At 31.1% G+C, this 144,179-nt stretch overlaps 9 protein-coding genes and 1 long non-coding RNA gene across 15 annotated transcripts in view; 5 read left to right on the forward strand and 5 right to left on the reverse strand.

Annotated features, from left to right (window-relative positions):
* Positions 1-6,005: 6,005 nt before the first annotated feature.
* On the reverse strand, positions 6,006-10,190 carry LOC114371989 (signal peptide peptidase-like 1). Of its 2 annotated transcripts, none has more exons than XM_028329346.1 (4): positions 10,064-10,190; positions 8,619-9,544; positions 7,715-7,915; positions 6,006-6,297 (listed from the first exon to the last, which is right to left on the reverse strand). In XM_028329346.1, the coding sequence occupies exons 2-4, from the start codon at positions 9,417-9,419 to the stop codon at positions 6,181-6,183; spliced, it is 1,119 nt and encodes a 372-aa protein (XP_028185147.1). In that variant the 5' UTR covers positions 9,420-9,544; positions 10,064-10,190; the 3' UTR covers positions 6,006-6,180. The 2 variants fall into 2 exon arrangements, with proteins under 2 accessions (XP_028185147.1, XP_028185148.1); XM_028329347.1 differs by having other exon boundaries at positions 6,019-6,297; positions 9,984-10,080.
* Positions 10,191-21,188: 10,998 nt separating this feature from the next.
* On the forward strand, positions 21,189-30,026 carry LOC114370323 (pectin acetylesterase 9-like). 2 transcript variants are annotated; one of them, XM_028327633.1, is made up of 13 exons: positions 21,189-21,912; positions 22,011-22,093; positions 23,752-23,881; positions 26,526-26,605; positions 27,190-27,276; positions 27,409-27,533; positions 27,644-27,704; positions 28,455-28,511; positions 28,598-28,675; positions 28,753-28,861; positions 29,047-29,195; positions 29,565-29,675; positions 29,756-30,026. In XM_028327633.1, the coding sequence occupies exons 1-12, from the start codon at positions 21,783-21,785 to the stop codon at positions 29,667-29,669; spliced, it is 1,194 nt and encodes a 397-aa protein (XP_028183434.1). In that variant the 5' UTR covers positions 21,189-21,782; the 3' UTR covers positions 29,670-29,675; positions 29,756-30,026. The 2 variants fall into 2 exon arrangements, with proteins under 2 accessions (XP_028183434.1, XP_028183435.1); XM_028327634.1 differs by having other exon boundaries at positions 21,192-21,912; positions 28,756-28,861.
* Positions 30,027-31,972: 1,946 nt separating this feature from the next.
* LOC114371157 (tripeptidyl-peptidase 2-like) lies at positions 31,973-52,060 on the forward strand. The gene is made up of 34 exons (XM_028328593.1): positions 31,973-32,752; positions 33,473-33,551; positions 33,642-33,715; positions 34,443-34,552; positions 34,654-34,734; positions 35,364-35,450; positions 36,213-36,355; positions 37,590-37,740; positions 37,819-37,941; positions 38,113-38,196; positions 38,287-38,474; positions 38,592-38,766; positions 38,860-38,981; positions 39,078-39,157; positions 39,830-39,888; positions 40,722-40,876; positions 41,139-41,317; positions 41,578-41,690; positions 41,766-41,936; positions 43,283-43,411; positions 43,527-43,627; positions 43,709-43,826; positions 44,994-45,073; positions 45,752-45,824; positions 46,817-46,902; positions 46,990-47,041; positions 47,131-47,265; positions 47,439-47,510; positions 48,264-48,356; positions 48,625-48,720; positions 49,417-49,515; positions 49,880-49,972; positions 50,931-51,146; positions 51,461-52,060. Exons 1-34 carry the CDS (start codon positions 32,410-32,412, stop codon positions 51,617-51,619), a joined length of 4,119 nt encoding a protein of 1,372 aa, XP_028184394.1. The 5' UTR covers positions 31,973-32,409; the 3' UTR covers positions 51,620-52,060.
* Positions 52,061-57,853: 5,793 nt separating this feature from the next.
* On the reverse strand, positions 57,854-61,450 carry LOC114369461 (cytokinin hydroxylase-like). Its single transcript, XM_028326692.1, has 4 exons — positions 61,168-61,450; positions 60,661-60,890; positions 59,556-60,176; positions 57,854-58,508 (listed from the first exon to the last, which is right to left on the reverse strand). The coding sequence occupies exons 1-4, from the start codon at positions 61,448-61,450 to the stop codon at positions 58,083-58,085; spliced, it is 1,560 nt and encodes a 519-aa protein (XP_028182493.1). The 3' UTR covers positions 57,854-58,082.
* Positions 61,451-75,786: 14,336 nt separating this feature from the next.
* Positions 75,787-78,070, reverse strand: LOC114370769 (cytokinin hydroxylase-like). The gene is made up of 4 exons (XM_028328160.1): positions 77,732-78,070; positions 77,401-77,630; positions 76,669-77,283; positions 75,787-76,379 (listed from the first exon to the last, which is right to left on the reverse strand). Exons 1-4 carry the CDS (start codon positions 78,015-78,017, stop codon positions 75,954-75,956), a joined length of 1,557 nt encoding a protein of 518 aa, XP_028183961.1. The 5' UTR covers positions 78,018-78,070; the 3' UTR covers positions 75,787-75,953.
* A 9,890-nt stretch (positions 78,071-87,960) lies between these two features.
* Positions 87,961-96,410, reverse strand: LOC114369251 (DNA-directed RNA polymerase III subunit RPC3-like). The gene is made up of 14 exons (XM_028326440.1): positions 96,230-96,410; positions 95,986-96,139; positions 95,629-95,747; positions 95,462-95,543; positions 94,737-94,885; positions 93,932-94,088; positions 93,760-93,824; positions 92,826-92,937; positions 91,990-92,130; positions 91,845-91,882; positions 91,621-91,713; positions 89,408-89,491; positions 89,161-89,313; positions 87,961-88,300 (listed from the first exon to the last, which is right to left on the reverse strand). The coding sequence occupies exons 1-14, from the start codon at positions 96,296-96,298 to the stop codon at positions 88,160-88,162; spliced, it is 1,557 nt and encodes a 518-aa protein (XP_028182241.1). The 5' UTR covers positions 96,299-96,410; the 3' UTR covers positions 87,961-88,159.
* Positions 96,411-101,468: 5,058 nt separating this feature from the next.
* Positions 101,469-104,346, forward strand: LOC114371049. Its single transcript, XR_003657996.1, has 3 exons — positions 101,469-101,992; positions 103,759-104,022; positions 104,116-104,346. It is a non-coding gene; the product is annotated as an uncharacterized LOC114371049 (long non-coding RNA).
* An 8,275-nt stretch (positions 104,347-112,621) lies between these two features.
* Positions 112,622-114,048, forward strand: LOC114370545. Its single transcript, XM_028327927.1, has 3 exons — positions 112,622-112,786; positions 112,979-113,305; positions 113,637-114,048. Exons 1-3 carry the CDS (start codon positions 112,711-112,713, stop codon positions 113,816-113,818), a joined length of 585 nt encoding a protein of 194 aa, XP_028183728.1. The 5' UTR covers positions 112,622-112,710; the 3' UTR covers positions 113,819-114,048.
* A 10,598-nt stretch (positions 114,049-124,646) lies between these two features.
* Positions 124,647-127,045, reverse strand: LOC114370525 (tubulin beta-1 chain). The gene is made up of 3 exons (XM_028327902.1): positions 126,544-127,045; positions 125,729-125,998; positions 124,647-125,622 (listed from the first exon to the last, which is right to left on the reverse strand). Exons 1-3 carry the CDS (start codon positions 126,935-126,937, stop codon positions 124,940-124,942), a joined length of 1,347 nt encoding a protein of 448 aa, XP_028183703.1. The 5' UTR covers positions 126,938-127,045; the 3' UTR covers positions 124,647-124,939.
* A 12,934-nt stretch (positions 127,046-139,979) lies between these two features.
* Positions 139,980-144,179, forward strand: part of LOC114370650 (proteoglycan 4-like) — a 4,929-nt gene continuing 729 nt past the window's right edge. For 3 of the 4 annotated variants that reach the window (XM_028328041.1, XM_028328042.1, XM_028328043.1), the window contains exons 1-5: positions 139,981-142,314; positions 142,472-142,573; positions 142,739-142,877; positions 143,372-143,463; positions 143,619-143,649. In XM_028328041.1, the coding sequence (XP_028183842.1) occupies positions 140,077-142,314; positions 142,472-142,573; positions 142,739-142,877; positions 143,372-143,463; positions 143,619-143,649 (2,602 nt within the window). In that variant the 5' untranslated portion in view covers positions 139,981-140,076. Of the gene's footprint in view, positions 142,315-142,471; positions 142,574-142,738; positions 142,878-143,371; positions 143,464-143,618; positions 143,650-144,179 lie in introns of those variants that run through there. The other variant, XR_003657893.1, reaches the window with a different exon arrangement.

Genomic DNA, 144,179 nt, shown 5'->3' on the forward strand with positions numbered 1-144,179 from the left:
AATGAGAATTACGTATATAAGCTATTAAGTTATATTTGAATGATTAAGATTAAAAAATAATACACAACTTTTTTTAAGTGGTCCTATGATTACTAATAATTTTTTATTTTAATTATCTATATATGATTATATGACTCGTTTGCTTCTCATTTTCGTAAAAAACTCACTATACGTACACACACAGCTCTACTAGTAAATTACACGTACCCACATTTATTCCTATCGCAAATTTTGTGAGTAATTCCTCATATCCCAAATAAATATATTATTCTTTATGAGTAAATTTTTTGAATACTTACTAAATGCATTACCCATTGGTACTATTCTAAATGCATCAGCAATATCTTGAGATTATAAATATAATGTAGAAAATAGATAATTTTTTAGATAAATAACACCCCACTTTTCCCCAACATTTTACCTTCTATCGTTATTCGTTACTATCATTTTCTTTTAATTTTCTGTCTTTTAAAGTCGTTTCTCTGCCATTCTATACATTTTTTTATAAAACAATTTTTCTAGATTTAATATGTCTTGTTCCACTCTCTAATTTGTTGTGTAATCAAAGTTGTATTCGTATTGTTAAAAAAAAAAAGTATACACAATGGACAGGAAACTAGAAACGCCCAAATTAATAATATAAGGAATCTTAAGTGAGGCACAAGAAAAATTCTAAATCGAGCTGGGTCAAAGTTGTTCCATATTCTATACCCTCCCGATTGTATTAATATGTTTTGCTACATTTACATATTTAATAATTGAGTATAACCATACTCTTTGACCATGAACAAAGATATTGGAAAGAAAAGAATAATATTCAACTTAATGGAATCATATCAACCTGCATTTTAAACAAATGTATATAATGTTATGTCTTTTATAATATTTTTATTGATTTTATTACTATTTTATAAAAGTATTAAATAAAAAAATTTAGTTCAATTATTCATTAAATCCTTATAATTGTAAAAAATTTACCTTTTAATTTTTATACATATTATTTCTAATCTATTTTAGTTCTTATGAGTTTAGGTGATCTAAACTAAAAAATATTATATAGAAATTAAAAAATATTAAAAATCATATGTAAAGACTACAGTGGATATTTTTTAATATAAGAATTAAAAGATAAATTTTTAAAAATTATAAGAATTAAATGAGTAATTAAACTCTTCTTTCTATAACATACACTACAACTTTATAAAATATTTCTCTTACTGCAACTTAATTAATAAGATACTATTATGTAGATCATTGAGAGCTTTTTTATGTACAATCAAATAATGGGATCTGAATCTAAGACTTCGTATAAAAAGTGAGAATATCTAGCTACTCCCAATATTAAGCTAACGTGATGGGTCTAAGATACTTGAGTATCAAACATTATACAGGATTATATACTTTTGAGTACTCTACAAACTTGATAAGTTTTCATAAAAAAAATTCTAATCCATATGGTATGTGTGGTTTAAGAAAGAAAGAAAAAGAAAGATAGTGGGGAAAATGAGAAGGAGGTGATTTTTTTAGTTAATTATTAGATAATAGAGAAATTGAAAGGAAATAAATAAAAAACATGTATGTCTGATCAAATAAAAAAAAAGTGATATATGGGAGTAATTTAATTTTTATATATTTACAAACTTTCTATTCTTTTTCTGCTCAAATTGGAAGGAAGAAATTGAATCCTCTAATTTATTGATCTCTTCCTTCCTCCTTTTCGAAACTTCCGAACAGTAAAATTATTAAAAATTGAAATATTTTATTTCCCTTCGTAACTCTTCTTTTCCTTTTCCATCAAATCAAATTGACCATAAATCTTAAAGTTTTGTTGCGCGCTTACCAAAATTTTAGAGTGTCAACTATTTATAAATATAAAATATTTGAATGGTAAAAAAAGTAACTTTATATTATGTGTTATTAGATTAGATTCATTATTTCTAATGTTCCTCTTTTATTTTTTAACAAAAAAGTGAAAGGGTTAAAGTTAGTGATTGCTTTAAGATAAAGAAAAACTAATCGATAACACCTGCACCGGATGGGATATATCTTGGATATGCTGCCACCCCAGAATCACCCTGCTCTCAGCTACCTGCATGTTGCACTTGTTTAATTAGCTAGATTTTATGGCATTTATAATGTTGATTAACTGAATTACATTATATTTTGCTTCTTTTTTTTAAACTATCGTGAAAGGTCCTCAATCATTACAAAATATATATTCGTTTTTAAATATGCAATATTCAGCGCAACGACATCGTGAGTGAGATATATATATGTGTGTGTGATTCATTGATCACTAGCCTCAACGCAGGATGACTGTTGGAAATATATAGATGGTCCTAGACATGACAAACATCATTCTACACATTAGTACATGTTTAATAAAAAGTAGTGATACAATATGGGATCCTTGCTTCCGTTTGATATTATTAGTTTTATACAATTTGGGATTATATTTTGATTTCTGATATCACCTAGTTGTTAGACATTTGGCATATATAATTTTAGAATGCTAAGTTGTTATCAAAACGTCGTACAAACCCTAGAACAAACCTAGGATAAGATTTTTTTTTCCCCAGAAGAGGCAACCAAAATCATACGTGAGATGAAGAATGGTACAAATTAAAACTATAGGGATAGATGTAGGTCACAAAAACTACAGGGGACAAAAACAATTGTGTGTATGTTAAAGCGATTATAACAACTCCTCCTACAATCTCTTACTCATTTTTATTCATCTATTTTGTTGGAAGAAAATGAAAGGGAGAAAAAAAAAATAGGATAATGGTTTTGATATATATATCTTTATTTTTTAGTTTAAAATTTTAGAAAGGGGGAAGACATAGAGGGAGACAAAATCTCTCTTCCCCCTGTACCCTCTACGTAAAAAATTGGAGAGAAAAAATGGAGGAAAGAGATTTTTTTGACTAATTAAACTAAATTATTCTTAACGTATATAGTAATTCTATTTGATTATTTTAAAGATATAATAGTAAGTTAATTTATTTTCTCTCTCTCCTTTGTAGTTTTGGGAAGAGTTTCTGGACCTAACCCATTTCATTAGAAGTGAAGATCCAGCTTTCCATCATGTATATATTGTCACAAAATTAAGCAGCCAAAACGGCCATAATATACAAAAGGAAGAGATATATACTATCTGAGTTAAAACTAAAAGCACATATATGTTGTTACTTGTTAGGTTACTTATACTTAGCAAAGCAACATAGTTCCCAGCAATTTTAGCATTTCCATAAGAACAATAACCAGAACATATACGTGCGTTCCCAAAATAATGTGACGAAACTCAAACTAAAAATAGACAGACCAACCAATCCACGATCTTACTAATTAATATAAACAGCGGTGCTATAGAGCACAATTATTTTCTATGAATAATATACAAACAATCCCAAATCTCTTAGTTGGAATTTGTTTGATGGGCCCTATAAAAATAATTTGTGTTCAATTACAATAGCTTGTTTCTATTTCATCACATGATGACGTTGTCATGTTTTTTATTAGAATTGAATAGTTATATATTGGCAGTACGATAACTTTTACACGACCAAGCAATCATCAAACGTATTCATTCTATATGCACAATGTTTGATCTTGAAGCATTGTATTTGCATGACAATAACTTCTCAGGAGATATACCTTTATCATTTCATTGCTAAACTGCAAGACATTTTCAGGAACTGCTCCAGGATTCATGAGCATAAAATTGAAGTTATGCAATTGAGATCCAATTAATCAAATCTAGTATAATTATTAATTTCACTACAGACATGCTTTCTTGTCTCATTGTTGTTGACCTAGTGGATAAAAGGTTAAACTAACCCGCCCAACATATAGTTCATAGACTATTACTTGAGTTCCTTTAAAAAAAAAGAGTATTACTTGAGTAATTTTTATATTTAGGAAAGGGATTAATCTTTGATCATTTACTGAGAATAGCTTTAGTTTTTTGTTTTTTTTTTATAAAAAAAAACACTATTAAGATCAATTCCAAATTACTTTCATGTATGAATCATTGTCATAAAATGAAAACAAGTCCATTCCTCAGTATAGTTCCACCTTTTAGTTGCTGAATTCAGGTTTGTGATGCACATACAAATGGGCATGAAAAAATAATATGAAATGAATAATGGCATGATATGGCTCATGGAGCATTCAGTAACAACTTATTGACCGGATGTATTCCCTCCACTAAAAAGAATAGTGCCATATACTTACGTGTGACAGTGTGACATTGTATTGCATAAAAGAATGTGACATTGTATTAGCCTTTATTGGACTATTAAAAATTAAAAATATTAGAAAATAATTTTTTTATTTATGCTAATAATAGAAAAAAATGACATGTTATCAATATCAAATGTTAGTATATAAGAGCATCTCCAGCTAGAATTTCTTTGAGTGAATTTCATAAGTTGTTTTTTTATGAGAATCAAAATATTTTTTTAATCCCCATAATATCAATAATATAAAGTCACTCATAAGAAATTTATACACAATTTTACTCAAATGATAAGAAACTTAAAAAAACTCACACTTTTATATTTTTTTATTTTCACTTAATTATGGTTGAAATAAAATAATTAATTCAATTTTTGAATTATTGCATATAAAAATATTAAATGTTAAAAATTAATGAAAATTTACTCTATTCAATTTTTTTATAATAAGTTAAAAATAATGAAAAAAATACATCATGATGGAAAATACATAACATTACATGAAGTTAATTTTCATTATTTTGTTTTCCAAAATGTTCCCAAATATCCTCAACCAAATCTTTCTAAAATTGACGGTGCTTATCTCTATCAAGAACCTTTGCTCTCCTTTGGAGGTATGGTGATCTGAAATTAAGGTGAGCACCCAAAGATACTTCTTTTGTCGACATGTCATTATCTTTATTATCATAATCAATATGATTTTGATACGTGTGTCATTCGTCCTCGACAATCATGTTATGCAATATAATATGTGCATAAATTATATTCTAGAAATGTGATGGACCACATATAATTACGAATTAAGATTGGAGCACTCCAAACACACGTTCTACATCCTTTGTTGTTTATTCTTGTCATTGTGCAAATAATTTTCTCTTTGTGGCATTGAGGTAATCTTCACAAATATAACTTGACAATCATGTTATGCAATATAATATGTGCATAAATTATATTCTAGAAATGTGATGGACCACATATAATTGGGAATTAAGATTGGAGCACTCCAAACACACGTTCTACATCCTTTGTGGCTTATTCTTATCATTGTGCAAATAATTTTCTCTTTTCTCTTTGTGGCATTGAGGTAATCTTCACAAATGTAACAAAATCTAGATAAATTTCATCCACTAGATAATACCCCATATCATATTAGATTTCATTCATTATGTATCGCACCGTAAGCGCGTGTAAATCCATAAGTTTTGTGATATCATGATTTCAAGAAATTTTTGTTGTATTGCCATTATCACCTCAACAAAATCAACTTGTTAATATAGTTTTATAATATTTATATTAATATTTTGATTAGTTAGACAAAAATTATACTAAAAGAAATAATTCTAACATCTAACATTTTTTATTCGTTAAGTAACATTTCTTTTTCTAGCCTGAGTGGCAATCGTTGAACTTGGCCCCAAAATTTGTTGGCAAAGATATTGATAAAATGACACATTTTGAAAAGCCTGGATCTCTCGAGAAACAAACTTCCTGATGAAATTCCTCAAACCATGTCACATTTGTCTTGTCATGGCTACTATTTCTTGTAATTTAATAACTTTCATCGATCAAATACTTTCTGGCACGTTATATAAATGAATTTCGTTACTGATCAACTTCACCATATCCCTCTAGTCAAGGCTGTACCAAATTGTTGTACTTTATATAGTAGAAAATGTATTTTTCGGTCATTATCACTATCCCTAAGCACTGGGTGTCTTTAAGGTTCGTCTCTACATTAAGAATGTAATTTTTTTTCTTTTTTTTTTATCACGAAGGAGAGTTTTTATAAACTTCTTTCCCCCAATTTATGTATGGTATATAAATAGAAACATCAAGACAGCAAAGTGAACAATTAATGTAAATTTTCTTGGTGAGTCTGACGATTAAAGACTCTCAGTAAATTTACAACTTTCTATTTGGCTATAAACCACCAGTCCCTAGACTAAACTTCTATTTCGCGATCTTTATCATTGAGATTTGGGGTGTTTCCTTCCCACAACTCAAATAGCTCCCTTTTCATCCAAGATATCACAACTACAGGTCCCAAAGTAGAAGGCACCTACATAAACCAAGAAAAGGAACATCGATAAAGTGAAACCAATAAAATTTAAAAATTTCACCAGCTGCCAGAGCAGTTACCAGGGTTTACAAGAGTAATTTAAAATTTTCACTAATTGATATATAAACTTAAGTTTATGCCAGGAGTAAGCTTAGTTTTCATTTTATGTGTGTCAAAGCCCCAGGATTTCCTTGTATCAATCAAGAGATATTAATGTCGGTGCCATGGTCAAGGGAGTTGAAAATACAAAATGAGACAGGTTAGTTTAAATACTATTCATATAGGATATTTTCATTACATAAGATGAATATGCAAGTCCTTAAAAATGATGCACCATTAACAATCATGGGAGTCAGAACAATGGATTGGGTATCACATAGTTTGAAATTCAGCCAAGCAAGTTAACTTTTGAAAAATACACAGATAGACATGAATTTGATGTACCATGTAGTTTATGCACTGGCCATTAGTAAGTGAAAGTAGTTCTGACAATTTCAGACTTGGATCTTAGAAAACATATGACAAACTAATTGCATGATCCAAATGGCTCAGTGTGCAAACTCAATATACACCATACTTAACCAAGAATCTCTCCCTACTGAGATCAGAATTTGGTTGTAAGAAAATGTTCAACAATTTCAGTTTACCGCTCCAATGCAAACCTGGCAAATGTATCTTTTTATTGCTAAGTGCACCTAGCAGGGACATAAAATCCACTTTTACAAGAGAAAGGGTTATACACAAAGGCTATCAATATCATAGCTACAAGTGCTGGTAACAAAAGGGAGGGTAAAAGTAAGAAGCAAGCTTTTATGATCCATCCAACGGACAATGATCACTTCACGTAGATAATGGATGGAGGAACAATCTCCAGTTTTGACCTATTTAGTTTAACCCGGTAAAATCATATACTCAAGTCAAACTCATAAGTTTGAATTTCTAGATGGCAATTCTTCAAGTTGATATACCATACTTATAGACTAGAAAGAGAAATAACAAAGTTAAAATCATTTATATTAAGCAATCACTGTGACTACTTTCTTTTATCTGCTATGCAAACCATAGTTTCCCAATATATAAATAAAGGGATTTTCTATTGTGTACCCATGAGCACATGATAAGAAGTCAAAAATAGAATGTTTGTATCAGAAAAGAAAGCATGTATTAATTATTATATCAAAAACACAAAAGTCATCTTATACTTGCATTTTTAAATTTTAAGTAACTTAAGCATTTCATAGGGTGTATTGAATGCTTTCACTGCTCATGACTCATGATCACACAAACATAAAAACCCTTGATAAAATAAGATAATAGGAACAGAAATTCTGGAATAAATGATGAATAAAGGTCAAAGAAAGTAGAGGTATAAAAGAAACCAGTATTATGACAAGAAGAAATAGAAATAAATTAGTACCAGATAAAGAAGTGCAGGTTGAGGTGAGTGGGTCAAGACACCAGCTGCCAAAGCAGTTACCAGGCCAATGGCATACCCGGGTAGCGCATACCATATGTATTTGTGCCCCTTTGAGGAATGTAATTCTAAGAGATTTACTGTATCCCTGCTCTTGCGATAATCAAAGCAGAGGACTAAAGCCAGTAGCATGCCTGGGATAGCCTTCAAAAGATGAGCAAATATTATAAAGCAACAAACACATAAATTTTGAAGAATCAGAATTTTAAAAATTTATTAAAATCTTGGCAAGCTTAGGTTGACACAGAATTGTAATGATATTTTATTTTATATAGCACATGTAATGATATTATAAACACAGTAATTGATGGAGCACACAAAAAGCATTGATCATATTATATCCAATATAACTACTGCATAGCTTTCATTCAAATCAAATCACCATGCAGCACAAGAACCCGTTCAAAATTCAATCAAATATAGTTGATGCAGGGAAATGGAAGAAAAGGGGAGGGGAGAGGAGGGAGGTTACAGCATCGAAAAGTGACAACTAGAGTACAGTGAACAAGGGCTATATCTTTCTTTTTTATTGCTCTTGCATAAAATTTCCATGAGGTATTCAAAATCATAAACATAATAAATGTCAATCCAACCTACATCAAACATAGCAAGGCATGATCCAGCAGGAGAACAAAAGAAAGAAATGCACAGCATTTCACACAGCCAAAATCAATTTAAATCAAGTAACATGCAGTCTTCGATAGTTCCAATGATTTTACAAAGTAAATCCAACACAACATACTACTTCATATGAAAGTAACCAAATGAAAAGACAATCTAAAACTTGGAAACAGTTAAGGACATGTTCTCATACAGTAAGAGATCTTAGACAGTAAGAATGTCATACCATGTCTCCTAAACCAAGCATCATGAAGTCTGCCGCATTCTCTCCAGGAACAACACCACCCAACAAATTTCTTGGAAAAACAATCTTTACAGGCAGCTCTAATTTCTTAGTTATCAGTTGCAACCCAGGAAGACCGATACTATTGGCAACGGTGTGCACAGGATTTGATGCTTGCTGTGTTGCCACTGATACCATGACATTTGCACCAAAAAATCTTTCAGAGAAGAAAACCCAAAAAATGTCATACACGAATAGACAAACAAGGAGCATAGCGCAAATTTTGATGTTTGGAAGACGCACATGGCTTACAAACGCGATGCATATAGATATGCCTAACAAATTGTTCAGTATCCAATGACCAGAAACAAGCCAAGCAGCCACAGTGAAAGAGCACACTAACAATAGTATTGCTTGGAGTCGTGTAAAAGATTTCGAGCAACAGCGTGAAACAAATGGATCCGCTAAACCAAACTGTGCCTTCAAATAGGCAACATAAGGAGACAAGCAGAAGAAAAGAGAGGATGCGGAAGCAACAGCAGTGAATGCAGTGAGAAGCTGCGAGACAGATGAGAACAAGTAGAACATCAAAAGCAAGCTAAAAGAGCTCATCACCGGGATCATCAATGCCTGTGACCTATCCAATGTAATCGATGCTTCACATAAGTCACGATTATGCTCCATTTCTTTCCCATAGTTTAGAGCTCGAAATGCTGCGCCAAATGTCACAGCCACAGCTGTAATGATAAGTGTGACAGGCGCAGGCTCTAGCAAGTACAACAGTTTCCAAAGGGATTCCATCATACAAGAGGCACAATTAACTCAAGCCCACTTTCATGCATACACAACTTAACACTTATGACTCTGCAACCAAAGTTGCACAGTTTTAATTTTGAAGACAAAAGCCTAAGCAGTTAAAACCGTGCAACCTGCATACATCAAATGAAACTTGTAAGCACATCTAAGTATTTTCATTGAACAACAAATAAAAAAAAAGTTTCAGAATCCAGTAATTATATTTTCATTTCAACCACAAAATAAAACAAAACAAAACAAAATCTCTCAGGTCTAACCACTTTAGGAGTTTGAGTAGTATCATCCATCTAAAACAAACAAACCCATCAGAACATGTTCACATTATTGTTTTATTTACCCTAAATCGAAGCTCGATAATTTCTTTCTTCGAAGAAATTAAACTGAGTATCGCACCCAAAATTCCAACCATCCCCTAATTTTATCTCTCACGATCGCATCGATTAACCCAAGAAACAAAGCGCACTAGTGCACTACCACAGACTAACATCGCAAAAGTTTAAATTTTTGAATCGGAGAACAAATTTTTTGCAGAAAAACGATGATCTAACCCACCACAGAGATTGAAGCGAAGTGTGTTGTGGAAGAAGGAGGAAAAGGGGATTGGGAAATTAGGGTTTAATGGAAAGACTGACCTTGGACTTTTGCAGAGGTTAGAGAGACACTTTGCTTTCTGTGTGCTCAATGAGGATACCACCCATTTCTCTAAATGTAGTGATGCAAATGTCAATTTATCCATATTTTCATTTTCAACCCACTATTTTCAGTTAATTTTCCATGCTTCCCATGGTTTTGTTATAGGATGTGTTTGATTTGGAGGAAGAAAATAGAAAAGATGAAAATAAAATAAAAATATTTGTGGGCATATATACGAGTTAATTTATGGGTTTAGATTTATGAAAATGAAAATAAAATAAAAATATTTGTGGGCATATATAGTAGTGTTAATTTATGGGCATTGACACTATTAGTACTAAAATTTTTTAACGTATAGTTGTAGCAAATCTGATTGTAGTAAAGTTTACTGTAAGAGATTAACTTATAGAAAATATTTGTGATTCAGACGACGATTACAATACATCTCATTGCAAAATATTTTGTTTTAATTTATATTAATCTATTTTTAAATATTATGTTGATGGTATTAAATGAATCAATTTAACTACTTTGAGACATTTGATAATATTGTGTTAATTATATTATATATTTTACTTAATCATGATATAAAATAGTAGTTATAAGAAAAAAACTTAAATGAATAACCCATTGATATGAATCGAACCAAATCATTCATGAATGGGTTGAGTTTTAAAAAAATTATGAAAATCAAACCAAATCAAATCAGTTAAATTTGATTTGGTTAAATCCTAAATTTGATAAAAACTAGTTTGAACCAACCTGCGAGCACTCATAAATATTTGAATTAAAGTAAAATGTAAAAAGTGTGAATATTATAAAAAATCATAAAATTTATTTTTAACATTATTTCTCTCATTTCTACTAAACACACATATAAGGGAAAATAAAAATTATATTGAAAATAAATTTTGTATTACTTTTAGTGGGAATCACACCTTTTGTATTCTATGTTAATTCAAGAGTAAAATATGTTTGAGTTTCTTTAATGTCAAAAGTATTAATTTTATCCTCATTTTTTTTATTAATTTGATCCTTCTAAAAATAAAATATATTTTTGTCATCAGAAGTAACTCTTTTTTAACCAATTTTTGGCTTGACTAGCAGTTTAGTTATTTTCTTTTCTACATTTTTTCAGGTATACTCATAAGAATATTAGAAATTAATAAAAAATTATAATTTTTTGGGATTTTAGTTAAAAAATTGTTAAATTCATTTTGAGAGTTTTGAACATTACAAATTGTTTAAATGATCTGTAATCAAATTGCAGGTATATACGTGTAAGTTTATCCCTTACATCAAATTATGTCTACTAGAGTTATCACATAGGACTAATAAAATATGTTTTATTTTTATAAAGACTAAATTAATAAAAAAAATCATAAAGACAAAAATAATAATTTTTAAATTTTATAACAACTCCAAATATATTTTACTCTTAAATCTAATTTACCTCTCATTTTCATCCTTTAAATCAGATATACTCTTAATTTCGTATGCATGGCAGGTGACATAATGTGAACCAAATTTTATTGGTGAAAAAAAGTTAAAAAATAATTCTTTTAAATATGGAAATTATTTAAAGAATCGACCTGTACCAATAAATGTTTTCGTTAAATTAATTTCTAAGTTTTTAAACTATATGAGAATTTTTAATTAGATTTTCAAATTATTATTTTTAATTGGATTCCTGAATTTATATTTATTTTTTTTAATTAGGTTCCTACTGTTATTTTCTCAAGGAAAGTTAATGACAAAAACCTAAATAAAAAATAAATACAAGTTTAGAAACTTAGTTGAAAAAATTATTTAATGGTCTAATTTAAAAAAAAAATAGTTCAGGACTTACTAAATAGTTTAAAAATAAATTAAAATAAAAAAGTTAATTTAGTAATTTATTTAGAAGGAGTGCGTTAGATCTATACAAAAAAACTTGAAACTTAGAAGTTAGAAGTGTAATTAGGGAAATGATGATGCTTCTGTAGGTTGAGAATATTAACTGAAGAGTTTTCAGAGATTGAGAATATTGAGTTTATAACCCGCAAAAAGTGATAATATTGATTGGAAGAGATAAAAAACAACAACAACTGAACATTACGTAAAGGTGGCAATACTAGATTCAAAAACAATCTACAAAAGCTTGAGAAGAATTTGAGAATTACTCAATAGGTTCTTGAACTAATCGAAATTTATTAATCGGGTTCCTAATTAAATAATTTTTTTCAATTGAATTCTTAAACTTCTATTTGTTTTTTAGTTAGGGTTCTGTCATCAACTCCGTTAAGGAAATTCCATATGAAACCTTTTTTTTTTCACGAACTGACTCCAGTTTCACTTCCTGAAACTTTAGAGCATGCTTAGGACAAAAACTTTGGAGATTTCATATATTTTTTTTAGTAAAATAGTTGTTCTGTGTGTAACTATTTATTGCACATCCCAAGTTGTCTCTCTCCAATTCTCTCACATTTTTATCTTTTTCTATTTTCCTTTTCAAACAAACATTTCAAATTTGGGAAAAGAAGGAAAAAATGATAATTTCAAATGAGAAAAGGAGAAGAAGAGAGAAAGATGATGCAGAAGGTAAAGAGGAAGGAAAAAAGATAACTGCAAATGAGAAAAAGAGAGAGTGAGAATAGCTTCTTAATTAATTCTTGGACTTAAATTAATGATATATTTTTTTAGTTATTATAATGAAAAATGATTTAGACTTCTCTAATTACCATGATATTTTTTTAGAAAAAGTATATTATTTCATTTCATTTGTAATAAAGTAATAAATACAATTTAGAAAATGATCAAAGGTTTAGATGTGAACATACGATCTTGTTGTCCTAGTTCAAAATAAATTGAACTGTCCTGAATTGATATTGAACTGTTCAGAACTACCTCTGAAAAAACTGATCTACTTCAAATAAAAATTGAACTGCATTGTCTAAGAGTTCAATTTTAAAAAACTGAACTGTAAAAAACAGCACTTCAGTGAACTGCTAAAAACTTAATTCGGTATCCCTTCAAAGCAAACACGCTACTTCGAGTCTAAGACATGCCAATCTGTGTGATTTCTGTTTTTTTTCTACTTTTGTACCCACTTAGACCTAGTTACTTAAACTTGCACCAATCACCAAAGTTTTTTTTTTTCTTTTCTGAATACCAATCAAAAAAGCTTTCTCTCACTAATCGTGATTGTCACCAAAATTTAAAATCAATGATTACTAAGTGAAAAAATTACCTAGCAGAGGTAATTTGTGGACGATCGATTTCTTTATCTTAACAAATTTGTTTGAGTTTTTTTCCCTTTCAATTTACTTCACAAAAATAAATTTTTTTATCTTTTTCCCAAATTGATAACAGACTTCATTTTATATAAAAACTTATTTCAGATCAAAATATTCTCTTTCTATTTTAAAAATTATATAACCAATATTACGAGAATCAGGCAGTCAATAAAAAAATCTGAATTAAGTAAAAATATTTAAAAAATACTATCATTAAAGATTTTTTTAATCTTTGTACTCAATAATATACAATCAAATCATTCTTAAAAGTGAAAATAAATAATTTATTTTTTCAAAATAAATGACCCTTAAAAAAGTTTGAACCAGTTTAAAGCAATCCGGAGTAATTCATACCAGTTCAGACCAATTTGTTTGAACTGTTTGACTGTTCAATTTGGACAAAATAAAAACAAATTGGTTCACCAAGGAATTATTTATCTAGGATAAAAAAAAATCCCATGCTTAAGTATATAACAGGCCAAACTCTTGGGTCCATTTTAAGGCTTTCAGAAAACCCCATGCTTAAACTTCCCGAGGTTCTGGACCATAAATTAAAAATAGGAGTGTTCACTACATTAAATTTATCTGATTAATCTGACAATCCAAACAAAACTAACTAGATTAGTTCCGTTAATTGTCCTTTTTTTTACTTCAAAATCCAAATAAAAATATTTTGATTGGTTCAATTATTAGATTTATGTTTTTCCAACTCTAATCAACTCAATTATTAGGGGACCGACTATATAAACAAAAAATCGTCCAAAAAATATATACTCGTAAATATTTATATAAAATATTGATAATATAATATTTCAAAATGTTAATTATCCGAATCATCTATCAAAACATCAAACGTCTTTCTTGCATGTAGTGATAGATCCAATAATTTTTTTTAATAGGGACAAAAAATAGTTTATAATATTTCTTAAAAAATATATATCACAAGTTTTTACAAAATATGATCAAAGAAAAATCTAAAATACTTAAACTTTTATATATTACAATTGTATTTTATGTATTTTCATTGAAAATGTCATGTGATTGTTTCATTTTCATTATTATTTAAAAAAATATCTCTCTTTATATATGTAACCAAATAATCATTCAATCATTCATTTTTTTTATATGATTGCATATTTTATTCTTCACAAATTAATTGCAAAGAAACATCTTAAATGACAAACTCTCTCAATCTATTTCTTGCTCTAATTGAGAATTGGGATGATATAACTCAAATGAAAACATGTAGTATAAGTTAATAAATGAATTTTTGTGTTTCATTGAATGTCTATTAGAGGAGTTGGAGTATTAAAAATTAAATTATTATTTTCATCCTCTAATTTTTTAGGTTCAATTTAGTCCTTTTTATTTTTAAAAGGTTGAATTTGATTTGTTGATTTATATATATTAGATTCAATTTAAGCTCTTTATTTTTGAAATTTTTAATTACACCTTTATTTTTTAAAATTCATTCAATTTAATCTTATTTTTTAAAAAATATTTGGAGATGATTGAGGAAAAATGAGATCAAATTGAACTCATTTTAAAAAATAAAAAACCTAATTGAACTTTTAAAAACTAAAGGAACCAAATTGAATAAAAAATAAATTAGAGGACTAAAATAATAAAATAGTAAAATTAATATCAATTTTTTTATTTCTTACATTTTTATATATTTTTAAAATATTATCTTATAGGAATAATATCAATTTTTTTATAAAGACAATTTTTTTATTATGCATATATAAGTGAAAGAAATAAGTGGATCCATTCTTGCTTGCATGTCACAAAAATCGTCTATAATTAAGCAAAAATGAATGTGTGTGATTGATTTCTTAAATTACGATGCGCATTTGAGCATTCATAAAGTGTCAATAGTGATGGAGTGAATGATGACAAAATAAAAGTAGAGAGAATGATTTTGATGAGCAAATTAAGTATATTTTTTTATACAATTAACGGAAAAAAAAGTCACACTAAAGATCCATTACCCACTTCCAGTATTTGAATTACAAAAGAGGATAAAACTTCATATTTTTGTCAATATACGATAAACTTATCTATTAAGTAAAATTTGATTAAAAAATATATCTGCTATTTAAAATTTAAAAATGGATTAAATATTTTTTAATAAGAAAAATATTATTGCAATAAAAAATAAGATAAATATTATATTTGACAATACATTTAAGTTAATTTTTAGTTTTTTTATAAGCTTAAAAAATTTATTTGACTGTTGGATAAATAAACTTTTTTTAATAGTTTTTAATATTTTTAAAATTTTATTTAAAGTAACATTTTTTAAAATACTAGTTTATAAATTTTTATATTTTTTTAATTTTATGTCAATATATTTATCTAATTTTATAATTATTTTTTAAATAAATCATTATTTTATTGTTTTTATATTATTTTATATTTTTTTAACTATTCCAACAGTTATTTTATTGTATTTATAATTTAATAACTTAATTTTTTAACTAAATTTATTTAAGATAGTCAAATATTATTATTTTTTTACTGCAAGATAAATATTTAATTAAAATAATTGATCTTATCTTTTTTCTGATTAAATCTCATCCATTAAATATAACTTACACTAAAAATATTCGGTTCAATTCACACTGTCGTGGAAATCATGAACGTGACTGGCCAAACACAGGATCCTTTTTTGATACTCCAGATTCAGGTGGAGAATGTGAAGTTCCTGCAGAAACCATGTATTATTTTCCTGCTAAGAATAGAGCCAAATTCTGGTATGTTACATTAATCTAAATGCAAACTACGATAGATAATTTGTTGTAGCAAAAGGGAATCAGGAAAATCATAAATAATGGATTTTTATTTCTTTAGATAATAGATAATAGATCTTTTATTTCTTCAGACAGTAGATAATATAACATCCAAAGACAATAGACAGATTACAGTTTATATTTTGCCTTTTTGCTCAAACTCTACATATTTACAAGCGATATAGTTGATCTTCCACCTTTTTTTTAAACAACATAAAGTTTGGGAGAAAGTCGTTCTAGAGCTAATACATGTTATAAAGTTAGACTTATAGTGATATTTAAAAATAGTTTTAAAAAATAATTTATTAACAAAAGATAACTCAAGCTGATAAAAAGAAAATAAAAGATAACTCAAATTAAACTCAAAACTTGTTTTGTTTACATTTTTTTTTTTATAATGTGAGGGAATAACAAAGATAAACAACAAAGCGAGCAATAGAACAACCTAAGGCATAATCTCTCAACAATAAGGCTAGAGAAGGAGATGCTATACATAGAAGCCTACATGACCTTGGTTAGCGAGATGAAGCCTTCCACTCTGAACTCCCAAAGGAGATCAAGAACCTCAATCAAGTTTGTTGTTTCCTGCATTTTCTTTTTGGCTTCCAGAATGGTCAATTACATTAAAAAACGCATCTTTTTTTTTTATTTTTTTTATTTTCAGAATGACCAATCCAGAAGCTAAACAAATTCGAAAAGGGTCTAGGAAGCAACTAAAAGGTGTCAGAAGCAACAATCCTTAAACATATGAACCACAGCCAGAGAATCTAGCTCAAAGTGATTCTATCTAAAAGATGAGAGGCCACGGTTAAGGCCACATAGAGTAACATGGCCATAAATCGCCAACAAAAACTTTTTCAGTTTTACTCCTTTATTTGAGTTGAAGATGGAGTGGAAGGAACTATGATAAAAATATTAAATTTTTATGATTTGTTTGAGAGAAGAAAAACAAGGAGAAAATTTATTTTGGCGTGAAACAGTTTCTTCTTCTTCTTCTTATATTTAATTTTGGAGGGAGTACTGTTGACAGATTTAGAAAATAATAAAATATAATGAGGATAAAAAAAATCCGTATTTACTCAAGTAAATTATATTCATTTGGCATGTGCTCCTTAGTGCATTCATGTTTGTGACAGTTTTTATACAGATGGAGTTGGTGGGATCTAGGTTATGCATGTGGCTCAAGAACTTTAAATAATAATCGAACGATATAACTTTGATAGGACCGGGAGCTTCAAATAAATCCATTCACAAGTTTTAAAACTGAAATTTATAATAAGAAAAATATTTTTAAATTGATCATTATATTATAAGTAAAATTTAGAATAAATTTTTTTATTTTAAAGCATATAAATTATATTTTAAATTTATGATAAATAATTTATATTGGTTATAAATTTATTTTAAATATTTAATAATTTATTATAAAATAATGTAAATATAAGTAAATAGAAAAATAATAGATTAAAATGTAAATAGTTAGAAAAATCAAATATATAAGTAATGAAAACTTTTAAAAATACTATTGTTTAAGAAAATATTCTAAAATCATTTATTTATTTAATTATTATTATTATATATTGGTATGAAATATTTATTGATTCGGTTGACTACCAATCTTTAGAAAGAAAAAAAAAACTTGGTTTGCCACGTTGATGGAGTTTCTCCTTTAAATCCTGTGTTTGAACCCCAGATTTTAGCTTAAAAATTTGAGTTTAGTACCAATTAGACCATTCTTTTTAAATAATAGCATTTAAATAATTTTGTTATCCTTTTGTCTTTTTAACAGATTCATTCAGATCTTTTTAACTACTTGATAGTTTATAACCCACCACAAAATGTGTTTCATAACTAGTGTGAGATATTAAACAACACTAGCGACATTAATTCCATATTAATAAAAAGATAACATTGACTTAAATTTGAAAGTTAACGAATCGAAATATTTTTTTAAAATTTAAAAAGTCAAAATGGATTTTTACAATAAAATAAAAGATTAAAGTATATTTTAGCCTTTAATACAATAAAATTTACTTTTTTTCAGCAAAAAAAAAGAGGCACTCCGTGTAGTTCATACTATAACGACAGAAAAAGGCTAAATAAAAAATTAATTGTGACAAAATATGGTAGTTATTTAATAAAAATGAAGGGTAAAATTATCTAAAAAAATGGACACCAAAATAAACCCCCATTATAATTGTTATAAATTATAAATTATTGATTAAAATTTGAACAACATAGAAAAGAAAACATAACAGAAAAGGAGAGTTTTATATTGCCTTTGCCATATCGTATTTTTCAAATGATAAATTGTAACTTCTTTACAATTTTTCAAACTTTTAAACAAGCAAAAAAAACTTATTTTCATCAACTTTCTTTCCATGATCTCATCTTTTATAGATTAAAGATTAAAGTTTCATCACCATAAAAAAGAAAACATAACACAAAAGGTGATTTCTATGTACTTGTCATCGTATTTTTGAAAGGTTAAAATACATTTCATGTTTTTGCAATTTACCATTTTTTATTTTTGTTCTTTCAATTTTTTTTTTTGTTTTCGTCCCTATAAAATATTTATTTTATTTTATTTTTCATTCTCAATTTTTTTTAGAAAATACTTTTAAACAGTACAAATAAGTGTATTAGACAGTAAAAAAATATTATTTAAAGTGTTTTAAGGATAAAAAATAAAATAAACATATTTTACAAGGGTTAAAATGATTTTTTTACAGAAATAAAAATGAAAAATAACATTAAATTGCATGAACGAAAAAATATTTAAGCCTTTTTGAAATAATAAATTGCAATTAATTTAACAAATTTCCAAACATTTAAACAAGGAAAAATACTTATTTTTATTATCTTCTTTTCCATGTTCTCGTCTTTATTATAAAAATATATGTGATTGGGAATTGATTAAATATACTAGATGTCTTTGATTAGTAAAATGGTGTTATTTAAGAGAAAATGATAAATAAATTTAATGAAATTATATCAAATCAACTTCAAGAATTATGAAGAAATTTATCAAATCTAACCTATTTTATTATAGGAGTTTGATAAAAAAAAACTTTGAAAAGATCATTGAGGCTATTTTGAACAAAACTAGCGGGAAAAAAATTAGCTATAGTTAAAAGTTTTTAAACTAACTTATTAAAATATAAGTGTTTAGTAAAACTAGTTGAAAAATTCAAATTTACATAAATAACATATTTAAAAAAGATAATAAATAATTTGAATAAATATTTTCAGCATAAAAGAGGAATAAAGTATAAAAAATAAAAACTAGTAGTTTAAAAAATACTACTTAAAGTAGTGTTTAAAAAAATACTAAAAACTACTTTAAACAATTTATTTAACGTATAACTAAACAAACTTTTCAACTAACAAAAAAAAAAAGTTAAAAATCAACTAAAACGGTAGAAGATAATCTTAGATTAAAAAATTAGCATGACTATTTTTGTACTTATTATTTTTTATGTATAACACTCAAAAAATATTTTATTTTATTTATAAAATCTCTCAAAAAAGTTAATTTTTTTATACATGTTTAAATTAACTTTTTAAAACATAAATAAAACTCAAAATATTAAGATAGTAATTATTTTTTTTTGAAGAGATCTTTAAGATTTTGATTAAAAAATAACACTAATATTACTGATAGTAGTATGGTGTTCAGAAAAACAAATAATTAGTTTTGATTAAAAGATAGTAATATTACTAAGAGTAGTATGATGCTCAGAATTCAGCAAAAAATAAAAGTATGATGTTCAGAATTTTTTTTTACTGATACTATTGTTTTTGGTAAATAATATTATTGATAGTATGATATTAATTGATATATTGAAAAATTATGGAAGTATTTCCCATTTCCAAACTCTCTTTCTCTCCCACACCGTCACACACACACACAAATGTATTTTGTCCTTTAAAAATTAAAATACATGTCTGCGCTTTGATTGAAAGGGGCATCCTCCTTAATTTAGTTAGTCATACCAATTTGCTTAATGTCAAAATCGAGCTTATCACATTCGGAGGAGGATGAAGGAAAAGGATTATAGGATCTGATTGAGTACAAGTCTCAAAAATTTCTATAATGAAAAAAAAATTGTAAAAAAAGAATTCTCAAAAATACTTTTGACTTGAATCTAAACAGATTCTAACTCACATTATCTGTGATAAAAAAAATAAGTATTATGTGTGTTCCTAATCTAAGTCATGCAGCAAGTGCTGAGAGTTTAGTTATACGCACAACACAGGTTGGCCCACAAAATGGACCTACCCTACCACGATAAGTCCCCAGACCAAACTACAGAAATCTGCACCTCTCTTTCTTCCTTTTTCCAGCCTTATATCATCAAAGGCAACACAGCTGTACAATTAAGTCTACACTTCAAAGAAAGTGGTTACTTACCCTAAATCCCCACACTTATATATATGCCCATTACTCACGCCACCTTCCATAACTAGTCATATAATAACATTGGGGGGTTTTAACAGAAATATTTCTACGCTAATAATTGAGAAACTCTAATAATTGAGAAACTATATATTTAAACTCTGTCATTATTAACCAAAAATAAAAACACATGAAAAATATAATTGAGTTGAGCATACTATCTCCTATAGAAGATGAATGCAATCATATAGAAATAAAGAAAAATCTATAAAAATGTTTATCATTGAAACATTAATAATACTAGATTTTGCGTATCTATTAGATTACTTACATTAATACCACTCGTTGGGAGATGAATTGACGTAAAACTGCTTTGGTATAATTAGTAATATATATATATATATATAACTGCCATTAAATATAATGGATTTTAACACAATTTTCTTGAAGATTCAACTTAGGCTTGTACCAAAAAAATTGAGTGAGAAAAGCAACAAAAAGTGAACTATAGGTTGAAGATTGAATTTCACCAAAAAACAAGCCCCACGGCAGCAGCAAAGATGGTTTGGTTGCCATCTTGGTCCATATTCTGCTACGTGGTGGGTCCATCCCACACACTTGGAACCTCAAAAGCTTCTTTCCATTTCCTTCCTTCTCATCCATTTTCCAATATTAATTCAGTTTCCCTCCTTTCCCCAATACACGACAACGCACACCTTAATTCCCCTTCACATCCACCTTGTCCCAATCTCCAACTCCTTCAACCTCCTCTCCTCTGTTTTCTTTTCTATCTCCAACAACAACAGTGACCAAAACGACGCCGTTTCCGAGGCTTCCAAAAACCGCAATTCCGAACTCCACACACACATATTCTCCAGTTCCATTCCTTTTTCTTCTTCCTTTTCTAGCTCTTTATTCCGCGTGCGCGAAACTATTATTATAACGCTGATTGCGACGCGAATTAATCTTTATCCGTTGCGCTGAAGCAATTAATGTGGCGTCCACTTCACATACGTGGATTTCCAATCCCGCTTCATTCCGAAATCCACACTACATCAAAGTTGAAACTCTATTAATCTGATTCCATTGTTGGTTGGTTATTCATTCCTCCAAGTTCAGACAAATAGCAAAAAACAACACAGTAGTTAGCGCGCGCTTATTTCTAGATCTCGCTTTCTCGATTCTCCTTTTCCCAAGCGAATCTGAATCCAAGAAAAAACAACAGCATACGATTCCTTTCTTCTCTCTGAAGATGGATTTCGTCGTGGCGTTCGCATTATTGTGTCTATTCACGATGGAGCCATGGCGCGTTCTCTCGCAGCAGCAACAGAGACTTCTCGTGAACATGACGCTCGTTCCAAACGCTCGTGCTAGCGGTGCTCGTAAGTTCAGTTTCATTTTCCTCGTTTGATTATTAATTAATACATTTGTACTGTTATTGTTATTTATTAAAAGTTGGAGAGTCGGAAATATTTTGTAGTTTGTTTGGACGGAAGTTTACCGGCGTATCACTTGCACAGAGGATTTGGAGCTGGTAAAGACAACTGGCTTCTACAATTTGAGGTACGTCGAACTTTCTCTACCTCTTAAAAATATGATCCAAGAATTAATTAAAACATGTTCATGTGCATGCGAAGGATATAGTAATATACTAGTCATATTATTATATGATATATTTATCTTTTTGTTGTGTATGAGTTGTTTGCATCGAATAAAAAAAGAGAGTAGTAGGTGCAGTGTTGTGTTTTGGTGGTGTTTGAGAAAGTGGCGATGGTGTTTTTCTTGTTTCGGGGAGAAGGGGGTGAGAGTGATGATTGACTTATTGGTTGGTTTCGAAATGCCATAGGACAGTGGCTTTTTTGTCGTTTGCCTAGAGTTTTGCGCGCGCACAGCTTTGGGGAACTGGAGTGTTGTTTAACTACACGCTACACAGAGATCCAACAGACACAATCTATGCTTACGTGGTCGTTCTTTATTGGCGGATAGAGTTTTGATAGTTTATCTCTAGAAAATTCATAATCTTATACCTACTAGTATACACTATACAGTATTTTTTTTTACTGATTTAATTGTTAAATTATAATTATTTTTTTTTGTAAAATTTTGTGAAACGAAATTAGTAATAAAAACAAGATAATTTTTTATTATAAATTAATAAAAATTCTTATAATTTCGTTATTCTTGGGATACATGATTTTATCATCATCAACTATTTATTTTTATATTTTAATAAATTATTAATGATTTTTATCTTTTCTTTTATGTTCAAACTTTGAATTTTCATATCTGAAATTTAATTATTTTTTTAAAAATATATTAAAATTTCCTTTCTTTCCTAAAAATATTCTTTTTATTATTTATTTTTCTAATTTATCTATTAACTATATTATATTAAACTTTATATTACTTATACTTTCAATTAAATTAATATATAATTTTATAAATAAAATACATATAATCAATATTTTAATATAATAATATATTTTATCATAAAGGTATTTAGAAAAGTCTATCAATTTTAACAATTGTAAAAAATAATTTTTATTTATGAATAACTAAGATTGTATGTAAATAAAATAAGTTTGAACATTCAAGCAAAATTTATATTTTTAAAAATTTTTTACCTCAAAATTTTAGATCATCATTTTTTTAATGTAAAATATTTATTAATTTTATTGATGAATAATTTTTATTAAAAAATTTAATCGATCAGTTTTAGTATAAAATTATCTCTCAATATTTTTTTTTATTCATAAAACTTGAATTTAAAAATTTAGACGAATGACAGGTTGATTTTACCTCTAATTCAAGTTACCTCTTGTTATTTTTGTTATTGCACAAAAAGTATTGTTCACCTAGACACATTCAAATTAAAAGGAGCTTTGTAATTAATTAAGCATGACCAAAGTCAATAGACATTCCACGGTTCACACTTCCATAATCAGTGTCTTTGGAAGCGTGGAGTTAAAGATAGCGAAGTTGACCCATACAGGGTACTGTGGGAGAATAAAGTTTCATACAAACTTTGAATCCAAGCAAAGCAATGGAAATCTGAAATAATTGATTGAAATGACAAATTAGATAATAGCACAGCAGCTAGTTAGTTCAGTTAGCTTGGTGGAGCCTAAATACAAATTGAAGGAACGTAACCCCTTTGGTTCTACGTACATTCACAAATCATTAATGATCATCACCAATTTATTATTCATGATACATGCCAGGGAGGTGGATGGTGCAATGACTTGAAATCATGCTTGGAGAGAGCCACAACTAGGAGGGGTTCAACACGTTATATGACCAAGTGGGAGGTGTTCTCTGGTATTTTAAGCAATAGTGCTACCCTTAATCCAGGCAAGTTAATCAAATTTTACCTTGTCTATTTTTTTTTCTTTCATATGAGAATTATACGGACTAATCAACACTCCTAAAATAAAATTACTCATACTTACAAAGGATTATAAGAAGATTAAAGATTATAAAATTATGAGTCATCCTAAATTATATATTATTTTACAAATTATAATCTCACTTAATAGTTAGAGAAGTGATGACACTCTTATATAAATATATTTTTCTCTCAACAAAATAATTTTGTTTCTCAAATTCTCTTCATGTGTTTCTTCTCTCATTCTCTTCTATTTATAATAAATATTGTCACTAATTATAATAAATAAGTTGTCTTAGAAGTTAAAACTAAAAATAACTTTCGATACATCAATCCAAATAGACTTCATTTAGTAAAATACAATCTTTTACTTTATATTTAAATCTTAATGATAAAAAATTAATTCTCACTATACATAAAATACATCTTATCTTTTGACTTAAAATTCTACACATTATTATAACTTTATAACTTGAATTTGAAGGTTCATTTGTTTACATAACATATATGTGGCTATAGAGTGTCACTTTCTTCAATGAAAAACGTTATGAAAAATGTTTCTTATACTTTTTTGATCGGAAAATGTTTCTTATATGAATATACTTCTTCTATATGTGTATATATTTGTCTCAAAGGTTTGATGATATATAGGTAAATTTGTTATCAAATCTACATGATGAGTAGCAAAACAAATATATCGTTGAAAGGACAGAGCACTGGATGGTAAATAATAATTATAGCTTGGGTCATAACTCCGCATTACACATCCGCCTCCACCAACTAGGGGAGGTTCCGTGGGGTGCAACTCAAGGTGCTCCAACGGGCCCTCAAGAGAGGGAAACGTAGGAGGAAGGGATAGTGGAGGATTGAATCGAATAGTACACGCTGTGTGCACACCATCAAAAGCCCAATACGGAGAGCTGGTGGATGCATTAGAATTTAGAAGCATGGTGACTACTGCATTTATACGAATTAGAGCACAACAATTACGTGCGCTTAGACTAAGGAAAATATCTAAAAAGAACAAGTGTTTTTTTAATAACACGGAAGTACTTGAGGTTTTTATTTCAGTCTAATTATTCTCTTTTCATCGCATTCAAGCAGGATGGATGAAATGGAGAAAAACATCGGGAGTGTTATGTGATGCAAAGGTACCGATCAAGCTAAAGGGAAAGTTTTATCGGACTGCGGTAAGACCGGCGATTTTGTACGGAACAGAATGTTGGGCGGTCAAGAGCCAACATGAGAATAAAGTAGGTGTAGCGGAGATGAGGATGTTGCGGTGGATGTGTGGTAAGACTCGACAAGATAAAATTAGAAACGAAGCTATTAGAGAGAGGGTTGGAGTAGCGCCTATTGTAGAGAAGATGGTGGAAAATAGACTTAGGTGGTTTGGGCATGTAGAGAGAAGACCGGTAGACTCTGTAGTGAGGAGGATAGACCAGATGGAGAGAAGACAAACAATTGGAGGCAGAGGAAGACCCAAAAAGACTAGAGGTTATCAAAAAGGATCTCGAAATTAATGGTTTGGATAGAAATATAGTACTTGATAGAACATTATGGCGGAAGTTGATCCATGTAGCCGACCCCACCTAGTGGGATAAGGCGTTGTTGTTGTTGTATCTTTATTTTCAAATTAAGGATTAAACCAAATCCTTAATTAAACGACATAAATGTTGAATCATTTCTATCAACTGTTTTTAGATAAAAAAATAATTACACAATGAAAATGGGGTTCATCAATTATTATTATTATTATTATTATTTAATCTATAATCTCTTTAAATTATTCAAATTCCTCATCACAGCATCGCCGCATCGGGGCATATAGCCATATAAATTAAACAATTAATTACTAGTAGCTCCTTAAATTATTCGATTTCCTACTCACTGCCTCAGGGCTAATGAGATATATATACCGATATAGAATTTTTGTCCAACTCAAAAAAATAATACCGATATAGACACTACAATGTAGGGACTATTAGCATTTTTTTAATTGGTAGCATCATAGTATAATTATTTGAGATACTACATGACCATTCTCCAATCATCGTCATCTTCAGTTCAGCTGTCGGTGGACGTACCGTGCTTCTAAAGGCTAATATAAAATTATTTGAGATAATGTGAGCATCATAACCAATATTGTGCTTAGATTCGTTACACTGTCTTATTAATTTCTTTGCATTTGATGCATGAAACGAAAAATACGTTTTCCCACTTGGAAAAGGAAAATAAATATTAACTATGTGGACATTGAAATAAAATGTGCAAAAAAGTTTTAGTTGGTTAATTATCGAAACTGAGTTCTGATTCAAATAAAAAAAATCTGTAGATTTTATTCTCACTTACTTTCATATAGTTAATTAATAGCATTTTAGTCGTATATATATTTTTAATTTTATTTAAATATTTTACTTTCGAAATCTCTGGCGTGATAGACTGATAGTATAATCCAAGCAACTAGAATAACTTTTTGTCGAATTTTGTATGAAAGGAAGTTTTTTTTTTTTTTAATATGTTATCCCCCCCTCCCCCCTCCCCCTTTAGACTTTTGTGTTTTTGATTTTTTTAATAATTAAATAGTTGCTTTTGTCCGTGCTGTACCAGATTTTTACAATTGGAACCGTGTGAAGCTGAGATATTGTGATGGAGCTTCATTTACTGGAGACGCTGTGTTCACTAACAAGGTAATTTTCTCAACGCCTCTACCCAAACAAAGGGATTAAAAAAGAAAGAAGGATATAAATCTTTGGCTAAATGAGATATCTTCCATTCATTCCTCTATCATATATAATTGTCAGTTTGTCACATTTGATGGCTAAATCACTCCTCTAATTCGAAATTACAGTAAAATCAGGATAATTGTAAGGGATTCAAGCTAAATCAGAAAGAACACTGATTTTTACAAAGAAAAACAAGAGCAAAGTTTCATTGTTTGAATTTTAAATAATTCATATAATAAACCATTTGTGATTCTACCAAAAATGGGCCAACACTATGTGTAATTAGTAGTATTTTTATAATTCATTCACTTTTTATTTGTCTTACACACACATATCTTGAAAATAATCTTCTTCAATCAAAAGGTCTAAAGCAAAAGTTATTTTATTTTACTTTTTTTGTTAAAAAACCATTTTCCAAGGAAAATTACAGTTAAATCAGGAAGGTATTGGGTTAATGTATGGGATTTTCTGTTTCGTCAGCATTTTCATTTGTCTAAACCAATTTTGTTGCATTAAGTAACTCTTCGTGTTTGTGAGATGAACATCAGACAACAACACTTCATTTCAAAGGGCAAAGAATTTGGGAAGCCATTATTCGCGACCTTTTACCACAGGGTTTGGGAAAGGCACGGAAGGTATACTTCAACTCTATGGAGTTTGCTTCGGTTTATTCTCTCAAGTCTCAACTGAAGATGAGTTTAAGTAAAAAAAAGTTATATTATATGATGTAAACGAAATTTATAATACATACTATCTCTCGTGTGTAGGCTTTGCTTTCAGGTTGCTCAGCAGGAGGGTTAGCGACCTTTCACCATTGTGACGCCTTCGCCAAGTATTTGCCAACGAATGCTAGTGTTAAATGCTTGAGTGATGCCGGTTTTTTTCTTGATGAGTATGTTTTCATTGTTTTGTCTATCTTGACTCATTTCAACATAATCACAATCTTCATCTGTATTTTTTCTTCAAAATCTAAGCATTTACGTTTCTCACCCCCTTTTGCAGAAGAGATATCAGTTTGAATCACACTATGAGGTATAATTTCAAAAGTCTAGTTCAATTGCAGGTAACCTTCAATAAATGCGTCATATATTTGTCCTTGTCGTTTAATATGCGTCATATATTTGTCCATGAAACTTGGAATTAGCCTTTTGTTAAGAAGTGTGCTACCTAGGAGAAAGATAACCTATAAAATCACAGCATAACACAGAAATGATATAGGGAAGCCTACCTAAAAATGCAATAGGAAGTTGTGTAGCTGCTATATTGCTTCACTTTAATGATTTCTCACTTCTGATTAAATTTGCCTCTCCGTTTGTCCCTTCATTTTTCATATTTTTGAACTTGAAGCTTAAGAAACCACTATTAAGATTTCTTTTTATAATGCAGCTTGCTGAATGGCTCCATTTCATAGTAAATATCACATCCATCAGTCCAATATATGTAGTTAGATACTTTTCATAACATTTTGATTATTTTTCTCATTAACTTCAAATTGAGCTTAGGGAGAGGAAAATGTTTATATCCCATATTTTATAGGCAGCAGATAGCAGAGCAATTGGTTATGTAAAGCAGTCTTAATGAAAAGAAAATCATAGTGCTCAAATACATCTAGACCTTATTAACATTACATAATAATGATGATTAGATATTACTTATACATTACTTGTAATTCATCACAGCAATATCTTATAAAATAGAGAAGGGAATCTGCATGTTTTTATTCTCTACATTCAATTTTGAAATTGCATAACAGAAAGAAACGACAGTGCAATGCATTTAACACAGTGTAACATGACAATATCTTGTGCAACAGGGGATAGAGAAGAACCTGAACAGAAATTGTACCAGAGCACTGTACTTTCCAGACTTGGTATGTTTTCCCATGAACTTGCATCATTAGCTCAGAAGAATTAAATGACATTTTGACGTTTGTCATGATTCTACAATTCCATGCAGTGCTTCTTTCCACAATATGCGTTGAGATACATATCAACACCATATTTTATCTTGAACTCTGCCTATGATGTATTCCAGGTAATATTTTTTCCCTGCGCATTATCTTAACTCATATAATTGTCGAATTAAGAGATGAATAGAAATTATAACGTCAGCAGTTCACTCATATATTGGTGCCACCCTCTGCTGATATGCGCGGACACTGGAAACACTGCAAGGCAAACCTGGCAGAGTGTACAACAGAACAAATTGATACATTGCAAGGTTCCTATTTCAACTTTTTTCTCAGCAGTTTATGGAATAGCTTTCACCCATTCTGTCTCTTAAGAAGTCTTTAGTGTTTGCAAACATGTTAGATTTTGTGAATGAAGTCTGTTGTTTACTCCACACTTGTTCAAAACTCATCATGATGTAAATAAAACTGATTTTCCTTAATCTACTTTATTCAGGTTTTAGGCTAGACATGCTTGGAGCTTTGAGACCGTTCTATATGAATTCAAGAAGAGGGGGGATGTTCATAAATTCATGTTTTGCTCATTGCCAAAGTGAACTACAAGAAACATGGTTTGGGGATGATTCTCCAAGAATAAACAATAAGGTACCAATCTTAGTCCTTGGCAGAGAGACATGATGATAAACCTGTTTATTTGGTGTGAAATTTTAACTAATTTGTCAGGGGAACATTTATATTGTGCAAAGTGCAACATAGTAACCGACTTCCAATGACCAGTTAAACATATTATGTGTACAATAGGAAAAGGACTTTACATTATGAAGGATAACAGTCAATATAAGATCTTTGAAGCTTGAACTATGTGTCAATATTGTAGTATTTTGTTGTTTGATTTTTCGTCCTTTGACCAAAATTTAAGGTTTAGGCTTCAAAAGGAGGTCGTGTTTGAACTTTTGTCACTGCGAATTTTTAGTCAGCGGTACGGTTAAACCACTCTACTACTATCTTTTACAGACTATTGCCGAAGCTGTTGGTGATTGGTATTTTAGTAGAAACTTAAGCAAGGAAATAGACTGTGCATATCCTTGTGATGCAACTTGTCATAATCTTATACCGTAACCTCAGGTAATGCCTTGTATAAAATTATGTGCTAAATCTTTTGGACGTCTTGAAGCTAAATTATCACCCAATTTGAAATGTTGCAGGTTAATTGGAAGATTAAACTGAATTTTCCTCAAGCTTCTCTATTTCTCACAGAGAAGCTATGATAGTTCTCTAAAAAAGAATTCAGAGGCATTTTTCGTAGAAAGCCATACAAGTACAGTGAATGCTAGGCAGATAGAAAATTCTTTGATAGGAACAAGAAAGGGATAAAGAAACCAAAAGAAAAAATGTGGCTTGAATGATGTCAATTATTGTTTATTCATTAGAAAATATTTTATTACTTAATAAAATCAATTGGTTTTTGTTTTTTTTTTCTTATGTCTAAAAGCTCATCAACAGTATGCATCATGTCTTGAACCTTGATACATATTATCAGTCCCTCAACCCTCTGCCTCTCTCATTTTTATCCGAGTATTGACACACCATAATTCAATAACTTAAATGAATAAGCACTATTAGTAAATATATGAACATCGAGGAGATTTCTATCAACTAGCCATGGGTTAGTTTTACAAGCGAATTTCACCCTACACCCAATATGTTCATTGTTTTACTTGTACAAATTATTTCTTTCATCTACAGGTATTAGATGACAACACCACCTGGACTTGTAATTATCCATAGAGATATCAATTATCGTTAACTTGACATGTCAAATTTTATTTTGTTACAAAAACTTTCGATACAAGAATTTTTATATTGATCCATTGTCAATTTCATTGAACTATTCACTTGGTTTAGAGAGAAAAAAAAGGAAAAAGAGAATAATTTTTTTACTTTTAAATTAAGAGTTATATAATGTTTACAAAAGTAAACGAAAGATTAGGGCGATAGTTTTATACCAATTAGTTGTTTTATTTCTTTCATTTAAAAATTATTAAATTAAAGAGTATTAATTGAAAATGAAAATTGTCCTTCCTTATTTTTATCTTAAAAACTCAACTTTTAAACATACACAAAGTTCAATTATTACATTTTAAGTTATTCCATAGAAACCCAAAGAATTGAACGGTGTAGGATTCTATTGTTCCAAAATATTCAATTCTCACTGCGTGTAAGTCATAGTTATACACAATGTGAAAAATACCTGTCTCTTATTTAAGACAAAAAATAAAGTTATTTGATAGTTGTGATTTACCTTTAGCAATTATCCCTTGGACTTCTGTAATTAGAAAAACATATAACCTAATTTCGAGTTTACTACAATTCTTCAATTGAGAAGTGTATTTGTAATTTCTTTAAAAAGTTCCACGTGAATGATTTAGTGTGTTAGGACAACAAATTCGAAAAACTACATCAATTTGTTGCAAAAACTATACTTAAATTTTTTTGTGAATGTGAGAAACAACATCCTAAACATGTAAGCAGACATAAGCATCATGTTTCAATTGACCTAAATTCAACCTACGATACTCATTGGGATTGCTAATAGGACAAGTCAAGGATCAAGTTTACATATTCCTACTTTCTTCTGCTTCAGATGTTAACTTTTTCGTTTCCCTATGATTGATTTCTTCATGATCTCTCTCACCTGATTTATCTATTCATTTCATTTGAGGAATAGTACACGATTGTTTTGCGGGGGCAGTAGAAGATTCATGTTTGTCGCGTGAATTATGGGTCAAGCCACGAGGAATCGATATTGATTAGGGTTTGACTGCCGTTTTCCATTTTGCGTTTCTTTCCATTGATTTTTTAGTACCAGTACTTGTTGATTTTAGAATTTAAAAAAGTTCAAGTCTTTTGGGAAGATTTTCAAGGACACGTTCGTTCTTTGATTGGGAATAGTAGCTTCTTCTATCTTGCTTACGTTACGTCCGTGTACAAGTGAAAATCTTATTCTCTCTGGTGCTCTGTAAGTTCCAAAGGCAAGAAAGAATGAAGAAAGAAAATCAAGAAACAACCTCAGTGTTGAATTTCAATGGTTTCTTTCTGCACCAGCCGCCATGGTTTCTTGATTGGGTTTTTATTGAATTATGCATTACAATTTTGGAAAGGTGGAAGATACTTCGGAAGGAAAGGTTAATCTGCACAATGCTTCGTGGACTTGTGTTTTTGGTGGTGCGGTAGACCTCATCAGAAAGATGTTGCATTCTTATGGCATTTCTGGAATTTACGACCAAGCAATTGCTCTGCCCTGCCCTGCCCTGGACGACACTGTCTTTAACTATATAATTGACATCATATAGTTATCCAAAATTAAACACATTTTTAAAATTTAACATTATTCTTTAATTAAAATTGAAAATCTGCTACATTACCATGTAAATCTTAATTGAAAATAACAAAGAGTATTGCAAGGAGTTCACTGTTGCTCGCAGACTAGTAGTGGCACATGACACGCGGGAGGTTTGGAACGTTCTACTCCTACATCACTGGTGGATAAGCTTCTTCTATGGTGGTTAGTCAAACAGAGCAGAGTCATGCAGTGCCCCATTGGGCATTGTTGTATGCAGTTGCACACAATATGCTTAGCTATCAAAACAAAGTACATTTCTTATGCCATTTGTAAATTGTAAATAATAATCAAGGGACAAAACTATGTACTGTAATTCCCCCAAAATATATCGAATTCTACCACTCAAATCACATCTACCTATCCTATATATATGGCGACTCCACATCCCCAACCACAGCACCATCACCACCCTTTCTCCCGAAATTACCAAAACACCATCCACCACACCACCACGTTATGCATAACCAACACACACTCTTACTCAGATTCCCCTCATTGCCCTCTCACTCTCTAACCATCCTTCACCGCACAACAAAGACAAAGCTCAACAGCACGAGAAGGAAACACACTCCCACTTCCTCCTTCAGAAGAAGCAATTGGATTGTCCCCAAAGCAATGCACTGCACTTCTCTCTGTGGTGGTGGCAACGACAACAACAACAACAACGATGCCTCTTTCCGCAACTTGAATGAGTCCACTTTCCTGGCTTCTCTCATGCCCAAGACAGAGATTGGCGCCGATCGTTTCCTCCATTCTCACCCTGACTACGACGGTCGCGGTGCTCTCATCGCTATCTTCGGTACCCATTTCGTCAAGCTCCTCCTTTTTTTGTTTTTCTGGTATATATTGAACATGGGTTGGTGTTGCTGTTCCAATTTGAGTACTGGGTAGCTGAGGATACGGTTGAAGAACATCTGGGTGGTTGTGTTTGAACTTCGAAGTGAGATATGGAGATGTGAGTGTTGCCCACGATTTTCAGGTTGAAGGAGACTTGAAAAGTTTGCGTTTTTAGCTTCGTGGATGTCTATGTATATACTTGTTGGGCGTTGGAAATTGGAATGAGTTGGTTTGATTTTTAAATTATAGTACTTGTTTTTTCTTGCTTATTTATTGGTCAAATTTGGTGACTTGGTTGGAGTCTTAATCCAAGTGGAGATCTTTCATTTGGTTTGGATGGGTTGCGTTTCATGATATATATAATGATTGAGGCGCTATTCCCAGAAAATGGTTGCGGCGATGGTAGAGTAATTAATATAAGCAAAAAATATTCACTATATGTCCTTGTTTGTATTCATTGTTTCCTTAGTCTCAGCCCTGTCTTTTCTTGTGTTTACAGCCGAGGGGGAGTATAATTTTTTCATGGATGCTATTTTCACCATGTAGTTCTTTCATTGGCATAGTGCTGGTCTAATTTGTTTCTTTAAAAAAAGTTTCATTCACTAATGTTACATTGTAATTGGGACTGCTGTACTGGTTCATATGATAAATGAGTTTAATCATAAGAGCTGCATGTTTTCAGATTCTGGGGTAGACCCGGCTGCTGCTGGATTACAGGTTACCTCAGATGGGAAACCAAAAATTATTGATATTCTTGATTGGTAGGTAGAAGCTAATTGATGTTGGATTTTTATCTGCTATGTATCACTGATTTACCAATAAATAATGATAGTTTTTTTTTTTTCCACCAGCACCGGGAGTGGAGATATTGATACCTCAAAGGTGGTGAAGGCTGATGCTGATGGTTGTATTTCTGGGGCTTCAGGTTAGTGCTACAGAATAAAATATGGTAAAAAAATCTTCAATATATTGTACTATTTTCAACCTGCAAGTGCCTTCATAGATATTGGAACAACAGACTTCATATCTTTACATGCATTGCTTGTGATGACTGCAAGCTGCTTATCAGTCTTAAATTCTCGATTGGATTAGTGAAGTGGCTATTGTGGGCTTTTCACACTTCTTATTTTGTACTGTGAAAAGAATGACTAAAATAAAATTAAAGTAATCGATCAAGGTCAAATTAATACCATAAATACATGTGCAGTAATTACTTGATTTCTAGTACCTGAATAAAAACTTCGTACCCCATTGCCCAGAGGCTCTTCGCTATGCGAAGGTATGGGGGAGGGATATTGTACGCAGCCTTACCCTTGCATATGCAAAGAGGCTGTAGTCAGAAAATTATGAGCTTAAGCCTACTTCAACTATTCTGTTGTCAGTGATGTGCACCTATAATCCTTATTTATTGTTCACATAATTTGAATATTGTTAGGAATGAAGCATTTCTTTCCTTTTCCTTCCAACCTTCCTCTGTTTGAAGAGTGTTTTATTTAATTTTTATTTTTTATGGGCCCCTTAGTATGCAAATATCTATAACCGTCAATATTCTTGTTTTCTGTTAGTTTTCTTTCTCTTTTTTCCCTAGTCAAAGAATATGAACCACATTAAGCTCTTGTCTGTACTTAAATGTTCATGCAAAATTTGTACAGGGGCATCTTTGGTTATCAACACTTCATGGAAAAACCCATCTGGTGACTGGCATGTGGGTTATAAATTGGTGTATGAGCTCTTTACAGAAAACTTGACTTCTCGTTTGAAGGTAGCATTAAACTTTTTTTTAATACATAGTTGCAATTTGGACTTAATACCTATGACTAATAGATCTAGTTTCCCCATTTCTCCTAAATTTTTCAATGGCAGAAAGAAAGAAAGAAAAAATGGGATGAGAAAAACCAGGAGGAAATTGCCAAGGCCGTAAAACAGCTTACTGATTTTGATCAGGTTAATTGTAAAATTTGCTTGATTCTTCTTATACGCCATTACTCCAAACCACACATATGATCTACTCATAACAGTTGAAAATTTTATTTAGTAGGCATTGAATATTGCAGAAGCAAGCTGCTGCAGGTGTTGTGTTAATTTTTTTATATGCATTTCTGGTTTTCTTAGTATTTTCTTTCTTGTTTCTCCTTTTTATTTGCATAAATATAAAGTGAATACTGCTCTTGGAAAGAAAAGGGAACTTTCCTTCCTTTTGGTGACAGCTGTACATTTTCTGATATGTTTCAGTATCTTACATTTTACTAGTTTCTTCTCTCTGCAAATACACAACAGAAAAATTGCATCATATGATCATGCCTTTAAGAGTAGAAGAGAATAAAAGAGAGAAAGAAAAGATTAAATGGAGCCTGTGAATTTATATTAACATTTTGAGAAGCATGATTATTTCCATTTGGCTACTCATGTACAAAGATGAAATCTTTCTTTTGATTTTTTTTCAATTAACTGATTATATATGTTCTAATTTTGTGAATAGATAAAAGGCTTATCTAGATATAATGTGCTTGTTTGCATTCCATTATATCTTTTGATTCCATGTAACTCAAAATGTGATTCATTTTCTTTTCTAGGAACACATCAAGGTGGAGGACGCTAAACTTAAAAAGGTTCGTGAAGACCTCCAGAATAGGCTTGATCTTCTGAGGAAGAAATCTGAGGTGGGTGCTGAACTTCTTATGAACTATTGTTGTTCTGTATATTGCCTCCTTTTTCCACTCCTTGAAATATGTACTTTATTCCAATATCCATTTAGTAACATGAATATGATGTTCACTCGTTCAGAATTTCTGTATTGCTGAACATATTTTTTGTGGTTGAAATATAATAGTGGTAGAATGGTGGTGAATGATGTATTACTGTACCCTTAACTTTTGATAGGATACAGTTGTTTTCTTTCCTTCACTGTGGTTGTTGGTCTATGATTTTCTTCATGGGAGCATCTATATTGGGTATTAGAGGAATTGAGGAGCTGCAAAGAAGTGTAGATGAAATTCTGTGTTATGCACTACATAATCTCTTTTTATCGTGTGATTAAGACAGTCAATAAAGTAATAAAGGCGCTAATTAGAAGCTAACTTACAGCATAATTGCAAGCAATTATGGAAGCTTCCCAAAGAGGCTGCAATTAGGGAGGACCAAGATGCAATTAAGGCAATTCCAATTGTAGCTCTGCTGCTGTTAGTGATGCTCATAGCTAACTTGTAGCAATGATAATATTTTGATAAAACATTTGTTGCTATGTGAAATAATGTTGGAAGCAATCCATTCTTCACAGAAACACAATTTCTGCTTCATCTCTATCTCTCTCTCTCTCTAAAAAGACTTCTATACTTGTGTTGTGCTTGTAACCTCCTGATCTTGCTCAGTATTTAGTCAACTGAGTTATCTTACTAAAAAGGCAACGCTGTTTTATGTTTTAGAGTTATGATGATAAAGGGCCTGCCATAGATGCTGTTGTCTGGTATGATGGAGAGGTTTGGAGGGTTGCTCTTGACACACACAGTCTTGAGGATGATCCAGATTGTGGGAAGCTTGCTAACTTTATACCCTTAACCAATTATAGGTACATTTGGTTGCTGATGTTATTTCTTCTAAAATTTTAATCTCAGCCAATTGCTTTTGTGCAGAGAAATATTGTGAAATTGGTAGATACTCATTTTTGGACAATGAATTTATTTCTCGAGTCCCAATGTCCTATCATTACACATTAATCAAAGTTCACTGTTTTATCATGATATGACTCTTTGTTCCCCTCCCCCCTTTCTACTCCTTTTCTTTGCAATGAAAATAAAGTTTGTTTTCCTATCAAATTATTTATGAGTTTTGTTTCCTTGTGTTGCTTGCACTTCAAAAAAACTCTTTGCAGGATTGTAAAGGGTGTATATGCTGCATAATCATGCACATGTTTTTAAATGATTGTTGAGTCTGCCATTGATTTTTAGTTTCAAAAGGACTAAAGTTATCTTCTGAAGCTTAATAAATGTTGAGTAGGACTTGCATGCGATGCATAGAGTTCTTGTGTTATTTTTAAATCATTTCTTTCTTCTGAAACAATTGAATTTTTTTTAGATGTACACATTACATAATATTTTGAACTGTTCTTTATGATATTCTAGAAATGTCAGCTGTCTGTTTATTTTCTTTATATGGATTTTATGGTGTCTTGCTAATTTATGTATCACAGAACAAAAATTTAACAACCTAGACTTTTTACACTTAGACAGCCTCATGATCAATGTGCCATTGGATTCTACCAAAGATAATTTTGTATTTAATTTTATTATTTTTTGGTAACCATTTCTAGCATGGTTTATTTAATAGCTTCTCTTAATGTTTTATGAGATTTTCTTCTCTCATTTAATCAGACTATTTTTTATTTGATTTACTATTTTGAATTTCGCATTGGAGCTGCTATTGGTCTTTTCTCACATGACCAAATCACCTCAATCCAAATTTCTTGTTTCCATCATCATCATCATCATCTGTTCAATAGGTGTTGTTCTAAAGCACCTCAACATGTTAACTTTACATCACAAATAATTCTGGGAAAAATTTGAATAAAGAAAATTAGTAACCTGAAAATTAAGAGGAAAAGTGCTGCTGTTCCCCCATCTTTATTGTAGTTGTTGATACTTGATAGTTGATACACGTTTCTGAATTAAGTAGTCAATTGGCACCATACAAATTTATGTTGTTCAGTTAGCTATTGGAGCAATTAACATTTTAGTTCTAATCAGCGTGGTAGGTTTTGAAAATTAAAATGATTTGAATAATAACCATTACAGCCTATTTTTCAGGACTGAGAAGAAATATGGTATCTTCAGCAAATTAGATGCTTGTACATATGCTGTGAATGTCTATAATGATGGAAATGTCTTAAGCATGGTAACAGATAGCTCCCCTCATGGAACCCATGTTGCTGGTATAGCTGCTGCATTCCACCCAGAGGTAGGGATATAGTTTTATCCATAGAATGCAATTCCTATGAAAAGCATTATACATTATAATATACATTATTGTTGGTAGGAACCTTTGTTGAATGGAGTTGCTCCTGGAGCACAATTAATATCTTGTAAAATTGGGGACTCTCGCTTAGGTTCAATGGAAACTGGAACTGGTTTGACTCGGGCACTGATAGCTGCTGTGGAGGTGGTTCAAATATTTTATTCTTTATTGCATGACTATACTGCAGATTTCAACAATTGATATAGATTTGTCTTTAATATTTGTGTTTGACGTAAGTAATTTTGTTTTAGAATTTTTTGATGTTTGACATGAATATTTCATTGTAGTGATGACCTTGTCTCATTTCTTTGGCAGCATAAATGTGATCTTATCAATATGAGTTATGGTGAGCCTACATCACTGCCAGACTATGGACGGTTCGTTGACCTTGCGAATGAAGTATGTTCTTAAACTGCCATTTTATTTGGGCCAGTTATATCTTTCCTTTGTTATTTACTGTTCTCTAAGTTATGGATGATTTATATCTAGGCAGTAAACAAGCATCGTCTGATATTTGTGAGTAGTGCCGGTAATAGTGGGCCAGCATTGAGCACTGTTGGTGCACCTGGTGGTACATCTACAAATATTATAGGTGTTGGAGCTTATGTTTCTCCTGCTATGGCAGCTGGTGCTCATTGTGTTGTTGAGCCTCCTTCTGAGGGGCTTGAATACACTTGGTATGTTTTTTCTATGTAATTTTCTAATTGAATGACTTCCTATATTCTTTTATCTTTAACTTGGTTCTTCTGGGTTTGCATCATTATCATTTCATGATTTGTGAAAATGATTTACAGGTCTAGCCGTGGACCAACAACTGATGGAGATCTTGGTGTCTCTGTAAGTGCTCCAGGTTGTGCTGTTGCTCCTGTTCCTACATGGACTCTTCAACGGCGCATGCTCATGAATGGGACATCAATGGCATCTCCATCAGCCTGTGGTGGAATTGCATTGCTCATAAGTGCAATGAAGGTTCTTGGATGTGATTCTTATTTAGACTATGATTTAGTTTGTTTTACTTTGCACACATATCCATAATTTCTGAAGTGCGTGTTCTACATGCAGGCTGAGGGAATCCCTGTGAGTCCATATAGTGTGAGGAAGGCCCTTGAGAATACATCTATTCCCATAGGTGATTCACCTGAGGATAAATTGTCCACTGGGCAAGGGCTTATGCAAATTGACAAGTTCGATATTTTTACAAACTTTGCTTTCATGGAAGTTTTAGTAAATGGTATTTATGCAAGATTTTTTATTGACTTACATCAAATACTCAATGACAGGTGCTATGAATATATTCAGCAGTCTCAAAATATTCCGAGTGTTCAGTATCAAATAAACATAAAGCAATCTGGAAAAACAAGTGAGTTTACATTCTCCTGGACATTTTGCCTTCTTCTTTTGAGGAACAAGAGGCTGGAAATTGGTATCTTTTTACTTTCTGTTATGTGTTTAGTCATGCTTTACAAATGGTCATGTTATGTACTATAGATAATTAAACTAATTGTAGAAAAAAGGTTGCTGACATTCTGTTATTGTTGTAACGTGTAAAATAGGAAGCATGTGCAGCAATATTTGTTAGTTTGAATGTTTTTAGTTTCAATGGGGCACAAGGAGAACAACTTTTGGAAAGATTCTTACTGTGCTAAAATGACTGCAAACTGACGAGTAAGGAAGAAAATTCAGAGTAATAGAATAACAGGTCAAAAAGTAACTTGTATAGCAATTAACAAGGCATGTTAATAAATGTTGCATGGTAGCACTGACTTCTAAATAGGACAAGATGTCTTTTACCTTTGCGCAAGTGCTATATTAATCATGTTCTAGTAATGCGATAAAACTGTCGAGCTACAGAGTTAGTGCGCAATTACTATTAGAGTGAGAAATATAATAAAAATAAAAATAAAATGAAGATGGTTTACATGTAACTGGGAGGAAGATTGTTTGCATAGATTGTAGTAAACTCTTATGCTAAAGTAAGAGTATGTGTTTTAAATTTCAAAATTATATCCTTTTATATGATTGCTGATGGCAGATCCTTCTTCACGGGGCATCTACTTAAGGGAGGCTAATGCTTGCCGACAACCCACTGAGGTGAGATCATTTTTCCATTTGGTGTGCATTGATGATTGGTGTATATTTTGAATCTTTAATGACTGATAAGTGTATCTAATTATCATGCTTGGCCAGAATGATAATAATTTGTTGATTTGACAAACAACATTTATTTACCTTGCTTTATAGGGTAAAAGGAAAAGAAATTGTTTGCTGATATTTAGTTTGTTAGAAAACTTGTTGAGGAGATATATTACAAAACTGATGACTTGCAATTTTTCTTATGCTGGTAAAAGTAGTAGTTGCTTTCAGATTTCTACATGAATTTATTTTATCAAATCTTTGCATATTTGGATCTCCTCACCTAGTGGGATAAGGCTTTTGTTGTTGTATGCATATTTAACAGTACAGTACTCCCTCCATCCCTTTATATAAGACATTTTTCAGAAATTTTTTTGTTCCTTTTTATAAGACCCTTTTCTAATTATCTCTTGCATTAATTGTTTCCCCCCCCCCTAAAGTACCTGTAGTTAATTAACAATTTTTTTAGTAAAAAAATAATAAATGCTGAAATTTAATGAGATAAATACTTTCTCTCTTATCAGGATTGGGGAAGATGAGTGGCAACTAGGTGAGAAGCAATTAAGTGGAAAGAGGGAAATGATTAATTTCAAAAAACTTAAGAGGGTGATTTTGGAAGAACATTACAAATTATTGAAAATTTAATGTCATTAACTAAATTAACCAATTTTCTTAAAGGGTTCAAATTAGTTGAAATGGTGTTATAAAAAGGGACGGAGGGAGTAATTTATTGTATAAATCCTTTGTGCTCCCAATTTGTAATTTTATTTATAATTTGTTCTTATTGACAGTGGATGGTGCAAGTTGATCCAAAATTTCATGAAGATGCCAACAAGCTTGAAGAATTGGCTGTGTTTGAGGAGTGCATTGAGTTACACTCTTCAGATAAGACAGTTGTTAAAGCCCCCGAGTATCTACTGCTCACTCATAATGGCCGCACCTTCAAGTTAGTCGTCTGTCCTTGATCATTATCTTTTCATTCTCAGTGTATGTCGTGACACCCTCAAATTTAGATAACTATGAAATTTTAATAACCAACTAACATCCTAACTTGGAACATTCTAGATTACAATGAACATCAACTAGTAACAGAAACATGCACATAAACCAAGAAACATTCTATATACTATCAAACAGAGTTGCTGTTCAGCGATGCTAATTTCTTGTTTTGTTTTATTAATGACTTACAATTTATCTTTTACTTTCAGTGTATTTGTGGATCCTACCAATTTAAATGATGGTCTGCATTATTATGAGGTCTATGGTATTGACTGCAAAGCACCATGGCGTGGTCCTCTTTTCAGAATTCCAATTACTATAACCAAGCCCATGGCTGTAACTGACAGACCTCCTCAAGTTTCATTTTCAAAGATGTTATTCCAGCCAGGTGTGCTTTAGTCAATCAAGTTATTCTTCTTTATGCTTCTTTCTTCTGGTGGCATTCTTAGGTTGGAATTTGGGATCTACATATAATGTGATCCAACCAGAATGTTTGAGCTATTTGCCTTGGGCCTTCTCTTTTACCTTAGATTGAAAATGTTTCCAGAAACCTTAGCACATTTAAATCATTATCACAATGCTTTTGCAATTCTGGTGTAGTTTATATTCTTTAAAACTTATACTTGTCTTAATTTTTTGCTTCACTAGGCCATGTACAGAGGAAATATATAGAAGTACCACATGGTGCATCTTGGGTTGAAGCAACCATGAATGCATCAAGTTTTGATACAGCTCGAAGATTTTTTGTGCACACAGTTCAGGTACAATCTACAGCTTGAAATTATTGTAGATTAAGTGAAGTATGGACCTTCTTTTGACATGCTCACTATGTCTAGATATGTCCATTGCAAAGACCCATTACACGAAGGAATGTGATTAATTTTTCTTCCCCTACTGCCAAAAGCTTCACCTTTAGGGTAGTAGGTGGTCAGACATTGGAACTAGTCATAGCTCAGTTTTGGTCCAGTGGCATTGGGAGTCCTGAGACCACCAGCATAGATCTTGAGGTAAAAGGATTCATTTTTGTAGAATGAACTTATTTTCCAGAGATATGTGGTCCTATTTTCTTGAATTGGCCAAGCTAAATAATGATTGTTTCTCATTCATTCAGTAGGTGGTTTCCTAAGGATGTATCTCAATTCCTTTATTACACCGTCTTATTTATTCGATAATGGCTGTGTGGCACTAAATGTGGAGGGGATTTTAGGTTTTTGGACAAAAAGAATAAATTACTAGAAGGAAAGGGGTGCAAGGAAAATAAGATTTCCACCATAATCAATAGAAGAGGCTAAAGATAAAGCTTCTAAAAACACTATTACAAGAGATCTCTTCAATCCCTTTGCATAAAAACACTATAACAAGGAGATTCTTGAAGTATCCATGTGCTGAGCAACTTTGAAAGTCTAAAGAGATGCCAACAAAACAACCGTGTGCAATTGTCCGAAAGCAAGTCTAGAGACAAGGGTTTCCCCTTAAAGAAATAAGCATTCCTCTACAATCAGATAGTAACCTATTATTTGTAATCCACATTAATAAGGAATCTCTCTTAGTAACATATGGCATCAAACTGTCTGGGGTTTGATTGACATCATCAACTGAGATTTAATCTTGATTAAAATGCAAGATGATCAGTTATATTCCTTAGATTAATAATTAAAGAAAATAACCAGGCCAAAGACAAATAATAAATGCCTAAATTAATTATAAATGCCTAAATAAATATTTTTTTTTTTTAATTATAAATGACTCCCTCTTACTTCCTAAAGCAGAGTTAGAGGCCAAAAATTGTCTAAAACAAACGGCTACTGCAATGCAATGGGCTGTGTAGGCAGTAGCCACTATAGTGAACATTACTTCTTTTGATATGAATGGTTGTATGAAAAGTACTGATGACCCATTACTTCAATTAATTCTCAAGCAGAGCATAATTTTCCATCATTTTGAACCCAATGATGCTTGGGGTTTGCATATTTTCCCCATTTTCTTTTGCCTATACAGTTGATTTCCATTAATTAGTGGAAAAATAAAGCATGCCCTTAGAAAGCATATGGATGAACTTTCTTTGTAATTTATATTTTAAAAAATTGTATGTGTGTATTAGTGTTTAGATGTGGAAGCGTATGTGTTTATGTTTGTATATGGTCATATTTTATGAAGGAATAAACACTCCTTCAATGATCAACACCTTTTGTAACTAGACCTTGCATATTGTTGGACCCTCTGAAGAGAAAGGATGCCTTATTTTCTTTTGTGATTGTAATTTTTCTTAACTTCTGGTCAAAGAATTGAGTAACTGGAAAGTTCCATTGATTTTTCATTGAACACAATCTCACTAATTTATATAAAATTTCAGGTTGTGTTTCATGGTATAAAAGTTAATAAAGAGGAAATTGTACTTGATGGGAGTGAAGCACCAATCAGAATTGATGCTGAAGCGCTACTGGCATCTGAGAAACTTGCACCTGTAGCTATTTTAAATAAGGTTATCTTGTAAAATTTAGTAACTTCTTTTTGTGGTATTCCTTTATGCTTGTGATGTGTGAGGTGTGACACTAATGAGGTTTAACTTATTCTCTTAATTTATGTTAAACTTGCAGATAAGGGTCCCATATCGACCAATAGATGCTAAGATTAGTTCACTTTCAAGTGATCGTGACAAACTCCCCTCTGGAAAACAGATACTAGCATTGACGTTAACGTTAGTAATTATAAATTCCATTATCTGCTTACATTATCTTTGCAACTTTTAGATGATCTGTTCTCAGTATTCTGATTTCAGATACAAGATCAAATTGGAAGATGGAGCTGAAATAAAACCTCAAATACCATTTCTAAATGATCGGATATATGATACAAAATTTGAGTCTCAATTTTATATCATTTCTGATTCAAATAAGGTATTCCGATATTTAATTTCCATTTTGCTTTCAAAGATGGAAGTTTGAGGGGAGGGGGAATAGTGCCATATAATTGGCAAATTAATGTATACCTATATGTGCAATCCTTAATTATGTGTTTTTATTTATCTGAAAAATGTTTAGATTAAATAAAAAAAAATATTTTTTAAAAAATACTGGTTCAAACCGGTTTTCTTCAATGTTTTTTTTTACCAGTATACATATAACAGAAAATTTATTTACCCGTTTGTTGGTTCAACCGCAGTTGAACCGTGGTCAAACCAATGGTAATTTTTTTTTTTAATATTATATAATATTTAAGTAATAAAATGATATTAATCATCAAAAATCAAGATATAAAAAATTGTATTAATATAAATGAATAGTTATATGTTTTACGCATAGTTATACATATAATTATTCATTTATATTAATTTACAGTTTTTTATATCTTGATTTCTTATAATTTACTATTATTTTATAACTTAAATATTATATATTATTAAAAAATTAATTACTATTTATTTGACCATGGTTCAATTGCGTTTGAACCAAAAACCATAAACCAATGCTTTATCTCTTCAATAACTGGTCCAGTTTTTAAAACAATGTTAGTTGGTGAATTGATATCTATCATTGCAAGAAAGATAATGGAAGTGCTTTGTGTGAATTTCCTTAGTTAATATATCTGCTAGCTGACTTTGAATGAACATATGTTGATGATATTAGGCTGTTGTCCAACTTAATAAAATACCAATTTATGTGTTTTGTCCTATGAGGGCGAGCCCTGGTGCAGCGGTAAAGTTGTGCCTTGGTGACTTGTTGGTCATGGGTTCGAATCCGGAAACAGCCTCTTTGCATATGCAAGGGTAAGGTTGCGTACAATATCCCTCCCCCATACCTTCGCATAGCGAAGAGCCTCTGGGCAATGGAGTACGAAGTTTTTTATGTGTTTTGTCCTATCATGCTGGACTTGATTTTATGCTAATGGCAGATTTGTTGTCACATAGAAGTCCCATAGGGACTCCATACTTTATTTTAGATATTTCAAGATGATCTTCATCCATAGTAATTCACAAATCCCTTGAGCCATAGCCTGAAACTCCTCAAATATTCCAACACTAAGTTCTTGTAGTTTGATTTCGTATTTATAAATTCTGATTATAGAAAGTATATTCAAGTGGAGATGCCTATCCGAATTCTACAAAACTACCCAAGGGAGAATACAATTTACAGCTATATTTGAGGTACAACTCTTAGCATATATCCTGGATGAGCACTTATGCTTGTTTGTTCCTTGTGGTGCACTGGTGCTTGCTGTTTAATTGTTGAATAATTATTCTGCATTTAGACATTCAAATAAATTTTGAAAAATCTAGTTGTGTTGTTGTAAGGGCCTGAAAGCTTAGTTTAGATTGAGGGGGCGTTTGGTACAAGGGAAATTTTTTGTTTCATGAGAATCTTAAGTTGAGAATGTTTGTTTCCTATGTTTGATATGCCTTTTTAAAAAATAACATTCCCAGGAAAAAATGTTTCCCGGGAATTGTTTTTGCTAGGTTTGCCATGAAAATATTCTCATGGGGAGAGGTGGGAATCTAACTTTCTTGAGTTAAAAAGTAATTAAAGATTGTGGTAAAAATACTATGCCACTCTTTTATTCTCAGGAAACTTATATGATAATATTTATGACCAACCAAACAAATTTAGTCATTCCTAGGAACCATGATTCACAGTATTCATGATTTCCAGGAATGGTGATTCCCGAGAATGAAAAAACTTTCCTTGTACCAAACACCTTAATGCTTGCATAAGAAAGATGGAGTATTTATTACAAGAGTAATATTTTTAGGTTTTAAAAAGATTGATACTTAATGGTGAACGTGAATCAAACATGGTCCTATACTCATTATAGTTTATTGTTTCAGGCATGACAATGTGCAGGTTTTGGAAAAGATGAAGCAGCTGGTGTTATTCATTGAGCGAAGTTTAGAAGAGAAGGTAGTACGTCATATTCTGAAAGACTTTATGTATCCCTTGTATCTTTTGCTTGAAACACAGTCGCATTTGTCATCACTTGATTGTAAGTTTTTCCAAAGGATTTCTCAACCAAATTCTATTTCTCTGGCTATAAGGCTTCTTGATGTTCAATGGTTTTTTATTGTGCAGACTTTTTACATATGTGGCTGACAAATTATTTTTACTAATGGAAATTCTAAATTTTACTTTATATGAAGTATACAATTTGTACTATCTTTGGTTCGAGTGCAACCGGCTCGAATTCCTTAAACAAGGTCTTGGGTTCGAGCCTTGTGGATGAAAAAAAAGGTGGATGAAAGGTGAGACCCCCTTGGTGGTCAGTCAAGTTCCTTGGTGGGAGATTAGTCATCAACAAAACTGTTGAATACTTTGCACAAATGTCATGGTGACTTAAAAGAAACTATTTGTACTTGAAAATTTCAAATATCTTATTAATAGAAAAAAGTCATAGAATTTCTTTTTGTAACAGCATTGATAAATTTCAATCATAGAATGTATCGTTGATAATTCCAAAACTCATAGATGGAAACTGTAAATTTTATTCAATCATTTTGTATGATATTGGCTTTAGATGCTAAATGCTGTGATGCCATGATAATAGCTTAATTCTGTTAAAAAAAAAACACTTTTCCCCAAAAGCTCCCCCAGGAAGCTGACAAAAAGAAACTGGTTTTTTTCCTTCTATTATTAGCTAATCCAAACATGCAGTAGAAGTATTGCTAAATGAGTAAATTACAATGAATTAGAATGTAGCTTCTCATTTGATTAGTTGTTCCTAAATTCAATTTTTTTTTTCTTTGAAGTCTTATAATTGTGATCTGACAATTGACTTACACCTCTTGCTATACTTGTAGAGAGTATAAAATTTAAATACATCATCAAAACTCAGCTCACTTATTCTATTCTTGCTATATATTTATTTAATTACCATTTATGTTTGTCTTTATTTCTAGGAGATCATTTGGTTATCCTTTTTCTCTCAACCAGATGGTCCACTGATGGGAAATGATTCCTTTAAGTCCTCAACGTTAGTTCCAGGGTATGTAACTGGTTTATAGTCCCTACCTAGCTCCTTAAGGTTTAAATGTCAATTTGTGTTGTGGTATTGATGTTTGCTCACTGATAGTATCAAAGAAGGATTTTATCTTGGTCCTCCAGCAAAAGACAAACTTCCTAAGGTATATTATTCTCCTTTCCTTTGACCTTTTGGGAATTTCCATTGGACTATTTTGAAAATGTAATAACATTTGTAGTACTATTTCAACAGAACTCTCTACAAGGATCTGTATTGGTGGGATCAATATCATATGGGAAACTATTATTAGCTGGTCAAAGGGATCGTAAATATCCTGAAAAGCATCCTGTGCGGTATCGGGTTTCTTACATCATTCCCCCAAATAAGGTTATTCTCTACCTTATGCTGTTACCCGCCTTAATGTCTTTCTCTGTTCTCTATGATTTTACACATGTGCCTCATTTGAACAAGCATCAAGCTGTGCTGATGTATCAACTGCTGAAAAGTATATGATATAAATTAATGTCTAATCATATTGTCCTATTACTTTCTGTTGAAAGGTTGACGAGGACAAGGGAAAAAAATCTTCCTCATCTTCCAAGAAGACAGTTTCTGAACGCTTAGAAGAAGAGGTATGCAAGTTACATTCAGAAGAATAGCTTCCTTGTTTTTTATCCTATCATAAATTTCCACTTAGAGTTTTGCTTTTGACCTGTCTTAATATGTGTGCTTTTTTGAATTTATTTTTGCTTAAGCATATTTTATATATAAAAAAAGGGAGCTTAAGCATGTATCTTGTTATCTAGTTCAATTTTATAATTATTTTAAATATTTTTAAATGGGTTATCTTTTAGTTGAAATATTGTATAGACCTTATAATTTGTATGACTTACAATTTTAAGTCTTTATGGAACTCTACCATTCTTGAATATTTTGGATTTATCGATTCTGTTATTGAAAACTCATTTTTGTAGAATCTTCCATTATTATCTTGAATGCAAGAAGGACAAATCCAAGTTCTCTTCTTGTTCTAGTGTGTGTGTGTGTTTTTCTTAAATGCTTTGTAAGACACCTTATGTCCAGTATTTTCCTTCATTTATCTCTAACAAAATTTATTTTATCAAAAAAAAATTATTTATAATTTGATTGAAGAGTGATAGATAAACTTTGGCTTTAGCTTTATTGAGCAGAAGATCTGTTCACTTCTGTTTTTATTGTAAGAATATCTAGTGACCTTGGTGAGGGTTATAATCGTTTTTCTTTTTCCATATCTCCAAATCCCGAAAACATTCTCTTACAGTTCTGATTTGTCACAAAGTATATATTGAAGATTCCAGCTATCTTCTGTTCTTATAGTACTTTGTTGGCCTTGACTTGTTCATCAGGTACGAGATGCAAAAATAAAAGTGCTTGGGGGTCTAAAACAAGAAAGTGATGAAGAGTGCTTGGAATGGAAGGAGTTGTCTGCCTCGCTCAAAGTCAGTATATAATTTTATTCGAATGTATAATTTTGGTGGTTTACTACATTCCTTTGTTTCTTTATTCTTAAAATTCTATTGATTTGATTTTGATCTTCTTTTGCTAGACTTTATATATATATATATATAACAAAAACTAACAATTAACATTTGTCAATAACAAAAATATTGGTTTGTTGTTATTCAAAACTGTATTCAGCTGTTTATTCTCTATATTTTAGGTTAAAACTTAAAATTAACTAATTGCAGAATTGATGTTTTGTTGCAGACTGAATATCCAAAGTACATTCCATTGCTTGCCAAGATTTTGGAAGGTTTAGTTTCTAGGAGTAGTATCAAAGACAAAGTCCATCATGATGAAGAGGTACACATTGTTGGAGTTAAATGTTTTACTATCCCCACCACCCCCTTTCCTTTGATTTTCCTTCCTAACCACAATATTTGTTATATACTTTTTGAAATTTTGTGATTTGTTATATTTTATGTATAATCTCTTATTTTGTAATATTATAAAATTGTTAACTAAATTTTAGCAAATATAAAATTTTGGGAGCATGACCGCATGATGTGAACTTTTTATCCATGGATTTCATGGAAATTCTGTTCTATAAGAATAATCAACTGGTGTATCTGTGATATAACACTTGCACAATGCATCTGGGGATCAAGTGACTTTAGGAGTGTTAGTCTTGCACATTTACACACACCATCAGATTTTTAGAATTCAAAATCTACCAATTGACGGTAATTAATATTTAATTTAATTGTTGACATTTATCTTTTGAAAGAATATTTTACATTTATATGTTAAAATAAAGAAATTTTACCAATCTTACCATTGAATTGTGATATTTTCATGATTATCATGCATGAAAAATAAAACACCAAATAATTTTTAAATTCTCTGAAATTTCTGAGTCTGGTTTAGTGAGAAATGAGATCTTTCAATACACAATGGTTGTATTGACGACATTTAGTGTAGATATAAAATTGTTCAATTTAGCAGCGTGTGAATGATATAAAAAGGCTGATTCTGGGGCATTATGCATACACTTTGCAGGTAATTGATGCAGCAAATGAGGTTATTGACAGTATTGATAGAGAAGAGTTGGCAAAATTTTTTGCACTAAAAAATGATCCAGAAGATGAGGAAGCCGAGGTGCTTATCCATGTTCCCTTTGCTTTTAGTTATCTTTGCCATTGACAATTTGACATGGCATGTGAGTGTTATTTGTTCAGAACATTTTCCAACCTTGCATGATTAACTGTGATTTTGGTACTTGAATGTTTATTATTACAGAAGATGGTTGTGTAGTAGTTTGTCTGAAAATGATGACATGATAGTGTAAACAAACATATTTATGCCCTAATAGTGTAGAAAGTGTTAAACCAATTGTTGTCAACTAAATTTATTGGAAATTCTTTCCACTAGGCAATGAATTTTGGTACTACATTACTACTTACATGGTGGATTTTCAATTTGCAATTTGTTGGCAATCAATGATATTTTAACCCCACTGTAGAAAATCAAGAAAAAGATGGAATCAGCCCGTGATCAGTTGGCAGAGGCACTTTACCAAAAGGGGCTTGCACTGGCAGAAATTGAGTCTTTAAAGGTTAGAGCTTTTGTGTTCTTTAAAGCAATGATTGTACATTATCAACAGTTACAATATCCATTCATGCAAAACAGGGAAACACCATGTAGATGATATTGAAAAGGCCCAAACATAGATCAAGTTCTTTATATCCTTGCCATCATGTTCTCCAATCAAATAATGACACTTGAATGTTCCTTTAAAAATCTGCAACACGTATTTTAATGCAGGTTATTTAATATTAGAAAGAACATTCACATGCCATTATTTGATAAGAGAACTTGATGCAAAAGATAAGGAACTTGATCTCAGTTTTGTCCATTGAAAAATATGTTCAGCCTGCTCCACTTGCCATGTTAGGCTATCTTGAAATTTTGTTTAATCTAGTAGCTGCTAAAAATCTGTTATGATCCCTCACCGGCTAGGTAAATAGCCAAAGTAATTGATGATCTAAGCAATCCACCTTGTGATCTAGCTTTAAGGTTTAGTTAGACCTAGTCCATTCCCAACTCTAACATGCATTGTAGCATATGAACTTCATGCTCCTTATGTCTAGGTATATGGTTAAAGTACTTTGAGTTAGCTTTCAGGATTGTGTTGAGCCCAATCGATTCTCAATTCTAATAAAATCAACGTTTGATCTTATAAATATACTTATCAGTTACACCAAAATTAGGAAATATCCTTGTATGCACGGAGCAATATTTTTTCCCCCTTCTCATTGGCTCAAACCTTGGATATCATGTTATGTGGCATAATAAATGTTACACTTTTTTTGAGTTTGGACTTGAGTCAGATTTTGTAAAATTGCAATTTTCATGATTTTGCCTGCTTGTGTTATGTAGAATTTGGAAGAGTTTATTTGGTTATGGTGTTACTGTGTTAGAATAAGTCAAAAGATTTCCATTATGATAGTAGTGGCATTTAGTTATTGTTTATCAAATAAAAGTTGGCATACTTGACTTGTATATTCTCAAAGGAGGTAGATAAGTCATTGGCTTCAGCTGCAACAGAAGTTGCAAAACAAGATGTGGAGAAAACTGATGAGCAATCCAACGATGATGCTGTTCATCCAGACTTGTTTTTAGAGAACTTCAATGAACTGAAGAAATGGGTTGATGTCAAGTGCACAAAATATGGAATCCTCTTGGTGACAAACGAGAGGCGTAATCAAAGGCTTGGGACCGCACTGAAGGTATTTTCGTTCTGCTAAAGTCTTGTATTAGTTGCTGCCATGGATGCCCCTCTTATTAATTCCTAATCTAACAAAATCTTTAGTTCCCTTTCTCCTAATCTTATAGGATTCTCTAGCCTCTATTCACCTATCCCCAAAAGTCCTCTTGTTGACACAAGTGCTGTCTCAAACTATACTAATCTTTAGGCAATTAGAAGCATTTAAAAGGATTTATTTAATGCTCCATAACTAATGTACTTAGGGTATTGATTAGGCGGATCCAATAAATTATACTATTCTAATCTTATGTGAACCTTTGCTCCCCTCGGATTCAGGTACTCAGTGACATTATTCAAGATGATGCCGAGCCTTCCAAGAAGAAATTCTATGAACTAAAGCTCTCTTTGCTTGAGGAAATTGGATGGACGCATTTTGCTGCAAATGAGAGAGAATGGATGCTTGTGCGTTTCCCCCCAAGCTTGCCCCCATTCTAGGCTCTTCCCATTGTGAAGCTGTTGAACTGCAATGCAAAGGAGCTGTGTGCTTTTCCTTGGTTATTTGTAGCTATGACAACAATTCATGCAACATTAAATTGACCATTTTACTCCAACAAGCTCCCTGCTCAATTGGCAGTTGCGTCAGCCTAAGTTGGAAGACTTAGGGTATGATGTTGATGTTGAAGTTTCAATTCTTTACCAAGCTACCTTTATCCCCTCATTATCCAGGTGCTTGCATACACTTCCTATGCAAAAAATAAAAGAAAACAATATGGCTTTTCTAGACATCTTGTCATTCTGTTGTATATGGTCCTATGGATAACCTTGCTGCATTCAAGTGCCTGATAATCCTCGGGTGTGGAACACACATCAAGGGATGCTAATCCCCTTTGACATTAGTAATTACAGAATTAAGTTGGTTTTCAGTTTTCTTTTTAATTCTTTTTTTTTTTTTTGCCTCTTAAATTTGGTCACTTTTATGTTTGGTTCCTTAAATTTAAATTTATTTTTTCAGTCTGAGTTTCAAAAAATATTTATTTTAGTCCATATTCATAAATAAATAAAATCTCATTTTTTGTTGTTGACTATGATATTGGTATGAAGTAGCTTTCGTCATTGAAAACGATGATTAATCTTCGTTGAGGACCATGATTGCATACAAAGTGTATATTTTTCTCCCAACATGATTTAGTTATTTCATACCCAAGGGATAATTAGGATTTGAAACTTGGACCACTTGGTTAAGGATACAAGTCGCTATCACTTGTATCAAGTGTTAGTTAAAAAAATTCTCAAATTGATTTGAGGTAAATGGTATGCTTAATTATTATTTATGGAAATAGATTAAAGAGTATTTTTCAGAATTGAAAGAATAAAAAAAATAAATTTAAATTTTGGAGATCAAAACAAAATAATCCAAATTTGAGGTACCAAACATTTTAGAAGTAACCTTATTAGAGGTATTTCAGTAATATAAATATTTCTTCTAAAAATTAAATCCTAGTTTATTATGTTGTGGGGGACACATCCGTACTAGATTCAAAATTAATTAAATTTTTAATTTTAAGTTACTTAAAATTAACTTTAAATACTTATGTTAATAAAAGTAGAGAGTGAGAGCTGTTTAAAAAAAAACAAAAAAAAAAACTAGAGAGTGAGAGGAGAGGATGCATCCGTATGTTATATTTACAGTTTTGCTCCACGTAACGTGACTTCAAATATTAACATTTTGGATCGTTTAAAATTGACTTATATTGTCGTTTAATATTTAGAAATGCTATTTTAGCAAATACTATCGCATCAAAAGTGCTTTTGGCGTAGTGTTTTCGGAGTTTCAATAAATGCATTTTGTAGAAAAAAATTAGATATTTTTTTTGTACGATAACATTGTACAACTTTTTTTGTTACCATTATCAGAGAAATAAGAATAGTAACTAATAAGATAGATTATAAGACAAAAAATAAAGAAACAATTGATATTATAAAATATAATAGGAAGGTGATGTTATATGAATAATATTTATAATTCCAAAATTTATTAGTGATTTTTATTTGGTATGTTATGTTATGTTAATGTGGAGATTCAAATCCATGATTTTCTTATCAACTCAACTCTTATATTCCTCCTCCCAATCACCTTATGGCTTCCTAGTGATTTTTCATTTTATACCTAAATTAAACTGTGGACGTGCTTAGATTTGGTGTTTTTTTTTAAGATAATGCATTCACTCATTAGTTATTTAAGACGTGCTTAGATTTGATGTTATTTAAACTCTGTTTTTACACGAAAGATAAAAGTTGTTCTTGGAATGCATTATTCCTTTTAAAACGTGAATAACAAAGGTTCTTGGAAATATATTGAAAAAATGACGATTAAGATTAAAATAGTCTCTTGTTCGACTAATGTCAAGCAAGAATAAAAATAAAAACGAGTGATTATTAATTAATATTCATTTAATTTTTTATATCTTTTTTACCTCATTTATTTTTCATTTTTCTTAAAAGCAAAGCTCCTACTAAACTAATACATACAACCCATTAAATTTAAACTCTGGCTGGTAGCTACTAAATACTAACAAATACTAGTAAACAAGTAAAAATGAATATTGATCTACCTACATAATCTTTATTAGCTAGCCAATGAAACAGACCGTTCAACTTGGTTTAAGCTATATAAGTTGATTTTGCAATATCCATTATTCTTGGTGCCATTTTCTGTTATATATTTCATGTAGGTTAAAATTTTCTCCCAAACTCTTGTCTTCCCCTTTTTAACTTTTGTCTCTACTATCACCAAACCTGAGCAAGAACATAAAAGAACTCCGCGTAGTTCGAACAAATGCAAATTAGGATATTGAAGGATTTATGTTTTTGATACATAATTAAGATCTTGAAGGATGAGAAGGAGAAGTTCAATAGCATACACTCACTTTTTCTTTCATCTCATTTTTCATTCTATTTTATTTTTATCTCTATCTTTTTTTCTCTCTCATTATATAGGTGTAAGTTTTTCTCCCTCTTGTTTTCACCCCCATAAACCTAAAATAGGTGTAAGCTTATTATTTTCCATTCAACAACTCAGACGTGAAGCGAATCTAATAATTAACCGTTGTCAAAATGGTTATTGGAAATACTTGAGTGCCCCTTAGGCAAACTACATATTGAAGCTCCCGCGTCAATATTCATGTGTACCTGTCCTTTCTTTTCTTTTCATAAGACAAAAAAAGCTAGTGCACGTCAATTTTATCGAGCCTTTGAAAATGACATTTGGGTTTTCGTACGTTTGAGTATCCAATGTACAAAAACATAAATTAAACAGTATACGTTATTAGCGTATCAAAATTTGGTGTTCCCTTGCCATCCTCATTCCCATGTAGTTCTTTAATTATTCCTTTCTCTTCATTTTTCATGCTCCAAATAAATACACGTTGACAAGGACAAAACACACACCCACACACAGCATGGAGTTATTTTTCATTTTTTGTGTGTTGTGTGTGGATTGGATCAAGTTCCACTTAAGAATATGAGATTGACCAGTTCTACATATAGGTGATATGAGCTTTCAACACGGAAATCAGAAGACTTCATTTGGTCTTATTGATTATGCATGTGTGAATCTTGTTTTAAAATTTTGAGAACTCCTTTTCGTTTTATATATACTCTTTTTCTTCCGTGGGCGGGGCATAGTTTTTTTAAGAAAAATAAAGTTCCACATGTAATTATTGTTCACTTTTTAAAAGATATAAAGTTATTTATAGGTTCTCTCTAATATATAAATCTTTAGTTGATTCTGGACATCACAATATGGCATGGGTTTAATCTTTGCTGTTAATTAAATTCTTCTTTCATAATTGAGTTAAATTTCAGTTTGATATAAAATGAGATATCCATAGTTCAAAGTCAAAACAGTTTAAAAGAAAAATGCTATAATTAAATATAAAATCACTTTTAAACCTCCACTTAAAACGATAACAAGCTTCTTTTTTCCTTTTTCTATAGCTTTCTGCCTGATAAAAAAAAAACGATAACAAGCTAAATCCTAAAAGTAAGAGTGGGAAGAGTCTATATTCAGACAATTGAAATTAGGTCAGCAAGGATGGGCATTTAACTAACCACACAGTTTATTCGAAACAAGAAAATAAGAAGTGTGAAGCATAAAACGGTGAGAAACTGCTTATAAGATATAGTTGTCCTTTGAAGAACAACTGTGCCTTTAACGGCAGAGAATGGCTTAGTTCTTTTAGTTAATTTTCTAGCACTTTAGGTTTATCTTTAACAGGATGTTTTATGAGTTGTTTAAAATCAAGTAATATTAATTAATAAGTTTTTATTATTGGAGTAAATGATTTTGCTACTTATATAAATAATTGTTGCTTCATTCTTACCAGTTGAAAAATTATTTTTTAATTATAAAATTTAATATGGTTCAAGTTAAACATTTACTCCAGTAATTTTAGCATTAGAATAAATTTTTGTATAAAATTTTTTAATCTATGGGATATTATAAGATTAACAAATTTAAGATAAATAACTCATTTAAATAATTATACATTATAAATGTTCTCCAAAAAAAGTTATTCAAAGATCCAAAGAAATTAAAGGAGAATAGTATAAAGTCTCTATTATCAGCAAAAATGACAACTAGGCTCAAATTTAATAGATAATGATCATAAAATTGACCTACAATGTGACAATGTGTTAAGTTTTTATCCATCAAAATAGATATAGATCCGTCCATTAGTCAACTAAAAAAAATTTCTGGTATAGATACTAATCTACCCCTTAACTGTACGTGCATGGATATATATATATATATATATATATATATATATAGAGAGAGAGAGAGAGAGAGAGAGAGAGATGGTTATTTATCTATTTATATTCTATAACTAAAATTTGAAATAACCTTTGTTTTACTAGTTTATATAAGATACGGTACATTAAAATATTTTGCTTAAATAAAGTATTGATGTCGAATCTGATATATATATATATATATATATATATATATATATATATATATATATATATATATATATATATATATTAAATATGAATACTAAATAAAAGTTATTGTAGGATTGATGAATTTGGACATAGTCTTTTAATTTAATGAATATTATAAAGATGTATATATTAGCACCGACCAAATTGTTTCATTAGTTTTCACACATTTCCAAGCCTAATTTAATTTGCAACTATTATTTTAATTTCTGATAATGTGTGTTGAGAAGGCAACTTTAATTTGGTGATTATGATGGATATATAAAATTTTAATAGAAGGTTCTCATTCAATATTAAATTATTAATAATGAGTGTGTGTGTGTTTGTGAGTGAGAGAAAGAGACAGGAGGTGGGAGGGAACTATATCCCCTTAATTATTTTGATACATGAATTATAGCCTAAAATAAGAGCCTCTACTTTTTTATTCAGAAAAAGTTATATAGGCATAGCATTGCAGATCAGGCGCCTTTATCGGTTTGTCGTGATGATAGATTCGACTCGACGTGCCACTGAAAAAATATGCATTGGTGGTTACGTAACACATGTCAATTTCATATCATTGCAACTCCTCATGATTGTTATATCACCAACTATATCAAAAATAAATTGCGAATATATCCCTTCTTTAAATATATAATTTGTGATTTAATCTTTACTATGTATGTTAAAATGGATAGTCTAGATTTATTTTTCTTATATATCAATTTTTTTTATTATATACTTATAATTTTTCAATTTTGATAAAATTTTATGCAGTAAATCAAGATAAAATTTGATACAACTAATCAAGATAATTTATAATTATAATTTAATGATTTAATCGATAAAAAATATATTTTTTATAAAATTATTAAAGATGGATTTTTTTTTGTGTAACATGTATATAATGGTTATTTTGATTTCTCTCTATAATATTAACATATACAATGTTTTAAAATTAAATAATTGATAATATATTTCGTATTGTACATGATTTTTTTATATACACATATTTTAAAATAAATAATAAATAATATTTCACTTTTGTCGTTAAAAATATATATTATTTCTCAATTAAACCAATGATGCATGGATAAATAACAAAAAGTGAAGTTTGATTTGTTTTGAATATTATTATTATCATTAAGATTGGGCTGAGTCAATTGAGAATTATTATTCCAATCATTAGTTTGAAAGTGAAACATTTGCCAAACCAATTAGAAATGAATAATAACTAGTTGAAGTTAGATAATTAAAAATAACTGCGAGAATTAAATCAGTTTGAATTCTAAATTTCTTTAAAACGTTATATTTAAAAATAGCTGTTTAATTACATTTTTTATTTTTAACTTTTAATATTTAATGAATTTTATCTCTAACAAATTATTTAATGTATTTTACCTTCAATTTTTAAAAGCCTACAAATTGTTTTTTTGTCATCGGTCAACGTTATTTGACTAACAATGCTAACACTTTCCTATGATTTTTAACTACCATTAAACGCAGTATTTAAAATAAGTGTTTTTATCTGGTAAGATATATAATTTACATTTTTCTTACTGCAAGAATTAGAAACTATTTCACGTGCTTAATTATATATAGTTTTACCTTTATTTTATTCATCCCTCCCCTGTACCCTTTTCCTTTACATGTAAAGCTTGATAAATGTACGGATCGATATTTTATCATCATGGCTAGGTTCTCATATACACAGATATACATAGACAAATCACAAGCGCATAGGATCAATTATATATAGATATATCTTATTAAAGATATTTCCATCATGTACAATCCAACAAAACAAAGGCATCAATTGTCCACAAGTTTGGATCATCAAGAACCAACAGAAGTGCCCAGTTTCGGAATTAATGCCGATTCTTGTGAATTAACTACAATTATTCCACGATTGGGCGAGCTTGACTAAGAGAAAGTCTACATATATCTACTTTGTAAAATTGAGTTGAGTGTCTAAACTCTAAAGGGGCTGAACTATGAGTGGAAGTCCATGACTTGGCCTTAGGGAGAGCATAATAGAAGGTGAATGATTGTAACCTGGTGAAAGCTTAAAAGTAAACCTAGAGAGAAGTAGGGTTAACACAATCTTGTACTCCATAAAGGTCAAATTCCTTCCTACACACATTCTCCCTCCAAATCCAAAAGGCAAGTACCCCATCTTGTGGCTGCACCCACCATTCACATCATCCATGAACCTCTCTGGTCTGAACTCATTTGCATCGTTTCCCCATACTTCGGGGTCATGGTGCATAGCTACCACATCGATCCACAAGTTGGTCCCATTAGGCACTGTTATATCATCAACTTTAATGTCTTCTCTTGCTTGCCTCTGAACATTTGGTGCTGGTGGGTATAGTCTTAGAACTTCATTCATGACCCATTTCATCTGCAAGTGTGGTCAAGACATTTATTTACGTGTCAGATCATAATTTAATTTAGGGAGAAACATCAACTCATGCATTAAAATAAATTGAACAAAAAAAAGTCATTTCAATTAATCCTAGTAAAATAAAAAACGTGTACATTTTCTACCTTTTTTTTGTTAAATTTTGTCGTCTGCATAAATATTGTGGTTCTGTGGATATTAATGAGCATGTGCTGATTTTAATTAATTATGTATAACTTATAAGGAAAAGCAAGGGAGAGAGAACCCTACATATATCTAAAGTCAATGGTGTAATCAAGTGCCAATTATAAAGATAGGCCACGTCAGGGTAGGTAAAGCTGACGCTTTATTTGTAAACTAAAATAAAGTTAGAAAAGAAAATGACATTTTTTTGTTCTATGAAATTAAGTCGTGTTTTGTGGGTATCTCATGCGTAGTGGGATTAGCCCCAGGGCATAGGGAGGTACGCATGTTGCCTGGCACATGTAGCCGTTTTCTTACTTTCTAGCACCCCCGTGTATCCAACAAAAGAAAAAAAATATAAAAAATAAATACATGTTTGATGTTTCAGCTGCCTGCACGAGCTTTAATTTAATTATATATTGTTTATAATATTTTTATATCTTTCAATATCACTTGAATGATCTCGTCTAACATTTTTTCCAAGTCTCTTATCATATAAATACAATTTCTTCTTTTATAAAAAAAGAATTGCATATTGTTTATACCATATATGAAATTAAGAAATTAATCGTAATATAAGATGAAAATAATTAGGGGCCATATTTTGATTCAACCCTACCACAGATAAATAGTTAAAATGGCCATGGAATAATCTTACAATATTTTAATTTTTATCAATTAAATAAAAAATTGTATTTAAACCAGCATATTGTATATAGTGAACTTCATCAATAAAAAGGCCACACGTATTTTATTTATTTATTTTTATTATCGTTTTCTATGGATAACTTCATTAGATGATACTATAATTAACATTACTGTAGCATATTATATAATTTATATATGTGTCAACAATTAACTTACCTTTTTTAAACCAGCAAGTATGGAAATATCAAGTTCTTCGGTGTTCTCCACCACTTGTCTTATCTCATCTCTCAACTGGTTTTGCCAATCTTCATGCATGGCTAGAAGCAACAAAGTCCATGTGATGGCAAGTGCTGTGGTTTCATGGCCCCCAAAGAAGAAGGTTTTGCATTCATCAACCACTTCTTGCGTTGATAATGTCTTCCCTGACCGGCCATCAACCTGATTATTATTTTCTTGAAGCAATAAACCTAACAAATCTTGTTGAGAATTTTTCTTCGGTGAATTCTTCCGAGTTTCTATGATGGACAACAAGAGCTCATTGATTTCTTTCCCAAGTTTCTTGGCCTCTAAGGTTTTCTTGACATTGAAATATTTTCCAAAGGGAACACCTACATAACGATTAGTCTTAAAGAGAGTCATTTGCAAGGCACGTAATTTGTCGAAAACATCTCTTGCATTGTCATCTTTCATGCCAAAACTTGTTCTTGCTATGATCTCTCCAGCGGTTGCTATAATCTCTCTTTCGATGTCGATTTCGGAGTTGCCAATTGAGTTTATTTGGCTAAACCATCTTTCTATCATTTGATTCGTGGAATCAACCATCATGTTTGCCATGTCCTGTAGATAAATGCAACCAACTAATAATCAGAATATATGCTTATGGCCAAAGCATACATCAATATTTTGACATCAAGAAAAGAAAATAGAATATTAATTAAATTTGTATGGTGAGCCATGCATTATAATTTCGTGGTAGTTTCCTGTAATATAATTGGTTATATATATATATATATATATATATATATATATATTATGTTGTGTTCATGGAGTTAGTAGAAAGTTAAACGTTTAAAGTGATTCGAATTCCTCTTTTTTACCTAACACGTGAAAAACATATTAACTGTATGTAGCAAAAGTGTAAAACAATAGGAAATGGTCCACAAGATATATTTTCCTTTATACAATTACGTGAGCACTCTTCAAATTACGACATGATGCTCCACATGGATAATTCGAAGCCATTCAAAATTTCATGGTTGAGGTTTTAGGTTTATGAGGTACAAATGAAACTTAAGAGAAAAGGGAGTGAGGGATATTATACCTTCAAGTTAATTGGATTGAACGCTGGGGCAACAATGTGCCTGTGACGAACCCAATCGTTACCCTCAACCATAACCAAACCACTCCCAAACATGGGGTCTCTGTCAGTTCTAAACACACTTGGTTTTCCCCATTTCTTAGCCATTACCACTGTGGACATTTTCTTCAAGAACTCTGGCTCAGCAACGTACAGAAATGGCTCCGTCCCCAACCAGTACACGAAAACCTTACCTACATAAATATAAAGTAAAAAATGCATCTTTAACATAAACAAGCTCCATGCATATATATATCTTCAGTCCTTCATGAATCATGACCAATTGAGTTATTATGTTGTGTATCATATACATGGATATGTTAAGTTTAGTAGAAACAATTAGTCTCTATGACTAATTAAGGTTAGAATTTTTTACTGATAGAGCTGTTTAAGTTTAATATTTGACGAAAGTGTTTCGAACAGGATCTTCGAGAAAAAAAAATGCATGGATATATGACATAGGAGGCTTACCATGTGATTTCTGCCAGCTAGAGAAGTAGGGGAAAACATAAGAGTGTATATCATGTGTTAGATTTGAGGATACAGCATAAGATTGAATGTTATTCTTTCTTTTCATCTCTTTAATGTTTCCAAGGGGAAAAGTTGGGATTGGCCCTCCCAAACCACATTTCTTAAGCTTCTTAAGTGTTTGGTTAGGGAAAACCCACCAAGAAAATGTTAATATCAAAAGCAAGAAGAGGCAAAGTGCTGCCAAGAAGGCAACAAGAACCCCAGTTAGCCCTAGAAACTCCATCTCTCTCTCTCTCTCTCTCTCTCTCTCTCTCTATGTATCTCTATATGTATAGCTTTCTCTATATCGATCAGTCTCACGGTTCAATATAGGATTTGGTTGTGTTGTTGGAAGCAAAATGCTGAATTGATATTTATAGATGGCACTTGAGTAGTGAAATCCATGGTTTTGACTATGTAAACGATCGAGTCGGATATTTATTTATCATTATTCATTACTACTATATTTTTGTGACCCTTTGAACCTTTTGACCCTTTCATTATATTTGAACATTTTCTTTCCTTTTCGGTCCAACTTTCGTTTTCGTGTCAAATGTATTGGTCGCATTTTTGTTTTTGAAAATTTACGGCTGGAGCTGGACGACTGGACCAAAGAGCTTTAATTAGTTTATTGGTGGCAATTTGCGATTGGGGTGAAAAGAAAAGGGTGAGGGGAAAAAAAATCTACCACTACGGTTGACCATTATGCTTTTTTATTTTCCAAATGCAACATACGCGAGATATATATGTGAAACAATATATCAGTCCTTATAAAATTACAAATGTCAGTCATTTGAATCTTTATTATGTGATTGAGAAATAATTTGTGAACATCTTTCAATTATACAGGAGTTTGATTTCATGTCATGTGTATGAAAAAAAATTGTTAAAAAAAACAATTAACCTTGATAATTTTCTCGTTTTAACTAGAAACTCATGGCTCAATTATATAATTTTATCATACATATATTTCTCTCTCTAAATTTCAAGTAACCTAATAAAAAAAAATCAAGGAGCATATGGACGTTTACCCATCACTTTCCTTTGTGATTTCAAGAATTAAAATGACTGTATATTATTCATTTATTTGATAATCTAAAAAACTAAAATAAATGTTATTTAGTAGTTTTAAGAGTTAAAAGTATATATTGTAATTTTAGGAATTAAATTAACTTAGATTTATAATTCACGACTAATATTACTTTTAAAAAAATCGTTATGTTTGCCTCAAAATGAAATAATTAAGAAAGAAAAAAACTTGTGTACTTCGTGCACTGGGAACACGAAGTCTACGCGCATGCACGAGGGACACCACGCCTAATTTTTACTTGAAGAGATCGATACACGAGCTTGTACAATAATGGGGAAAGAAAAAGGTCGTGATATTTAATTTTAATTACCGTATTTGTTTTATAATACTAACTTTTAAAATTTTAAAAAAGATGAATAAATACTATATTTTTCTGAGAGAAATGCTGTAGCATCTAAGTGATCATTTCACTTTAAGAGTAGGGCAAAAATATAAATTTTACACTGCACGAGCTTGTATTGTTATATAGATAAAAATTACAGATGAAACGATCGATGTCATATATATAAAAAAATTAAACAATTTAACTATATTAACCTTGGAAAAAAAAAACATTCAGGTTCTATATCCTTGTCAGGTTACAATCAGGACTATATGCAAGGTTATTTGCCAAATAATTATTCTTTTTTGGAGTGGTGCTGCAATCCAATATGTAATGATGTGGTGCTTAAGAGGTTAATTATTTGTTATAGCCTTGTAGGAAAGAACATATAGGCCTTTGACAGGAGCTGTTTATAAGGTTTATATCCTTGTCGCATGTTTTCCACACATGGTTTGATTTTGTTTTATATAAGAGAATAGGTTAGATTGAATATGTGAAGCCCCTACCCCTCACATGTAGGTACTAATAATAAAAGAAGTAAGAAATTAAAATTAATTAAAAGTTTTTAAAACACATTTAAGCAAAGTCTTTCAAAAGGATAAAAGATTTATATTCACTTTTCTAATATCATAATAAAACTTGTCCAAATAAATAATAAATAATTTCAGTTCAAAACAAGATCATCCAAGACTTTATGCAATTAATATAAAAACTTATATCTCAATGTCACATCTTATCAAAACATTGTATTTTTGTGTCCTCTAACATGAGATTCTTCATAGTCATCCACCTAATCATCTGTTCCAACGAATACAAAGTTTGAGATCATCACAAGATCCAAACACAAATAACATATGAGGAGTGAGTTATCGCATTCCTAAATGCAATGTGGTACCATGTCAGGTCAATCTTATTAAATAAAATCATAGGGAGACCAGTCAGGGTCACGCTGTTTTGCGAGAATGCTTCAACCATATGGGATCAACATAAGCTTAAAAGAGCACTCAAACCGGGTGTATTTATCCTCAAGGCCTACACTCCGAAGAGTCCGTCAGGACCTCTCCCTCCTGATTCAGGTTTAACACAGAAAATATTTTAGCACACAAACTCTATCTATGAACTATACAAAACACACGACTCCTCAATTGTTCTAAAAAAAGTTTTATCTCGTCGCACTTGTGATTAAATTCGTCGGGTCCCCACAACGGTTCCCATCACAATACTTGTCGTGCATTAACTTGTCACCCTTAAAGGATTTTATAGTCGTGCGATTGTACAATTCATAGTTTATAACTCAATTCACACAACATCTCAATGCACATATATATTACAAGTCAATACATACTCAATTTATCGCATACACTCGGTCTCAATCACAATGGTATAATCTCAATTTAACATGTTATTACACCTCATGAATCATATACACTTTACCTATGAACTATGCAATACATACGACTCTTCAATTGTTTTCAAAATAATTTTATCTCGTCACGTTTGTGATTAAACTCGTTAGGTCCGCACAGTGAATCCCATCATAATACTCGTCGCGCAAAAATTCGTCGCCCTTAAAGGGTCTTACAATTGTGTGATTGTAGAGTTCATAACTTACAACTCAATACACACATCTCAATACACATGTATTTCACCATTCATCACAGGTTCAATTTATCACATACTCACAATTTGAATCACCATTTTATAATCTCAATATAACAATTTATACAAAAAGTTTATCACAACATGGGGAGTAAAACCTCAAATAATTTCACACAATTATATCAAAATCAATTAATCAAAATCATAGGTATAAAAAACGAAAACCCAAGAGCACTCTATTTTATCAACCAATTTGCATCAAGACATCAATATTGTATTTATAATCATAAAGGAAAAATTACAATTTAATAAACATCCCAAAATAAACCCAATTTAATTCTCTAAGGATCCATACACATGTTCATTCTAACTCCAATTGTGATAAACTTATCCCTTACCTCTAAGCGAGCTCACATGTGTATTATGACAGCAATAGCATAATCTCTAGTGATTACCTGAGATTCCTCAAGTTTTTTCTCTGACTGTTCCACTAAGGTTTCCAAACGTTAGAGAGAAGGAGAAGGGATTGAAGCTTCCATTCCACTGTTTACATGTGATGGATATTTCTCCCTCCATATACATTATTTTGCAAATCTCAACGGTGAAGATGTGCATAAATGAATCTTGAACCACATATCAAAATTTCACAATAATCCAACGGTTAACGAATCCAGGATCGTATTTTTACTGAGACAGTTTTGAATTTTTACTAGAAAAGAAAAAGCTACGATGTAAAGGGTATTTTTCTCATCATTTTTCTGCTGGATCGTCATTTTTCTAGGATAGGTTTGGTGCCGAAAAAGAGAGAGTTTTGGGAGGAGGAAAAGGGAAAACGAAAGTGAGAGGAAGAGGAGATGTAGAAGCTATCGCCAGTCTCAAAAACTAACCAAACATGTTTCTATTTATAGTTAGGGTACTCACAACTTATTATTTACTCTATTTATTTATTTTTATTATTTTATAAAAAAACTCTATTTTATTTCCTATCAAATGAATAAATCAAACATTTTATTTTATTTTTCTTCAAACCATTATTTTAATATAATTATTTCTTTTTATTTATTAATTATAAAAACCTCGTCATTTTCTAAAATTTTATTTTTTTTAACTAAAAAAATCTTTTTATTTTATTTATAAAAAATGGAATGTTACATAGTATGCTAACTTGTAGGTGTGATCATATACTAGCACTAGGGTATTGGATCTCATCAAAATTTAATAGTTAAGTATATTTGGATAAGAAATACATGATTTTGCGAGAAGTTATCGTATTGCTCCTCTTTTAAGCTGGTAAAAAATGGTAAATCAAATAAATAAATATAAAAGAATAAACTTAAGATTAAATTTGTAATCACAAGATACGTATCTAACTAGGAAACATTTCATTAGATTGCTATCCAAGCAACAATGCACTATGGTAAGTAAATAGTAGGTTATGTTTGAAAAGTATTTTTGAGAATTTAAAAGTACAATTATGAGTTCTGATACACACATGAAAAAGGAAAAAATATTTTTTTTAAGAGTTAAAATTAAATACTCTTTAATTCTTCCAACTTTAATTCAAACATACACTTAATTTTTGAAAATATATGGTGACAAAAAATTCTTAAAAATAATATTAAATTGAATGAATGAAAATTAAAAAAAATATTAAATATAAGATTGTCAGTGCATTTGAGAAAAAGTTAAAACCTAACATGCAAAACAAAGTCTGACAAAATTAACATATAGTGGTATCATATATTAAGAATGAAGAAAATTAAAGAATAAAGATTCTAATTATTAAAAAAAACTTATTTAAAAAAAAGGCTAATCAAACGAAATATGATAATCAAGTTAAAAAAAAGACAAGAAAATTAAGAATATTTTATAGTAAAACATTAACAACTATTTTTCTCTTTCTTCTAAATATCTTTTACAGCAATGAATCCATTATTCCCATTATATATATAACCTTCTAATATTCTCATCCTTTTAAAATTATCACCACTACATCAACCAAGTTTTACCAAGTTTTGTGTCTAATAAAAGTAGTTAATGTCTCAAATCATAACAAATTGAGATTTGAATCTCTAAAGGCATTTCACACTTGATATCTAACTTTTTTTTCTCAAACGATATTAGTTCGAAAGAAAATAAGGAAAAAACAATTATCACCATTATTTAGAAAGTATCACTAATAAGAACTTTAAATCATTATTATAAAAATTAATAAATTTATCCTACATTGAAAATTTATAATTAAAGAATAATATAAAAATTCTTTATGTTAGTTTCATAAACTATTTATATATACTCTTATTAAATATAGATATAGTATAGGATGTCGAACTAATATATATTTAAACTGTGCAAATTTCGTCTCCCACTCTCCCGACAATTGGACAAAGACAACAAGAGACGAGAACAACTAATTAATACTCTCAGGCATGCATACAACACTCCTATGTTGGAGCATTAGTAACTTAAATAATATTGGATTGCCTTTTACAACTATCCACACCCTCCATTCATTGTTTCCTTGGATTGGAACTTAGTGTTCAAATTCCACTTATAGCTAGGGAGAAGAGGAGCAATTAACACCATCACAATCATGGTTTTGGTTAATCTATGTACTACCCCCTGCAAAATTACTTAATTGAATAAATTCAGGAATGATTTAAATTATTAAAATTTCAAAATAAAATAAAATAATATGAACAAATTTTTATTTTACCGATTTTTTTTTTACATTTTATACATTATCCAATAAATATTTTTTTAAAATAATTATTATTTATATATTTGTCATTACTATTTAATTAAGAGTACTCTCTTTTCACACTCATTTTTTTTTCAAATGATAGATATTTTTTCACTGAAAATAATTTTACTCCAGTCAAATAAGACAATTATGGAAAAAAATTATTTTTAAGTATTTAACAGCACAGCTACACACCTAAACTAAAACTCAAATTTTCAATAATTTATTAAACTCCAGAAATCTCATATTAATTAATTCACACTCAATAATTTTGAGTCTCTTTATAGTTTACATTTTTTATAGATCTGTCTTTTTTTCATCACATGTCCAATATCAAGACTTGACTTTGTAATTTTCTGTTTTTCATCATATGTCAAATGAAGACTTTGTAATTTAACTACCATTTACCTTAGCATATTGGGATATAAAACCCCAATTGATCGTGTGTTCACACTCATCATCCGTCAATTAATAAACTAATTAGTAGAATGTTAATTATATGATAATATTTCATTGAAAGTAAGTTGATAAGAGTAGAAACACACATTATAAGAAAAACATAGAAATGAGTCATGACACCGCAATATATATAGTTTTTCTTTGAAGTTTTAACTATTCCGGTTCGTTGGAATTGAATCACTCTACCTACCTACAAATAGGCAGTGTTGATCAGGCGTTTATAGTTATACAGAAGAATTTCATAATGTGGTCGGCCAGTGACCTATTTTACCGGAGTGGGACGAAACGATTTTAATGGGAGAGCTGGTTCTGAAGATCATTGCCTATATTTCAAAACATTACAAACGTGCATATATATCTTCTGCTTCTTCACACGTTATGCTAGACAAAATCAAAAGGTGCTTATTAGTTATTTTTAATATTTGTGTCCCTCGGCATTCAGCAATGCTTAATTTCATTTTGTTTCCCTGACATTAGTCGTTAATTGTACTTATAGATTTTATTCAATGTATGTAAAGGGAGACACATCATACACAATTTTTTGGTAAAATATTCACAGCATAAAATCAACGTGTTAAATTTTACTCATAGTTTTTCTAATGTTCTCTTAGTATCTTTCAAAAGAGAAATTAATTTGCATCACTTTTTGTACATAAATTAATTTGTATTTTGTGTTTATTGAAGACGTACACCTACTAGTTTAGCTGGTAATATCTATGGTATGTGAAAGTAAGTTTTTTTTTTTTACTTAGAGCACATATATGTTATCGCAAGAGACAATTTTGTTCAAGCAAAAACATTAACAACATAATAGAATTTTGTTCAAGCACATATATAATATTCTATTGATTTTTTTTCCAGAAAACAAATCAAACATATATTGCTTAAATCAACCAATTAATGATAATATAAAAGTTTAATATTAAATCGTATTTTTTAATAAACATTAAAAGGTAAATATAAAGTTCAGATAGCCAGCCATCTACTCTCGCAATATAAAGTTGTATTGTACATATAAATAAAATATAGTATTATCAATTTCTAAATCATATAAATCGACACCTAAAAACAAATATAACTGTGTAATATTAACTTGATTCAATTTAAAAAGGAAAATAAAAATCAAGTCAAATTAATTTCATTTCATTTTAAAAAAAAATTAATCTACATCAACAGATTTACTAGTTCCATAAAAAAAATAGATTTACTAGTTAAATGTCACTCCCAATCTCAATCTCTCTTTTAGAACGACAACTTAAATTAAATATGTAATACAAATTGTTAAAGACACAACTCATTTATGGATTAATTTATTTTACTGTTTAGAACAATAATATGATATATCAAAACTCTCTCAGCAGCCTGTTTTGAAATGAGAACTCCAACTGGTTAATGGTTTAGAACAAGTTTACGCTGTCTAATCATAAATCATTGTTTGATTTATTTTAAGACAATTATTTTAAAAATTAACAATTTATTATATATGATAAGTTGTGATTGAATGACCGTGTAAAAAATTTTACCTACCAATGCATAACTTTTTTCTCTTATTTTAATACTTATAAATATATCACTCTATTTTTATTTTTAAAGATTCATTAAAAAAATCTTTAAAACAATATGCTGGTGTTCTTATTTTTTCTGTGTAACATTTTAAAAATAAAATTAGCATTAGACAATATTTTATAATTTTATTAATAAATAAAAATTAAAATAATGAAATGAAGCATGCTCTAAAACTCTAATATATATTATTTAATTTGTAGTTGATCACTGTTGATCGTGTTGATTAAAATAATTGTTATGCAAAAAACCCTTTTAATTAAACAAAAGCTTTCCTTGCTAAGTGCGCCAACTTTTTCCAATGGATCTTTGTTTTAACTTGTATAGATTAGCTCGTGCTTTTCATGATTCAAATACCGTAATTGTTATGAATATGAGGGAAAAAAACCATAAATTTAAATTATCGTATTGAAAGAAATAATTTTAATTAGCTTTAATAATATTAAGGATTTATTATCGTTTAGTCTCTAATTTTTTTTTTAAAAAAATTCAGTCATTAAATTTTTCTTGGACTAGTTAACAAAAAAATAAAAAATTAAAAAAATTAAAATTAAAATTCTAAAATATTTAGAAACTAAAAAAATAATAAACCCTTATATTGGACATGTGCTGATTAGGTGAACTACTAAATCTTCAAGGGTGCGTGATGTGTAAAATATGTTCTTGCAATTGCAAGTATATTTTATGTAATAGCAATAATGGATTCGAAAATTCATATCTTAAAAATAAGTTGTCTTATCAAATAATTTAAATCACGTAAACTAAATAATTTTAGATTTTTATCTTGAGTTAAAGATATTATTTGTTTTTACATTCAAAAAATAAAATTAAAGACAGATAACAATTTCAAAAAAGAAATATGTATGAATAAAAATGACTCGAATTATGATTTTACATGTACCGATTTTCCCTAATCTCTATTTTAATTAAGAACTCTCAGTTATCAATTATTTGTCTAATACCTCTTATTTTAATTATCAATCTACGGTCAAGGTTTAATAATACTCTTTCCCCTAAATCAATTATGCATTAGTCATTTGAAATTTAATTTAGGATTAAGGATGAATAACAAAGAAGTTTGTAAAAAGGAGATTTATGTTGCCAATTTGGTTATGTAAGCTTTATGAACCCTATCATTTTATGTGAGTTAATTAGGAGAAGATTGTTACAAAAACACAATTAACTAATAATCAAAGTGATTAATTTCAATATAAAAGTGAAAGCGATAGAAAGATGCAATTAATTAAATAACATTGAAGAACTTTATTTAAAAAAAAGAACAAAAGTACATGGATACAATTACATCACAATACAAGTTCTAAGGGCTTTAGCCAACCATGATTATAGAATAACTGAACAACATGCAATATTGCATTAGAAATAAAAGAGATTGAAAACCTTACATATTAGGATTCTAATTGTTCCCGGTTCTCCCCTCAAAAGATCTTGTTGTTTGTAAAATGTATGACAAATTTCGAATTCCCCAAGTATAGACTCTATCTTCTTATTTATAAACTCCTAAAGATAATTATTTTAATTATGCACGTGCGCACACACACACACACTATATATATATATATATATATATATATATATATATATATATATATAAAGATAAATATTTTAATTAGATGCACTATAAATAAATATTCTAAGTAAATCCCTAAAGATAATTATTTTAGTTAGATGCCTAAAGACATTTTCCTTAATTAAGCTCATTATAGTCATGGTGATATCCAATTATCGGAATCAGCTTGAGATGTTGTGAACTAATGAGAACTCTTATGATTGACCATGATTTTCTTGATTGACCATGACTATTATCAATGTATCATCACGATTATTAAGTAAAAATAATATCAAATCTTTATAAAATTATACATTTTTTAACTTTTTTACTTGACTGAACAATTATAATTCTGTGAAATAAAAATTAATGTCCAAATATAAATTTTACTAAAAATATATGAAATAATATAAAAATTGACATAAAATATCACTTAAATTATAATTTATCAGTATGTCTCTCATGGTGTCTTTCTTTAGCAGTGTTTAAGAATAATAAACCCTTATATTATTAATAAGATCATTCTTTTTGTGGTTCTTTCAATACTCATTCTAATAAACTAATTTATTTAAACAATACAATATTATTACTAATAGTGATGACAATATTGTTGTTGAAAGTACCGGTAATAATAATAGTGATGACTTAAATGCGTGTCAAGCATAAAGAAACATTTTCCTGTATGTCTTCTCTCACATATATCGTGAACGTAGCAGGTGCGTGAACGTAACTATGATGGCGCTTCTTCATACAATGCATAAAAATACATATATTATATGTCAATTTGCTTTGCTTTGTTAGGTAATGTTTGCCATTGTAGTAATATATTGCATTTTGTGGAATATGTTGGAGGATTAAATTAAAATAGGCTAAAAATTGGAGTTTTCACAAGAAAAGATAGCACGATTACAAATTTGGAAAAGTATAGATTTAGGCGAAGTAGAAGATATTTAAGCATTGTGCATGTCCCTATATACCTTGAACCCATGCCTAATGGGATTTAAAAGGATATTTTAAGCATGCACTAGATAGATGCCTCATGCCCGTGCCCAACTGAAGTCATTTCAGAATTTGAGGTATTTTTAAGGAGATATGAGGACCATTCAGTTATATATCTTGAAAAATAATCTGAATGATGGATAAATGACTTTTGATTTAATTAAGAGATATTTCAGAAGACTTATTTTTAGAATACTTTTCTTATAAACTTAGGATTTTGTTTATTTGATTTCCTATTCTTATAAAATTATATATTAGTTTTTTATTTCGTTAGGATTTACCTGCTGTATAGGGAGATTTTCTCTTAGGTTCAGGGAATTTTGGAGAGTAAAAAAAACATTTATGAAAGGAATTGAAGGAGGACAATTACTCATTTCTCTGGTTCTTGATTATTAAAAGTAACTTCTAAGTTTTCTATGTGCTTTCTATACAAATGATTTGCAACTCACTTTTTTTTTGTCAGCAAAAAAACTTTATTCAAAAAAAGGATAAAGGATATAATTAAGGGGTATCCAACCCTTACAAAACTCACCAACACCAACAACAGAGAGATATATAGTTTTGAAAATATATCTATTCTCTACTCAAAGTAATACCATTCCTTAATTATAACCACCCAAATTATTTTTCACTTAAGTAATTAGCATGTGCTAATCATATTTTTCAATCCTCACACATGAGAAAATTAGATTATCTAATTAATTTATAGCTAGCATTTATTATTTTTTTACTAAAGAAATATAAATTAATTAAAAGTATTTTGGTATACAAAATTATACATTGATAAGGTTTTTTCATTCCGTCTCTTCAACAAATTCATGGCACGACGCCATGTAGAAGCTAAACTCGCTCCCATGGAGATCTTGCTACTCGATCTCCTACATTTGAGAATCTTTGCCATGCATCACAAACATTTTGACACCTATTACCTATACTATAGTTGTTCTGAAAATTCACTTTTAAGCATGATCAGCACAATTATATTCAAATAGTTTCAGAATATTTTTTATGGACACAAATCACACAATATTGCTTCTCCGTGCCTCACCTATATATTGCAATGTATCGCTGGCATACTATAAGTGAAGTGGGATACAATCACACACACCTTTTTTGAGATCATACCTTCAGGTATATATCCTTATAAATAGCCTAGCCTTTTGTTTCTCCTTAAATTCATTCAGACTTTCTGATGCAATGACAAAAAGGAACGGGGATACCCTTGTCCAAGTTCTTTGCCTGAGAAAATTTCCCTATTTGCTTTTACATAATTAAGGGATTCACTAATAATTAATTAATCTCCGTCACAAAGTAATAAGGAAGCCTATTTTCTCTCTAGTGATATCCAAATATTTCTAGCTTATTGCATCATATGCCTTTTTCGAGTTTACTTTGAGATTATGTATAACAAAACTAATTGAAAAGTTATTTTAAAGTTAAAAAATTAATTGGAAATTAAAAAAAATAGTTAATGATAATTGAAAGTTGAAAATTAACTTATTAAATTAAAAGTATTTGATAAAATTAAGTATTGAAAAGTATAAAATAAAAATAATAATATCATAATTCATTAAAAAATAGCAAAAAGAAAATGAATAAATATATCAAGAATAAAAATAAAAAAATATAAAAAATTATAAGTTAACATTTTAAAAAATAATTCTTTAAGTAGTGTTTCAAAAAACATTATTTCAAGTAATGATTAAAAAAACGTTAAAAATTATTGAGAAATTGCTTTTAAAAAAAAGTTATTTGTTCGTCAAATGATCTTCTAATAAAAAAACAACTATGGTTTCAGTTATTTTCCTATTAGCTTCTTTTACGATTTCGTTAATAATTAACATCCCATTCAACAGTTGTCTATGTCTATTCTAAATAGCGGCAAATTGAGTCTATAATAATATAATATTATTAAGAACCAAATCTCAACCTAGCTATTAGCAAGAATCACTTACAGGCTTACAACACCTTGTACATTTACCCTATAAGTTGAATTGGCCAATAATCTCCATATAGTCTTAGGGCTCGATATTTACAGCATGAGAATAATAAATGACTGGCTTGATATTATGGTGAAATTGCACCAACAATCTACATAAATCACCTTTAATCTTTTCTAACATCCATGTATTTATATGGACTTTTACAGCAAGAAAACTACCGTAGCTTATATAGACGAAATATTTCTAACGTGCATGTATTTAGATTTCTAAGAGCCAAATGTCATGGTGTCGAACAATGACCCCTTAATATATAAAACAATTACTGACAACTTGATTGATAGTAAGTTTTACACCTTATATATTGGGCAGACTATTGGTGCATATACTTTAGCGATGGCTGTGGAATTAATTATTGAAGGACAAGGTGTTAATATAATATATATATATATATATATATATATATATAAAAGAAAGATTCTTCCAAAGTTGTCAGTAACAAAAACCATGTGCATGTGATGGCGTTAGACTATTAATTACCAACGTACAGCTTAATACTCCATGGATGTGATTTAAACTTATGTGTGTATAATATTTTTTTAAAAAAATTATATATTATATTAAAATAAAATAATAGGATATTATACTCACACGCACATTAAATATATATTTTTAATATTTTAAATTAGTATATTTCATATGACATGCATTAATATTTGATATAAAAAAATTACGACTTTTATAAATTTTATATTTTTAGTCTTTTGATAAACTTCTTTATAAAGTTTATAAAAATTAAATCACACATTTATTTAACCTTCATCCAAAGTTCTCTCCTCCAATATTTGTAGCATAAATTAAATAGTCTATTGTTCTTGTAAGTTATTTTAAACCTATTTGAATAAACTTGTTGTAAAATTTGTCAAAGAAATATTTAGCTTTGATAAATTTTTTGTTCAATTTTATAACAAATAACTTACGATTCTTATTAACCTATTTTGATAGGCTTCTTCTTTGATGAAAAGATTTTAAAAAAATTATTTATATTACTTTAATATGTTTTTTTTATCAAATTTATAATATAAATTATTAGCCTTTAAATATTCATGTATTTCCTAATTTAATTTTTGATTTAGCACCATGTGACGTGATTAATTGATTTGAAGTGCATGAACATATAATTTGGAGCATATTCTTCAACCAAACTATAGGGGCTCACAACCTACTCGATATGTTTAGCATTGCCCATAAAAGGGGCCACCGTCATAGTTTGGAAGGTGATCGAGTCTGCATAATTAAAAAGACTTTTGCTACCATTGGTTCACCCTGCTTTTAAAAAGGAATCACATCCACTGAAGAGGAATATGGTTTTGGAGAAGAGTGTGGATCGATCCACACTGGAGGGGGTTCATATATAATTGTTGAGCATGAACATGATTTATAAAAAAATCTTTTAAATCTTATTTAGTTTATAAATTATATCAAATAATTTTTTTTACCAAATTAACTCTATGTTACAGGCCAGTGATGATGAAGACCTATCCTTTAGGTTCTATTTATTATTTTTTTATAGTATATTGTAATTTTTTAATGTTATAATAACATTTTTCATTTATATATATATATATATATATATATATATATATATATATATATATATATATATTATAATTTTGAATCTTTAATTTGTTCTTATTTATAATTTTTATTTATTTAAATGTAATTTATTTTTTATTTTAATATAAGTTAATATGGGTTGAGTGGGGAGGTGAGAATACTCAATGTAGATCTTGCAAAGGCTTCCAAAGATGACAATATTGTATTTAGTGATCATTATTTAAATCTTTGTAATAAATTTTTCATAACAATATTTAGACAAATGGATCAAATTAAAAAACAAAAATAAGTTTAATGACCCAATTAAAAACAAAAATATAATTCAAAGACTCAATTAATAACTAATAAATAATTTAGAGACCTGCCAATTAAATAATAATTACCTTAGCCTTTCTATAATTAACATTACTTGGATAATTATTCAAATTTCTTTCACTTGAAAGTTTTACGCAAATAGATCATGAGTAATTTTATAAAAAAGTCTGACATCACAATTTAATTCAAAATTTTAATATTTAGATTTAAGATTTTTTTTTTCCACTTATATGATACTTATCATTTTCATTTTTATCTTATATAAAATTTTACATCACATTTATACTTCAATCTCTACATTAAATTAGATATTTAATTATATGAATGATTCAACTATATATGAAAGAGTGCTCATACACGATCTTCTTAGTTGATATTTTTTATATATAAGCAAAAAAGAATATTAGTTGAAATGAATACAATCCCATTCTACTGGACTTTTACTATCTACAATTGAATAGTAAGTCCATGAAGACTGAACTATATATGAGAGCCTACACATGTTGTTTTTGTAAAATTGAGTTGAATATATTCTAAAGGGGCTGAACTATGAGTGGAAGTCCATGACTTGGCCTTAGGGAGAGCATGATAGAAGGTGAATGATTGTAACCTGGTGAAAGCTTAAAAGTAAACCTAGAGAGAAGTAGGGTTAAGACAATCTTGTACTCCATGAAGGTCAAATTCCTTCCTACACACATTCTCCCTCCAAACCCAAAAGGCAAGTACCCCATCTTGTGGTTGCACCCACCATTCACATCATCCATGAACCTCTCTGGTCTGAACTCATTTGCGTCGTTTCCCCATACTTCGGGGTCATGGTGCATTGCTACCACATCGATCCACAAGTTGGTCCCATTAGGCACTGTTATATCATCAACTTTAATGTCTTCTCTTGCTTGCCTTTGAACATTTGGTGCTGGTGGGTATAGTCTTAGAACTTCATTCATTACGCACTTCATCTGTAACGAGACATTTTACACATGTCAGATTTTAATGTAGCTAGAGAGAGGCACAGGATCAAAAATAGAATAAATAAACCATTTAAATATGTTTTTTTATCTCTAAAGTGCTATTAAAATCACATTATTTCTTATTTAAAGTGTTATCTAAATATATTTAGGAAAAAAATTAATTTATCAGGACCAACAATGATTTTTTTAATAGAGATCAAAACAAAATTCGAGCTTGTGAACAAAAACATTTAAATTTATATAAGTTGAACATAACATAAATACATCATCAGCGTACCTTCTTTAAACCAGAGAGCGAGGTGATATCAAGCTTTTCATATCCACCCACCACTTGTCTTATCTCATCTCTCAACTGATTTTGCCAATCTTCATGCATGGCTAGAAGCAACAAGGTCCATGTGATAGCAAGTGCTGTGGTTTCATGGCCTCCGAAGAAGAATGTCTTGCATTCATCAACCACTTCTCGTGATGATAGTGTCTTTCCTGACCGGCCATCAACCTGATGGTTTCCCTGAAGCAACAAACCTAACAAATCTTGTTGAGAATTCTTTGTGGGTGAATTCTTCCGGGATTCTATGATGGATAACAAGAGCTCATCGATTTCTTTCCCGAGTTTCTTGGCCTCCAAGGTTTTCTTCACATTGAAATACTTGCCAAAGGGAACACCTACATAACGATTAGTCTTGAAGAGAGTCATTTGCAAGGCTCTTAATTTAGCAATGGCATCTCTTGCATTGCCGTCTTTCATGCCAAAACTTGTTCTTGCTATGATCTCTCCAGCTGTTGCTGTGATCTCCCTCTCCACATCGAATTCGGGGTTGCCGGTGTTTATTTGGTTAGCCCATCTATCTATCATTTGATTCGTGGATTCAACCATCATATTTGCCATGGCCTAGAAAATGCAAAACTAATTATAATGTATGAAAAATTTTGATCCATTTCATGGTTGTTGAGATTTATGAGGTACAAATGAAACTTAAGAGAGAAAAGGGAGTGAGGGATATTATACCTTCAAGTTAATTGGATTGAACGCTGGGGCAACAATGTGCCTGTGACGAACCCAATCGTTACCCTCAACCATAACCAAACCACTCCCAAACATGGGGTCTCTGTCAGTTCTAAACACACTTGGTTTTCCCCATTTCTTAGCCATTACCACTGTGGACATTTTCTTCAAGAACTCTGGCTCAGCAACGTACAGAAATGGCTCCGTCCCCAACCAGTACACGAAAACCTTACCTACATAAACATAAAGTAAAAAATGCATCTTTAACATAAGACCAAATGAGTTATTAATGGATATATATAGTGTATGACATAAGACTAGGAGACTTAATTACCATGTGATTTCTGCCAGCTTGAAAAGTAGGGGAAAACGCTCGAGTGTATATCGTGCGAGAAATTTGAGGATACAATTGAAGATTGAATGTTATTCTTTCGTTTCATTTCTTCAATGTTTCCAAGTGGAAAACTTGGGGTTGGACCTCCCAACCCACATTTCTTAAGCTTCTTAAGTGTTTGATTAGGGAAAACAACCCAATAAAATGTTAATATCAAGAGCAACAAGAGGCAAAGTGCTGCTGAGAAGGCAACAAGAACCCCACATAGCCCTAGAAAAAACTCCATCTATGATCTGATCTCTTTCAGTCAGTGTATCTATGATCTATCTGATGCTTCTTGGTTATGGTTGTGTTGTGTAGAGCATATATCTATGTCGGGTATTTATATAAGAAGGTGCTGAATAAAAGAATGCGTGGCTTTTGACTATGAAAACAACATAATATTATTTTTTTCCCCTGATAATCCCCGGTTGACCTTTTTGACTCTCACGCTATGTTTGAATATTGTCTCTTTTTTGGTCCAACTTCTCTTTCTGCTTCAATATGTTATGTGGTCGGTTTTTGTTTCGCTTATTTTATCCACACATGCAGCTTAACTTGGTTCATAATTGAAAATTTGCGGCCGAGGATGAAACAGGAAAAAAAAAACATTGAAAAAATCTTTGTCGCAAGGTATTGTCCGCCATATTTGTAGTCAACGCGATATTTATGCAAGAGAAACAAAACAAAATCCACGTCTCCACCGTCACCGTGTTTGTTTGCCTTAAAAAAGAATGAAACCTACTAAGTCCTTTGTGAATCCGCGGCGTACTTAATTAGCTAATTTAGTATTAATTATATACCCACGAGTTTTTTTGTCACTACTACAAGAGATACCTGAGGAAAAAATAATGGTAACTTTTAATTAAGATATTTTTTATTTTAAAAATAAGCAAACTATACCGTTTGTGATTATATAAAAGAATTATATTATTATTGTATATGTTATTTATTTATTAATTATATCTATTACTGTAATTTTTAAATCTTAAAAGATTCTAGAAATGAATAACTTGATTAATATGCGATTATATATACTCCCATCCAAGCTGGCTAGGGGGTAAATTCCAATCCTTTTGGGTTCTAAACTCAAATTTATTCACTTGATTTTAGAAATGAATAACTTGATTTTCTTTTTCCCAATAAGATGTTTTAAAAATTAATGTTAAAATTCATGTAATGATTTACAGTATAAATTATATGGTTTTTGGTAGAGTGTATATTATAAGGACTTTTTTGTTTTAACCAGTATATTATAAGCACTTACGATAGTCATAATATTTTAAATCCTTAACAATAGCATATATTTAGTTTTTTATGATATCATGATGAGATAATAGGAGATAATTGAATCTATGTGAAATTATGTGTAATTATTATATTATCTCGTATTATTAGTCTGTGATCATATAAATTAAGTTATTTTTAGTCTAGACGTAATCTTATAAGTTTTATTTGGAGAATTAATCTATATAGTAAAATCTTAAGAAATTTTGTTGTAACTCTCTTGTATATATTTATGTCTTAATAAAGTATTAAATACAGAACAAAATTATTTTGTCATAGGATCCTTTATGGTATCGGAACCAACAAGTTCTATTTGAAATTTAATGACAATGAGTCATTATGAAGAGGAGACTCCTAAGAATGAGTCTCATAAGCAAGAAGAACATAAGATGGTGAAAAAGACTTTATCATCGTATGAATTGAATTCCAACAACGACCTGAGAACTAGACGAGGAAAAGGAGGAATAGTGTGTACAAATGTTGTGCACAATGGTGAAACAAGTACAGACACCAGGATCTCAAAAGGAGACATTTCAGATTTGACTGGGCATACTACATAGCAGTGGCAGATGCTGGTAGAATTACTAAATGCTCAGAAAACAAACTCTAATGACAAGATGACAAGTGACTGTTCACAGCAAAACTTGTTTGATAATATTCTGCGATGCTAATAAGCAAGTGTACTGAGTCGCACAAGTAATATAAAGCAGTAAGAACCAAGTATCGAATCATAGGGAACTTGTTTCATTCAGAAAATATATGTTCAATGAGCAAACATTTGTATAAAGCAAATAAATGTTGAATAGGGTTTTTTGTCTAAAAGTCTAATTAACTATAGATGAAAATATCTAAAAGTTGAGAAGTAAAACAGTCAAGTAACAAGCGTTGGGTCATTCTATTGAACTTACTTTGATGTTGCTAAATGTTTTTCTCTATTTAACGTTGTTTTAGTGTTCTTATGCTGAAAAAAACTATCCAAACCAAGATTCCTCAAGTAAATGGGCCTAACTCTATTTAAATCTCGTCTTTGATCCCTCAACAAACTTAGTCTAAAAGAGTTGCATTATGATTACAGCATAATAAGGACTAGATTGTTGCACTCCATCCCCAGACATACAGTTTTCTAGCTTGCTCTATCAAGTTCTAAGGTTTTAAAGCACTTCTTAGTACTAAAAATTCTAACTATGCATACAAATGGGTGATCAAGCCACAAGCATACAGTAATTAGCATAGATAGAAGCAATGAACACATAAAAAACAAATTTAAATAGATAGTAAGAGAATATTACATCAAAGGTTCAGCATAACTCCCCAACAAGAGATTTAGCCTTCCATTACAAGTTAGCAACTTTCAGCACAAAGGATAGATTTTGAAGAAAGACTAAGGCTACAAATGGTTGAGAATGTTTCCTCCAACCTCTAGAACCCTAAAATCACTCCTCTAACCTAAAACTCTCTTAGAGGCTGAGGCTCTGTCGCTCTAGCTTCTTCTCTTGCTCTATTTTTTGACCTCTCTCCTATTTTTCCCTAACTTCAATGTTTTAAAGGCTAAGTGCAAGTTAGTGATACTCTTTCACTATCTATTTAATGGAAGGCTAAGCCTCTTGGTTGGGAAGTTTAGCTGAATCCTTGATGTAATACTCTTTCACTATCTATTTAATGTTTTTCTATGTTCATTGCTTCTATCTATGCTTATTTTTGCATGCTTATGACTTGATCACCCATTTGTGTGTATAGTTAGGATTTTCAGCATTGGGAAATGCTTTAAAGCCTTAGAACTTGGTAGAGCAAGCTAGAAATATGTATGTCTAGGAATGGAGTGCAGTGATCTAGTTCATATTATGTTGTAGACTTAATGCAACTCTTTTAGGCTGAGTTTGTTGAAGGATCAAGGATGAGGTTTAAAGAGAGTTAGTCTCATTCACTAGAGGGATCTTGGTTTTGAGTAATTTCTCAGCATAAGAACACTAGGATAACATTAAATAGAGAAAAGTACATAATAACATCAAGGAAAATTCAGTAGAACAACCCAACGCTTTTACTTGACTGTTTTCACCCCTAAGTTTCTAGATATTTAGTTTTTATTCACAGAGACTGTAGTACCGAATTCAACTTGATATTTAATTTGCTTTTAGTTTATACAAATATTTGCATACTGGATGTACAGTTTCTGAGTGAAACAAATTTCCTGTGGACTCGACACTCGATCTTAGCGTTTTAATTTACTACTTGTGCGAATCGGTACACTTGCCGACACACGAACATAGTGCATTTGAATTAGTTCATTGTGATTTATGGGGACCATATAGAACTGCTTCTACTTGTGGTGTTTTTTATTTTCCGACAATAGTTGATGTTTATTCATGTGCTGTATGGGTATACCTATTAGCTGATAAACAAGAAATATCGACAATGCTTCACAATTTTTTTGCTCTGCTTGAGAGACAGTTTCATAAACAAGTCAAAATATTTAGAAGTGACAATGGGACAAAATTCACATGCATGAAAAGATATTTTCTTGATCACCCAATAATTTTTCAGACATCTTGCACACAAAATGGGAGAGTGGAACGAAAATATAGACATATTTTGGATGTGGCTCGAGCACTACGATTTCAAGGTAATCTTATTATTAAGTTCTAGGAGAAATGCATTTTAACTGTAGCATATTTGATCAATTGAAATCTTTCCACTGTTTTGAATGGGAAAACTTCATATGAGATGTTATATGGATAACAACCTGCATATGAACATTTGAGAATATTTGACTCCTTATGTTACACCCATAATCAAAGAAGGAATGGTGATAAATTTGCAAGTAGAGTAAGAAGTGTGTGTTTATTGGCTACCCATATGGCAAGAAAAGGTGGAAGTTGTTTGACTTAGAAACATAAGAGATTTTTGTCTCTCAAGATGTTGAATTCGTTGAGACCAAATATCTTTTTTTTATTGATGTTACTACCAAAGAAGATGTTCCTCCTAAAAAATGGAGCTGTGAAGAAATTGTTGGTGATGTGACTAATGGTGTAGAAGAAACGAATCACACAGAAGGTACTGAAGAAAGTGATGATATGACAATGGATGATAGAGGGGGTGAGCCAAATGCATGGTTCAATGAACAAGGTGTTACTCTCCAAAATATGGACACACAAGATACAGTGCTTCCATCTATATCATCAGCTGAGCCATTATTGGGTAGAGGACATAGAACCAAACAACCTTCTACTCAATTGCAAGATTATGTGACAAATACCACCAAAAGATTGAGCCCATCCAACTTTTCACCCTCTCCAAAGGCAGACTCGGGTGTACCCTATCCCATAACTGATTATGTGAATTATGAGAATTTTTATCTTCCACATCATGCTTTTCTTGCATTCATTTCACAGGAAAATGAGCTTGTCACTTATATTGACGTGGTGAAAGACAGTCGGTGGAGAGATGCAATGAAAAGTGAGATTCATGCCCTTGAGACCAATGGAACTTGGACAATCACACAATTGCCTCTAAGAAAGAAAACACTTGGCTGAAAGTGGGTGTACAAAATAAAGCATAAAGCTGATGAAAGTATAGAATGGTTCAAAGTATGGTTAGTAATTCTTGGAAATCATCAAAAAGAGGGGATCAATTACACAGAGACTTTTGCACTCGTTGTAAAAATGGTAACGGTACGCACAATGTTAGTCGTAGCAGCCACATGAGCTTGAGAATTACATCAGATGGATGTGCACAATGCATTTTTACACGGGACCTTGAGGAGGTTGTGTACATGAAGCCACCTTGTGGCTTTCTTCCTCAGCAATATGGCATGATGTGTAAACTCAACAAGTCCTTATATGGACTCAAACAGGTGTCTCGTTGTTGGTTTGCCAAGCTGTTCGATGCACTAAAACACTACAAATTTTGGCAATCTCTGTTTGATTATTCTCTTTTCGTCTTGCAAAGACTAGGGGTACATATTGTAGTGTTAGTGTTTGTTGATGACCTAATCATTTCGGGAGATAATAATGAAGCTATCACCGAATTTAAATCCTATTTACACAATTGCTTTCACATGAAAGACTTGGGGATCTTCAAATATTTCTTGGGTGTTGAAGTGGTGCGATCTTTTGCGAGTATCTTTCTTTGTCAACGCAAATATGCTTTGGACATTATAGCCAAAGCTGAACTTCTGGGAGCTAAGCCATCAAATGTGTCAATTGAACATAATCATCGTCTGGCACTTGCAACAGACTTGCTTTTTCCTCATCTTGATCAGTATAAGTGGTTAGTAGGTTGTCTCTTTTGTCTCTGTTTTACCATACCCTAGCTTTTATATTGTGTGCATGTGTTGTCTCAATTTATGCAGGCACCTAAAGAGGCCTATTGGGAGGCTGTTCTCCGTGTTGTTTGATACCTGAAAGGGAATTCAGGACAGAGTGTTTTGTTGCGTAAGGATTATGACCTTCAACTATCTGGTTGGTGTGACTCTGATTGGGCTGGATGTCCTTTCACTTGTAGGTCCCTTACCGGATGATTTGTTCTACTTGGATCTTTTCCAATTTCATGGAAAACTAAGAAACAACAAACAATATCTCGCTCCTCTGCTGAGACTGAGTATCGATCCATGGCAACAGTAACAGGAGAATTGAAATGATTAAAAGGTCTTCTCCATAGTCTTGGTATCTTTCATTCTTAGCCTATGCGACTTCATTGTGATAGTCAAGCAGCGCTTCATATTGTCAAGAACCCGATTTTTCATGAGCGCACCAAGCACATCGAAGTGGATTGCCACTTCATTCGTGACGAGTATCTCACTGGCAATATTGCACCTACTTATGTTCCTACACATGCACAATTAATTGATATTTTTACCAAGGCTCTTGGTCCCACTCAGTTCACCTCTCTGCTATACAAGTTGAGAATATGTAATTTATATGCTCCAACTTGAGGGGGGTAATGATATCATGATAATAATGGGAGATAATAGAATCTGTGTGAAATTATGTGTAATTATTATATTATCCCGTATTATTAGTCCGTAATTATGTAAATGAATTTGTTTTTAGTCTAAACATAATTTTATGAGTTTTATTTGAAGAATCAATCTGTATAGCTCAATCTTAAAAGATTTTGTTATAACTCTCTTATATATATTATGCCTTAGTAAAGCATGAAATACATAAGAGAATTATTCAGTCATAGAATCTTTTAGTTTTCCTTGTAAATAATGCATGTTTGTTTATTTTTATTTTATTTTTGTGTAAAACAAATATTTTTTAATTTATCAATAATTTTTACACAATTGATTTTAAGGTAATTGTTTTAAATTAAAATAAATATTATAAGAGTCTTGTGAAATTATAATTTCATCATTAATTCAGAATAATTATTTTGGAGAACGGGGTATTTTTCAACTATCAAAGATCAAATACTATATACGTATAAAATAATAAAGGTGAGTGATTTGAATTAATAGTTAAAGTTTTACCAAAATATGATAATGAAGTTAAATAGTAAAGATAACTAAAGTTAAATATTAAAGTTTCACTAAAATAGCTTATGAAGCGAACCTGATGCTTCCCATAATCCACTGCATTTCTCCACTTCAAGCCGAAATTCATATCCTCCAATACTACGATTAATGCAAATTAATTATCATAGGATTTGTCAAAATCAACTTTAAAACACAAACCACCACCTCTCCTTTCCTATAAGCTATCCACAACCTCATTGGTAAGAAAAAGGCAATCCACAGTTTATTTCCAAGGTATTGGCAGCACAAAAAATTTCTGAAAACAAAAGTTTTATTTTTGTCCCCCACTTTAAACCACTTCACTGGAGATTCATTGTACCCGTTTACGTATTTTCAATCTATACTCCCTCTAAAATTTCTCCAGAATCTTGGAATTGGATATTTTCTCCTTTAAATTATCTGAACACCCTTCCTTCTCTAATCCTACCATAATTAGATTGAACTCATTCTCCAAAAGGCGAAATCTGTAACTTTATTTATGGTCCATACCCGTATGTTCTTCAATTTTTTTCATTGGGATTCATAATACCTTGGTGGATGTTAATCTTAGTTATAAAAAAAGTGTAAAATTGTAGTAGATAATGAAAAAAAATATGATAGTAAATTATCACATACATGTATCTTTTTTTCTTCTCATAACTGTTACTGCTTACTAATTTTATTCTTTAAAGCATATATATCCCTTTAATTTGGAGTTGAAATATATCTCTCTTAATTTGTCTGTGAAGGAAAATATTCCTTTTTTCTCTATCAAAGTTGTCAAATCAGGTTTATGTTCGTAAGCTTTTGTTAAAAGCATTTTATGATTTGGGCTAATGTAATACTTGAGGTTTATTAGTTATATATAAATAATATACCTCGTGGCCTGGATGCTTATGTGGGTGTTTCTTCAAGTATACAACCATGCATAACTATGAGTAAAATGAGAAAGAGTATAAGATGCAAACTCTTCCGCATTACATATACATAGTTACATGCATATATATAAAGAATTAATATATATGAGAATTTAAAGACGTTTGCAAACTGAAATAAACCGAACAATTTATTACATGTTTAATTAAAATTTGTAAACTTAAGTTTAAATTAAACTTGAGTTTATAAAAGCAATAATACAAGACTTATTTTTATAAAATTGAGTTTTCAAGATAAAATTTTATTTGACAAATATACTTTTACGGATAACCAAACATGTTATGAAACTAAATTTATCTTTAATCAGATTTTGAAGCACCTCAAACAAAAATTCAAACATTATCTTAATTAAATTGACTGTGTGAATTGGCTAACCGTGTCATTCGGAAAGAATCACTTTTAGCATCAAACTGGCTTAAACTGATGAATCATTGAACGAAGCCGGATTTGTAAAATCGGATGGTTCCAGTCATGGACCCACAACAACCCATCAAATTAAAAGAAAAATACCATATGTTAAAGAGCATTGTATCTACTACTATTGGCATATCTAAAAATAATTTTGTTAGTAGACGCCGGAGAAAGAAGGAGAATGGAGGGGGAACTGCAAAAGGATACACGGAAAGAGATGGGTGAAATAATTTAAAACATGTTAGGCAAGTTTCTTCGGAAACGTGAGGATGATTAAATTCAACAATGGCCAATGGCAAATTTTTCAAAAGTATTTATAGGAGAAAAAAATAAGAAGAAATAAAATAAATTTCTTCAAAAGCTAAAATTAACTTATAAATGTGTTTAAAATAATATAATTTAGGTTATGAAAAAGCTTAGATTTTGAGAAATTTATCCACGAAAACCTCTAAGATTTCAAATATCGAAAATATTAAAGGGATAAAAATTAATTAAAATAGTAGTAGATATTAATTATTTTTTGTTACGTAAATTAATGTCAATGTTTTGTGGCCAGTCACCTATTTAATTTCCCCCGAGCCGGCGTGGCTAGAAACGTTTTCAACAGGAATTATAATCAGTTCCCAGTACAAAACATTATAAACGTGCATAATCTGATTCTTCACATGTTATTTTTAACAGATAACATAATTTTAATTACTTTACAACTCAAATTTTTTATTTATTTTTCTCTTTTTTGTTACCAGATCACCTACTATCCTTTTTCTTTCTTTATATTTTTTATGTAATCTTTCTTTATATGTTAAGATTGAAAAATTATAATATATATAATACATTTAATTCAAAGAAAAAAAATAATATACTTAGTTTTAATTTTTAAAAAATCAACATAGTAGAAAAGTCTCTATCATTTTTTTTACAAGGCCAGAAAAGTATCTATCTATATCCATGAAAATGGATTCTATTGTTGTATGAGATACCAGTCATTCAAGAAATTTTATTAATATAAATATTTCTATAGTAAAGTGGAGGTTAAAAAAAACGATAAATCAAGGCACTTAACCATGTCTATTTTTTTTTTTCTTAGAAAGTATTCTTGTGCTCCCTGATGATATTATCACTTTGACTTCTTTTTTCTTTCTTTTTTTATCCCTCTTCTAAGATATATTTATGCTCAAGGGGGTGTGATTTTTTTTAATAGTTAAAACAAAACAAACAAAATATACTCTTTTTTTTTCATGGGTCTACTACGTTCGTAGATCATAATCTTTAATTTGGATTCCCAGACAGTTTTGGAATGGAAAATAATATTGAAACTGGCAAATTTTGATGCTCTCAATATAGTTTAGTGTTTACCAAAAAAAAATATAGTGTATTGCCAATGGGTTTTGTAATATATATATATATAAAAAAAAAATTTAGTGTACTGAAAATGGGTAATCGGTAATTCATGCATGTGATTTCTTAGTTATTTATGTTTGTTAGGGCAATGAAAGGTGTAACAGTCCGAAAGCTCCGGAATATATCTTAATAATGTATTTGACTGAGAGGATGAAAATAAAAAAATGAAAAATAAAATAAATATTTGAATTAAAATAAAAAATAAAATATGTGAGATCCAAGTGAGATTTACCTTATTTCTTCTCTGCTTCTCTCATTTCCTCTCTACCAAACACAAACTAACAGCCAGAAATTAAAAGAATGTCATAAAACATGCACCAGCTTGTTAACTTGAAAAACATGAACTGTTGATAGGTAACCGACATTGATAATTTTTCTAAAACATGCACTAAGCTTGCTAATGTTAAAAACAAATTACACTGATTTAGTATTAAAAAAAGCCTAGGGGTGTATTTTTTTTTATTCTAGAACGTAAAAGAATCTAGGAAAACACAACATTTAAAGAACCTACAACATTTAATATGTTGCATGCCAACTTCAAATTATCAAGGCGTAGATATATCGAATATAAAGATGCACAATATGCCACGTAAAACATGCACAATATTTTTTTTTATGAGCACGTTAATAGGTATCCGACAAGGCGTAGATATATCGAATATAAAGAACCTACAACATTTAAAATACCACTTCAAATTAAATTATGCCCAGTTCAAAGTTGCATGCCAATTAGATCGAATTCCTTACACTTAATTATCATGAACACTGCCATGGCATTCGTAGTACCTTTTTCGATTATTAAAATATAAGTCATTCTATTAATGGAAAAAAAATCATAACGAGTGTCCCAAAATTTATATTCAAAAGTCATGGAAAAGCATCAGAGCATCATCGAGTTTCATCAATGATGATCCCAGGAGTAACCAGACATTTAGTAGCTTTTTGTATTTCTTCTGCAGTGGCCCTGGCCCCTGACGCTTGTCTTTAGGAACCTTTAAAAGCTGAAACAATAGCAACGACATTTTAGTACGAACCAATCGACAGATAATGAAACTCAACACAGGAAATGTAGACAACATATTGGAATAAATGCAAAGCATCGTTGGCCGTACAACATACCATTACCATCAAATACCAACCACGTTAAACATTTTGTTTCCAAGGATCAGATCAAGTAAAACAATGGGGGAATTCAATCTTCCCAGCTGAAACTGTTATAATGTTATTATGCCAAAAGTCCATGGCAACAGCTCAAATAGAAGCATTATAGCACCTAGGACTACTTGCTGATAAACTTTCCTTTACTAATAGTTGGTAGACTCTATTATATATATATATATATATATATTGGATAATGCAAACATTAAAGTCATTTGGATGTAAAAAAATTAGAAAGACATGCTTAGTAGTTACAAGCTCTGATGTATGTATACTTTAAAATAGATGACAAATCCATATAGCTGTTTACATATCAGAACTTGTCAACTTGGCTGGCTTATCTTCAACCGTTTTAATGTTTTTTTTTTCCAGATAATAGAATTACTAATATGGCATTTTATTAATTCAGCTATGATTATGTTTTTTCAATATTTTTAACAAGACATTGAAGACCAACAAAAATACAATGATGATGGCATTTCAACATGAATATCAGCCATATTAAGAAAAAAATAAAGAAACACAAGACTCCTTAAACGAAGCCCCATTGAGGATGGGGAACCACAACCACATCCTTCCTTCTCGCCCCTGTCACATTGAGGTTTGCACAATAACTAACACATGCTTAAGATATTATAAGCTAATCTTATATACAATTTTATTTAGTGGAGGTCAATTTATAAACAATTTTAGAGTTACTAACCTCTTCATCCTTTTCCTGCTCAAAAGCCATTCTTAGGCTCAAATTTAAGGCAGCATGGTACATCTCGTCCAGTACATATTCCCAAAGTAGAGGCTTATTCACTTTCCACATCAAAATAGTTGTTTGCTTGGCTCCCACCGTTGCACCTACTTTCTGTAAGGATGATTAAGTTGTGGAAAGATTAAATATCAACACACAAATATCAACTGATTCTAAAGTGTGTGCAAATGTTGAAGAGATTGGTCACCTCCATATACAAGTAGTTGTCCTTCCATAACTTGTATAGCAGCTTTGAAGCTTCTTTTTTCTCAACCAGAGTAGATGCTGCTATCTACAAATTAAAGGAAAGCACTAACAGGTCATAATCATAGGCATATAATATCAGTTTAGCAATCTCCTTTATTGGATTTTGGCACATGTGAAGCTTCAGGAGGACTGTCAACGTAGATGAAGTTACATCCTAATCTAACAGCTTTTGTATCTGAGATAATTGGTTATTTGAATGTCTTTTTTTTACTCAAAAATATCATACGGGAACTTGTAGCTCAAATGGAACTGGTCCACATCTAGCTGCAATGTTAACACAGGAGGTTTGATCCTTCAGTCATGTTGCATTAATATGGGTACAGTATTAGTATCCAGTACAAATACGAGGAGAATACACCAAATTTTTAAAAAAAGGATATGGGTACACTGATATAATTTTTAAATAATACAATGCAGAATATAAACTATTTATAGATTGCTGTAAAAACATTTATAATTAACAAACTCACATCTCACAAGCAAGGATGAATGGATTTAATTAAATAGAGAGAAAAAAACATCGGAAGATTGAAAAAAGACAAAGAATCCATATATTTATCTGAGAAACTGTCATTTGGGGGGGGGATCTAGCTAATAGGTAAGGCATACATAGCTATTACTCACAATTTTTAAATTAATTTTGATGAGCACTCAAGTGTACTCAATGTGTAACACCAAGTAATGTCACGCTTGACAAAATGAAGTGCCCATACTTTAGAATCCTCAACCAGGATACCTTTTCCCCTCTCCTACCCAAAATGTTTGTCTAAGAAAGAGGGTTATGGACCTAACTCAACCCTATAAAACCAACTTAAAAGGTGAGGGTTGCAACCACTTATATATACTATTTTGACCATATCACTAGTCGAGTGGGACTAAACCACCACCCTCAAGGTTGCACTTAGGCAACCCCAAAGAGGTCGCAACTAAAGCAGGCTAAAGGCTGTCTGCAATTAAGACGGTTTTTCCAACACTCCCCCTCACACCTAGGACTTCCATCCTGGAGCGTGCCAAATGCAAGTGACCCACCAATGGATCTAGAATAGGCTCTGATACCATCTTTGAAGATAGATTTATGCCTAACTCAACTCTATAAAACTAGCTTGTAAGGTAAGGATTGTCCTTCACTTATATACACTAATTTGGTCATATCACTAGTCAATGTGGGACTAAACCACCACCCTCAAGGTTGCACTTTAGGCAACCTCCAAAGAGACTGCAACTAAGGTGGGCTAAGGTGTGTCCACAATTAAGACAATTTTTCCAACAGTTTGCACCTCTAGTGTTAAAGAGAACAAGAACAACAACAATAAACATCTGATTAGGCAAACAAAAGAAATAACAGTATAATAAGACAATAAGTGAAAATTTATCATAATACAGCATTTATGCTTCATCAAGACGACAACCAGTTTGATAACTCAATTCAGTGCTGAAAATAAAATATTTCTGCTGTCGAAATGATTTAGATGGTGGTTAATACCCAGTTACAAATATATTTGAGTGGGAAACAGCTCAAGATCAAAGGTCAATGAAAGTTTCTAGCAGCAACTCACTATATATATATCCTATCTAATAGGACAAGCATTAGTTTGGTCTCTTTGGTGTCTCCAAAAAACAAATCTATCCTAAATAAAACACATGTACAACTAATAAGTTGTTTTCTGAAACTATTTATTTTTTATTTTTAAATTAAAAAAAAAAGACTGAACAGCATTTATTGTATTTTAGTGTACTAGTAATGTATTATTATATGATAATACATTCCTTTTATACAGTCTCACTATTTTCTTAAATGCCCATAGTACCATTTAATAAACATTGAGGACTTCAATTTTTTCATATTTTTGGCAATAGAAATAAAAATCTTTGTGCAAATTACACATTTGATGCTTAAATTTTCAAAAATGAAAATACATCACTAAATTTTCACTGCCTAAACTTTCACTTTTATCAAACATACACTAAATGTCATTTCTCTAATAGTTCAAACTTCAAAACCCACATGGGGCTACAGCAGTGAACAATAATTCTAAAGCATCAAGTTAATTGGACTAAAATCTCAAACTGCCAACATCGATGAAAGATTTATAGAATCCACTATGTATATTAGCAAAATTAATTTTTTTTAACTTCATTGCAAGAGTAAATCACCTGATCTGTGTCGTGAAAACAGCAATCCTTTGCCAGTAGCCTGAAAATTCTGTAGCCATCCGTTCCATACCTTTTCAACACAATTGACTCAACCTGCAACATAGAACAAAAAATGAGACAGTTCCACATGAGTAACATGTATGTATATGTATGTATGTATGTGTATATATATATATATATATATATATAATTGCAAAGAACATAAAGATATAAAAACTAAAAACCTCTTCATTTCGAGCCGGTTCAATAATTTTCTTCAAATCTGGAAAGGGAAGAGTTCTTCAACATTAACTAGTAACAAAATAAAATTATAGATGTTTTATATCACAAGAAATAGTCTACCATGAGAAAAATGGGTATCAATTTTACCAATACTATATGATTCCTCTAAAATCATGCTCGGTGAACAACCCAACTGGACAAGGGAAGCTCTAATACGATCTACAGTCATAGTTCGTCCTGTATCAGTCTTCATCACCTCTGTGATAATTGTATCCAGTGACAAGGGAACTGAAACATAGGACAATATAGTATAAGTCAAGAGAGAGCTATGAGATACCAGTGGTGCTGTGGAGATCTTTTTTTTAATGATGAAAGAAGAAATTCATTCCATGAAAGAAGAAATTCATTACAAGTTTACGACAGAAAAAATTACAAAAGAGAAGGGAGGATAAAGAATCCTTCTTAACAAAAGAACAAAACAGAGAACAACCAGAGAGAGACAGAACCAACGTGCAAGCACACACACAGATATATAGCCACATTACTTCCACCAAAATCCTAGGAAGATGAGCAATATGAATTAGTTGAGAGACAAGTCACACCAAACAACAATATCCTTATCACACTACGTGAAGTTAGCTACACACACACACAGATATATAGCCACATTACTTCCACCAAAATCCTAGGAAGATGAGCAATATGAATTAGTTGAGAGACAAGTCACACCAAACAACAATAACCTTATCACACTATGTGAAGTTAGCTACATATATTGGGTTCGATTAAAAGCCAAATTCCTAAGGATATTTCACTGAAAACAACTAAAGCTGTTTTTCCGCATCCCCCCTCAATATGGTGAATAGGCACAAACATGGGAAATAAACTTTCCCAACTTAAGATTCCCAGGAAACTAAAAATTTCCCTTGTACCAAACGTCCCCTAAGAGTTTCCAAATTCATAAAGCAAGGAATCTGGTTCACCTGAATTTTCCGTTTTCACTTTTTTCTGTACACTTCTTGTTGCCTCCAATACTGCACTTAAGACAGTAGCAGTTCCATCATCATGCTGAGTTCTTACATTCTCAATCAATACCTATAATAATATACAGACAAAAAACAAAAAAATCATCTCAATCAATTAAACACTAGTTTATAAATGGGACATCCATGAAAATTTTATAATCTTGTACCAATACGATTAAAAAGAAAACTGAGAGCATGGAAACAATAGTACAAAATCCCTGTTCCCACATTTATCACACAAGCAACAGAAAATATGGTAGCATCAACAAAGAAAAATAAGTAAATGCCAAACTGCTTTACAGGAAGCACTACATAATGATCCAGTGATATAGCCCCCACCCAAAACCGTGAGTTTCTTACTTTAGCTGATTCCATAAAACATTTTAAATTCATGAGTTATTGGAGTATAGAAGGTAACATGTGAATCAGATAGATGCTAGCTTATGTCAAAAATGGTCATTGAACATAGCTCCAAAAAAATTGTCAACTTAAATTCACCTAGCCCAATGTTAACGCACAGTTTTAATCAACAAGTAATCTGTGTAGTTTCATGCTTGGTTATTACTAGTATTCCTTTGACAACTTTTAGATGAACTATTGCCCTTTGAAAGACCGATTTCAAATTTAACTTTCATCATTTATATAACCTTGGAATATATATCTTCTTTGCACCAAAAACATTTGCAATTTTATTCAAAACATTAAACTATCACAGGCAATGTAATATGTTTTTACAACTCTGAAGTTCAATTCCCTTTCTCAGTAAGTTAAATAAAAAAGAATTTGTACGGGAAAAAAAAGGAAAAAATTAAAAGGAAAAAAAGAAGAAAAAAAAAGTAGACTGGGTAGCAATAGGTCAATGTTCAGATAAGAAATTTATCATAAAACACACCTTATGCCTAAGATGACGTATAAACTCCTCGAAATTTGCACGCCAAAGAATTTGCCCCTCTTTTGCTGCACCAAATTGTGTATCCAAGTTCAAAAAATTATACTTGCATGAAAAAATTGTTAACTGAAAACTACTAAGTTGATCTGATCAATGAGGTGAGAATAGTCTTTACCAACTTCTTCTTCAACACTAATCATTTGAGCATCATCTGAGTTTGTTTCTCTATCAACACTACATCTGGTATCTGCAGCGAGTGAAAATCTGATTACATCCCCAGGCACTGCTGCATCTACTACGCGTTGTTCTAATGTCTCTGGTGCTTCAAATATCTACAAGGCATATATTATCAATAAGAAATTGCTGAGAAAACTCATATCCAGGTCACAAGAGTGAACTTTGCTGTTGCAACTTTAATAAAAATGATAAAATTGAATGCTCATCAATTATCCACTTTCAATCACTTATTTGACTGTAAGCAACTATGCATCCTAAACAGGAAGCCATAAATGAAGGGTCATCTGCGTATACAAAATTCAATAATGAACTAGTAAATTGATCACAAAATTGGATAAGTAGCAGGGACAATGCCTTGCTCTTAAGTCAAAAAAAAAAAAGTAAAAGACTAAAGTAAGCTCAATAATAATAATATTAATAATAATAATAATAATAATGATGATGATGATGATGATGATGACAAGGATGATGATGATGAAGAAATATACTAAGTTGAAGTGAAAATATTACAAAGAGAAGGAGGACAAGGAATCCTAACTAACAAAAGAACAAAACCAAAAAAAAAAAAAAAGATAATCAAAGGAACAAAGCTTCACAGTCCCTCGACATAGCTGTTAGTGAAACCCCATTAGAAAGCTCATGTGTCTTACACCAAATAGACACCAAATGCCTCTTGCCCAAATCATTATTCAAAGATAACCCAACTACCTAAAGAAATTTGATCAGAGTGAACAATTAATTACCTTGGCAGACTTGGCACCCCGCTTCCTAGTAGTAGTTTCCTTAAATGAGGTAGAAACAACAGGCTCAGGGGCAGGGCAACGTTCAACAAATCGAGCCGTCAAAAGTTTACAGAGTGTCTCTCGTACAACTTTTGTAGGCACAGCATTTTCTGAAAGTACATGATTTGAGATAGAATAATTTGAAAGGATTCATGATTTTCAGACATACAGGTGAGCTCAACCATGGTATAAATACAATACTTTCAACATATTATTTAGAGCCAAGTATATGTTTGATTAAATTGAATAAACTGTTCAATTAAAGGTTCAGTAATATATCTCCCCATAATGTAATTTAGAAAGACTCTTATAATTTTTTGTCAGTATCATTACCTCCAATTGCTAACCAACTAAACCCTTTCCTTATGTACCACAAATTTAGTTAAGTTGTGAATGATGTACCATTACTATAACTCAACCCAAAGGGAACCACACTCCTAGTACATGTACCTTGACCCACTCCAAAGATACTCTTTGTTTTCATAGTTTTAAAAGTCATCTACAGTTCACTCATCTGATTTGCCAAAAGGATTATGATTAAACCACATATGATACAGTCAGTAGGTTACACCACTCTTAAAACTAATATTTGACACTTTGTGTAAAACATACCTTTTTTAAGAATTAAATCAATTAATATAAGCAAAACAGTGCTCAACCTATTACATGTATCATCAAACACTTGCCTTTTCTTTGACTTTCTCTGTCAACCATTTGTTTGAGGGTAAGCCTACCATCTCGAAGCAATCCATCAAGCAGCTTCACACACTGCAAAACAAGTGGAAAATACTTTCAGCATTTTAAGCCATAATCAAAAAAGGCTTCAAAGAAACATAATAAGGATCAAGCTGACTTCTTCATCAAGCTTCCGCGACACAATCTCCAAGAATTTGGGAAACCTCAATCGGTGGAGTATGCTATCAAACAACACCAGGTACTGAGTTCTTACTCTCAATCTGTCTGCATCATCATCTGCATTTATAATTATTCAGAACATCAACATCAGGTCACTTTACCCACTAATGGAGCAGTATTTCATTGTAAACATTACATTACATGAATCTATGAAACCAAGAGACGGCATCAAAACCACTACAGCTAGGAAGTCCTTTTTTATTAATTTTATTTTACTCCAGCATGTTTGTTGCATGTAGATAATAATAAAAAGAATGAAATAGAGAAAATAATAGTGTTATGTATGTAATGTTACCATCATCTTGAGGAGCAGAAACAAATGCTTGGACACAATTGTGTTGAACTAAAACAAGTAGGGAATTTCGGACTTGGTCCTTAGTAAGGTCGGTGTAGCGAACCAACTGATCCAAAGTGAGGGGCCCATGGATAAATAAGTTTTCGCATACTTTCTGCACGCGAGAAAGATTCAATGTTAAGGAATTGAATGGCGATAAAGTCCGTGAAGATGAAGAGAGAGGAAAAAAAAAAGAGTTACATACAGCGACGATTTTGCCGAAGTGTTTGGTGATGAGGTGGACGGCGAATTTGATGCCGTGCTGTGTGACCATTTTCTTCTGACAGAAAACGGCGAAGAAGCGAGAGTGATGCGAAGGAGAAAGGCGCGGGAAGAAGGGGCTTAGGGATTTTTCGACGGTATCTATGGTGCGCAAGCCAAACCTCCTTTCGTACCGTGCGAAGAAATTTTTCAACCGTTAGATTTTCTAAAATATGAATCGATGGCTGATATTTTTTTCTCATTTTTTCCTCCATTAGATAATCACCATCCTCCCCTCTCTGCCCTTCACACCCTCTCTGCAACCCTTCTGTAATATTTTATCACATTAAAAAACAAAAATTTTCAAATTAAATAAGAAATTATGAAAATAAAAAATATATTATATTTATCCATACGGAGCATTAAAAATTTAAAGATGAAAGTTAATTTAGGATTGAGATTATAATAAGCTTACTTTTTAATTTATTTAAAATATCTTTTAATTTGAAATAGTGTATAAAGATCAAAAATGCAAATTAAGTTAAAATCAAATTAATTAGCATTTTTAATATTATCTTGTTTCTTCTTTAAATATGTATTTCACACATTATTTATGCAACTAACTTAAAAAAATCTGTCAACCATATAAAATTGGTGGCTAGATGGACACTTAGCATAAATGAGATCAAAACAACTTTTGTAATAAAATCTAAACTTAAAAGAATTTATTTAAATAAGTGTACAACCATTTTCCTCTAAATCAAATCAAATCTTTATTATTTACACCGGTTTCAGTCATATAATTTTAACTTTTAATTTATATCGAATTATCTCTCGTTTTTAAAGATTTTAAACACTATGGAATAAAATTTACTTTGCAAAACTAAAGTTCTCGCGTATTAAAGTGTAACATCTTGAGGTTTGATAAAACTTGCACTCCCTTCTTCGTCTCATTATAATTATCAAATAACAAAAAAAAATTCTAAAATAATTATTATTTTAATTTTTTAATATAAAATTAATTAAATTTTTTACTCATATCTCTTATAATATTAATTAATAATAAAATCTATAAATGAATTAATGATAATAGAAATTTAATTTTATAAAATTATTATTGATTTTTTTATGTGTAAAGCAATCTATAACAACTATTTATTTCTAGATGGGAGAGTACTAATTTATTTAAAAATGATAATAATATTAGTTATGGTGATAATTATGATGACAACAAAACGTGTATGTAAAAACTGTGTGTTTTTTTAAATTAAAAAACAAATTTACAAAACATTTTTTCTTGATTTTGAAAATGGCTATATAAATGTTTTAAAAATTATTTCATCTTTATTTTTGTCAAATACATTTTGTTTTAAAAATTATATTTGAAACTCAAAAATTAAGAACTCACAATCACCCAAACGGACCCTAAAGTTATGAGGGATTCCAAATTTGTTTAGAAAACTTGTAGTTGAGTATGAGCAACCAATACGAAATTGGGAATATGCGTTAGGAGAGTGAGAAATAGGAGTATATGATAGTTATGGACATTAAAAACAATATAAAGTGGGAGAAGGAACTTAATACGAAAAGTGTTTACAATTTTGTTAAAAAAATAAGAGTAATTGCTTTTGTTGGTTATAGTGAAAATCCCCTGAAAGACTATTATATATAAACAAAGGGATTATAATATTATGTTGATAAAAAAACTTAAATTAAAAATATTTTTATTAAAAAATGAAAAATTATATTGTTCATAATATTTTTTATGTTGTCCCATAATTTACATAATAAACATTTTTATTATGTTCTTGAGTGAGTCTCGAAGTGTAAGATCTCGAGGTTTGAGCCTAATTTAAGTGATGTAAGTGTTGTATACGATGTGTAGACAGTAGAGAGGTCTAGTAGTAAATGGTACCTGCTGGCTTGAGGCTTGTTGAGAGGTCTAGTAGTAATAATTGTCATAAAGAATTTGTGACTAGTGAAACAGTTTCAGAAACCAGCTAAATATATATTTGTGGTTGTGAATTGTAAAGCCCTTGTTCTGTGCCTTGTTTTTGCTTTGATATGTCTATATGATTTGGTTGAAAGCTACTACAAATTTTCCTCCATTCTTTGAAAACTCCTCTTTCCTATACCCAACAATGTTAGTGTCATCCATCCAGAAGCTAGAGCAGTGGGGGAAGGATCACCAGAAATTAAAGATTAATTAAGGTTTATTTGGGTTTATTTTTATATGCTTATGTGTACTGAGTGAGATATAACATATTCATGAGAAATATAAGATTAACTTAATGATGAAGATGAAGGAAAAAGAAAAGAAAGAAAAGGTCTTAAGCTCGAATCTTCTCATTAATAAAAACTAACAATTAACATTTATTGATAAAAAAAGGAAAGATATAACATATTCAAACACATTTCTAGTATAACCCAAGTTTGTCAAAGGCTATGCTTGTTAATGGGTTCCTAATAACAGTATGTGCCTAAGTTTTTTCTTTAGAAGGTAGAAAGCAACCTTAAGTTTGATTGAATCAACTTGGCACAGCCTCAGAGTGTCTCCATCAAGTTTTCAAACTGATGATTGATAATTTCTTTCTATATCTTTGATTCAAAGACACAAAATAATACTATATGGGATTCAAAGATGTTCTTGGTAGCCTAATTGGTAGTGTCTAATAAGTAGCAGACAGCCAACTTTTCTAGAGATAGACTTTAAAGGATAGGTTGTAAGGGAAATCTCCGGAATTGCGCCAAGGGTAGGTTAACTGGGTCATGGAAAAAAGTTGGTGCCGGACCTGTCTGGTAAGAAAACAGACCTGAGGAATGGTTATTTTAATTTAAGGAAAAGAGGACATTGACACCCTAAACTTTATTATTTTTTGTAAATACACAAACTCAAACTTTTAATTTGTCTTATTCAATTTTTAAATTATAGGTGTCGCTCTAATAGGTCTTTCTCTTATCTTGACATGGAATTAAATGACTAAAAATGGTCATGATAATTGATTTAGGTTAAATCTAAGTTGCTTATATAATTTTTTAATATAAACCATTTTTTTCCTTATTGCTTCCAAGGTTACAGAAGGATTTATTAAAACAATTCCTGAAATTTGAGAATCAATTAGAATGAAAGATGTCTATTTACAAAAGGGATCAAGTCCAAGTAGTCTAAAAATCCTTTAATTTATTAGGATAGGGCAACCATGTTTCCTTTAGGATCATTTATGGTTCCTATAAAAAAAAAAGGATCATTTATGGTGAAGTTTTGAATGTCCTGCGTGTTTCACTGTCCATCATCAACTAAATCTCCTGTATTAGTAGTATGAAGCTATTTCTTCAGGCTCATGGTCCCTAGGGATTCCTGATTTTGGCCAAATGTTTCTCAAAATGTTTTATGTATATTCAAAAGCAAGCTTCTATATGATGCAGTTCTTTCTTTTGAGTCAATGCTAATAACTAATAAGTCTAGAGTTGTTTCAATGCCATTTGGTAACTCTGCAATCCACTTTGTCAAGACTAGCACCTCTGTTTTGTTACCTACAAGGTGGAGTTTGGGGTTTCAGGTTAAGTGATTAGGTTTTGATCAAAAGAAATTCTTAAGTTTCTTGGGAGTTAAGTACATCTGTTATTAAAATTGAAATTATTGACACAACCAAGCCGTCTCACATTCTAAAGAAAATACGTATGTATAATCGGAGGTCAAAAACTATTTCCTCTAAATACTGAGATTTATGTAAGAGATTGATCTCAGTTAACAATTTTTCTTTTATATACACGAATTTGAGGATCGAATTCTTGATCTATTGTTTAAGGAATAAAGTTATTGTCAATCACATCACGTTATTTTGATACATACATTTTTAATCCTTTTACATTTGCTTTTATTGTGATGTAATTAATCTGTCTTTCTATCATAAACGAAATTGGGCAACTTCCAAACCTCAAAGGCCACTAAAGCTAGCCAATTAAGAGAAGTAAAAGACAATATCACTGAGCTTCCAATGCGTGCATGGTATTAATTAAGTATTCTATTTGGTTTTGGTTGAAACATAAAGGACACAAAGCAAAACCATATAATGAAGGAAAATTCCGATCTTAGGAGCAATATGTGTCATTATCAATAAAGACTATGACTAGCTTCTCCCCAGCAGCATTAGCTGTTTGATTGCAACCTTCACCATCCTTAAAAGCCAAATAATCTTGCATTATGTTGTCGGTCCCGTAATTATTAACACAATTCACTGCTGATTAAATGGACTCAATGTTTGTGCATAAACGTGTCTATATATATATATATATATATATACATACTACGGGCAAACAACATATATATACTTAATCTGTTTGCCAATAATTTTCTTTTTGAAAAGTCAGACTAATTATCAGATCAGGTCATGGACCTGAAAAAGAGGTTTGTATTCCCCAAACATATTGTGATGATCAACCATAAGAGTTGAAACAAGAAATTATTAGAAGAGTGGAAATGAAGGACATGAGAAGGCAGAGACATTTATTTATCATTATTAACAAGGGAAAGGGTAGCTACTTCTCTCTTTTTATTTAACATATTCTAAAATGCACAGTACTTTCCTTTCTTTTTCTTTCATCATCTGATGTTCTAATGCATGCATGATTTATTATAATTTATGCATGCACAAGCGGTTAATTTTCTTGTCAAACTAAAATTATTTATTCATTTTAGTGGATTCAAGTCTTCAATTTTTTAGATAAATTTAGCGTTCTAGCTGAAATTCAAACAACTTACCCATTAATGAACCAAAATGCTCACAATACTTCATGCTACAACATAATATAAGGTGATTCAGGTCCAGAGAAAGTTTTCTTGTTTCTTTTCTTTCTTTTTTCTTTCTTTCTTAATTTCTTTTTTGAGGCCATGTTGTTTCTATGCTTAAACCATAAGAAACATGATGCTTCTGAATATCAGCTAATAAACCTTTACTTTTAATGATCGGTTAGTTATCGTGAGTGATCTCTTTTATAATAACCCTTGATATTGAAGTTTTGAAGTCTGTACTGTTTGCTAGAAAAGAAACATTTTCTTGAAATGGTTTTTTTCCATGTAAACAGAATAGGTGAAAACGGAATAATTTAATTAGAATAGACAGTGTAAAAAACTCACATTATCATAGCAAACCATTAAATCATAGATTAACATATAATTCAAAATTATACTTAAAAGAATTTCTAATTAATTAACAATGTAATAATTTTTACATTAACCATGCGTGAAAGTTTAAAGTTACTTCTATATATTAATTAACAATGTAATTATAAATAGGTTAGAAAAAGCAGTATATATAGAGGAGGATATGTTTCTGGTATACATAAATATAATGATTATTGAAGGCACTTGAGTAATTTCACAAAGCAAGCATTTTGTTTGGCACCTTCATTTGAGAATTGAAACAAACTACACGATGAAGGGCATGAAAAGCCCCACCTTTATTTTACTTTTTATTTACCATCATAAAGGAGCCCACAGATATGTTTTGGAGCACCATATATACAACTCGTCCAATAGCAAGCTCTTTGGATGAACAACAACAACCTTATTGTTGGTGGATAGTTCCAAAGGGATCGCATTGATCTAATTCTTTATCTTCCTGCATGTATTTACTTGCAGCTCTGGTTTTGGACCTTTTTACCGGTTCACTGACTTGGATCATGCGATCCCTTAGGAATTTTCCATCGCCATAAAAATTATCTACATCCACAACATGCATCATTTTCCTGAGTGAAACTTCTTGAGGTAATTAGTTAATCTTCTCCTCCTCCACTGTCTATTGCAATCTTATTTTGTTATTTTGAGAGGCAGTTTTTCATTTTCCGGTTACTAGCTAGCATTCTTATCAAAATTATGCTATTTCAGGACGATAAATTTTGGTTATGTTCATGGTAAATAGTATGCGTTAAATTAAAGTTATGGTAAATACGCATTAAAAGTACTTTCATCTTATCTTTATCATTTTAATTTCGAACATTTATGTCTCTTGAATTGAGTATGTCCTTAAATTAGTCTTCAATATTGTATAAGTGAGATATTTTAGTACTAAAACCTTCCGTGTAGTCTCTGTAAAAAATCATTTATTTTAGAATGTAATTTTTATGTATTATCATTGATGGTGGAAATTTGTTTTGAGAATTATAAGAATCGAGATGTTTTATTTTGGAAGAGATAACTCTCTGCAATCTATAGTGACTCTAATTAATCAACAAATATTTTTATCTTGTTAGATTTAGATCACTAGTTATAAGTTCTTTTTATTCAAACTGTAATAATGTTGTGTTTTAAATTTAATAAATTTAAAAGCAACTGAAAAGTAAAGTACAAAACAGTAAATGATTGAAATTGTAATTGAAAGCAATAGTAAATGGCACTAAATGTATATGAAAGCAAATAAAGTGTGTAAAATGTAAATTACTGAGAAAGTAAATCAAAATTTAACGAAATGATTTAAAAAGTGAAAGTTTCGATTTTTTTTAAAAAAAATAAAGGACAAGAAGGAGAAGAACAAATGTGCAATAAAATTTAAAGATTTAAAAAAATGTAAATTGAAAACAAGTAAATTACGATGAAGGTTAAGGAGAACAAGTAAAATCCAAAAGTACAGGCGAAATGGCAAGAAAGTAAAAGAAATGCATTAAAAATACATGAAGACATGCACATCTCATTTTTAGAACCAATATCATATTGCAATAATCAACATAACTTTTTTGCTGACATTGCAATCAACATATTATAGGTGTTAATTAGGTATAGTGTAGTACTTCAATTAAGGAAAAATAGGTATATTGGTTCCCTTTTATATAGATTTTCACTCAATGGGGTAAAAAAAATGTGTAGTCTAGGATCAACTATCTAAGATTGTGCCATTTGTCTCGACCACTGTCTCTTTGATGATTATCTGATGACATGTATTTCTCCCACGCGTTTTGACTAGAAATTAGTTTTTCTGGCATTCCAAACACTTAGTAGAATTCTTCTTCTATTTTGAACATCAAAACTCTGTCTTTATGCTCCAACTGATATTTCTCAAAAAGCCTGTATATATTAAGTTCTCTAAACTCAGAATTTCTAACAAATCTATGCCTTGAACTTACTTCGAACTTGAACTTTAATCAATTCAAGAATCGGTATTTTGACACTTGGAAAAATTTAAGTGGCACCAGCATTGATGCTTATAGAAGCACCCATGCTTAACACAGCTAGTGGGACCCAACAAATAACTTAATAATAAATAATATTTATATAGTAGAAAAGTATAAAAAAAAATTATTTATGAGATTTTAAAAAAAGTAATGTAGAATGATGAGACTCATTTAAGGCAGGTAAAATGTTAAAAAAAATGTTGAGTTAGAGAAATTGGGTGCTTTAAGTTGAAAAAGATATTAAGATTCCTCCTCCAAAGAGAGATCTGGGTTAGAGATCGATGGCCTAATAATGTAAATAATTTTACCATGCTAATTAATAAGAAATGATGAGAAAGTGTTGTTGTTGACAATGATTTTATATAGTATTTGGTCAAGAAGGAATAACTTGCTCTGAAGGAAAGTGGAGGACAAATGTGATGCAGTTTTGATGCGAGCAAAAGTTTTCTTGGCAGATTGAACAGCTTCTCAACAAGTTGCTGTTAAAGAAATACGACAGTTTTCAGATCAGCAACAAGTCGTTAGTTGGAATAAACCTCCAATTGGTGTGCTAAAGTGTAATAGAGATAGCTTGGGGCTTTTTATAGCTGCAGCAACTGGTTTTGATTCAGCATATATCAGTTATGGAAGGTAAAGCTTATGCAGTTCTCGAGGCTTTACTTTGGCTTATTCAGCTTAATTTTTATTCAGTTTTCATTGAATTGGATTGTAAATTGGTGGCAGATCGGATCAACAATGAGGTCAAAGATATTTCAGAATGCCGGATTATTCTTAGTCAAATTAAAAACTTACTTAGAATATATCCTACATACACTGTTAGTTTTGGAATAGTATGGTACTTTAGCACATGCTCTAGCTAGGAATTAATTCTACTAGTTTTCCTCAAGCTTCTTCTTTTTCAGTAATGCCTCATTTTATTCATCACATAATTGAAATGAAAATAATCTGATTTGATTGTTGTATAAATATATATTAGTTATATTTTTAAAATAATTATTATGAAAGTCAATAATTTATCATACATAATAATAATAATATTAATTAATTATTAAATGACTATATAATAATAATAATAATATTAATTAGTTATATTTTTAAATTAATTTTTTATTTTAATCTTTTTTATTTTTATTTTCACTATCATTTTGTATAAAAATTATCAAAGTGAATAACTTTTAAGAAATTCAAGATTAACGTCTGTTTTTAAAATCTGCTCAACCCATATAATTTCTTAGTGATAAGTAGAAATTTTAAGTAAATTCAATCTATTGAACATAAATTATAATCACCAGTTATAATAATAAAAAAAAAATATATCATCACTACCATTACATGTATAGTTGTTAATTTGAACATATCATAAACCAAGTCCACTTAGAAAAAATTCTGATTATAATTTACACCGCCTGACCTTGTTAAAGAAACAATATGCTTTTACAGAGATTGGAGTTGTTCGATTCATTAGTATTTTTTATTTATTTGTAAAAATAAAAGACAATAAATACAAAAAATATAATAATTTACGTATATTATATTTAATTAACTGAATTATACCGTTTAGTTCATTAGTGTTTTCTTTTCCAAGCTTGTGCATAACAAATGAAATAAAAAAAAGTACATTGGTTGTTTACTTATTTCATAAATAAAAAAAAAAAATGGGAAAGACGAGGAAGGAAATTTTACTTAAGAAATGGGATGGAGAATAAAGAGCACCTCGTATTCTCCGTCCCTCTCTCAACAATACAATTTTATCCCTTAGAACTTGAGGAAATGAAATATTATCACATTATTCTCTTATTTTAATAATATTCTCTTTTCTTTCATTTAGGAGCTGTTTATTTCGGTAAATAATTTTTTTTTCTCAAAAATAAATTTTCCTAAGATAACAGTATCTTATAAATAGTATGCTGATTTTTTTTTACTGCGTACATAGTATTGCAGAAAATGTATCATTATCATGTTCAGCATTGACTTTTTACGAATTAAAGAACTTTTTTTTTAGAATATGTAGCTATAAAAAGGATATCTATAGAATGAAAATTTCTTCAATTCTCTTGCTAATCTAAAGTAAGAATTTATTTCTTCTCATAAAATATTGTCTTGGAAAATGTGTAAAACTAATTCAACAGGTACACAGTAACACAAACATGTTTCTAAGGCATGAATAAGGAGTATAAATCGAATAATTAATTCATTCAATATTCTGTTACGTTTTTTATATTTTCTATTATATGATTTATGTTTTGTACACATATATTATACCAACTTCTAAAAAAAATATTCAAATGGGACAATTACGAGAATTAAATTGAACAGGATAACTTATTTGTTCTTTGATGAGTGTGAATTAAGCTTGAGTAAGCAAATTAATTGATGGCACGTACTGTGTGAGATAAGACTTGCATGAGATCTGTGTCACATCAACCTACAACACGAGTGCCCCAGCTGACAAAGGCAAACCCATCAATCAAACATGTCGGTTAATCAAATTTTTGTTCGCACGGCTCTGTTCATACTTCATTATGTATAAGTGTCTCCACTCTCTAGTTGTACCTTTCAAACATAGGTGACCATGCACGTGTGGTGCTGCCTCTTAATTACATTATTCCATAAATTGGACAACGAGTAAAAATATAAAGAAAAAACAAGAGAGAACTGTAAAAATATAAAGTAAAATAGTAAAGAATTACGTAAAATTTTAAATTATTAAAAATTATAAGAAACAAGAAAAAGGTAGAAAAAATTATATTTTTAATTGAATTATTTAACTAATCATATCTAGTTAATCAATTAATAATTTTTAAACATTTTCAATTTCATTTACTTATTATTTGTAGCTTTTAAATTTTAAATTCTTATCATTTTTTATTTTTAATTATTTTTTCATTTATCTATACCGGCAAAACCTTATGAATAACTTAATTCTACCTTAGTTTCTATTCATTTTGTTTTTTTTTTCTACTTCTTTCAATTAAATCTTTTTTTCCCTCACGTTTCTTCTAAAATTCAAAGAAAAGGTAAAGAGAGGACGCATGCAAAGATAGAATATTTTACTAAACCTTTACATGGTTTATATAAAATGTTATATACAAATTCATTATATCAAGCCCACTTTCCTTTAATTATCTAATTTTATTTCTTTTTTCATATTGTACATTTATTTCTCTCAGGGTTTTTTCCTCTTTAACACCCTTCATAGAATCTGAATGAAGCATTTGTTGACCAAAATGCCAAATGACATATATATTACTCGAATCATAAGTTAAGGTATATCAAAAGCTTAATTTAGAACAAGGCATATATCTTCTTCATTTATTTTCTCGATCCTCTATACACCTGAATCTGATAATTTGGGGTGTACGTTATCTTCATCTTATCTAATAAATTATGGAGGCGGTTAAAAATTGCATGCATAGTCTGTACAGATCTAGCTTGCATATAGCAACAGCGCACAGAAAGTCAGAAAGCAAAGCGTATAGCAGGACTGTGTGTGTGCAGTGACGTGAAAATCCACCTCATCTTTTCTCAATTTGTGCAGTTTCGGATGTCATTTCTCTAATTTGTTTTCTTGTGTCGTGCCAGGTCAAATCCAACACTAGGAAAATTTAAACTTTCAACTGTGCTTATTTTTTCCATACATATTTTATGCCGTGTAGGTGCTTTCGTTTTTCTATTTTCTTTTTTACATTAAAATGAAAAAAAGCCACTAATAAAGGACGTTAACGTAAATAAAAAATGCTTATAGTATATACCAACTAACAGTAAATTATGCACATATAGTCATAAACTGACAGGAGCCTCTTGAAAGACTATATAGCATCTTCATAGTGTTGCACTCATCTTAGCTTGACTTGAAGAAGGTTAATTTTGTCAAGTGTTGGTTGTGGGGGAGATAGCTATTCCCTTACTAGGCGATTATTGATGAGCACATTTGGATCAACGCTACAGAATTTGGTCTTTGCTAAACTGGCACTGGGCACCCATGAGGAAGGCGTTGGGCAACCATGGCACACTCTCATCTCAGTTGAATTAGCACTCAATCTCCATTGCGCGGGTGTAATTATACGTTTATAATGTGTTTATATAATTATATGACATCAAGTAGAATTATATAGATGTTTATAATACTTTCATTTTATCCCATAACAATTTTTGTTATGCTCATAAATATAATTAATTAAGATATAATATCAAATTATATTTCTTAATGTGCCTTTTTTAATGCAAATCAAATAAATAATATTAAGAAAGTGTGAATGTTAAATCATAAATATTTATTAATATTGCTCCTTTTGAGAATTAGGAAATTCAACATAATTTAATTAGTAGTTTTAAATCATTTAATGTAAATAAATCTAATTAAACACAAAACTTTAGCCCCGTGTAAGTTTTATGTCATTATATTTGTGATTTGAAACATAAAGCGCAAAACATGATAAATGGTCAGTAGCCTCATTTTTATTTTTATTTTATTGTAAGCATTTATGTTTTATACTTTTATGCAATTATTAATGAGAAAATTCTGAACTGTAGGGTGGACTATAAGGTCTGGAAGGATATAATTTTCTTTTATTTGAGGTGGATGAACATTGATTATGTTGTAAGAAAGGACGAGCCACCTTTAAATTATATCCTCCCCATTTGAGCTTAAATTTCTCTCTGATATCACACCATGCATACAAGCTATGAAAAGTGGAATCGATCTAATGGCCTTTGCGTAATATTGTTCATAAAACCAACATCTATTATGGTTTCATTACCGTTGCAGTGCCCTCAACGTACATTTGCAAAAGAAAAGATATCGTAATTATGTGTTGAAAACGATTTGGAATTTGTGCTACAACCATTTCAACTAAGACACAAACATGTTCTATATATCTTTGCTGACATTTAGGGCATTAGTTTATCATCATAATAAATATTCCTGAGAATTACCGAGCAATTTGAGATTTCAGATAATAAGGAACTTGTCAGCACCCTGATTTTGAGATGTTTATCCATGAGGCTTCCCGTGATGGAAGTTTTACATGAGCACATTATGCAAATGAGGGACATAAAAACATAGTTGAAAGTACTTAAGATTGAGATGTATAAGTCTTGTATGTTTTATACTTGTCAGCACCTAAATGCTTAAGGTTGAGATGTATAAGTCTTGACACTTAATTCCTTGTCAAATGCTCTATCTTTCAAGATCTCTTACAACACACAAAGACACATTTACTACTGGCATATTAAAGATCTCTTACAACACACACAAGGACACATTTACTACTGGCATATTAAACAAATATCAGAGAGAAATTTAAGCTCAAATGGGGAGGATATAATTTAAACATAACTTGTATGCATGGTGTGATTATTATCAATAGTCTTATTTAAGATTATCAAACTCGAGAATTTATGGAGATTCGTGAGAGATCTATAGACTCAACTCGTAGACTCGTAAAAATAACAACAAAATATCTATAAATAATATACAAATTAAAAATTTCAACAATATAATAAAGTAATAATAAATCATAAAGTTCAGAATTTGATGGTAGATTATTCTCATTGAAAGTTTGATGTTATTAGAGAATAAGACATATTTGAGAATAACACGATAAATGAAGGTTTATAGTAATAGAAAACTTGAGTCTGTCAAGTTTACTTAAAGTTGATAGAGTTTTAAAAAAATTTACTCAAGAGTCAACTTAGAGAGGACAAATGAACTCATAAACTTGTAAGAGTTAACGATTTAACTTGAGAATTTTCTAACCATGACCATGTTATCTTTGATGATATATTATTATATTATATACATTATTCTTTCAATTTAATTAATTGTTTTAATTATGTTTGAGTTTTAGGCATAAGTTGAGTATTCCTTCACCCTTTTTCTTGTTGCTGTTAGGATTGGAAATTCCTGTATTTTACATGTTTATAGGATTGAGTCATTGAGTTTTTAAAATAGTATAAAATGTTTGGAATCATTGTTATTTAACTTGGAGCTATTTTAAAAAAGTCAAAACATTTTGAATTGTTTGTTGACAAAGATAAAGAGTCTTTTCATATTAGATCTTGAACATATTATAGTTCCGAATTAAATTTTTGTATGTTAAAAATTTTAGAAAAAAATATTTATCATCTATAATAATTTTATCTAATTCAAACATGAATTACTTCCTAAATCCATTTGACCGGAGCCGAAAACTACTTATTTATAGTAAGGATATACCAGCAAAGCTGTGAGGCTTTCCAAATTCAAGCGATTCCACTAAAAATTGAATAGGGCCACGTGTTGAGACTTGAGACGAGGGTGAAAGAGCAAGTTAGACAGCCTCCCACCATCAAGGTTTGGTGGGTATGAAACAGGAAGCAATTAAAAGGGGCCAAGATCATCTCCCTAATTCTGGGATAGATGCCTCGTGGTCAACTCGTTATCAATTCCGCTGCCGTAGACTATGCCATGGCATACAATTTCTTCCGCAAACACCGGTAGCAAAATTAAATTTCAATTTGAAAATTCTCTTCTTCTTTTTTTTGTCTTTGAAAAGTTTATCAATTACAATTATAAAAAAAATTAGCTACGATACGAACTCAGATCATTTTATCCTTTAAATACAGAGGTTAGTTATCATTTATATAGTCGTTTAGCTAATTGTACTATTACTATAAATTAACATCAATTATGGATCAATATATAAAATAATCATGTTCATGTAGAAATTAATAAGTATTATTGTATTAAATATTAATATAATACATTATATTATTAGTATAAGTTTATAATATTTATATTGAAATTTTAATTTCTGTTAAAAAAGCTAAATTAACAAAAACAATGAAAATATTCAACATTTTCGTATAGGCTAGGCCAACTGTGTTTATGCTTTGTTTTGTAGATAGGAGAAAAATAGGATGAATGGAAAAAAAAAAAAAAAGAGTGATTGAAATTATGTGAGAAATAAAGTAAAAAAATATAAATGTTTGATTGAAAAAAATAGATAAGAAGCGGTACAAAAATAGGTGAAAAATAATATAATGGATCTCATTATTTTTAAAATTATTTTTCCTCTCTCTTCCTCCTACAAAACAATCCACTTCTCCAATTTCTACTCTATCAAACAAGTTGTTAATGGTAGATTGAAATTTTGTTAGATTAGTCTATGATAGTGTTATTTAAAGAATATATATGATGTGTAATGCAATAAAATGAGTTTAATTGTTATCCATTACTAATTTTTTAAAAAAATGCATTCTCAACATATTAGAAATTATTTTTGGAATGACTTACAATTTAATTATTTTTATAAAGTTAATGAACTTTTTATACATGACAAAATTTATTATTGTAACATTGGTGTAGGATATCATCAATTTGACTGACTGTCAAAGAATTGAACTAATCATATTTAATGAAATCCTCTTTCATGATAATATTTTTTCATTCATAAAATTTAATCTTTTACTCAAGATCGAACCAAATTTTACTCTGACAAATAACAACAACATTTAAGGTATATTTTAAAATATATATTTTAAGAAAAATAATATTAATATAAAAATAATATCATATATATGCAAAACAATCTAATAAATCAAAAAGTTGTATTACTAATACATTATTATTTTTTTTAAAAGAGAATTTGAGGCATAAAGACTGGATTGGGATAATCTGAAAAATAAATCAATCTCATCGTCAACTCTTAATTAGTTTTTAAATATGAATCATGTCATGAGTTAATCTAAATCAAATCAAATTAGTGAAACGAGATAAATCACAAATACTCCTAACTAAAAATAAGATTTGTCAATTATAATAATAAGTAGGTGCATTTTTTTAAACTAAACTCAATATACATAAATGTTAAATTTTTTTTGAAAGGGAAAATATTAATCTTAAAATAAACATCAACAACACATATAACATTATATTTATCATTTATAATTTATCAATTATAAAAAAAGTGAAAAAAAAAATTCAAGCCAACGAGCAACCATACCTATCACATACTAGTCCAACCTTGTACCCAAAAAAAATACTGTCCAACCTAACAAGTAAAATTTTGGATTGGACTGAGTTGGAAAGTCTGAACTGGAATTCTTACAAATCAATCCAAGTCATACATCAAATTAATTTGGCCTACCTAATAAACTTGACACATTTTGGCACTCGTCTTCTATATTTCTCCTCCCTCCTTTCCAACCATTACCAAACAAGCCGTTAATTACCAACCGATAATAAATAGTATGAACAAAAATTCGTTTTGTTCATCAGGTGTACTATGCCTAAATAACTTCAAAATTGTAATTTTCATAGTATGATGACATTGTTCATTGGACCTGGGAAGAAGCAACAACAAAGTTCTAAGTTAGCGGTGAAAGGTGATGTGACATATGGATGGTGGAAGTAGTAGATTGAGTCATTGTGAAAGATCCGCCACTAATGGCGGTATTAAGAACATAAGTTTTTTTTCGCACGAAATTAAGAACATAAGTTTTTTTTTTTTTTTTGTATAAAGACACAAAGTTTAATGAATTTTGAACTTTACATCATGAAAAATTCGTTCATATGAAACTTAACTTGCTAAATAAGACATGGAATCTAATTGTTATCATTTTTTCTTTAAATATCTAATTGAATAATAATACATTTTTTTTTAAAAAAATGGCAACTAAAAACAAAAGCAGTGACATTTAAAAAAATTATATAAATTTTGACTAATTTTCATTTGCTACTACTGTTGATTAATTTGAAATTGTTTTAAACATAACTTTTAAAAATAAATATTATAAAAGTGAATATTTTATCTATAAAATAATTTATAATTAGATTAGATCATAATATATCTTACTGAATATTTAATAGATCTACATATTAAGAACTCAAACTTAAAATCCATTGTAAATTAATCCACTTTATTAAGTGTTATACTATTAATATTATGTATTTTAATTTATTCATATAAATTTCTCTATTTTTTAACTAAAAAACAAGAATGGAATCAAAATGATGCAAAGCATATTTGAATCCGAAGAAACGTGCATTAGGGGTCTGGTAAGTTTCATAACATTTAAACTAGTCTTCTTTTCCCCTGACTTGCAATTCACGTTGAGAAATGGGAAGTCCACATACTCCAATATTTTTATGTCAAATTCCAGAATTAGTCCTACTGATTAAAAAAAATCCATAATTTCCATAGAAAAAAACCCACCATATAAATGCACTAGCCATCAAGCCTCATAAGTCATAACATAACATTCCTCCAAACACATAGTTATCATCAATTCCCCAACTAGTTTTAGCCACACTTGTGTCTTCTTCTGCTTTAAGCTATGGCCTCTAACTTCAGCTTGAGAACTTTGATGATATTTTCCCTTGCATTTTGGCTCGCCCTGAAAGGCACTCTTGGTAAGTAAACAAAACCTGTCAATCTCATAAAAGCTCACCCCACAAGAATTATCAAATTGATTGAAACTATAGTCCTAGGATGATCTTGGATCATATAATAATTTCTTGGACCCATCCCCTTTCTTTATGAATGCCTTAATTGTCATGTTTCTTCCCATAATAAACAATTAATATTGTAATGGGAAAATGCAGGAGGGATAGAGTGTGAGACTCTAAGCCATGACACATGCTCATTCGCTGTGTCATCTGCTGGAAAACGGTGTGTGCTTGAGAAGCGCGTCAAGAGGACTGGTGAGGAAGCATACACATGCAGGACATCAGAGATTGAAGCTGATAAACTGAAGGACCACATTGAAACAGAGCAATGCATCAAGGCTTGTGGTTTGGACAGAAAGTCCCTTGGAATCTCATCAGATTCTCTTCTTGAGTCTACTTTCACTCAGAAGCTCTGCTCCCCTCACTGCTACCAGTGTTGCCCAAATGTTGTTGACTTGTACTTCAATCTTGCAGCTGGTGAAGGTACACATACATATTCATCAATAGACATGTAACATATATAGTATGCATGCCATATTTCTCAAGTAAAACCCACTTTAATTCAAGAAATCGTGATTCATAAATCATAATTAATGGCACAGAATAAGAATGGAAGTGCACAACATGCACAATTCTAAGGACTAATTAAAATAGTTTATCCATTTATAATATAAAACGATTTTACAGTGTTATTTAGTCACATATGATAAATATATTGATTTTAAGCGTGCATAAATAGAGAGTTCAGGTTGTTCCATATTTACTCTTTTAATGTCTAAGCTTGAGCAATTTTATGTTGTTTGTGTGTACGTAGGAGTGTTTCTTCCCAAGTTGTGTGAAGCACAAGGTGTAAATGCTCGTAGAGGAATGGCTGAACTGAAAAGCTCTGGTATTGTGGCACCTGGACCTGTGCACGGTGTGCAGTTCGCAGCTGCTCCTCCAATTAACCCTGTGGAGCTCACAATTGAACCCGCCGTTGCCCCGTCAGCAAACTAAAGCCTAGTCTAATTTTTTAGAACACACAAAAGAAATTGAGAGAGGCCTATTAAACAACTTAGCATATAGTAGAATACAAATTGAGAGTCTAATAATGAAGTTGCACCTAAAATGTAAGATCGCTCGCTATATGGTTTGTGGCACAATATTTGGCAGGAAGTGCCCTTGCCTCCTCGTTAATAAGGTGTAACTTTCACTATATTATAAATGCATCTCTTTTACTGATCAAAGTTTGAACAATAGCCACTAACGATTTCTCAATGTAAATTAAATTAATAAGTACAATAAGCTTATCCGCAAGCGGAGAAATCATAAGAAAAGGGATGTGAACTTGTGTTATTATGCTTAGTTAACTACACGGGTAGTTGGAGGTTGGGGGATCTCGTTTATCCAGTTTTCAAACTTATATTCTAAGATCAATTAAACAATTTGTGGTTGCAATTTATAATTTTTTAAGGAGTGTAATAATAATTTAGCGGCGGTCTCGCGTCCTTGTGTTGCATAATTTCGGGAAAGTCTTGAAAAGGCAACATATTCTTAATTCCAAGTCAATGGAGTATTTGATTATTGTTACCCCCAACTTTCACTTTTGGTTGACAAAGCACTTGCCTCCAACCATGTGTTACTTTATCTTCACCACGAAAAATTAATTTTCTCATCATAAAGCTAATCTAAACACACTATAAATATGTTACTTTTTTTTTTTATAAATGATAACAGAATTAATAATAAGAAAATATAGCATTATTTATACAAATAATAGAGAGTAGAGAAACTCACAAAAGTTTTTCTTTTTTTTTGTTAATGGTAACGAGTAAACATCTATGCAGAGAAAATTTTGTTCCTGCCCTTGTCTTCCTTGTTAACCTTTCGGGTTTCATTTATATTGACCACGCCGAAAGGAACGGGCTGGAACAAGGCCCAACTGAATGAGCATGAACCTCCTATGCCCCTTGTGGCAGGCCCATCATCGAAAACCCTAAGTAATCAAAATAATTTAAAAAATAATAATCGAACTAATTCATTCATACTTTAATCAATATAATATCTGTTGATTTTAGAAAACAACAAATAAATATATTAAGGGGGATTGAGTTATTAGGGTTAATAATGATCCGTTCATTCTTTTTTTTCTTCTAATCTATTAGATTACTATTGAATTTTTTATGCTATTGAAAGTCCATTTCTTCCTTTTGCGATTAATTCTCCATCACTGTCAATATGAACTTTTTGATATGGAGTATAATAGAATTTTAAATATCCTTATAAACTAATTTCTTATAAATACTTGTCTAGAAATGTTATCGAGCATATAACACAAAAATAATTCAAAGGAAATTAAGAATAAAATAAATTTATAAAATATTTTAATTTATTTATATTAAAATTAAATTTTTCTTCATACTATTTTTGAATTTGTATGTTTTTTCTTATTTTAGAGGAATTAAATCCGTAATTAATTGTTACTAAATTAATAAAAAGGATAAAACTTACCTAGATGCTTTTTATGTTATTTTTCAATGACAACTGAAAACTCATCTTACTAACCGTTTTTGTTTTTTAATGAAAATTTTTATTATGTAAATTATCTATGTTTTTTTATATAAGGAATGCAAATTATATAATTAAAACTCTATTTGTCATTAAAAGTAATATTAAAAATATATAAAAACCGTATCTATATTTTGTCTTGTTAAAAATCCATTAAACATGTAGATTAAATTTCTCTGGTCTTTTTAATTTTTGAAAACAAAATTCCCTAGTCTTCCTCCGTTAAAACTAGTTCGCTTTACAATCCCTTCCACCTTTCTTCTTTTATTGGCTCTTGCATGATAATGGGTATTTTTTTTTAATTACCAGGGTATATTTAAAAAAAATTACGAAAATGAATAAATGGTGCTTTAAAATATGATTTCACTTTCAAGAATCATACTTCAAAGCACGATTTTATTTTTTTAAAAATTGTTACACTAAAATTATATATGCATATATGATTTCAATTTTTTAATTTTCTTTTTATTATTAAAAGTTGAAACCGTACATATATGTATGATTTCAACATTTTTTTATAATTATTTTATAAATTATTTTTCCTTTTTTTCATATATGTATATATTATGGCGTTTCATATATAAGCAATTTTTTGCTTTGTTTTAATAAGGGGAGAAAATATCACCATTAGAGGTGGATGCTGTCCTTCTATCTCATCCAGACATTGCTCAGGCAGTTGCATTCGGAGTACCAGATGACAAATATGGCGAAGAGGTATGTGTTTTTAGGGGGAAATGCCTCTCTTATAAAACGGGTTTACAGTAAAAAGTACATTTATTTTAATTGAGGTTATGATATAAATCAAGTTGATACATTTAATTGTTTGTTTAAGACAAAAGAAAATTCATTTTAGAGGAATCGTGTTCATGGTCCTTGTTACCTTTATTCCTTTTGATTTTCCGCCTCTCCCTTGTTTTATTTATCTCTTCTTTAATCACACTTTGTTCTCAATAAACCTTTAAAGCAGAGAAAGGTCACAAACTCATAGGTATATTTCCAGTTGTCTACGGAAAAAAGCAAACACTTTGATGAGTTTGATCTCAATAAACCTTACAAACAAAGAAATTAAACATGGTAAACTCATGAGCATACACCCAGTTGTATTTACCCAAAAAAACAAAATTTATACTTATTAAGGAATATAGATTTTTTGGCTGAAAAAGCCCAACATTACGTAAGCATCATAAGTGTGGTCCTTGAACTGGGAGAGGGAAAGTTCCCTTTCCTTTTTGTTTGTATCTATCATATTATATAGATGTGGTTAGAGAATTTTTTTCAGTCTTCACAGAGCATACTCTTTTCCTTGGAATAACGACACTCATTTTCGTATGGTTATATTTGTTTCCTGATTTAAAAAATTCAAATTAAAAATAACAAAAAAGCTGTCAAACAAAAAAATATAAGGGAATAGGTACTACAAGGATACCAAAAATTTATTTGAAACCCAGTCCAATAGCTTGCGAATAGAAAGATAGTTCAGAAATCTGGGGCCTTACTAGATGCATTTGCTACGTGCTGAAAATTTGTGTTCAAATTATTCATCATATCTAACATTTTAACAGATAAATTGTGCAATCATCCCAAAAGAAGGACCAAACATTGATGAGGCGGAGGTGCAGAGATTTAGCAAGAAGAACCTTGCAGCCTTCAAAGTCCCTAAAAAGGTCTTCTTCACTGATTCTTTACCCAAGACTGCCACTGGCAAGATTCTGAGGCGTCTTGTAGCAGAACACTTCATTTCTCAAACTTGAGCAGCTGAATACTATCTGGAGCCGAAACAAATAGCTTGCCAATAAATAACTTTGCCCAATTGAAAATTATTCTTGAAATAGACCAACCATAAATTTTAACATTGTATTAGCTTGTGGGCAAGTTCGATGTTCCATCAAAATAAAGGTTTAAGGATTAGTTTTATTTTTTTTATAAAAAAATTCTGGATAAGCATATAATTCGGTGCCTGTATGTAATTTAGTCTCTGTACGTTTAACGTATTCTCAATTTAATCCTTTGATAAAAACTTATTAAATGTTAATGATTTGACAATTGGCACATTTAACCTCCCTAATATATATTTCATTTATGTAACACATTCTTAACATGCTATACTTACAGGAATTAAATTAAGAATGTGTCATACATATAAGATAATGCGTAAAAGAGTTAACGGTCATCTTATTACAACAAAGACTAAATGGTATAATCATCCATAGATTTTTCATCCCTAATTTTATAAGGATATGAATATGAGGAGCACAGAAAAGATTGTAGTTTTCTCAAAGCACTTCTATGGGATAAAGAATTAGGGTTGAGCACTAGTTGTATGGCCAGATGAGTTCAAAAATTTCAAATAGAAGAAAATTGATATATGTAAATCTATATTAATATTTCGTCTGTTTGGTCTATCGGTTAAGTTGGGTGGTGGATTGATTGAGTTGCGGATGCATCAAATGGGTTATAATATATATACTCCATATATATGTAACCCCTACAAGTTTCAAAGTTACATGTAAGTCACATAACATGTAGCACAACTCCATACACAAATACATCAGAGAATGGAGGAGTACAGTGCTAACTTCAAAAATTAAAGAACAACTACCAAAAGCAAGGCCAACATGACCTGTAAGCAACTACAACAACACCACGTACACATCACCTAGCCTGGTACGGTTACCCATCCCTGTTATAACCTACATCCAGATTCGAAGGGCACAGCTTTGGGGAATTGATCCATTCAAACAAAGAGTATCGAAAGTTAGGCAGTTTAGCATTCATCCAGTTTCAAGACTTGATTCTGATCTTATCCATAATCCCTTCAAATGACAGAACACCACTATTAAAGAGCATATCATTTCTCATACATCATAGGCTCCAATAAATAGCTACCCACACCATACTCCAAGCTTGTTATGCCAATTTACCTTCCACATTGATGTGAAGAACTGCTTGTTGATTTCGTGTGGCATATGTGGCGTCAAATGGTCACATACCACTGAACGCCAAATGCAAAAAGGTCATGGTGAGGCTGGAATAATCGGTACTGATCGGCCCAAGTGCTTTTAACCACTGAACGCCAAGCACTATATCAGCACCTGTGATGGGAAGGTTAATAAGGTCCACGGAAAATTGTTGTCCCTGAACTGAAATTGAAACAGCAGGGAAGACTGAATCGCATTCCAGTAAATTGTCATTGCCGACCATGACTCGTAATGGTGTTGTGGGTGATGGTTGAAGGTGGAGGAATTTAGCGACCCTGGTCTAGATAAAATTGTGTGTGCTATCTCCGTCAACTAAAATGACGAGTTTGTGATAAAGGACAGTGCCATAAATCCTGAAGGTTTTCAGGACTGACAGTTCGGCCAATGCATTTAGACTGATTTGGGGAAACTGCGGAAGGCTTGGATCAGCAGGTTCCTCGGGTGGGATAGAGGTATCTGCGATCTCTCCGTCTTCGTCAGCGATAAGGAAATGAAGGGAGGGTTTGCAACGGTGGCCAGTGACCCATTTGTCGTTGCAGTGGTAGCAAAGGCCCTTATCGCGGTGAACGGCCATTTCCTCAAACGACAGACGTTTAAAGGGTAGTTTACTTGGAAGTACAGGCGCTGATGTAGGGGAAGCGGCCAGCATCTGTGGGGCAGGGTAAAACGGTCGAGAACCTCGACATCGATCCAGGAGTTTATCCTCTTGGAGACGTGCTAAGGCAACGACCTGTGGGAGCGAAATTGGTTGGAGAGCTTGGACCTCTCAGCGAAGTTCCAGTAATAAATCGGAAATGAAACAGCTCAGGATAAAAGGAGGAGCAAGGCTGACGATGCGGTTTGCTAGTCATTCGAACTCCGTGAGGTAATTGGAGACAATGCCACGTTGCTGCAATTTGAAAAGTGCGTCGCGTCATCGTAAAACGAAGGGGCAAATCGAGATTCAATTGCTTGAAGCAATGTCGGCCAGGTCATGAGGAACCCATTGTGGTGCATCCATTGAAACCACGAGAGTGCGGGACTCTCCATATAAAATCTAGCAACAATGATTTTCTCTTGATCGGGGAGGTTTTGATATTCGAAAAACTGAGTAGCTTTGAATATCCACCCCATAGGGTCGCTGCCATCAAAACGGGGTATTTCAAGTTTCATGTGAGAGCGAGAACAGCTAGCTAGTGTAGGGGTTGGTGTGAATTTAGGTGAGGTAGGGATAGGGGTAAGGTTTGCAAGACGTTCCAGAAGGGAGTCCATCTTGAGGTTCATGTCTATTTGGGCCTGGACAAGGGAGGTTTGGTTCTGAGAAAGAAATGGGTGACTCTGTGTGAGTCGGGCGACGGCTTCTTCAAGATGTTCGATGGAGGTTTGCTGGGTGTTGTGTTCCAGCATAGTGGCAGCAGGTCGGACCACTTGTTAGGTATGTTATCTACTAACTATGAAGACTAAGGGGGTGTATTGGATTGGGATTTTGAGAGAATATTTTGACAAAAACAATCTTGAAGATTTTAAAAGATTATGTGGGATTGTATTGATTTTGTGGGATTTTAAAAGATTTTTTTTAAAAGACTTTTTACAATCAGGATTCTTAACCCAAGATTTTAATGGATTTCAACACAGATTTTTAAGATTTCAAAGCACTTTATGGATTTTTAAGATTTTGAAAGATTAATACATTTTAAACAAAAAAAATAACGGAAGTTACAAAAGTGAATGAAAAAGATGATAAATAAATTATAATGTTTGAATAAAGAAAATAAAAACGATAGAAATTTTAAACCTTTTAATAACAAAGTCATTATTGCCTAAAAAAATAATAACAAAGTGATTCTCACTTCATGTTCGCCTAATTATTAGCATTTCTCCACATATCTGAACCTATATTAGTCCTCCATATATTAGCATCTTCTCGTTCCTGCTCTTGTGTTTAAGTAATTTTTTATTTGACAAAAATAGTTATTGTTTCCTAATTGTCAAAAGTATAGTGACTATATCCCGAATAATATACAATTCAATAGAAAAACCAATAAAAAACTACCTAATAATAAAATAAGGGTCATGCTAACATGCGCACTTAGGGCACATGTTAAGGATACTTCCAATAGTAACTATGTCTTAAAAACAACAATTTTTGACTTTTAAAAAAGTAAATTGCACAACTTTCAATACAAAATTTCTATACATAATACACTAACAAGTGTCTTAAGGGCACATGTTAGCATTTTCCATAAAAATAATACTCATATATCATAAAATCATTTTAAAAAAAAACTATTAACAAAATAACAATAATAATAACACAATAACAATTAAAAAATTATTAACACAATAATAATAATAATAACACGTTGTCAAAAAAATAATAATAACACATTAATAATTAACATTTTAATAATAACACAAGAAAATAATAATAATAATAATGGACGTTGTAAAAAAACAAGTTGAAGAAACAGAAAAAAAAAAAAAGAGTTTTTTATTTTGATTTGCATATACAGTACTAAAAAAAAAGCAATATGAAATCTTGATGCATATCAATTGCCATTCTTTTGATGCATATTCATTGCCTGGACGTTGAAAACAATATGAATACGAAATCTTGAAGCATATACAGCACCCTTTTCTTTTGATTTGCGTAATATACATATAGTATGAACAATATTGACTATCGATTGCCATTAAAAAAATAGGTAAAATTGATTGAAAAGTTGTAAGAGAATGAACCTGGTAGTGGTTTGTGTCTTGTTCGGCAGGAGAAGAAAAAATCTTTGGAAGATTATGAAAAGTCTCAAGGGTTTGGGTGAGATTGTTGGAGGAGTATTTTATGTGTATTTCTAACTAAAAAGTCTCTCAAAATCCATTCTACAGAAGAATCCATCAAAATCTATTTACTTTTGAATACCAAAAGACATTTTAAAAGTGGTAAGAAATCTCAATTGAATACCAACAGATTTTGTTGCCCTGAAAAAAAAATCTTTATTGTCTTAATTGAATACCACAATATTTATTTATATTTTATAAAAGTCTTGATTGAATACTACAAGACTTTTTAATCATAAAAAAGTCTTTTAAAATTCTTTGAAATCTTAATCCAATACACCCCCTAAAGTAATTGGGCAAATTCTCATATATTTTCATTCATTGTTGATGTTATTTATAGACATTACAGAGGTATAAAGACCGTTGTTGTATATTGGCCATCTGCAATTCATCAACAAATTAACAACCTTGTCTGGTAAAAGATTCTAACAGAAATGCTAATACTACAACTGAATTTGTATTTTTCTGCTACAAGAATTTTGGTGTAGTGCTAGTAAAAATATGCTCTCTTGTGGTTATATGTCAGTAGGAATTACACGAAATTTCTGAGGTAAGTGGGCCTCTGGATGTGCCTCTTGGATCTATTGGGCTCAGAGGTGCTAAGACATTTGCACAAAAATAATCAACAAAAGTAAAATAAAATGTCAACACACTCTCAATGGGAATTTTAGCTCCACCCAACTCATCTCGTGTTCAAGTTTTAAAGAGGTAGGATTAATATTTGTAACTCAACCCTATTGGCATCAAGTTTTATCAAGTTTGAGGCCTCAAGGAAACATGTCACACCTTATTTTGCAATTTTAATTCACTTATACATTTTTTAAAATAGATTATATATCAAATTATTAATTAATTTTAAGTTCAAATAATATATACAAATTAATGATGTAGTCGCTTATGGCTAAAGATTTCCATCGGTGTGATTTGATGTCTGGCATTTTAAGAATGTTTGTTTAGAGGTAATAACGAAAGTTATCACCTATTAAATAAAGGAAAATTTTCCTTAAAAAACAAATAGAGGAAATTTTAAATAGCTTAATAATTTGATAAAATTGTATTTTTAGTCTCCCTAATTGTCTCCAATTTTGATTTTGGTTCTCCTTAAAATTATTGACACATTTAATCCTCTAATTATATTCAATCTTGTAAATGTAGTTCTCAAGTCCAGATTTAGTTTGTTAGAAGGAATGTTGACGTGTCAAGTACTGATAAAACAATGATAGTCACGTGTTACATCCTGATTGGATATTAACTCTATAAACGATAAAAATGTATTGTTGTTGTCATCGTCAAATTAGAACATGATATGTGACAATCAGCATTCATTTGTAATAGGCAACGTCTAAATCTGAAATTAGGAATCACATCTACGGGATTGAACATAATTGGATGACTAAATATACCAAGAGAACCAAAATCAAAATTGGAGACAAGTAGGGGGACCAAAAATATAATTTTACCTACTAATTTTTTTAGCTTGTTATTTTTTTAAAGGTTCTTAAAATATTCTTTGTTCACACCGCAATTGATCATACAATATATTCTTTACTAAACCTCTAATAAAGCTCATCAAATTGTTGTTCGTATTACAATTGATGATTACTATTGTCTTACTTTGTTGATTGCTACACTTGATACTCGGTTACAAGAGTTTAATAGTAAAATTTGTAATAATATGATAGGATTGTTTATTTTAAGTTCACCTTTAATATAAAATTTTTACAAATCACTCAATGTGAATTTTTTTTTATGAATTGATAATAAAAAAATTATCTAGATGATTATTTACTGAACAAGAGGTTGCATCTTTTAATATAACAACTCATTTGTTTTTGAGAAAATATTTTCTATTTTTTATTTTACTTTTAATTACAAAGCCGTCACATTGCTTTCAGATTATTTCGTGTTTTTAAATATTTGTACAAGAAACAATCAATTTTTTTTTTGTATTCTGAGTTTCATATAAAAATATTTAAAAACGAAAAATAAGTTAAAAATAAAGTGAAAATTTTATAAATAAAAAATAAAAGCAGAAAATAAAAACAAAGTAAAAAGACCCTAACCTCAACATAGTAAACTTGATATTCCTTTTCACTTTTAATTGACAAATTTGTCAATAATTCCTGAGCTACGCAAGGATTGGAGAAATATTTCACTTATGCTTTGATTGATTATTTATTGTTTTTGGTATTGAATTTTCTGGTTTTAACTGCTACTATTAAGAGATCATTTGTAACGGTTAAAAATAAGCTCAAAAATAATATGGAAGATGAATTTTTAATTGATTGTTTGATAACAGGTCGTTGAAATATTTGATACATATTTTGTATTATTGAAGACTTTTGGTATATAAAAGAATGACTTACAGAACTTAACATATAACATAGATAAATAATATGATATACTTTTTAACTAGTATGATTTAATTAATATTTGTTATTAATCTTGTTTCGACCTCTCGTTTAATTTATTTCTGAATCCAGCTTGTTGTCGTCGGGACAATGTAAACAAGGGAATTAAGCACTGGAACAACCTTGTCAGAATTCTAGTTATTACCAAACATAACTTCGTGGGCCTCTGAACTAGCTATAGGCAAAATGTACCGGGTCAGGAATTAGAATTAGAATGTTTACAATCACAATCACGGGCACTCAAACTCCGTAGTGGAATTTATATTTTGTTTTTTAAAAAAGAACTCCATGATTTTATTTTATTTTTTTGCTGAGTCTCCATGATAGAGATTAGAGAATGCTATATTCTGACTATATTAAGCAAAAAATTATATTCTGTCCAAAAAATATATATATTCTGACTACACTACATATATATATATATATATATATATATATATATATATATATATATATATATATATATATATATATTCTGGAAGTTTCAGTCCGTGCAAGCATTAACACAGTAGCAAACAACAAATATACACGTCATAACGGGTTGTTATTTTATTATAAGAAACATATTATTTTATTATTTTTTACACATGAAATTGGAGATAGTAAATGATTAAGTTAAATGATCATTTTTTTTTTTAAAATATTAATTTTATTAGAAATGTTACAGGAAGAATTTAAATTCACAACCTCTTCTTTGTTTCTTTCTCCCTTCTTCTATCACTTTATATCTCTTAGTTAAATGTAAAATAGGTAAATATTTAATCATGCTTGATAAAAACTCGTAAATTTTTATTTTAGCTTTTATGGGGTTTATCTTGGACGATATGGAAAGCAAACCACAATCACAACTAAAATAAGAAATTTTAAGGATCAATTAGCTTTTGGGGGAATTCCTAGTGTTATCCAAACAGTTGTGTTAAACTTCACTATTATTTTAAGGATTAATTTTTCAAGTAAAGCAACATAATTATGTTATCCAAATACATAACAAACATCCATGTTTGGCATTGCCAATTCACGCACCACCCTTAAAAAACGATTGAAAAACCATCTAAAACTGGGAATCCAAACAAGTTGTGGTGCAAGGATCAAACCCCTTGACATGAAGAATGATATCCAAATAGTTAATAAGAATATATCAACTACGTTTCAATCAGAGGGCACCATGTTAACAATAATGAAAACAAGCAGAAAAATAAAATCCCTAAACACTACGAAATCCAGCCACGAAGACAGACACAGAGTGCCCCAAAACAATCCAAAATCCCGAAAAAGATATTCAGGTCAAGGGATGAAAAAAACACAACATTAACAGAGTATCACAACAAAACACAAACAAGAACACCCTGCAAATCACTACTATTGTTTTAAACCTCATCTTCCTGAGGTTCTTCCTCATCTTCATACTCATAGCCCTCATCATCAGCAGTTGCATCTTGGTATTGCTGGTACTCGGACACAAGGTCATTCATGTTGCTCTCAGCTTCAGTAAACTCCATTTCATCCATACCTTCTCCAGTGTACCAATGCAAGAAGGCCTTTCTGCGGAACATAGCTGTGAATTGCTCACTCACCCTCCTGAACATTTCTTGAATAGAGGTAGAGTTGCCAATGAAGGTTGATGCCATTTTCAAACCAGTTGGAGGGATATCACAGACAGTGGATTTCACATTGTTGGGGATCCATTCCACAAAGTATGATGAGTTCTTGTTCTGAACATTGATCATCTGTTCGTCAACCTCCTTTGTGCTCATCTTACCACGGAACATCGCAGAAGCTGTCAAGTATCGACCATGGCGAGGATCAGCTGCACACATCATGTTCTTAGCATCCCACATTTGTTGGGTCAATTCGGGTACAGTAAGAGCTCTGTACTGTTGGGAACCACGAGATGTGAGTGGGGCAAAACCCACCATGAAAAAGTGCAGACGAGGGAAGGGAATGAGATTCACAGCAAGTTTGCGAAGATCTGAGTTGAGTTGCCCAGGGAAACGAAGACAACATGTCACACCACTCATGGTGGCTGAAATTAGATGGTTCAGATCCCCAACTGTTTAAGAAACAACAACAAAATCACAATGTCAGTAAGCAAATCAAAGAGGTGAAAGAGCAGCACAAGCAAAGATATAATAGAAGAATTGGTGAGATGAACTCACAGCTTGGAGTGGTGAGCTTAAGCGTGCGGAAGCAGATGTCATAGAGAGCTTCGTTATCCAAAACCATGCATTCATCTGCATTCTCAACGAGCTGGTGCACTGATAGGGTTGCATTGTAAGGCTCAACAACAGTGTCAGAAACCTTAGGGGATGGGAACACAGAGAATGTGAGCATCATTCGGTCAGGGTATTCTTCCCTGATCTTTGAGATCAACAGTGTTCCCATTCCAGAACCAGTTCCACCACCGAGAGAGTGGCAAACCTGAAACCCTGAAACTCACGCAAACTTTTTTTAGAACCCTAATTACTTAGCAATTACCAATAAAAAAACATCGGAGCACAAAAATTTCAGTATTACACACAAACTCGAGGAATTGGTTCAATTCAACCATTCTTAACTCATGGTTCAAGCATGTCTTCACACAAATCACAAATTAAAAACTAACGAACACCATAGATAATAGCATACACACCTAACCATTTCCGCTAATTTTCTTTTCAGCAAATACAAAACAGCGGAAAACAACGCTAACAACGTCTCACAAAACTTGGGCAATTAATTAACTGTAAACATTACTACACTTCAAAACCAGCAAAATCCACCGAGTGATTTTCCAGATCAAGACTTATCCTACAAACACTCTAGCTTAACTGCTTCGTTGCAACAGTACAAGTTAAACACCACAGAGACCATCGATTCCCACTCAACCATACAAACAACTCTTATAACACTAACAAACAAACTCAAATCGAAACAACAAGCGCTGAAACGCAAGAACCCTAAAAATAGCGCAGGGAGTTAGAGTAAGTTATACCTTGAAGGCAGTCACAGTTTTCTGCCTCCTTCCTGACAACGTCGAGAACGGAGTCAATCAACTCAGCGCCTTCGGTGTAGTGACCTTTGGCCCAGTTGTTTCCGGCGCCGGACTGTCCAAAGACGAAGTTATCTGGCCGGAAAATCTGACCGTAGGGACCAGATCTGACGCTGTCCATGGTCCCTGGCTCCAGATCCATGAGCACCGCCCTAGGCACGAACCTTCCGCAACTCGCTTCATTGTAGTAGACGTTGACTCGCTCGAGTTGCAACTCGTTGTCCCCTTGGTACCTCCCCGTTGAATCGATCCCGTGCTCCGCGCACACCACCTCCCAGAACTTGGCTCCGATCTGGTTCCCGCATTGCCCTCCCTGGATGTGAAGAATCTCACGCATCTTCGTTCGAGTTCGAGAAAGAAAACCACACGAAGAGGAAGAAGAAGAGTGAGTGAGTGAGAGAAGCGCAAAAAGTGATTGTGAAACGTGAACCCGGAAGAAACCCTTGTCTGTGAAAAGAAGGAGCGAGAAGAAGAGTGGTTTTATAGGACGGAGTCGTAACGCCGTTATGTGGGGCTGAGCAGTTAACGGGGGGATTTGACGGAGCCGTTGGATTTAAGGGGGAATTTAAAATTTGAAAAGCGACGGTAATTTTTTAATCTTCTATGGGCGGTTTTTCTACTGCGGTAAGGTTTTGTTGTTCTTAGTATTTCTTGGCGTTGGATGGGATTTGAAATGGACACGTGGCGGGGTGGGATTTTGTGATATTCGGGCCGTTAATGCGTTGGGGGATGTGCCTTGCCTGCTCTGACACGCTTCGGTTAGCGACTGCAGGTTTCTAAAACGGAACCGTACGCTCTTGGTTGGCGCGTGATTATGACGCGCGTTGTGCATGTGGGAGCATGAAAAGCTGGCAACAGTGGCACGTGATTGCGGGGCTGGATCATGTGATTTGCACTTGTTCTAATTCTGTCTAGTCTAGGAAAAGCATTTTGTTTATGCTTACTTGTGGATGGGAGCAGATTTGCTCTGTCACTGCTTCTTCACCTTCAAGGGTTGACTGGTTTATTTATCCCTAATAAGAAATTAGTATTTTTCTTTTATCGTTTAAATTGGAATTGATTACTTGGTGATGAAGGGAACAATCTTTTTCGCTTTCAAAATGTTGTGACTTTTCTGCACAATCACAAAAATAATTTCTACTTGAATACCAAGTTTTTGTGTAGTACTATGGTGTATCATGTATGTTGTGTCTAGTTGTATCAATCAATGATAGTTTTCTTTGCGTTTTCATGTACAATTCTGTTAGGAAAAAGATGTTATCTCATGGAAACTTGTCATAAGAATAGCTGTTATTTTAGAAGTGGTTATTGTAGCGGTTATCGTAATGGGATTGCAGTTATTATACATATTTGATAAACCTTTAAATATCAAGAGGCACTAAATAAAACGTAGAACATTCAGGCTTAAATTTGTTATTTCCTTACTTCCTCTTAGAGATTGTCCTTAGTCTCGAATTTAAGGGAACCACCGCTAACAATTGGTCCAACCTGCCACTCTTCAATGGCGGACACCGAACTTTCCACCGCCTGTGTGGATCGTCTTGAGGCCGCCATGACCAAACTCGCTGCAATCCAAACTTCCACTACTGCAGCCCAAACTTCCATTGCTTCCAAACTTGATGACATTCTTCGGATACTGAATATCATAGTACCCAGACAACCCTCTCCATCTTCTGCCTTTGCGAAGTCACCACCTATGCCGCCTTTGCTTCCCAAGGTAACCAACCCATCTTCTTCCTCTGCTAAACCACCACCAACAGCAAAAACCATACTGTTTCCACCAACAGTAGAAACCACGTTGCCTCCCCTTCCCATGACAACTTTTCACCTTCCCGTTAACAAGCACCACACACTTTCCTCCGACCCCTTCCCAGCTGCCAGTAACCGGTCCCACACAAAGCCATTCAGTCGCAACATCCTTCTCTTCGACATTCGTTTCTCCCTTTCTATTGTGTGTGCTGCCACGGTCAGGAACACAAATCTCAACCATCCCTTCCTTCTCCTCCTCTTCACCATTCTCTTCGCTGCCAAAGGGCTCTGTCTCCGCAATCATCTTCAGGCACTGATTCTTACACCCATTTTCATTTGGGATCCAGGTTCTGTTTTCTGCACCCAACACCTTGAGGACAAGGTGTTTTTGATGGGTTAGGGAATGCTAGGAAGAAGATGCTCTGCCATGGAAACTTGTCATAGGGGTAGTTGTCATTCTAGAAGTAGTTATTATGGTGGTTATTGTAGCGGTTATCATAGTGGGAGTGCGATTATTATAGTGGGATTGCGGTTATTATACATATTTGATAGACCTTTAAATATCAAGAGGCACTAAATAAAACGTAGAACATTCAGGCTTAAGTTTTCTATTTCCTTTCTTTCTCTTGAAGATTGCCCTTAGTCTCGAACTCAAGGGAACCACTGCTAACAATTAAATGTTAGGAAGAAGATGCTCTGTCATGGAAACTTGCCATAGGGGTAGTTGTCATTCTAGAAGTAGTTATTGTGGTGGTTATTGTAGTGGTTATTGTAGCGGTTATTATAGTGGGATTGCGGTTATTATACATATTTTATAGGTCTTTACATATCAAGAAGCACTAAATAAAACGTAGAACATTCAGGCTTAAGTTTGTTATTTCTTTTTTTCCTCTTGAAGAATGTCCTTAGTCTCAAACTTAAGAGAACCACTGATAACCCTACCCGAATATATCATTCAAACTTCTCGTGGAATTAATATTCAAATTACTATAATATGTTGGCAATGGGCAATCAATGGTTGATGTCAATTTCTTTTTTCGGTCCACTCATGAACAGTAACACTAGCATGATCTTTCATGTTAATTTAGAGGGGGGACATTTGACACATTGTTGGCTGCTTAATTGGTTACATATTTAACAGCTCAAAAATTAAAGAGATAAAGTTAAGCTTATTACATAAAAGCCCGTATCTTTATTACTTTAAAACATATTTTTAGAATTTACCCACAAACAAGTTTTCAACATGTTCTTAGCGGAGTTTTTATATATAAGTTTAATTATCATGCATGACTTCGAAAATAGTTATTTGTTAGAAATGTCATTAATTTTATTATGAATAAATGGTGTATACAATTTATCAAAAAATTAATATTTTTTTTAAAAACACACCAATGATTATTTTCAACCGGTTGACGGTGTGCAATTTTTGTACACTGCATAGAAATTAAATTTTTTTTATATTAGCACATCTCGAGATTTCTTAAAATTATACATGGTCTTTATTTTTTGGATAATAATGAGTGAAATATATTAGAATTATCAGTATAATGTATTTCAAATAATCACAGAGAGTCCGTTTATAAAAAAAAAAAAGAGAGATATCAAGGGAGATTTGCCGAAATGTTGAAAGATTTTATTATTATTATTATTTGTGATCTAAACTGAACCAAGCAAGATTTGGTTATCAAAACGACTACTGGTGTGTCGGGATTGTGAATTAATATTGATGCACCATTTCAACCAAAATGTACTTTCATGTCTGCTATATATCACTGTACTTGAATTTTGGATTAGCATTGCACATATTACAGACGCAAATTCTAAACTGATGACCATAATGGACCATATTTGGATATACATACTTTTATATAGTCCGTGCTGGCCTTGATTTCATCTCTATCATCAAAATGACAGTTAGTGTACTCAAAGTTCCACCAGGGTGTGCAGACGTTTCTTTCACTCTAGCCAAAGATTGATAGTGGACCCATTGAGAAAAAAAACCATAAAACATGTAGGGTCCTTTTCTCTTGGATATATAAGAATAGAAGCAAAGGAGTCATCCAACAGTAACATTGAGAGCAGATGTAGTGATCACAAAACCCTTCATGACAAAGTTACGACCTTTTTCATTATTTTATTTTAATGGATCCAATGCCCAACTACAAAATAATCATTGTAAGAGGAAGTTGGAGTGGTTTATGACTTTGTGCTACTAAATTGCTTAATTAAGTCTTCCTTGTTATGAATAGTTCTATAATTATCTTTGCCTGATGTACGTGAAAGCAAAGGCAATGACTGATGAGTGATGAGACATTAATTTGGGAATCTGGTTGCACTTTCTCATCAACAGGTAAGTGACATAATAACTTATTATATACATCGATCTATCTATATTTGTGCTGAACAAAAAAACATGCCACTATATATGCTGTAATAACAAGCAACGTTTGGACGTGAGTTTTCCAAGTATGAAATATTGGCAGTGTGTCTTAATTCCTAAATTCATTAAGTGAGTCAACAAAGGGTATCCAGTTTAACTTATGCACCAACTTACATTAATATTTTACTGGACTTGTATATAAATAAAAATAATTAGTTTTACATTAATTATTAAAATTAGTTTACATCATTTAATTTTATTATTCTTAAATAAAAAATAGGATTATTTTTAAAATAATATTTATTGGAACTTTATATTATTAATAAAAAATCATCGAATATACAATTATAAATAAATGAAAAATATTTTAAAAATAATATCATTAAATAAAATAAAATTAATTAAATTTATTTATATTTATATTCAACCTATAATATCACTTCTTTTTTCTTACATACTAGTCCAAAGGGAGTAAATTAAATTAAAATTAGACCGACTATAAACAAGTATCGATGCATTCATCGTTTGCAAACTACCAAAAGAAACCTATCATACCTCCCATCTTCATTTAATAAAATGAATCAATGAAAGAGGCAAATATTATGACATGGATACTTCTATTTTTATTTTATATTTTTACTTTTAAATTATAAAATTGTCACCTAAGTTGTTTCGTGCTTTCAAAGATTTATACAATAAACAAGAAGAGCTAAAAAAAATTGTTTTCCATGTTTCCTTTACAAATATCTGAAAATAGGAAACACGTACATTAGAAGCAATGTGGCATTTTTAATTAAAAATTCAAAACAAAACATTTTAAAAAATTAAATAGACCATTAGATACCAAATTCCTTATGAACTCGTAGCTCAGTATTGAAATACTTTTTTAATTTTCATGTTTGATTTAAGAAGGATTCCTAAAATATAAATACTTAAAAAGTAAAAGGACCAATATTATGTTAAAATCACACGATGAGTATTTGTTATGGTGAAATAGACCAAATCAATATTAAGGAAACTTTGAGGATTAGGGGTTTTCACAAGATGTGCTATTATTTGCTTAATTACCTTCGCTATTGTTCTGTATTGTTTTTCTTAGAAGAATCATTGTTATTTTTCAAGATAAATACATATGTTTTAACTGGCTTTATATTTACTATGTGATAACTATATTCAATTAAATCTTTTATGATTCGTGTTAATCCACTGAATCCTTAGAGGATTAAAGTAGAGGAGAAAAAATGAGTCAACCAAGTAGAGCCTGGGGCTATAAAAATTGATTCTAAATTAAAAGTAAATCTTTAAAGTTTATTTTCAATTGTATATTCTGGTTATGACATAATCTTTGGACCCTTTTATTTCAATATGTATTCGATTCATTTATATGTTCCTCTTGTTGGAACCTTGGCAGTAGTCATTTCTTATTCAAGCCTCATCTCATTTGCAGTGGCGACCACTCCTTGTCTTCATCCGTGCTGGAGATGTTACAACTATGTCAAATCGGATCCGTGTCAGAGATGTTACAACTATGTCAAATCTTTATCCTAAGGTACGTTATTATGTCGCTTTTGTTCATCAATATCATGCATCCCTTCTTTTATCATCACCAAAAATTACTTTTCGAAAACATTTGCCTCTTTCAGAATGTAAAATTTGGAAATTTCTTTTCAATACTTTTTATTTTATTTTATTTCAGTGTTGGGTTGCGGTGGTGTTGGTGTGCTTGTGTATATAGAAACTTGGTGAGGGCGTGAAGGTGTTGAGTTGTCGAGGCAAAGACGAAGGGTGCCTGGTGAGGGGTATTATTGTCTGTTAGGGTGTTTGGGGTACATGAAGCAAAATAGAAGGTGCAGGAAGTAATCACCTCAAGCAAAATATAAGACTTGGAAATTAATTACTAATTGGACTTCGGGTCCAAATATCACTAATGACCCAAAAGCTGTAATATCAAGACAATTAATTGCAAACAACATAATTAATTAGTGAAATAATAATAACAAAAATATTATGTAATTAGATTATTATAGTGTTTAGAAATTTTCACAACAGCCTTTAGGCTTCTCTTTTAAGTGAATTTCCGAGATCCAATTCACCTGATTTTTTTTTTAATAATAAAAAAAACTTCATAAGGTGAGTGTAAAAATCTTTAAAATCTAAATAAATTTTATTATTTTAACAATTTATTACTGCCAGACTAGGTAAAAAACCAAGCAAATAAATAAATGGGAAAAGGAGAATCCTTTGGATTTGCGTCGCCGCAAGCATTGCAGAGTGACAGCAGCGGCAGCTTGGCCTGAGGTTAGAGATGGTTAGCCAAAGGCAGCGACTCGCTCGGAAGCGATACAAATCGGAACACCCTGAGCTCTTTCCGAAGCCCAAGCCCACACCCCCCAAAGACCCCGACAAGAAGAAAAAGAAGAACAAAAACAGCGCTTTCAAGCGCAAGAGGCCCGAGCCCAAGCCCGGCTCCAGAAAAAGACACCTTCTCAGAGTCCCCGGCATGAAGCCCGGCGAGAGCTGTTTCATCTGCAAGGCCATGGACCACATCGCCAAGCTCTGCCCCGAAAAGGCCGAATGGGAAAAGAACAAGGTTTTCTATTCAGTATTCCCCACTCCAAATGTTAACCTTCGTTTTCGTGAACATCAATTAACATGATTGGTGGTGTCGTTTTCTGCAGATATGTTTGCGGTGTCGACGACGCGGTCATAGAGCTAAGAACTGCCCTGAGGTACTAGATGGCGCCAAGGATGCCAAGTATTGCTATAACTGTGGGGAAAATGGTCACGCTCTCACACAATGTCTGCACCCTCTTCAAGAAGGTTTGTTAATACTCAATATAAACTTACTTTTTTTTTTTATTGTTTTTTCGTCACATGTGTCTGAAATTGTGAAAACCGGATAAGTAAGATATGATATGGCTTTAACATTGTAAGTATTAGAGATTTCGATTGAAATTTGAAATCTATACGAAGCAGTTCCGTATAGATTTCTGGTTGTCCTCTAGGGCTTGTTACTTTACACTAAGGGGCCGTTTGAATAATCAACTTAGAGCATGTTTGGTTTGTAGTTGCAGAATTACGTTTGAGGTAAAAGTAATTTTGCCAATGGATCGGGACCCTTGTTTTTGTGATCATTTTGCTTTCATCCGTTGGATTTGCATTGAAAAACACGCGTTGTAGCATTTCCAACTGCAAATCAAACATGCACTTAAGGTCTTATTGAATAAGTACTTACACAAGCTGTTTTTTTAGTTGAAGGGGAAATAGGTACAGACGGTTAGGTTTTTATATAAGTGGTAAAAGCTATCTTAGAGAACTTAAAGGAGCTCAAAACAACTTATGCACATATCAAAAGCTATTTGCATAAGCTCTTCCAGACACTTGCACAAATGCTTGTGTCATAAGTTCAAATAGGCTGTAATTAAGGTCTTCCAGATGGGAACTAGATGGATAGATAATGGTATATACTAGAAGTTATAAAGTTTCACTATCTTTGTCTTTGACTCTAGTTGTGTAAGAATTGTCAAGAGATAAGTTGTTCACTAAATAACCTCAGCACCTTACAATTAAATGGTGATGTGATTAAATCTGTAGACCTGTTTCACAGATTATACGATATCTGTAACCGCAAATTTTTAATGTTTCTACATGTGCACTGATAACATGATTATGGAATGAAACATTTTGTCTTTGTCAGATGTCTTCTGTTTTAATTAATTATTTTCACAAATAATTACAAAATGTCACTTTGTTTTCATTTTGTTTCCTGTTATCAGTATCACATATTTGGATAGAAAATAGTAAAACATGATTTTGTTGTTTCACTGTCTATTCTATAAAAAGAAATAAAATGAAAATAAGGTGTTATTTTTTTGTAATTATTTGTTGAAGCAGGAAATAACAACATAGAATGTTTTCTCAAACTAAGCAAGCCATGAACATTTTCTGTATAATTAATAGGAGAAATGGATTTTTTTTATTTTGGTCCCCTAGTAAAATTCAATCATTAATTAAAACTGCCTTTTATGGCCATACATTCTGCAATGAATTGCAGCTGGTTAGATTATCTCCTTTTTGTGAATGAAATGCATGCAGTTTTCTGGCAAATCATGGGATTTAGCTTTAGTAAAGTATAAAAAATTAGAGTGCTTCAGTGCTCCTTAGTCAAGGTTCTAATAGTCTAGTAATAATTCTTGGTTGTTTTCTCTTTAGACAGAGGAAGAACACACAAGCACACATCATTATTGTCTCATATTCTGCATTTTCTGTGTTGCTTCAGTGTTCCTCAGTGAAGGCTCTTTCTGCTTTATTTTTACTACTGTGTAATTACTGTCTTCTCTGCTATATGTACAGTTGTAAATATACCTCCTAATGGTCAGGGATTTTATGGTCTGCCTTTGATAAAATCTCATCTTCTCAATTTATATTTTAATAGAGTGCTTATGTGTTCTTTAATGTATTTTCTGATGATATAAAGTGTGCCATCATTGAAGCAGGAGGGACAAAGTTTGCTGAGTGCTTTGTCTGTAATCAACGTGGACACTTGAGTAAAAACTGTCCTCAAAATACTCATGGCATTTATCCAAAGGTATTATTATTTCCTTTAGTGCCGCACCCTGTAAAATATATAATTATATTAGTTTAATCAACAAAACTTGTCCCCTGTCGGGCGTGTCTAATCTGATACAACTATTTATTTACACTAGGGTGGTTGCTGTAAAATATGTGGTGGTGTGACACATTTGGCAAAGGATTGCCCTGACAAAGGGAAGAGTGGATCTGTTGCTGCTAACAGGCCTGCTGATGGATGTAAGTTTTTTCGGAAAAAGATGAATGGATTTTCTACTTCTATATTACTGGTTTTGATATCAAGTGCTGCATTTTTTTTAATCTGCTTGGCATCCATGTTTCAATTATTAACTTCTCTAAAAATGGTTGATATTACTAGTCCTGTTTTGCTGCTATTTGGCGGCAGTTGATTCAATATACAATATTAATAATTTCTGACTGTAATGTAAACTAATTGCAAGTAGTGAAAGTGCACTAATTTTTTACCTTGGCCACCTTGGGATAAATTAGAACAGTTGCAATGCAACTGCGCCTCCACAATTAGTGATATTTTGGCTCTGAAATCTATTATCTATTATTCTATTATTTTGGTTCTAAAATAGATACTAACTAGTCCTGGGGGTTATCATGAAGTCGCTAACCAAACTGGATAAACTGTTCTCTTCATATCGGAGTTTGAGATTACAAAAGTTTGTTGGTGGTAAACTGTATGACTTTGCTTGGTTGCTTATCAGTCATCATCACAAATGTTAAAATCTATTCTTTATATATAGAATATTATGGGAAATGATTGTCAGTTGTGATAGGCTTGAAACTTGATTGTTATTAGGACATGGACAGTCCAGCCTTCTTCATTTTATTAGATGTTGATCTTCATTTATTTTATTTAATTAACTGTGCAATGTTCTTATTTAAAGTAATCACTAATCAGTGTCTTTGTTGCAATCCTTGTTTGAGATTTCGCCCATGAAGAGACATTGTAACAAAGGGGTAGTAATATGTGCGACTATTAGATGTCTGGCAGTGGGTTGAAGTATATCTAAAAAAAAACAAATTGTTCCTCATAGAAATTGAAAATGAACTCAAATTTTTGGAGTGATTTGTGTGCTCAGCCTGAGCACTTTCTGTGTGTCTCCAATTTAATGGCATTCAGCTATGATTTCTTCTGATAATTAGATTGCTAAGCATTGATAGTCACATGGAAGAAGGGTGCTTAAATCAAATATGGTTGATAAATATTCTTTCTTTCAGGGATGAGAATTGATGAGAGGCCCATGGGTCAGGTTACCAAATTTGTCAGCGGGGATGATATTGAGGATGACTTCATGACAGATGACATACATAGTGGAGACAAGAAAAAGCTAGCAAAGTCAACTGAAGACCCTGTAAAACCAAAGAAGAAGAAGGAGGGTCCTAAAGTTGTGAACTTTTAACTAAGGATAGTTACCTCTTAATGTATTGTGTGGATATTTGTTTCCACTCACCATTTCTTTCCTGTTCTATCCACAAGGCTATGGTAGACCCCTGAATCTCTTCCAGAATATGTAATCGCTCATGCAAAGTCTTGGGTTGCCTAAATGTTTGGAGAATTGATTGACATGAAAACAAGGACTATCGTGTCTCATCGCTGATCATGAATTCTACAGTGAGTTGTAAAAGGTTACTGAAAATGTAACAATATTTTTTTGGTACAATTACTAGTTTATTAGTTGTCTTTACTTTGATGATCGACTTTCGGTGCAATATTGTTCACTACTAACCTGATTTTAATATATTTTTTATTTCTTATTTGGAAGGCATTGGTTTCTCCACTAGTAAAAATTTCAGAGTAAAATTTAAAAATAGAATAGTAGGACTAAAAATGCAAGGGCGCATCCATGAGGCATGCAGGAAATAAAAATTTGGTACGTTTTAGAATAAGTGGTGTTTTAAGCACCACATTCACATCAAAACTGTTTTTTAATTCAAAATAATGATTTTTGTTTCACTATAAAATTGTTATTTTTGTTTTACTAAATTAGAAGAGAACAAGTGCAATGACCAATTTTTTTTTTTTTTGTCAATGTGATATTTGTTTGACAAAAAATGAAATTACCATTGACCCTTAAATAACTTGTATTAATTCATAAAATAAACTTGAGAGTCTATATAGGAGTTATAAACTTTAAGTTGGTTGGGTGATAAAAAGATAAGGAAAAGAGGGAAAGAAAAACCGTGGTTATGATTCCTCCTCCCTAACAAAAAAAAAAAGTAACATAAAAAATATTGAGAGTTCATATGTTTTTAGTTAAAAGAATAATTGAGCTTAGTTGGAAAATTAACCAATAACAGTCACTAAAGTTAAATTTTTGTAATTCATGTTTTTTTACTTTCTATTTCAAATTACATAAGAGAGAAATGATTTTTTTTAGAGAAAAAAAGTATTTATGTTCATTTAACTTTATTTTAATAATTTTTGTAATAAATTAGATTAATTCCTGATGTAATTTCATTATTCAATTACTGCAATGTAATATTATTATCAAAAACTACTATTTTTTCTTGATTCATAGAAAAGCATAACAAATAAATCAATGTTAAATAAATACATAACTTATAAAAAAACAGATATATAAAATTAATTGAATTCAATTATATTTAAATTAATAATATTCAATTATTTTTCACAAATATTAAATTAATTTGTTAATTCCAAAACAAGTTACATTTGTTTCATAGGTTTATATTCTACTAAAATATCTACTCACTTTTATTTTTTTCAGTTGGTGTTATAAAAAAATTCAGTTGGCTTTTAAAAAAAAAATTCTAATAAAATGTACTGCCGAGTACCGAACATGTATATTAGCTTATGATAGATTGTTTTAATTTGTTGGTACATAGAGATTGTTTTAATTTAACTAATAATATTTATTTTAAATACTTCAAACTTCAAAATATCTATTTTAAAAAAAAGTACTTCAAAATATAATTGCAGTAAAAATTCCATACATTCAATGTCTTGAAATCCTATGTACAAAAGAAGAGATATTTGTAGTGTTTATCGTGTAATCCTAAAATTAGTACTATATTAGATAGCATCCGTATGATTCCTGGGATCGCACAGGTAAATTTGGAGGGATTTTCTTTTACATTATATAAAAAATATATATTAACAATTTCATTAAATTTTATATTATTAATAAATAAATAAAATCAATTCACATGTCTATAATATATAGCTTATTTATTTATTAGAAATAACAAAAGATAATTAAATGTGATCAATACAACTATAAAATAAATTTTGACAATATTACTCTCTCAAAGATAAAAAAGTATGTTTAAACAAATGAAACTAATGACAAAACTCAAATGAAAATTGTAATAATTTTTTTATACAAAAAACTAAGATTATTTAATTATAATCTGTTTTATGGAGATAATTAATTTATTTCTATAAAAAATAATAAAAACAGAATTAAGTGAATAAATGAAAAAAATATAAATTTAATAACACTTACTTGAATGATTGAAAGTCAGTACAATAAGTACTTAGTATGTGTGTCTGGACATTATGTGTGAGGTAATAATAAATAAATGTAATTTAAAAAAAATTAATTGATAACTTAAAAAGAAAAATAATAAAATATAATTTTGTAAAAGTTAATTTGACATTACAACATTTTAGTTTTGCCTCTCATATTCGATTAACATCTAACCGTGCATTATGTGTGGGGCGACACTTTTTATTATTATAAAAAATAATTTAATAATAAATAAATATAAATATAATTATATTAAATTTAATTTGACATTACAATATTTTAGTTTAGCTTCTCATGTTCAATTAACTTCTAAGTATATTTTTTCTTCAAACAAAACAAAGCATGATCATTCTTGAAGGATAACAACTATTTTACAAATAGTTCGCCGAACTTGAAAATCTTGATTCTATTAGAACTAAATTCAAGAATTTGAAATGCAAATTAAAGAATAATAAACAAATAAATTTTTAATTCATAAAATGCATAATTAATTAATTAAAATAATTATAATCATTACAAAAAAATGTAAACCAAACACCATGGCTTGGTATTAGACCACATAGCAACTCCTTATTTATTATTCTCTTTATTAAATGCAATGAAATTTATTTGTATTTATTTTATTTTTTCAATTAAATGCAATAAATTCTATTTATATTTATTTTTTTCTTCTCTCTTAAATGTAATCAATTGCATTTTCATTTGTTTTATTCATATTAACGAATCATAACAAATTTTTAATTGACTAATTTATGTAGATATTAGATAAAAAATAGAATTTTAAATAAAAGAAAATTGATGCAGAAAAGTCAAGTTTAATTAATGTTGACAAATAAAAGGATTACATTAACATGAAAAAAAAGGAAAGATTAAAATTGTACCTAGAGACATAAATAGACTATAAAGATTAAAATTACACAAATAATACATATTATATAATACATAATATATATAATGTATTATTACATGCAATATTGGTTGATTGTAAAAATGAATTGAAAATATTTTTTTATTGTAATTTTAAATTTTAAAAAAAGAGTGAGACCTATTGTCAGCAAACATATTTTATATACTATATTGAGATTAATTAATATTAATTGATACAGTCAAAGTGCATCCTTAAATTCATGTCGTAGAAAAAGTACTTAAATTCGTGTAAAAAGAAAAAGAGTCAAACCCCGCATTAAACCCTAATTTACGTGATTTGCATTAGCCAAGGAGCTTGGCCGCATAGGTGGCCGTGGCCATTGCAATATGCAGAGCGAGTTCTCCGATGCGAAGAAGCACAGAGAGGAGGAAAACCCTCAAACACTCGCTTCCCCGGAACATGGCACTGAGAAGAAGAAGAAGAAGAAGAGAAAGAGAAAGAAGATAACCGAGGAATCAAATGAGCAGCCCCAGGTTGAGGTATGCCCTAAACCCTTTGCAGACTCATTAGTCTCGATTGTTCCACAAGAGGAAAATGCTGAAACATCTACGCAGAACCCTAACCCACCCCCCCGGAAAAAGAAGAAGAAGAATAGTGTTCAAGGTGCAGAGCAAGTTCAAACACTTGATCCTTCGATCCTCTTAGGCGTGGAACCTGATGTTACGAAGGAAGAAGGGGCACAACAAGCTTCAGACCTGCCAGCTGAAACAATTACGCAAAACCGTGCCCCAACCCCCAAGAAAAACAAGAAGGATGTGCAAGGTGCACAACAGCAACTTCCGATATGTGACCCTTCAAATCCGACAGGTGTGGAACCCAATTTTGCGAAGGAAGAAGCAACACAACAAGGTGATGCAAATGAAACTGCGGTCCCTGGAATAAATGAAGAACGCCCTGGACCTGATTCAATGCCTCTGGAAGACACTCCCCGGAAAAAGAAGTCCGCAGGGAAAAAGAAGAATGTGCTTATTAAGCCCCACGGGGCTAAACTTGAACTAGAATCAAAGGAGTCCAATAATACAGAGCACCCTCAACAATGCTCCTCAGACTCAGAACTGAAAATGAAGATGAAAAAAGGGGCAGAAGCCAATGCTGAGAACTCTGCACTGTGCCCTAAACCTGAATTGGCGCTCCCAAATGACAAATCAATCCCTATTGATTCAGTAGTGAACAAAAGGACAGTACCAACTGAAGCTAAGGTGGAAGATCCTCAAGCGTGTTCTAAACCCAAGTTAGCATCCTCAATAGACTTGCCAGCTCCAACAAACCCAGAAAAGAAAAAAGAGGCAGAACCTATCCAAAACCCTGAAGCACGTGTTGAACCCCCTCAACCTCAATCTTGCCCTGCATCATGTGCAGAGTCTCCGGGTAATCCAGCAATTCCAATTGATCAGAGCAGAAGAAAACAAAAAAGCAAGAGGGGAAAAGAAAAAATAATAATGTGCTCAGAAGAGAAGGTGGAGAACCAAGGGAGCTCATTGCATATGGACATAACCCTCAACCAGGTTCCAGACCAGGTCCAACAAGGCCAAACAACCCCAATAAGCCTACAACCAGCATCCCTGACAGACCATACAATCCCGGTGCATCCAGCAACCCCAATAGACCCAGAACAGACGATGAAGAAGAAAAAGAAGAAGCAAAGGAAGAATGCGCTGGAGTGGGAAGAGCTTAATGATAATAAAAATTGTACAGAGCTGCCAGAAATCTCAATTCAGACATCTCCATGCCTTATAGAAGCATCCCCAATAGACCCAGCAATTCCAATGGGCTCTTGCCTTACAATCCCAATATGTCCAGCAATCTCAGCAGACCCCGAACAGGAGATGTCAAAGAAAAAGAAGAAAAGGAAGAGTGTGCTTAAAAGTGAAGCAGCAGAACCCAATGAACATAACAAGCTGCCTGAAGCTGCTCCGCCCGATGCCCCTGTTCAGAAATCTATATACCATATAGATGCACCCTCAATCGACCCAATAATCCCAATGGGCCCATCTCCCCCTGTAGACACAGAAACCCCAATAGACCAAGGTCAGGAGATGACCAAGAAAAAGAGGAAGAAGAAAAAGAGGATTGTGATCATAACTGAAGGGACAGAAACCAACGAACACGGTGTCAAGCCATCTGAAACCCCAGTTGAAAGATTTACATATCCTACAGTAGCAACCTCAATAGACCCAAAAATTCCAGTCCTAGCTCCCCCAATAGACACAGCAACCCCAATAAACCAAAGTCAGAAGACTGGCAAGAAAAAGAGGAAGATGAGTGCCCTTATAAGCAAAGGGGCAGAACCCAATGAACATGATGACAAGCCAGCTGGAACTCCTGTTCAGAGATCTATACATTCTATAGCAGAACCCTCAATAGACCCAACTATTCCAACAAGCCAAGCTCCCCCAGTAGACCCAGCAACCCTGGTAGACCCAGAACCGATGACCAAGAAAAAGAGGAAGAAAAGGAACAGTGCACTAAAAAATGAAGGGTTAGAATCTGAGAAACACAATGCTGATCCAACTGCAGAAACCCCAGTTCAAAAAACTGAAGGATCCACAACTGAAAATTTTAAGGTAATTAGCAAGATCCATAGATTTATTTGTATTATATGTTGCTGTGATCTGTAAAAATCGTTAGCAGTTCCTCAGGAACAGTGTTTTTCTGTTTTTTGAGATTGATACAAATAGAATTTGCCCATAGTAGTGTATAAATGGTAATTGGTATTTCCAGGGCAGATGCAATGCCGGGCCAGCAGGTAAAACCCCAGTTCAGAGAACTGACAGTCTCAGAGTGACTAAATCTCCCTTTAAACATCATGGTGAAAGTTCCTTGGTATGTAGTGACATTTACTTATTTAGTCTCAGCAGTGTATTGTATGTTTCTCTAGCCTGGGATAATCATACAGTTCCCAAAGAATGTTTTTTCCTCTGTTTGGAATAATATGATTAGAGTTATAGCTCATTTTAGTATATATATATTATAACTTTGTATGTCCAGAGATGCCGGGCATGCCGACAGCCTGGTCACAGATTCCAACAATGCCAGAGGCTGAAATGTCTTTCCAGGGATGAGGAAGTTTGCTTCTTTTGTGGGGAAATTGGACATTCACTTGGAAAGTGCAATGTGTCTCAAGCAGGTATGCTAAAATTTTAATGCTTTTCATAAAATGCTTGTATTTTTAATTTTCAATTTTTAATATGAGAATTGTGTCAAAACTGTATGAAGCATGGAAATTGTTAATTTTACAGTATTTTTTTTATTGAAATTCACATAACAGCAATGCATGTGGTTTCTAATCTTATTAGTCATAAACATCCAAGCTTGCTTAAATAAACATGGTACATATTATTATAGGTAATTGGTGAGATCTGATCCTAGTGATAGATATTTTTATTTTGCTCCATTAGCTCAGATATTTAGCCATTCTCTTAGATGCCTTATTGAAGATGTTTAGAATTTGGCATAACACAACTAAGGAATATTCATTATATCTTTGGACTTGGAATCTGCTTGCCCATGCGTTTTATCTGTTACAACATAATCTTCACAAATCGGTGTAATGTAACTGGCTTCACTTTACTTTCTTTCATCTGCTATCTTATGATTCAAATTGTTTCGTTGGTAATGCAGGGGGAGGAAGGTTTGCTAAGTGCTTACTCTGTTATGAACATGGACACTTCAGCTATAACTGCCCTCAAAATGGTCATGGAATTGATCCAAAGGTGTTTTTTTCTATTATTTTGATTTTAGAGAATTGTCACATTGGTTTTTATTTTTTCCTGGAACCTTTGTAAATGTATGAATATTTTTGATTCGTTATCCAACTTTTCCTAAGTCATGATAATTCTAATCTTTCCATACAATTTATATTCCTTAGGTGCTTGAGGACAATGGAGCTATCAATAGAAGTAAGTCTTTCTACAAGAAACTCGATCTAATTTCCTTTTTCATTGTTGTTTATGATATTATTTGTATATCATGTATATCTATGATGTTTTCAAAATAAACTGGAGTTTCCTAACCTTATTTTAAGATATATATATATATATATATATATATATATATATATATATATATATATATATATATATATATATATATATTTTAGGTCTTGAAACATCTTGAAAGGGATAATTGATTTGGTTAAGTTAGAGGTTCATATTTTCGGATTGTGCATAAGCCTTCCAATTGGGATGTACATTGCATCATTTTTGCAAAATAAGCATCTACGTGGATGTTATTAAGAACTAAGAACCTGTTATTTATTTATAGAATATCCGGGAAAAAATTTAGGTGGAAATGGATAATACATCTGCCTTGCTTGTGTTTATCTAACAAATTGTAATCTGTCATCAGTCCAAGTGTAAGTGTTCTTAGTTGATGTGACATATTTTTTATTCAAGGTTTAGTCCATTGACAGATGTATGAAGGAGGCTTT

Source organism: Glycine soja, chromosome 10 (genome assembly GCF_004193775.1).
Source record: "Glycine soja cultivar W05 chromosome 10, ASM419377v2, whole genome shotgun sequence".
NCBI classification, from domain to species: Eukaryota; Viridiplantae; Streptophyta; class Magnoliopsida; order Fabales; family Fabaceae; genus Glycine; species Glycine soja.

What these genes read in the sequence shown, in the direction of transcription:
- LOC114370769 (XM_028328160.1), bottom strand. Translation starts at nt 78,017, where the DNA reads ATGGAGTTTTTTCTAGGGCTATGTGGGGTTCTTGTTGCCTTCTCAGCA. An exon ending in AAGCTGGCAGAAATCACATG is followed by an intron (nt 77,631 to 77,731) that starts GTAATTAAGTCT and finishes ATGTTTATGTAG; the next exon opens with GTAAGGTTTTCGTGTACTGG. An exon ending in TCAATCCAATTAACTTGAAG is followed by an intron (nt 77,284 to 77,400) that starts GTATAATATCCC and finishes TGCATTTTCTAG; the next exon opens with GCCATGGCAAATATGATGGT.
- LOC114370545 (XM_028327927.1), top strand. Translation starts at nt 112,711, where the DNA reads ATGGCCTCTAACTTCAGCTTGAGAACTTTGATGATATTTTCCCTTGCA. An exon ending in CGCCCTGAAAGGCACTCTTG is followed by an intron (nt 112,787 to 112,978) that starts GTAAGTAAACAA and finishes GGGAAAATGCAG; the next exon opens with GAGGGATAGAGTGTGAGACT. An exon ending in CAATCTTGCAGCTGGTGAAG is followed by an intron (nt 113,306 to 113,636) that starts GTACACATACAT and finishes GTGTGTACGTAG; the next exon opens with GAGTGTTTCTTCCCAAGTTG.
- LOC114371157 (XM_028328593.1), top strand. Translation starts at nt 32,410, where the DNA reads ATGCATAACCAACACACACTCTTACTCAGATTCCCCTCATTGCCCTCT. An exon ending in CCACCAGCATAGATCTTGAG is followed by an intron (nt 41,937 to 43,282) that starts GTAAAAGGATTC and finishes ATAAAATTTCAG; the next exon opens with GTTGTGTTTCATGGTATAAA. An exon ending in CTGTAGCTATTTTAAATAAG is followed by an intron (nt 43,412 to 43,526) that starts GTTATCTTGTAA and finishes TTAAACTTGCAG; the next exon opens with ATAAGGGTCCCATATCGACC.
- LOC114369251 (XM_028326440.1), bottom strand. Translation starts at nt 96,298, where the DNA reads ATGGTCACACAGCACGGCATCAAATTCGCCGTCCACCTCATCACCAAA. An exon ending in AGTGAAAACGGAAAATTCAG is followed by an intron (nt 92,131 to 92,825) that starts GTGAACCAGATT and finishes CCTATGTTTCAG; the next exon opens with TTCCCTTGTCACTGGATACA. An exon ending in AGCAGGAAAAGGATGAAGAG is followed by an intron (nt 88,301 to 89,160) that starts GTTAGTAACTCT and finishes CTATTGTTTCAG; the next exon opens with CTTTTAAAGGTTCCTAAAGA.
- LOC114371989 (XM_028329346.1), bottom strand. Translation starts at nt 9,419, where the DNA reads ATGATGGAATCCCTTTGGAAACTGTTGTACTTGCTAGAGCCTGCGCCT. An exon ending in TGCTTGGTTTAGGAGACATG is followed by an intron (nt 7,916 to 8,618) that starts GTATGACATTCT and finishes CATCTTTTGAAG; the next exon opens with GCTATCCCAGGCATGCTACT. An exon ending in AACCTGCACTTCTTTATCTG is followed by an intron (nt 6,298 to 7,714) that starts GTACTAATTTAT and finishes TGGTTTATGTAG; the next exon opens with GTGCCTTCTACTTTGGGACC.
- LOC114369461 (XM_028326692.1), bottom strand. Translation starts at nt 61,450, where the DNA reads ATGGAGTTTCTAGGGCTAACTGGGGTTCTTGTTGCCTTCTTGGCAGCA. An exon ending in TCAATCCAATTAACTTGAAG is followed by an intron (nt 60,177 to 60,660) that starts GTATAATATCCC and finishes ATTTATCTACAG; the next exon opens with GACATGGCAAACATGATGGT. An exon ending in TACTTGCTGGTTTAAAAAAG is followed by an intron (nt 58,509 to 59,555) that starts GTAAGTTAATTG and finishes CCACACTTGCAG; the next exon opens with ATGAAATGGGTCATGAATGA.
- LOC114370525 (XM_028327902.1), bottom strand. Translation starts at nt 126,937, where the DNA reads ATGCGTGAGATTCTTCACATCCAGGGAGGGCAATGCGGGAACCAGATC. An exon ending in AAACTGTGACTGCCTTCAAG is followed by an intron (nt 125,999 to 126,543) that starts GTATAACTTACT and finishes CGTGAGTTTCAG; the next exon opens with GGTTTCAGGTTTGCCACTCT. An exon ending in TAAGCTCACCACTCCAAGCT is followed by an intron (nt 125,623 to 125,728) that starts GTGAGTTCATCT and finishes TTTCTTAAACAG; the next exon opens with TTGGGGATCTGAACCATCTA.
- LOC114370323 (XM_028327633.1), top strand. Translation starts at nt 21,783, where the DNA reads ATGGATTTCGTCGTGGCGTTCGCATTATTGTGTCTATTCACGATGGAG. An exon ending in ACGCTGTGTTCACTAACAAG is followed by an intron (nt 26,606 to 27,189) that starts GTAATTTTCTCA and finishes GATGAACATCAG; the next exon opens with ACAACAACACTTCATTTCAA. An exon ending in GTTTGGGAAAGGCACGGAAG is followed by an intron (nt 27,277 to 27,408) that starts GTATACTTCAAC and finishes TCTCGTGTGTAG; the next exon opens with GCTTTGCTTTCAGGTTGCTC.